At 30.3% G+C, this 127,524-nt stretch overlaps 2 protein-coding genes across 2 annotated transcripts; both read right to left on the reverse strand.

Annotated features, from left to right (window-relative positions):
- Positions 1 to 1,359: 1,359 nt before the first annotated feature.
- LOC142325391 (peroxisomal N(1)-acetyl-spermine/spermidine oxidase-like) lies at positions 1,360 to 29,189 on the reverse strand. Its single transcript, XM_075367112.1, has 9 exons — positions 28,939 to 29,189; positions 18,862 to 19,004; positions 17,433 to 17,685; positions 15,547 to 15,754; positions 13,112 to 13,336; positions 11,882 to 12,016; positions 9,865 to 10,061; positions 5,818 to 5,944; positions 1,360 to 2,249 (listed from the first exon to the last, which is right to left on the reverse strand). The coding sequence occupies exons 1-9, from the start codon at positions 29,025 to 29,027 to the stop codon at positions 2,139 to 2,141; spliced, it is 1,488 nt and encodes a 495-aa protein (XP_075223227.1). The 5' UTR covers positions 29,028 to 29,189; the 3' UTR covers positions 1,360 to 2,138.
- Positions 29,190 to 36,222: 7,033 nt separating this feature from the next.
- Klp3A (kinesin-like protein 3A) lies at positions 36,223 to 115,023 on the reverse strand. Its single transcript, XM_075365374.1, has 20 exons — positions 114,900 to 115,023; positions 111,087 to 111,315; positions 103,362 to 103,546; positions 98,224 to 98,376; positions 87,091 to 87,403; positions 78,646 to 78,821; positions 70,813 to 71,049; positions 70,053 to 70,199; positions 66,038 to 66,217; positions 63,123 to 63,319; positions 62,724 to 62,868; positions 56,924 to 57,467; positions 55,962 to 56,098; positions 54,659 to 54,772; positions 52,872 to 53,090; positions 50,894 to 51,046; positions 48,823 to 48,984; positions 47,107 to 47,180; positions 40,280 to 40,359; positions 36,223 to 36,306 (listed from the first exon to the last, which is right to left on the reverse strand). Exons 2-19 carry the CDS (start codon positions 111,313 to 111,315, stop codon positions 40,302 to 40,304), a joined length of 3,423 nt encoding a protein of 1,140 aa, XP_075221489.1. The 5' UTR covers positions 114,900 to 115,023; the 3' UTR covers positions 36,223 to 36,306; positions 40,280 to 40,301.
- Positions 115,024 to 127,524: the final 12,501 nt, after the last annotated feature.

A 127,524-nucleotide genomic window follows, 5' to 3' on the forward strand; every position in this document is an offset into this window, starting at 1 on the left:
TGATATGTTCTCTAGATCTTACTTACCGTAGATCTTACGGGTTACTTGGAAGCCATCATCAGTAGTTAAAATTAATGCATTAAAGTCAGAGTTTAAAAAATCATAGTTAAAATTTGAAAGCAGTCATTACTGTGCGGTCCTACTAGTATACTACAGACTACGGACAGTCATAGGGCTGTTCTTAATTTTCAACTATGAGTTTTTAATCTTTGACTTTAATGCATTAATTTTATTTCCTGATGATAGCTTTCAAGTAGACCGAAAGATCTAGCGAACATATCAACGTGCTGGTAAGGTGGATTATATTAATTGTTAATTTATTTAGGTATTTTATAACTTACATGGTCAGTTTGCCGATACGACTTTTGAGTCTGCGTCACTGGTAAGCGGGTTGGGGGAAGAGTTCATAGCACACATCGGCCAAAACTGGCGCTCTCGCTCATTTGCATTCAATGTAGCTCACGACTAGACGTGATAACGCGGTGATTTGTGTGTTTGTGTTTAGAGCTTGTCGAGATAGATCAATTTAAGTAATAATAAGTGTATTTTTGACAATATTTACGTGTAAAAGTAAACATATAAAAATGCAATATGTCAGCTTCAGTTCCCACAAAAGCCAGCCGGAAATATAAATTACGTATATCGTTGGAAAGGGGAGGGCCACGCACAGGTACCTCAATGTCCAATGCCGCGCAAGTGAAACTGTTTCGGAAGCGTCGCAAAGCTGGTATGGCGCGCTCAGTGAACGACGCCGACGGCGTGAGCACCTCTACCGCTGCTTATTATGCCTTATACTCCTTGTCTTATATTATACTACTTGTCTCTTCTCTATCACAGACCAATGTTGATAACTGTCGTCGAATATTATTCGAAATAAATATCATGTACCATTTCGTGTCTGTTTTATGTTAAAATTAAATTTAGTACGCAGTCAATGTCTCGTTTTTATTTCAATCCAATACTCTAAAAGTAACTCGCTGACATACAGACCGACCAATTTATCTATAGAGTTGACTAAATATAGGAACTAAAATTTTCCATTGGAGACTTTCAGTTTAGTTAAAAAAAAATACGATGGTGGCTCTCCCATTCAACTCCACAGATAAGTTGGTCGATCTGTAGCTTGGAGGAATTTCGTCTTAGGTCTGTAACATTTCACATTAGACCAACGGCTGTGCGCCGCGACACAGGCCCACTAGATTTTTCTATGAAATGAGACTTCAACAAAATTTGTTAGTTATCTCAATAGATTTTTCTATGCTTTTAAAGTTGTTAAGATGATAAACTGATATCTTAAAATCTTATAACTGGGGTAGAACCCTGGAAATGAAGTAAGGATAAAATAGCAGACTTTTAAACCTCTATGAAAAAATGTAATGATTATGTTATTTATTATTTAACTGAAAATAAATGGTTAGAAAAATACATGATCAACAAACATAAAATGCATTCATTCTTTGAGACTATTCTTAATTTAAATTTTATTCACAACAAAACACCAAAATTAATATTTAATAAATTTTATTTGAAAAAATAAACTGTAATAAAATGACAGATTCCTAAACAAAACACTGCTATCTAAAGAAAAATTGCAGAATATAACAAATTAAAATAAAAGATTTTTAAATCTAAAATGGCCAAAAAATTTTCAATGAAATATTAATAATCAATTTTAAGATTCTTCTTAATCAATTGAAAAAACCTTAAAATTTCACATTCATAAAGGGTTTAATGGCATTTGGCACTTTTTGTGAGTGGATTTTTCATGCAGGCAGCATTTTTCTACTGGCTTATTCATATTTAAAAATAAAATCAAAAAAAATTTATATGAAAAATAAAATTAAAATTGATTAAAAAAATTAACCACAATAAAATGCAATAATTAAACTTCTATAAAGTTATACTTTTTAAAGTAGTACCAAATTAAGGGGCTAATAACTTTATAATTTTGTCCCAACTTATAAAAATCTAAATTTAAAGAATTATAAAAGCAATAACTTTCAGTGTAGTTTTCAGAATTTTTGGTTAAATTATTCAAAAATTTAACAAATTAAAAGTATTTTTCAAAATCAACATACCACAAATATTACTTAAAATTTTTGTTAATTTTTTTGTTATAAGGGAGATATATTTTACATTCATAATTGAAAATTTAAAATTCTTGTTGCTTCTCTCCATCCAGTTTCTAGTGCTCCTTGTACTGTAGAAAAGGATCTTTCACTGCTAGCCTCTCCTGCAAATAATATAACCTAGAAAAACAGATACATCAAATAAATTTGTGTAACTATTTAAACGGTAAAAAGAGAAAATAAAATAAGTAATGAAGAACTATAAATTGCAAATTATCATTTGGGATTATTTAACTTAGATACATGTTATATTAATGTCACTATAAGTTTTTTTTTTAGAAATCTATTAAAGTACCTACTACTTTCAAATTATTCATGTACTGGGTGATATTTAAGCATGGAAACAACTTTATACTGGATATCTGAGAAGTATTTGGAGGCAGAAACAAATGGGGTTATAAGTTTTCTATGAGGATAATGATGTTTATTGCTCTGCTAATTACTGCAGTTGACAGACTAAAGATATAACTTTGGATTAGAATAAAAGAATTTGGCTTGTAGTGGGATGATGCCACAGATAATTATAATGATGTTCATTTGGTTTACTATGCATGGTTTATAAGTGGCTATAAGATTGTAGAAGACCTTTACTTTTGTAAAAGTACAATTGCTAGTACAAAGACTTGTTTAAGATCCTTGATACTTTTATATCTGAAAACATTTTGGAATGGACTAAGTGCATTGGTGTCTCTACTGATTGATGGTGCTCATTCTATTTCCAGCTGTTTTGAAGAATTGCAGGCTTTTATTCAAAGGAAATCTCCTGAGCATTATGGACCCACTGCATTATTTACATGGAAGCACTAAAGTCAATTCAGCCATTGAAAGCAAGCCTTTTCAAAAAATATGTGGAGGATATGGGATCCAAACCCATACCTTTGTTTGTATTATAGTACTTCTTGATGGCTTTCTCATGGTAACATATCTTTAAACTGTAACAAGAAATTTATATTTTTCTTAAAGAAGAGGAATACAAGTATATCAATGTGTGAATAAGGATTTTTTGATACAACTATTGTATTTATGTGACATCTCTGAAAAGCTGAATACTCTGACTCTCTTCCTACAGAGAAGCAACAAGCATCTTTTAAAGTCGATTGAGAAATATTAGATTTTATAAAAAAAAAGACTAAAGCTATAGAAAATAAAAATTAATGAAGAAAAAGGCAGGAAATGTTACCCTTTGTTGTAACACTTTTTGACTTCAAATGGGGTCATTACTCTTGAAGTGAGAAATCCATTTTGAAGGACACTTATCACAGTATATCACCTGCTTTGAGAAATTTCTTCAAAATGATTTGATAGAGTTGCATGGATTCAAGATCAATTTAATGTCATGGTTACATCTGAATTAATAGCTGCAAAAGTAGAGAATCTGAGTTGTCATGTGATAATACATTGAAAACAAAATTTAGCAGGAAGTAATTAACTGAATTTTAGATAACAGTAAAAGATAAATATTCATTCCTCAGTGGTAAAGCTCAGAGAATTTTAATTCCATTTGCAATTTCTTATTGTACAGTTACTGTGATAAAATCTAAATATCATGTGAAAATCAATATGAAGAATGAAATGGGGGTAGCTGTGTCCAGTTTAATTCCACATTTTCAGAAAATGTATAATGATCAACAGGCTCATCCATTCAACTAATTATTATAATTAGTTGAATTTCCTCAACAACTTTTTTTTGTGATCTAAAATATGTTTTACTTATTTTTATTCAACCCTTGGAAAAATTTATTAGCTATTTCACAAAGTGTACTTGCTGGAATTTGATGTAGAGTAAGAAAATTCAGCAAGGGCGGCGAGAATCAAAAGGGAATGTCCTGCTTTTGTTGATCCTGCTCATAAGATCTTTTGATGCTTAAAATAATAAGAAAATTTCCAGTCTAAAATTTACATTAAAAAAATATTATTAAACTTACAATATCTCAGAAACTCATGCTCCTTTTTTTATTCATAAGAATTGCTTTTTTTTTACTCAATCATTAATTTTTTTTTAAAATGAGTACATGTTTTTAACATTATTATTAAGAAAGTCTAATATCATTCTAGATTACAATTAATTATATAAAAATAGTATTCATTCATTCATTTTTCTCATTTTGTTGGTGTTAATTTCCCTATTTTTTATGTTGAAATTCTTCTCCAGGTAAATTGGTAAGCTATCTGTACTACTCAGGTATCAGTTATCGGTACTCAGGTACTACTCAATTTCTTCCTCACTATTAACCTGCTTTTCTTCTTCTGATTACTTCTTTCACATTACTTATACTGTGGAACCACATGTGATCCTAATATGTTCTCTCAAAGACCTTAAGATACAGAGCATTCTTGATGTCTGTAGGAGATAACTGTGGATCACATCAGGGACTCACTTTCCTGCGCAACGGTTGCATAATAAATATTATGGCCAAAGTGCTAGTTGAGTAATGCCTAACCCCTCAATAATCAATGTACTGTAAATATACGTTAATCAAACAGCTGAATCTTTACTTTCATTTCTCAGATTTAATATTATTAAATTTAGTAATATTTCTTTGTTAATTTTAACATTTTTTAACTCATATTATATATTTTCGAAGCTGAAGGTTTTGAGGTTCAAATCCTAGTAAAATATAGTTTTGCTTTTATGTGGATTTGAATACTAGGCACTGGACACCAGTGTTCTTTGGTTGTAGGGATTTAATTAACCACACATCTCAGGAATGTATCGGCTGAGTCTGTACAAGGCTATACCTCATATACATGTCATATGTATCTTCCTTATTTCATTGGTCTGTGAAGGGGGAGGTTGCTTATTGTTCACTAGTTGTTTGGACGAGGCCTACAGCAAAGGCAATAAGCTGAGTTATTAAATCACTGATACAAATATCTACTGAGGCATTTACATCGGTGGCATCCCAAAGAGGCCAGGCTTATGACTATGAGATGTAAAAAGACAGAGGGCGATGGACAACTCCTGTTAAAGTCCAACAGGACAATGAATAGGGGGGGGGGGTGCGACCGGAAGCGTCACAAGGCAAGTGTCTTCTCCTACAGGGTTGGGATGTTCACTAGTTGTACAGATTGCTATGTACACATTAGGAAAGAAATAAAAAAATATTATATATTTCAAGTGTGCAATAATTCATTATATAGTCTTATGAAAAGCAATAATATTAACATAAAAACATGATCAGCAAGGTAATATTATACCTACAACATATTTGGTTAAATGCATAATATTGTATCCTTTGTAAGACACCTCATCCTTTGTAAGAATGTTAATACCTCATGAAAAGATCCATTATATTATTCCAAACAGCAAATCTCTTGTTATGTCATTTTTAATTAATTACCAAACCATTTAAAAATACTTCTCACCAATTTATTTCAAATACATCAAAGATTTTTTTTGCAGAAATAATAATACTCTATAGATGAATTTTTAAATAATACTAATTAATAAAATTAAAAAACCATAAATTTTCTGCATGTTCAACATGTAGACAAATATGTGCTAAAATAATTTCTATTAGCATTTTTTGCAATGATTTATTATGCACTTTTTTAACATTTAGAATCTTAATAATTATTAAAATAAAATGAAAAAAATTTTTCCTGTGAATACATCTACATTACTATAAAATTGAATTATATGATCACTAAAACACACATTCACCTATTACTGATTTATTATTTTTACCGGATTTGTTTGGTTGAACAAAAGAGGTTCAGCAAGAACATTAGCCGCAGAATACCCCAAGCGATCACTCTTTATTGAGCGAAAACTATATGATCCATGAACAAAAGGATTACTTGCCCAGGCTGATCTAAATAAAAATAAAAATACTTATGTCTGTAAAGAATAACAACAAGTAAATCTAATAGTTATTTATAAAATAACAAAAAAAAACTTAATAACTTAGATATTAAAATAATTCCTTAATTCATTAACTCATTAACTAATACAGTGTGACAGGTCAGAGTTTTTTCATTCTTAATGAAGTTAAAAAGCGTGTTTTGATTGATACTGCAGTGCAGATGTAATAAAAATAGTTATGAATATGAATAAATAAATAATTATACTATTAGAATTTAAAATTCTAATTAGGACATACCAGTTTTGAAGTAAGAAAAATATTTATTGTAAAAATTGAATTAATAGTTATCTTGTAACATTTTTTTTGAAGAAGGAAGCTTGGATACATTGCTAAGATATTTCAGTTAAGAGAGTTGCTGGGCACTCCTGAAGAAACTAATAATCATACCAGCTTTGCATCTCTAATACCTGCCACAGCTTTCCTAAATAGGTTAAAAATTTACATATTATTTACTTTCACACTGCTTGAAAGGTAATACCCAAAAGATATGAAAGTGCTTCAATCCAAGGATGATGGACTCTATAGTCTGTAGTCTGGATGACAGACTGTATAGGATTTCAACCACATTCCTCATTGTACACATATCCCTACAGAATAGTCCAAAACCAGTAATGATGAAAGCTGTCAATAATTTTGCTTAACTTAGGTTAATGTATTCTTTTCTCTAATGATAAATGAGATACCTAGTCAGCCACCTTTCCATTTAATGAATAAAAATTTAATTTTCTTATTTTATATTTATTTACTATGTAAATTACAATTTTGTACTTTACTATTTAACATTTGTACTATTTATATTATAACACTGTAATTCAAATTTGTAATTTACTATTGTAATTATATTATAACATATGTATTTTACTATTATGTACTTAAATATTTGTAATTTTTATGTGGAATTGTGTAAATGAATTGAACTAAATTTAAAAATATTATTAACTAGAGCTTATTTTTTATATACTTGTTTACTAATGAGTAATAACAAAAATATATAAGCAGTCGTCATAATGTATTTTTTTTTTTTTTTTTTTTTTAAATTTAATCACCTATCACCTCAAACATCTATATATAAGAAAGAAGTTGATGTTATTTTGAGGGTATACAATACCCTCTCTTTCTATGTATCTGTAACCTAAAATGTTAAAAATTTAAAACTCAAAACATTTTAATTTTTTTTAGATTTAAAAAAGTGGAGAGGGTTGGTTTATTTGTGCAGAGAAGGGATGTGAGGGAAGTTTTCAATTTGTTTATACTACAACTTCATTAATAGTCTTTAAAAGTGATCCAGTAAATATTTAACTAAAATGTACCTGGCATAACAGCGTAATATTTTATGTTATGCATTGATCCTATAGGTATCCCTCCATTTTGTCTGATCCTTTGGATTTTTTTTGTGTAAGATTACAGAAAATACATTGTATTTTTTATTCTTTTGAAAATATTTTTAAAAAGTCCATTAAAGACCACCAAAATGCACCTATCTAGAAGTAGTCATCTTTGGCTAATAGGTAACCTCTCACCCAATGTATGATTTTTCATAAAAATTTTGTTAGCATTCCTGTGACCATATACATGAGAACATATACTACAAAATTTTTGTCTACTTCTTTTTTGAATTTCTGTACTCATGAATCTCAAAACATTGAAAATTGCAAAAAAAAGATCTAAAATTTTCACCCACTTTCCTTTATAACTGATTTAGTTTTACCTCCAATACTTTTATAATATGTACTACAATACTTTTACCTTTATATTATAATATCCAGAAATAGCATGAGGTCAATCTACTCCTTCCCAATCAAATCAAGCAGTACATTATAATGACTTCAAGAATGACAATAGAAACTTCTCAAATGCAAACACACACATGAATTAAAAATAGGTGTTTTGTAACTGATATCAAGCATAATAGAAATAAAAATAAAGTTAGAAAAATAGAAGTTCTGAAAAAAAAAAATTATTTTATATATGAAAATTTATAAATTTATTAAATAACAGATTGTGCCACTTCTGGTCATCACTATGTTTTAAATGTAAATAAGCTTTTATCTACTGATGATTCATTCCAGCATATAAAGAAAGTAAGTTAAAAGTCTATTTTAAAAAATTGTTACACTTTTAATCTAAAATAAATTATGAGTTGGATACTGAAATCAAAAAATTCAAATTTTATCAAAAAGATTTCCAAACGTGTATGAAAAGGAATTGTACTAACTTTCCCTGAATGATTACTTTACATTAATTGCTACATCTGGTTTAAATAAAAAAAAAAACAAAAAAAAACTAAAATTGCATACTTGTAATTTTCAAGGATAAGAGAAACATTTTTCTGAAAGTTTGTGTACTACTAACGCACTACATTTTTTTGCTTAGAAGGTTTTTTCTAGACCACCAAAATAAAAAATAAAAAATTTTCAGAAATTCTCACACTCTCTCAGAATGTTTGAACAATATTTTAACATGATAAATATCATGATACTCGTACCTATTGACTGAATTTGAATAAAATTGATTCATTCAGTCCGAAGATACTTAGCAAAAATTAGTGTCATAAATAAATTCATTTGTTCATAAATACATACATCCATCCAGAAAAATATTTGTTTTTTGTCTTATTGACTCCTTAGGGTTTGAAATGTTGAAATTTGTCAAAAATTTAGTATATACACTTTTATGTGTGATAATTTATTTCTTCAAACATCATATCACAATACTGTAAATTATGATAAAAGATGAATGAATGACTTGTTTGCATTAACTAAAACCTACCATGTCAAATAAAAAATATTAGAAATGTAAAATATTTCCCCTACTTTGACTGTTCCTTAATCATTGTTTTATTAAATACAGTTAATATTGATAAAACACAAATAATATTTTTGCATAATCCTTTAATTTCTGTAGGATGTAGCCATACCAGTAGTAGGTATCTGTTATAAAACTCAGACCAAACTATCTAGAATATGACCTTCAGAGTTGTAAAATAAAGTCACCATGAAAATTAATGAAATACTAAAATGTTTTTTTTCTTTTTTTTAACCAATAGCTGATCTATATGCTACTCGTAAACTTTGGAAATTTGATTTGAAATTTTATTTGATTTAAGAAGACTGGGTCCTACCTTTACTACTATTCAGCTTAAAAGGCTCTTTGTATCCTCCCATCTTTTTGACTCTTTTAACCCAGTTCCATGTCCTTAGATGATGCAAAATCTGCCAGTTAAAATAAATCTTTACCAATAAAGAATTTTTACTATAAATAAAAACAATTACTGTTCTTATAATGTGAGACATTTTGAATTCCAGGAATAGCCTACTAGATTCACTAAATAGAAATAATCTATTTGTCTAAGTAGTTTTTAAACTATTCCTAAGCATATCATGTCAAGTGAGCAAACTAAATTACCTCTCTTTGATTCAACTTTTGTAATCTAAAAAAAAAATTTATTCAGATTTTTACTATGTTCTTCAGGTGGGCTGGATTCTCCATTGTTTATCTACTCCACAGATATCCATGGTTGACCTGTAGTTTTAGTTATTATTTGTCAATTCTTCAGGCTAGTATAGGTTCAGAAAATAATGACATCTTATAAGTCAACGTTATTCTTCCTGTAAAAAGAAATCTTGTGGAAAACGTTTTTTAGATTCATGAAAACAACGACTGAATCATTAAAAAAAAATGTTGTGAATTCAATTAAATATATAAGGATATAAAATGAAAATTACAAACTTCCAAAAAGAACGATTGTACCTTACATTTGTCATACATAATATTTGCTAATTTATATTATCCTTACAATTTCTAATACTCTTTAAATAAATTTAGTGTTCTTACACAAATTATTATTTAACAGTAAACATAATACTTGCCTTGTAACATTTATAGGTTTTGATATAGAATACTGATCACCAAGAAACCAGTTGAAAAGTTCTATAATAGCACCAGTAAGTTCATCATCAGACAATGTTTCCATTAATTGAGCAGCGTCACCAGTTAACCAGCCTTCTAATAGTCTCGGTTGATTTTCAACAAAATGAATATAAGGTATCTCAGTAGTCCATCCACCCTGTAATCATTTTGTAATTTAACAGTTTTTAATAAATAAATTATAAAAAAGAATAATTCTTTATAGAAGATTAGTTATTATAACATTCAGTAGACTCTAACTTGTGCTGTAGTATAAATTATGTACTGATGGATGAGTAATTAAATTAAGTGGCAAATTTTTATAATGAGCAAGAAAAACCTCATCTACTGAATAATACATAGAATTTGAAGGGGGAAAATAGATAACTACTTAATGAGTATAACTAATTGTTGATGGCAGTCATAACAGTTTTCCTGTTGAAAGAATTTCCTAAGCAGAAAATATATTGCTGAAAAATCATTAACTAAATCTTAAAGTTTAAAGTGTGCTCTTTAAAATCACTTTATATTTTTATACTTTCTTATTGTTTTGCAAAAACAAAAATAATTCTGAAAAAATTAATTTTCACAGTTGGAGAAAACAATTTTACTGATGAACCATTTACCAATCAACCACTTTCCAATCAACATTTACCATCAACCATTTGCCAATCTGGTTCCTAATTAAAAAATACTTTCACACCTAGATGATGAAGTGATCAAAAAAATATGCCAACAATTTGGCATACTTTTGTGTGGTGTGGGTATTATTTGTGCATATGAAAAAAACCAAGCAATAGGTCAAACTACAAACTTTGGATCTTGATTTAGTATGTGTTTTACTGTTAATATTTTTTACATTATTAAACAACATTAATGCAATACATTATATTAAATATCATGTTACTATTACTAGAACTAAATTATTATCCAAATAAAAAATTATTAAATTAAAGTTACAGTTAAATTACAGTTAAATTATTATCCATCTATATAAAAAAGATAAAATTGCCCAGAATCATGAGTCAGCAGAACATATATTATTATTACCAGATGCAGAGAATGAATCAGTTATTTGGACCACCTGTGCTTATGGCCAAGGAGAATTTCTTTTCAGAAATAAATATTTGTGACATCACTATACCAGATCTGAATATGTCGTTATGAGCTCCATGGCTCACTATTAAAAATATCATTACACAACCATTTTTTGGAAAAAGCTGTTATAAATCTTTGATTTGAATGTTATTTTCTGTTCTTCCTTCCACTGTCAATTAGATAATCCTAGTGGAAAAATAAAATATTGTGAAAATTTCTATTATATCTTAATTTTCATTAAGAACAAACTACAATAATTTAAAAGATTTTGTTCCAAAATTATGTGTTTTAGAAATAAGGTTTAATTATCTGAGAATCTAGATTCTGGATATTTTGTGTTCTTATTATTCTAACATCCAACTGAATAGCTATCATTTATTTTATATATAAAGTAAATAGAGCATATGTGGTTTTATATATATGGTAAATAGAGCATAGTAATAGAGAATATGATAAATAGAACAGAATGGCCAACATAAAGCACCCATTCTTCAAATGATGCAGCAATGTTATGATAAGACTGAAAAGATAATGCGATGGTCTGGCCCTTACTGTACTTGCAATGATATGCATATTGAACTATTGGTCCAGTTTTCATATAGGTAGGTTTTTACACCAAACAGCAATGCAACATTCTCAGATTAATAGGCTAAAACAAATGCAGGCGTGTGAAGCACAATGGAATGTTGGATACTAATTAATGAAATCTGCTAGTGTCTAGAAAATATTTTTTTTAAATTCAAGTTACTGGGCTGTAGGTTGAGTTTGTTACAGTCTTGTAAAAAAGACTAATACTTCTAAGTATTAGCAATCTTAGCAAAAACAAAAAAAAAATAATAATTCTGATTACTAATTAAAATTATATTGAATTAAATAACTTACATATTTTGATTCATTTTTGAATTTTTGTATGTCCTCATTGGTCCAAAGGAAACACAACAAGTACTCATAATCCAATGGCCACCAACGCGTTTCAAACTGAATATACATTTTATTCAAAAGACCAAATCCAAGAGACTTGAAAAAAAAAGGTATCAGATTTAATTGAATGTAGAAAACTACAACAAAAATTATAAATTATTACTGAATCAACCCACCACATACAAAACTTTAATAAATACAAAAAAAAACATACACATCACCTCCTAACCAAGCCAAATCCAACAAAATGAATTCTGTATAAGCTGATGATTACACAACAATTGGAATCTCTCAAGCTTTAACCCTTTAAGAAATTAGAAAAAGCAGAAAAGAGAAAATCACCTTTACAAATTTCCACTACATGTAAAGCAGAACAGCAAACACGATGCCATGAATAATCTTGTCACAGCTCACTCATCCAATTACTCAAATTCCTTCCACTCTTAGTTTCTTAGAATCCATGAACAGTTTGCTGTATTGTAGCAGCATATTGTTTTTGCAAAAAAATATTTTCAATACTAAATTAAAATATATGTGTAAAAATATATCATCATCCACCATCAAATTAATTTATTTCTGTTATTTGGGAAGTTCCTTCTTACTTGAATTTCTAACACGTATGCATTAAGTTATACGGTTTATCATCAGTAATGTTTTCAAATTGCATACATCACACCAAGTTTAAAGTAATTTATAAAAATAGATTTAAAATGTTTAGTTTTTAAGCTAAGGTAACATTGCTTTTATTTTCAGTTTAGTGCCATCAGCCTAATTAAGTTAATTTCAATAGCATATATGTTTATAAGTTTTCATGGAAGCCAGTGCAAACTTGCTTCCACTGAGTTATAAAAGAGTACAGAACAAACAAGCAGTGAAATTGTGTTTTAAGGGAAGAAAAAGTTTTGGGAGTGCCTGATGTAATTAGTAATGCAAATGTTTTTTTTTTCTTTTTTTTAATAAGTTGTATTAATATAATGATCCATAAATATTAAATGTAGATCACAGATGCAACATAATACTGAAAGTACCTATCTTCAGAGCAGATGATTGAAGACATTTAGTGACTGATGACCCAGAGTTGATGCCAATTATAAAAGAAAAACCTAGTTAAAACATTTAAACTCTGCTAATCTACATTACAATCATAACCTCTCAGTCTCATAAACATCAGTTAAATAATATTATTCTTACCTCAATGGCAGTTAATTTATTATCAGGTAATGGAGGGTTAAACATTGTTTTAGATGAAAACTTTAGCACACCTAAAGAGACTGTAACAATAACATGATCAGCAAAATAACGAGAACCATCTTCACATGTGATTTCAACTTCATTTCCTGTCCAGTTTATTGTTTGAACAACTTTATTGAATTTTGTTTTTTGTTCAACTGGTAGCTGTTTACCTTCATATTTGCCCTGTAAATCATATAATATTACCATTCAAAATCTGTTTCTATACATGAAAAACAAGAATTTTATTAATATATAATTAATATAAAATAAAGTTACTTGGAAAAGAAAGAGGATTTCATGAAGTCAGACTTATTTTCAAATTGTTTTAAAGCAACTGCAGCTTACAAGTTTTATAAATATATATAGAGATAATTTAATTTTTTATAGACTATTTATTTAATTCTTTATTTGCAGTTGTTCTTAATATTTTCTGTTTCTATGAGTTGATAGTAGTACATGACCACCTCCTGAATGTAAAAACTCCTCCTAGTATCTGTATACAATTATTTTAACGGTTTTCATTGTTATAGTAAAATTATCAAAGATTTGTTAAATTATTAAACTTAATGTAATTTAGTAAAGTAAATGTAAGTAAAAAATAATGATTAGTTATTTAGTAAATTATTGAAAGTTAAACTTTTAACTTTAAATGATTTTAACCTGCTTCTTATAATCTAATTATTTAGTATACTCTTTATTATACTAGTAAAAGCAGCAAGAGTAAAATTAAGAAATATGTGAGAAAAAACAATTTAAAATATTATATAAAGACAGTGTTTGTTTGTTTGTTTGTTTGTTTGTCAGAATGTCACAGAACACGTCAATTGATCTCAAAAATTCCTTCACTGTTTAAACCAAACAGAACATGGTACTTCAAAGTGTCGTAGGACATTTGGGAATTACGTCAACCATATGCTCCTCCGCTAATTATGTTCCAATGATGCCTCTTTATGATAGTATTACTAATAATATATAAAAAAACATAAGGTATGATTAAAAAAAAAAAAAAACAATTTAATTTACATCCACAAAACACTGATCAGATTTTAAGGATTCAGGAACAGATAAATATTTGGTAACAAATGTAAATCATGTAATCCCCATCACACTTATATGAAGGCATTAGAATCTTCATATAAAAACTAGGTATTGTGCTATGTCAGGTACTATCAAGTTAGTACCTGAAAGTACTTAAGGAACCTAAATTACGTAGGTAAGGCTAGATACCTAATGTTCCTTAGTCCCATCAAAAAAAGAAGTAAATTTTGAGTTATTCAAAAATTTTTTTAAAAACACATTAACATTCAAATTTACAAAAATATTATCCATCAAGGATATTTAAAATTTGATACTCAGGTCGTTTTATTCCTTTCACAATAAAAAATCTTCTCTTCCAACAAAATTCTGTTAAAACAAGCCAACTTGCTCACTAGTTTGTATCAATTCTCTCATTTAACTTTTCCCCCATAAAATAACATTAAAAATACCAGTTCTGTAGAACAGTGATGAGAGACAGAAGTAGTAGGTATCTGACAAGTAAGACTTTGAAAGAAACATAGTTTGAAAAACTATCTAATGAAAATATTGTTAGCTTCATTAAATCAATCCCCCCCCCCAAAAAAAAAATTAACTGAGAAGGGAATCATGTATGAAATTGATGAAGAACAGCTGAGAGAGGAAAAGTAGAAGGAAACCAAAAAGAAGACGTCAAGGGATGTTTTGAAGAACATTTTAGGGTTTTCTCATTTTAGAAAATGACTGGTAACAGTGAGGAATCAAGATGAGCTAAAGAGCATTAATAAGGAAATCAATGTACACCCAGGATAATATCCAGGAGAATAAGAATATAAGGCATTTTCATTGTTATGTAAAATTTATTATTTTTTTACCTATAGGTTTCCAACTAATTTGCGAGGAAATGTTTGGAATATCAGAATGACATCATATTATTCACAATATTAGATAATACAACAATCCAACACTAAATAATGATAGCAACAAAAATTGAAAAATCTTTTAAATATGCTCTATGTAGATCATGTAATTTGGCATTAAGAATATCTTCTACTTAAGATAAATGAAAAAAAATGTGGCCACTCTACAAATGAAAATAAAAATTATCAAAATTTATCCTTAAATAAAAATAAAGACTAAATTCATTAAAAAAATAACAAGTAAATGAGTATAGATCCAAGTAAGAATTTCATCTTTTTTTGGAGGAAGTTAAATTTTTCAGTAAACTTTTTATATAACATAATGAGAAAAGTTAATATAGCTAAAATGTTTGTTAGTGTGTTTCAAAAGTACATTTATAACCTTAAATAATTGTCAAAATATATAGACTTATAGAGTCCAAATGTATACATTCAGATTTGCTGTTCATTCATACTAACTGTTAATATATTTATAAAGGAATGATAACCAGTTTTCCATGCCACAGTTAAACTTCCATTGCGCGTAAGATATTGCGCAGATCCCCAGGACCCTTCTTCATTTAAATTACGAATTGCATCATCAGCACTCTTACACTTTTTGGTAAAATCCGCTACTGCTTCTGCTGTGTACTCATCAACATTTTTATTCTTTATTAATTCATTAAACCTGCAATTTAAAATATTTTTAAAATAATAATATTAATTCTTACTAATTTAGTTTATAATTTACATAAATTTCCATGTTTTTAAAGATAATTTTATTATTTTTTACTCAACTATGCCAAAAGCAGAGTGGTGTTTAGGAGGTACGTTTGTTTATTTCTGCTCCTTTAAGTATTGAAGAGTCCACTAATTTATAGGCTTAAGAAAATTTGTTTCATTTGCATTAGTAACACTATACAGTGATTTTAAAAAGAAAATGGTGGGTAGTAAATATCTTTTTTCAAAAGAAAAGAACTAAAAATCATTTGAGGCTCATGAAGTAGAACGTGACTAAAAAGTGGATTTAGAAAATTACAATTAACTCACTCATCACCAATTCTATTAATGAATCTATAGTTAGAAAGCAGGCAGTTGATGTAGTTATTCACAAGCCGGTCTGTAGAAAAATTAAGAAAAAAATTTTGATAAAATGATTACATTAAATTTATTTAAGAGGTGGTGAAACCAAAAGAATTAAAAACTTGGCTTCTGTTTTTTCTAACAAAGGAAGCTATTGCTAAAAAATTGTATTAAGGAAATGAAAAGGTGTTCAAACTGATCTCTGGAAAAGTCCTCACAGAATTACTCATCACTTTTATAATTTAAACAGTGTAAAGCTGTAATGCTGAGACCAAAACTGTTGGAAGATAGTAAGGTACAACTTAAAACAGTAAGGTATCTTAGATAGTAAGGTACAACTTAAAACAGTAAGGTATCTTAGATAGTAAGGTACAACTAGGAATACCTTCTACAAGGATTTGACAGGTATGCAAGTTAGCAAATAGGTTGCTAATCTTGCTCCAGTTGAGAAAAACCACTGAAATTTGTCATCAATATTTACACTCCTACAATAGTCGCACTAATACATTTAGAATTTAAAGAGTGCTTTTAAAAGAGTTAAAAGGATTGTTGTTTTTTTTTTTTTTTACCTCAATATATTTCTTATACCTTTGTAAACGAAGTTTATACATTAAACATATGTATGAACATGTGGAAGCATTTTCCACTTAAGTTAAGTTTCTTCAGTATTAACTTAGCTTTTTCAGGTGTAATTTAACCTCTGTTAATGTTAATAGACAGGAGATAGATTTAATCATTTTTTTCCTTAAAATAAAGTGTACTGAGGTTAATTTTTAGAACTTTTCACGATTAAAGATTGTAATTTTAGTTTTGACATTTCCTCTGATATCTTAATCCTATCGTAACACTGGTGGAGGAACAACATACTAGATCTGAGAAGATCTTCTGAAGTACATATTTTGTGTAAATAAATAATCTTCTGAATCTATCTATATATATATATATATATATATATATGTAATATACCTTCTGAACAATGTAGATGAGACTGGTATGTTCACCTATAGTGCTATAATCTTCGGGATGCTGGATGTTCTCATATTAAAATAAAATTTAAAAAAATTTAATTGATTAATCAAGTTTTTGAAATTTAAAATGAAGACCCTCAGTTTTTAACTGATTTTAATCTCTTTAAATCAGCAAAATGACTTCAAAGGATTATTTATTTTATAAAAGTAATTATTCCTTTTTATTAAAATACCTACTTCTTACTTTTTACTAGCTTGGTGACTTACTTTTTATTAAAATAATATTCCTTGAAAAAATTTTTTTATTTTACTTACTTGTTGTTAAAATAATGTTCCGTTGAACAATTACACAACATCATGTCATTGTCATTGTTAAAAAGCCCATAGGATTCCTCAAATAGCCAACTGCTAACAACTGATATGTTTATTTTAGAATCTGAATGTTTAAGAAAGCTTGGCGTATCCCAGTTCTGAACATACAAAAAGTTGTATGGTTCAGCAATCTTGTACACAGGATTATCACCTTGTCCATGAACCCATTGGGCTCCATATTCTATTAGAAAATCACCTGAAATCAAGATATTATTTCTTACCTAAAAATTTTTGAACAAGAATAATTTTGCAATTTATTGTACATTATATTTAAATATTATTAGTAAAACAAAATTGTTTAATTCTTTAATAAATACAAAATTAAGTAAAACAAAAATAATTAATTCGTTTATGTCTGGTTCCATTAAGTTCTTACATAATAAGTATTTTTTCTTTAATAATTTGTCTTTACATCATAAAAATAAACAGCATAATTTGTGCTATTATACAGTCACCCAGTTGTATCCCTAAAATATTCATTAAGATGGGTACCACTAACAATACTACTGGTAGTGAAGTATCCTTAGGAAGAAAACATTCAGTATTTTAGAAGGGATCGATTCAGTATTTTTTTAATTTTAATGAATAAATGAACTGTAATAATTTATTATGATATCAGTTTACAAAATCTGATGCTTATTATAACTGCACTAAACATGAAAGAATCTATATGTTATAGAATGCATTGAACTTGCTCTTGCTACTACCACATCCCTAAAATAGATAATACATATTACCATTTACAATATGATAATGATTAACCTCCACTTTATATTAACAGATGTGCCAGAATGTCCTTCATAGTCGTGTGACTTATAATAAAATGATTTTTATTTTTCATCTTTTATGACCGCATAGGATCACTTTAGTCAGATCATTATCCAAGTCTCCTCAAAGAAGCTGTTCATGTTCCGATCTCTGTGCCCTTTCTGGTGTTGAAAATGTTTGCTTGTGAGTGCTACCTTGCAAGTATGAAGTGAGTGTTTTTTATCCTTGATTTCTTCATTTAATTTTATCTTGTCTGTGATTCTTCTGATGTAAGGCCAAAATGATTTATAATAACATTCTATAATTTTATTAAAAGAGTCATGATTTTCTAAAGAGTTTGTTTTTTGACCTCTTATAATCTCTTTGGCCCTTCATCACTTAAAATTATTTTAATAAATCCTATGTAACATAATCTTTTGTATAACTGAACTTTTTTCTGTACAATTGTGTATGAAAGTGGTGGATCATTGGAAGGTATTAGGGTACCATTCAAGCTCTCATCCACCTATGAGTATATTAGTTTCTTAACTAAAAATTAAATAATTTTATAATATATTAGCCAAATAATTTATGATATGATAATATTATATCTAATAAAAATTACCAAATGGTGCTGTGTACACTCGACCACCTAGACGATTTGAAGCTTCCAAAATTGCTATATCAGAAACATTGTTACTCAATAAGCGAGTTGCTGCCGCTACCCCTGATATACCACCACCAACAATAATTACTTTATATTTCTCTCTGCAAAAATAAACAAAATATAACATCAGTAAATACTGTAAAGTAACAGAGTGTTATTGCTCACTCTTTATAAATACTATAAAAGAAATACCACTGTGAAATAAATAATGAAAAAAGCACGAGGCTAAATTTTGAAATGATCTATTGTAGGTAATAATACAAAAACAAAATTATTCACTAGTGAAGTAAAAAAAAAGTTATCACCTTGTGTGAGGTTTGGATTACTATTTACTGCTAATTCTAATCAATTTAAATCTAATAGCCAATAAATTTGAAAAGATTTTTTTGAAACAGAAACACCAAAAGTGAATTTTATACGTTTTTATGCACTGAATCTGAAAATGAAGTCAGTTTTTCTTCATCATTCATTACATCTTTTATATAGCCTTTGGAAACTGCTAAGTAATATGAAATTCTGTAAGTATAACACATTACAAATAAATTTTGTAATGTGTTATATATTTCTAAACTCATATTCTAATTTGCTTATTAAGTAAAAAAATCTTGTAGAATATAACAGATAAAACACCTAAAATTTTTGATAATTTGAATCTGTGAACTATTAAATTTCTTCCTTTCTTGTACAGTATGGTCCTCTCTTAGTAGAAACCAACAGTAGTTACTCATGAAAATGCTGCCCCATTTGCAATATACGCTGATAGAAGCATTCTTTGTATTTTTTTTCCTGTTTAGCCTCCGGGAAACACTGTCAGCTATTACTTCAGAGGATGAATGAGGATGATATGTATGAGTGTAAGTGAAGGTGTCTTGTGTCTAAGTGTCTTGTACAGTCTCAGGTCAACCATTTCTGAAATGTGTGGTTAACTGAAACCTAACCACCAATGAACATTGGTATCCACGATCTAGTATTCAACTCCATGTAAAAGTAACTGCCTTTACTAGAATTTGAACATTGGAACTCTCGACTTTGAAATCAGCTGATTTGCAAAGACATGTTCACCACTAGACCAAACCAGTGGTTAGAAGCACTAGACCTGCTCATCAAAAACAGCACCCAAATTTGGTGGGAAAGTGTCAAGATGGGAATGCAAAAAAAACTATTTTTAATAACATCAAAAAGATTAAATTTTTTCAGTTCAATAAATGATTTTATATTAAAAGACCACTAATTACTTCATTGTTATTTCCAAGAACACCTTGAACTACATCCTTAAATGACTTTTAGCTAATTGTTTTGAGCTAGCTCAATGTTATTCAATTTTATATCAAAATTTGGATCATTAAGAATAAAATTTGAGATATAATGAATATTTTTTCATTCAGCTTTACTTAACTTATTTAACATTTGTCTTAAATATTTAAATCTTTTTCCTTCTTTATTCAGTGCTTTGACAAAATTCTTCATCAACCCCAGTTTTAATTTAAAGGTAGCAAAATAATATGACTAAAGGAAAGCACATAATGTTTTTTCTCAAGAGTAAAAGTGTCTCTTTTGGGCCACTCTTTAATCACACAATGTTCACCTATTTCTCAACTGTCCCATAAGCATAAAAAACACCTGCATTTTGTAAGGCCACATTGCAAACTGAGGAGAAAACCACATTGAGGTTGCCACAGATACATCATAAATGAGCATGTAATTGACTGCTTTCAAAATTAATGACTTACTTTCATATGTTTCTTTCATTCCAATATCATGCATGACTGCTACAAGATTCTTGTTTGAATTGTGCAATAGCACTGCTTTAAGTATGTTTTTGACAAATCAATGGATAACCACCAATCATTAGCATAATAAACAATAACCAGATAAGACATAAAAAACCTTTTATCACAACAGGAATACAGCAGATCTTTCATAGTGTCTTTAAAATATGAAATATTGGTATCTTTAGGCAATAATTTCCACTACTTCTTTAAGCATGAACATAAAAGTTCTGCTTACTGTTTTCATAAATTCAACATGCATACTAGATTGTTAAGTCTCACTTATGAAATGAGATGTGATTTTTCTGGTATTAAATCATCATACTTTCAAAATAATCCTCTTCAGAATCTGAAATCTCCTGCTAAAAAACTAGGATTGTCAAAATAGGAAAATTTTCTCAATGAGCAATTGGTTTCATAGCTGATAGAACATTTGGGTACACAATTTTACTTTTACTTTTTGAAGAAAAACAAGTGGCATTTGTTAAACAGAAGGGTATACCATAGGAATAACAAAAGGCAAATGCTACTTCTTTCCCTTGTAACCATTGTATGAGCTTAACATAACACCCAATAGAAGTTACATATTGACCATTGTACATCTTGACCTCCCAGTTAACAACCAAAATAAAGCTCAAACAGTTTTCATCATTTTGGAAACTGGCCTACACTGACTCTTTGTAATGAGCTCACCACAAACATAAAAAAAATTTTTGAGAATTTTTACATGATTGTATTTGCCAGCTCATTATGTAAATATTAGCCGATATATAAAATATAAAAAAAACAATTTTCACTTTTGATTAATCTATGAAATTAGACTGAAATTGATTAAGTTGAAAAACTAACTGACAATAAGTAATTATTTAACTTGCACAATTTAGCACATACTACCACATACAAGTTAAACCACTGCAGTTTATTTATATTTATATTTATAACCACTGCTGTAATTAGTTGCACTGAGAGATTGGGTGTTTTGAATAGAGAGATTATTCTCAGATGACTCAATTAAATTTTGGTAGGGATAATGTCATATATTTGATGTAGCTTTTATTTATTCTGCAAATAGTCACTCTCTAAGTTATATCAGGTATGTTTATAACTGATATGACTTAATATAGGTACGAGCTATGACATAGTCATGATAACAACTGTGACCTTCTTACATAACAGACATGATTATCTTTATATTATGACAACCAGTTGTAAAAATTTACATTTTAATGATCTGAAATTGAAGAATAGTTTTTCCTGCAGATAGTTGAATGAGGGAAAGTGCTGGAAAAGAGAAAGCAGACAAATTGTTGATAACATTGAATTTCATTTATTTATGTATAAAGAAAAGGTATCCTTATATCAGTGGTAATAACAATCTCGCAGTGAGCTCCTTTTGTAGGCCTTTAACACTCCTGCTAGTTATTGGAAAGGTTTTTGAGAAAGTTTTATATCTTTGAATTAGTGATAGGTTGAATTCTAGAATGTTCTTGATGGATAATTAGTATGGTTTTCGCCCAGGCAGCGACACAGAAGATGCTATTCTTAAGGTTATGAACATTGATTTTTCTAGTGAGTCTGGGTATGTCTTAGGTATCTTTTTGAACATATCAAGAGCTTGTAATAATTTGTGTTAGCCCCCCATTTCAGCTGCAGAAGCGCGATTGTACGTAGAATAAGCAAAATGTGTTAAATAGTTATTTCAGCAATCGTGACATCATTCTTCAAGACAGCATCGCAGAAGTAGGAAAGACACTATTATCTAAAGGGTTGTCTGCAGGGTAGTGTTTTAAAACCCCTACTCTGGGTGGTTAAATTCAATTCTTTGATGCAGTTGAGGTTACCCAGTGGATACCACATTGTTGATTTTATGGAAGATCGATCGTTTTTTGATTGTTAAAAGAAATTCCAAAAATGATACCGAGTTCAGGGCAGCCCAGGCTTGGAAGATATCTCCAGTTGTGGAGTTTGCAACATAAGATGATGTTTAGCCCAGAGAAAACAACGATGATGTTGCTGTTAAGGGCAAACTAGCTGTTACACGATGACTTCATCTATCAATGACAGGTCATCCAATTAGGTACAGGACAGGTCACCTGCTCAAAGTATCCTAGGTGTTATCCTTAAGAGACTCTTCAATTCAAGGAGCACTTTCAATATACTGCCAAAAGGCTTGTGGTACTTTATTTAGTGTTCGAAGAGCAGTTCACCCCCAATTAGAGGCTTAATTTTAGAACCATTCGTGTTCTAAACAACGATGTTTGTGAAGCCATAATGTTTGCTGCAGCTGTCTGGGCTTATCGTTGATGTACAAATGTTAAAGGAACATTTTGTTATGAGCCCAGCATCTTCTATTGCTATCTGTGATTAGTGCCTATATGACTATTTCTCGAGACAGTCCTTTTTATTTCTGGTAAGCCCATTGATATCCTTGCCACTAAGTACCAATTACATTATTATGCTAAAAAGGTAGACCAACTAACCTCTGTGCACATAAAAAATAGATGACCAAGGTTTCTTTTTTGGCAGGTCAGGTGTACTGAATTATTCGATGACCATTACACAGAAGATATTTTTCCTGATGTGAGAAGTGTTCAAGTTGCTAGTTGATTTCCCCCAATCGGCATATTACACAGATTTATCCGGACCTGGTGACTTTACAGATAGGTTGGCCAGATTTGGTTTGACTCATTCAGGGTTGTGTGGGAAATACAGAGCCATTGATGATGTGTGCCATGTCTTGCAAGTATCAATTCTGGTTTTGATCTGCATATTAATTGGAATGCCAAAAGGGGATGGAACATAGTTGCTGGCTTCCTGAGGTTCTTTGCCCTGGTTTGATGCTGTTATGGATGTATAGATAGAGTAGTAATCTGGATAGCTAGGGGTCTGGCTGGGTTCTTACTTTAAAAAGATAGGCATTTTGGCATCTAGACTTGGTTAGCTGAGATATTTGCTGTCAGGATGAGAATGGATGTGTTGAGAACTCTGTGGTGTAGGAGGATGTAGACATTGACCTCACTCCCAAAAGTATACTAGAACTGAGAGAGATAGGGTATGTTTTCATTAGAAGTTTATCAAATGTATGAATTTGTTCTTGTTTTTTGAGGAAATTGAGCAGAATTTGAGAAGATTGAATTGTAGAACAAAATTGTTGTTGTTGAGATCAAAACTTGTTTTGTTAGTATAAGAATAGTGTTTTTTTTGTGTTTAAAAGGCTCATCAAATAGTGATTTGAGTCCATAGTCTAACTGAAGTTAGACATAGGAATAGTTTTTGTGTGAAACCTTCGGTGTAAGAGGAAGGTGCGGGGATTGCAGTTCCACGAATCAGTTAATTTGATAGTTAAGCAAAGTTATAGTAGGTGTTCGAGGTTGAAAGAAGCCATACAAAGGTGATAAATAGTTGTGTAAATACACCGATGGAAATGTCTGCTGAGGCCAAACTGATGACTAAGATGTGTTATCAGGTTTAGAGGATCTAAAAGATGACCTCCAGTAAAGCCATCAGGGCTATGAAAGGAGTGGGTAGTGTAGCAATGGAAATTGTCACATGATAGGTGTCTTCCTCTGTGGGGTCAGAATGTGTCAAAATGACATAATAGGGATCTTTAAACTAAGACAATTCAGAAACAGTGATGTTATAGAACATTTTTGATTTCATTTTCTGTTTTCCCATAAAAAACATACTTTATAAACATTAACAGTAGCATTATTAAGTTACTGACTACTTGGCTCAAAAACCATCTATGTTATCCATCCAAATCCAATCTACTCCAGGCATTGTTTAACTTCAGTAATATATGGAGACCAGCATATTTTAACATGTATTTATTATTTATTCACATCCTTAGGAGACAGTTACTATATATATATATATATATATCAGTCAGGTTTACAAATTAAAGTATAAGATTAAAAGGTTAGGTTTCCTTACTCTTTTAGCATGAATGTTTATAATAAGATATATTGGTTTTCCTATGACTGATTACCTACACAAGGCCAATGGGTATCTTTTCATAATATAACATGAAGGATGGTATATGTCATAAAGTGATTGTAAAGCTACATCAGGTGCTTTCATACCTATCAGTAATAGGTTTATTAGAAGTTGATGTTATTTTCATATGCTGTGAAATTTTTTATTTGTGCAGTCAAGTTAAAACGGCTGACATAAGCATGTACTCAAATAAATATTATATGCTAGGGTTTGGGTGTACATGTAGAAATGCAAATGAAAATTATTAAGATATAACAGGCAGATTTGTTCAGATTTTTGTAAGGAAGCTCCATCAATAGTAACAGTCTGAAATGGAAAAAAATACACCGAATAATCTTCAATTTGAAACAATTTGGATGTCATTTCATTCAGTTGAATAGCTCTGATATTGCTGAGAAATTCTGTTCACAATCTATTTTTAAGACAACCAGGAAAAAGTCTTCAGAGCTAAATATTACCCATTCCACAGTTCACAAAATAATTAAAAAATATCTTGGGTTTAAACCCTTTTAGCCTAGTTGTTTTCTTATCAAGACTTGGTTTAAGGGAAACTTTGTTGCAAAACTCTTCTAAGGTATTATCCCAGTGTTCAATCATGGAAACCAGTTTTTTCTATAATGAGTATGACATTTAGCTGAGTAAGAGATCTTGTATGTTTGTGTAAAGAAAATCCCACTTTATGAGGAAATCACAGATCCCCATTACACATAACAACATGGACAGTAATATTTGACAAGAGACTCATTTTTGAAGGGCGGTAGATTGGTAGATATTCCAAAATTCAGTGGCTTCCTATTAGACTAGACTTGACATCTCCTTTTGGCATAATTATAGAAAAATATCTCCTATTTGTGACTAAGGAATGTTGATGAGCAGAAAACTGATGTCATAGGCTGTTTTTACAACCTTGATCCTTCAATATGGAAGAGAACATCAAAACTGATTGCAAACAATGGAGGAGTACATAAAGATGTAACTTACAGTAAATTTTATGTGCAAGAATATTAAATAACTAATGACAAACAATTCACGGGTTTTTTTTTCATTACATGGAAAGGAACTTTGTTGTTACAGTGTAATCATGAATAGACTGCAGTAACAAAATAAATCATAAAATTTCTACCACTTTCTTGACATGTTAATTATGCTGTCTGGTCTAATTAAATACATAGTTTTGAGGTCCCAAAATGTAGCAATATTTAAATCATGGTTAAAAATTGTACATATTATAAAGTTTAAAAATGCATCTCCAAAGAAATTGAAAGTATAAAATATTTATCTTAATTTTTTTTCCAATAAGTGCATAATCTAGTTAGTAATTGAACACTTACTAGTAATAAAACATTTCAAATCGTGTCCAAGAATGAAATCATACAAATCTTAAAAATATTAGTTATTTTATTAGTGTTACAAACATATGTTGAATTGAAAACTTATGTTTATTTTTGTATACAAAAAAATTTTAAATAATTTATATATGAGTGATAAAACATTTGCTTTTTAATTAAGTATTCTTTTTGCTTATATTGGATAATTTACAATTTCGAATGCACCTTCATGTTAAACTTTCTTTCCAATATAAATATGGTTTTCCAAACTTTTATTTGCAGGATTCAGGTATATTGTACAAATAATATCTAAGAATAGTTATTTCAATTTTTCCTAAATTTTTATTTTCCAGCTATGAGATATTAACTTCATCACAGTGCTAGGAGAAAACATTTTTACTTCCTCAAAAATCACTTTATATTATTCTTTTCCTCGATCTAAAAATACATAAATATAAAAAACCAGTGAGTTTTATAGGAAACTAGCAGACCCGGCAATGCTTCGCTACTGCTAGATTTGAGTATATATAAACATTAAGAAAATGGACATTATGAAACTTCACAAATTTAACCTTTCTTTTTTTCCCTTTTTCAAATTTTCCCTTATTCCATATTACCCTTTTTTTGATTTTTCCCTATTTCCCCACACGTAAATCGGTCCAGTAGTTTTTTAGTCTATAGCAGACACACATATAAACATTACCTTTTATTTTTATATATTGAAGCAGAAAGTCTGAATATTTAGTTGTTTTTTTTTGTAAATATCTTGACACTGATGCCACCTAACCATTTTCTTTTCACATAACTAATATATATTCTTAATATGAGCCAAATCAGACCATAAATGCAATTTTCCCAAATACCTTGACCCCAGCAGGTCCATTTTTTGCATAAGTGTTTCTTTACATGTAGCAACACATATTCTGAATATGAGCCAAATCAGAACATAAATACAATTTTTCAAAATATCTCAACTCCAGCATCACCTAATGGGTACAAACTAACTCGGAAACCTTCATGGGCACGTGCACAATAACTCACCAAGTTTCATCGCAATTAGATAAATAGTATAGGAACGCATATGGCACAAACAAACATTCATTTTTATATATATTGTAACAAGACCTGTACAGTGAGCCTGAGTGACAGATTCCTACCAATTATTATGAAAGTAGTAGAAATGTAATGGGAGGAATCCAGAAACTACTAGGTACAGGTCCGTTTAACAATTGTCTTTTGTTATACTGCCTGCTGGCACACAATGAACACCTATGAGATGAGATCAGGTTTGGAATTCATGGGAACAAAAGCCTTGGTCTTTGTTCTCACACTTCGAGTTGGGTCTGGTCTGGAAGGTAGAGGCTAAAAGTATAAATAGAATACCAAAGAAGTATAAATGAAAGACCAGCTACAAAGGAGTACAGGCGAATCAGCCTAGCGAGACGTTACATCAGTCTCGCAAAGGCAGTTCTGCAAGGAGTCCAGCAAGGTCATTCTGCGAGAGTATTCTGAGGACAGTAAGGAAGCAAATTTCCAGAGTGAATTAAGTTCAATACGATTAAGGTGATGCCACAGGAAATTCCAGTAAACAAGAAATATTATCGAAGAGTTACAGTAAAACTATAAGTGAAAGAAATAATGTAGTAAATCTCATTCATATACCTAGTTTTTACTGTGGTAGTAGTACTGGTATTTGCAAGTGAACTTTTGTTAATAGGTCTGAATTCTAGTTTTCTGTTTATCTACTTGGAATAAATTCAGAACGTTTTTTTTATTTTAAACTCTGCCATAATGACAATTTGATGTATAATATTATGATTGTATCTTTGTTGATAGGTTGTGTATTATGGTCTCTTCTTATCATGTTTACTGTTTTGAGTATATTATGTATAAATTGTTTGATTTGTGGCTATTGACATGTAATATTATTATAGTTTTCTATTATTATCCTGATAATTATTGTGGTTGTAATTACTAAAATTAATATTTGTGTTCATTAATTGTTTTATTGTCACTTATTATTATCAATACTTATGTATCTTGCAACTAACATTTTAAACCAATAAACTAAAATTATATAAACATTCTAAGTTATATTCAAAATTCAGCAATATTATCAGTTTTCAGTGTTTATACTTTTATTCCCTTGAACATCATAGTACAGTGTTTAAAATAAGATTACAATATAATAGTAGTGATGCTCAATTGAACAATTCTGTAATAATAATAATAATAATAATAGGAATGCTTAGCTTAAGTCAAACCCAATCCCTTGGTTCCATGTTCATTAGAAAATCAATACCAGCAGGACAATAATTCAAGATTGGAGTAGCTGATTGATCCAAATTGGCCAAGAGACCAAACTACTTACACGTAAAAACATCCACTTCAATCCTCTCTGAAGTCAAGAAATCCAGTAAGATGGATGTAAGTTTAGATCCTTTAGCAGATTACAACAGGCACAACCACCTGGAGAACCAAGTGGATAAACAAGAACAACCTGCAAACATACTAGCCCCAAAATGAAAAGAATGTTGGTCCCTTGGAAATCAAAATTAATAAAGACAGAACAAGCTAAATGTAACTTCACTTAAAAAACTGGAGGTCATCAGTGACTCATCATGTGTTTATAGAGGTGGAGATAATGCATGGTAGAATAGTGCCCCTTATATAATTTTCCTGGTGAGTGAAAACCACATTCTTTTGATTTGGTTCGGCTATTCACCTAGGAAATGGATCTTTTTAATTTTTTTTAACTTGACAATGGAGAAGTCCCCATTTATTAGTGTGATGTGTTGTGCAAATGAATTTATACACTATTTGAAGTTGATAATATCTAAACCTAAAGTGTATAGATACAAAAAATTACCAATAATCAGTATGCATTTAACATATGCAATATATGTAACAAATCTTGATTAAATATGTCTAACTACACATACCTGTTGGATTCATTTTCGACATTACCATACACAGTAATTGTAAAAAATAATATCACAAGTAGAAAATGCAAAGATAGTATTCTTTTCATGATGTTAAGAAATTTTGATTATTAATTTTATTGTGTATAATAAATTACAAAAATGTGAATGCTCTATGTTTCATACCTTTTGTTGCACTGATACAACTAAAAGTAATATTTAATTTGAAATTCAATAGGAGAGAACATTTTGAAGTAAAATTTACCCCCCCTCAACCACTTATTTTAGAGAAAAAAATATTTGTTACAGAACATAATAAAAATGCGATAAGCTGATACTGTCAAAAAACAACCTTGTTAAAAGAACAACAATTTTATCATTAGGTTATGAACTTTTTGATAATGGTATGTACTACGTTACATATAAACTACTATCGAGTTATTTTTCTGATATTTTGTTTGATGTGTTCAAGTAATTTGTTATGGTTCTGGTATCAATTTATTATGAATATAATGGACTTTAAATTATTTTTATACTCCTATCTAGATAAGCATGAAACTATGTACCAGAAAATAAATTCTCACAAATTCATTTGGATAAAGTGTAAATAATAATAAATAGCAAAAAAATTATATTAAACACAGAAAAGAAATCAGTTTCACTGTTCCTCCTGTTCATTTATGGTATCACATCCTTGAAAATGTAGAACATACAAAATTATTGTTAGTCTGAGAACATATACAGTTAAAATAATTCATTGATTTCTGGTAAGGAATTGATCATATTCCCATCACACTTTCAAATCTCATTACTTTCTCAATGAAGTCTATAACCTGAGAATGATTCATAAGTTACTATAAATTAAGAATTTGACCTAATTTCATACGCAGACACTATTTATAAACATAAAACTATTTTCTTAGAATTACTTCTTAACAAATTCTTTCAATTAAAAAATATAAAAATTTGAAATGTCAAAGTGTGTAACACTAAGTAAAAGAGTAAAATTTAAACTATAAAAAATGAGTACACATGATTAATATAATGCTCTGTGAATGAAGTACAGGTTGTATGTTTCATCCCTTTTCAACCAGTTTAACACCAAAATTTCATGTATAATTATTAAACATTTTTAATTTTCTCTATTAACAGAAAACATTGCTAAATCTACATAATTGTAAACTTACCTTAATGTACGATCATTGTGGAAGATTAATCCATATTTCTAAACCTGCAAGGGTATAAATTCATTTTTACTTCCATTTTTGTTATTTACTGTAAGGCGTGGGATACACAGTTTATTAGAAATGAAAGAAATAAACAAATTAAAATTAGTTTATAATAATTCTATGCTATGTTTTTTGTTTTAATTTAAATTTCCAAGGTAAGATTAAAATTACGTAACTTGTTTTGGCTTTGCATTTTGATAACCTGAGAAATGACTAACTTATCCTAAAAAGCAATTTTTATACCAAAAAAGTATTGTAAAACCAAATACAGTACAGTACATAGATGTTTTTCATAACATCTCAAAGTATTAAAATAGACAGCCATATACACACTTCAAACAATTGCAATATACATTTATTACATGAAGGTTATTTATTATAGTATTTTATTAAATTATACTATTTTTATACTAAATTATAATATTTTTTACCTGTGAAAGGTACTTTCTACCATTTAAAATTCCACATCTTAATTAAGGTGTTTTTAATTTCTTTATTTTCTGGCATTGAAGAGATTCTCACATACTAATCACACAATTTGATTAAATGACTAATTAAAATCACAGATCAACACTAGAGTAAGCAATGTCATCTGGCCAAAAGAAACTTGGTCGATTGGGAAATGTTTATTAAGGATAGCAGTAACAATAATAAATACCACCTGACGTATTTTTTTAGAGCTAACTGAAATACAGACAGCCATATACACACTTGAAACAATTGCAATATACATTATTACATGAAAATTATTTATTATAGTATTTCATTAAATTATAGTATTTTTTACGTCTGAAAGGTACTTTCTACAATGTAAAATTCTACTTCTTAATCAAGGTGTTTCTTAATTTCTGGCATTGAAGAGGATTCTCACATACTAATCACTCAATTTGATTAAATGACTAATTAAAATCATAGATCAGCACTGTAGAATAAGCAATGGTCATCTGGCCAAAATCAACTTGGTTGATTGGGAAATGTTTATTAAGGATAGCAGTAAACAATAATAAATACCACCTGACCTATCTTTTTTATCAGATAACTGAAATACATACTTCAAAAAATTGTTATTCCAACAAATACTGCCGAACAACATAAGACAGGGTTTAGTTTTCTAAATAAATGCATTTACCATCCCAAAAATTATGTGTGTATAAGAATTCAAACAAACTTCTGTAAACTGTTTACAGTAGTATTAAATATACTACACTATAAATTAAGTTATATTACAAAAACTACATAAACGTTTATTATAATAATTATGTTAACATTATCGAGGTCAAATTGGTGTATGACATACTTCTTAAATAATTAAGAAATACAAACATTTTTAAGATTATCAATTTATTGACTTAGTCAATTAATTAGTGAAGTGATAAAAAATAAACTTTTTTTACTATAATACTTTTACCAAGGCCATTTTTTTACTTATTAAATGTCAAATAAATCAAGAATTATTTAATAATTAAAGATATACACTCGTCCTTGTCTCACTCACTGAGAAAAATGATTTGATACCTTGATTAAATACTTTTACTTTTGTAAAATCAATACTGACTCTACTATTTTTATTTTATTTATTAAATTGGTGCTTTTCCCAGAGTAAATTTTCAAACCATTTTTATTTAAAGAATTTCAATTCAAACTAATTTTTTTGTTGAAAATGCACCCCTAACTAAAATTTATATCTTTAACTTTACGTATAAAAGACAGATGCTTCTATTGCACCAAGATTGTATGTAAATAATATTAAGATTTAGTTATTCTGATATAAGTGTTCAAAGTGGATAATGGTATTTTATAGAACCATACAATATTTTTGAACAAACTCTTTCTTTTCAAGCATTATTATTGGATACTACACTTTAAGATTAGCTTTGTTTCATAAAAATAGTGTCTATCATTTACAAATTAAATTTTTCAAACCTTCATAAATTTAGTGCCATTTGTAAATCTGAGATAATCAATTCATTAATTTAAAAATTTATAAGATTATGACTGAAATCTATAATTAAAACTACCACCATTTTATATGTTGATTTAAGAAATTAATTTAACCTAATTTGCAATTATTTTCTTTTTAATTCATAAAAATCAGCAAATAACTTAAGTCAAGATGGGAAACTGTGTTTCTTACAACTTATGCCTTGGTTGTGGAAAAGTTATCAGGATGAATGCCTGTGATATTTGTTATATTTTATAAACTAATCTTCTAGATCCTAATTGGCAACATACAATTAAGATTTATAATTTATGTTACCACCACTATTTTTCAGATATACACTGCCTTTTTAAGTAGAAATGCAGAATCTACAATATTGTTTTTTTTTTTTAAAAATGACTTGCATATAATAAGATTCTCATCTTGATGAGCTCTGTCTAATCCAGGTAAATAAAATTTATTCATTACTATTAATTTTTGTCTGTAGTTATTTGTAAGATACAATATTTGATTACTATGACTTAATAACTTTTTATTATATAAAGTGTTTATAAAATCAATTGTTGCCTTAACAATTCGGTTGTTATTTTTTCAAACGTTCAATATCATTGCATGTTTGAACATTATGCTCTCACAATGAATATTATGCAAGCAGACCAAATTACAAGCAGCACATACACATCAAGTTGGAACCTGTAAATTTCTCCTTTTTATATTATTCATACACCCATATTCATAACTTCTGGTATCATCAAGCTAAACAGTTTAACTAGATTTCATTGGGTTGTTGGGAGGAGGGCCGCAAAATATTTATATATTTTTTTTACTTTTTGGAGTCATGGAACTAAAATGGTTGAAAAAATCTCTGTTCTAGACAAAATTATCTTTAAAAATATTTTTAAAATTTTTTTGGCTGAAAAATTTAACATAAGGCAGCAAAAGTGCAACAAAACTTTATGGATGTAGGAAACTCTCTACCAACAGAAGGAGAGAGGTATATTGTCATTTACCACCAAAGCAATAATATATTACATTAGCATGTAAGACAATATTGAAAAAAATAAAAGTGTACTACATAAATATAAATTTATTAGACTTTAAATAAGTAAAATATAAAAAAAATATCCATTATATATACATTATGAAATACACATTTCATATAAATAACATAATAACTATATTAACCTAAATATAATACAGTATTTTTTTATCTGAATAAAACTAAAAGTCTGAACTTAGTATCTCAAATACTAGCTAACAATTTTTTAAAAAAATTTGGTTTATAACTTAGGAGGGGGGGATATATCACATTTTGTATAATATGTCAATAACAAATTTTATTTTAAGTAAATCATTAAATATTATTTGTTCTTTTATTTGAAGAAAATGTTTATATTTATTATACAAAAAAGTACACAAATACACTAGTAATTAAATTAAAGTTTATCACAGATAAATTCAGTCAAAGCAGAGTAAAGGAAATAACTGTCATGATAATGGTTGGGGGTAATACAACTAGCAAAAAACATATGCCTAGAATTATCTAAATAAATGAGGGACCAAATTAAACAAGATCTGAAGGACAGTAGAATGGCATCGTGCAAGAACCATGTTGGCAACAATGCCAGTACTCAAAATAATTTAGTCAACTAGGGTCCCAAGCAACTCTGTAAACTTAATTTCAAGCATCCTGAAACATTTCATGAAAACAAACCAGTTTCTACAGATCAATAGTAATCTTGGAATTTTTAATTTAGGACAAAAAATCTCCCAAATTTTAAAAATCTAAAATTCTTTAATTTGAATAAACGTTTAAAAATATATTATATACTGGAATTATCAAAATAAAAAAAAACTATTTAAAAAGATACAAGCCAATAATATAAAGCTTTTCCATTAAAGTGTGAAACCACACAAGTGAATATTAGAATATCTATTTCAGTAACAAGTTAACATGATATAACATTATGAGAGTCATTCAATAAAAACCAGAATTTGTTCACTTAGCCATTGATATTAGATAAAATCATAAATTATGGTAACAGAAATACATTTTCTCCACCAGATAGGTAGCTTTCTGATCTCCTCAAAGAAAAAACAACGGCTGCCCCAACAACCAATTGTGCATAATGCTAGACTGTGGTACCATCTTTGAATCTTTATCGTAAAACTTCTTTCAGCAAAAAATGGAAAATCACACAGTGACAAGTCTCTGGACTCTCAGCAGGTGAATGAATTTTAGTGAGTTTATCGCAAGTGAGCAGCTGCGCCATGTGTTGTAATGGAGAAGAACATTGCAATTTGGTGGTGGCTGTGTTATTTTTTAAGATAAGCAGGTATGATGTATTCCAATACGTGGCAGTAGTATGCTACATTTACACAATCCTTTGTTTGTGGAGGAACGTTTTGAGTCCTATAGGTGTGTGTTCAGCAGCACACCTTTTTTAAGTCCGAAAATACAGTTGCCAGAACTTCTAGCTGACAAGTGTTTCTTGGTCTTGATCAGTGCCCCCTCCCTACTTTTCCACTCCACCATACTTGTTTTCCTGAGTTTAGTGGTGGACAATGTTTCATTGCAGGTCAATACGGTCAAAGTGATGCAGAAGACACTGACTGATGTCTTTTGAAACATTTTTCTGTGAGATGTGGAATCCACCTCACAGACATTTTGCTGTATCCAAAAGTGTCTAATAACATTGTATGCGCACTCCCAACACTTAGACCACCACTGATGCAATTTCAGTGACAGTTATGTGGCAGTCACTTTCCACAGGTCACTAACACAGCCTGAATGTTATCATTGATGCTGATCTGCAGGTGACAACATTTATGATTTTTATTCAGCATCACGCCATTTCAAAATGTTTTGACCCAATTAAATATTTCGTTTTTGGTAGGTTGCACCTCCAAACTACGCCTGGAATAATAAAAATTTCAGAAAATTTGACACTTTAATTGGTGATAAATCTGATTATAATTTGCTGCCCAATGGACAATTGTACTTCTTGATGTGGTAATGTGATCTACAGACATTTGCTCCCCTCTACACATTCAACTACCTGCTGCACCCCACACCATATTCACTGCTCTTCCTTTGTTCACAAGGCAAAATTCTGGTTTATATTTGAATGACCCTTGTATCTTTAAATGTAATGTCACTAATTGATTTATGCTTGTTTGCAAATAGCAAAAAAGCAGATTATGACAAATGGCTGAATAAATTCTTAATTTTTCCTATCCTTTTATCATTCTAATTAACATTGCTTTTGGATTGAATTTTAACAAATTTGTACAATATGCTGTTTTGTGACTATTTATTTATTTTGGCTTTTAATGGATTACTGTAAGATACATAATAAAGACTACCCTCTTTATACATATGAAACTTCAATGATTTCTTTCAACACTATAAAGGTCTAGATCTCCAGTAAAGCAAAAGAAATGTGTAGAGTAATAAGGAACCTTATGCTTAGAATTGATATCAAAACTTGAGTTTTTCTTTGAGTAATGTCTTTAAAGATGGTTGGATCTACTAATAGTTATGGCATGTTAAATTGAAATGAATAACAAAACTGTCAGTTGGTACAGTCTCAACACAAATACATAAGTATTTAATTTTTGAAACAATAAAATTGCTAGTTAACTGGCAACTGAAATACATGAAAGCTTCTTTACAAAACAAAGTAATTGTGAAAATTCTATAAGCAACAAATTTTTAAGAAATGTTCTAAAATTGATTATCTAATTCCTGTAAAACCATTCAATTGTGGATTGATGAAATGGAAAAGCAACAACGACTGTGGAATGCTTGTCAGGATTAAAATATATCTGTCTGAGTTATTAACAGTAGATTATATAAATTGAGTTCACTGGATTACTGGGCAATTCTGGTTAAAAATGTGATTCTAAGCCTGTATATGGATTTACTATAATTTTTCTTAAGTAAATATTTATTCAAAAATTAGTTCATTTTCAAAAAATGAATGTAAAAAAAAATTGCAACCAATTATCCCTTATAAATCCAATAATTATTAATAATACTGAAAATATCTTTTAAATTATTAAATTAACTCGAAAAAAGTATGTTATTTTAAAACTTAAACATTTATTAATTAAAACACATTTTATATACATTCTGTTCCATTATTTCTCTTATGTGGATAAAATCACATCACATTTATATAAATATATACATTAATAATACGTAAATTAAAAGGCTACCTGAAACAAAAATAAATTATTAAAAGCATGAAAATAATAATGTTAAAACAAATCTATCATGAGAATTTCAAAAATAATTAAGAAAAATAGTTAATTTTCTGAACAGTTAACTAACTTAATTTTTTAATTCCAAATTCATACACTGCAAAATAACCAGCTTTGTTCACAAATATATATATATATATATATATACACACATACACATTACATTCACTTTTAAGTACAGTAATTTATTATATAAATTTTTATCTGGCATTATTTATAAATAGCATTTTGGTACAATGGATTTTTGTTTGGTTACCTATTCAACCCAAACAACATTTCACAGTAAGCAAAGTTCTATGACCTTTGATTTATCCATTCAATTAAGATTTATACATAAATGTTGTGTTAGTTTTTTCAAGCTACAACTGGGAAAAGGGCAATTACAATGAAATTTACATACATTATTCCTTAAAAATAGTTACATAACCTGATTTTTATTTTTGTCTTAGCTTTCAAAACAATTTTAAATACGATAAAAACAAAGTGCAAAATGATTAACCACCACAATTGTGTTACTGAAAACTTGTAGAAAAATTACTGCAGAATTATTTTATTAAAAATTACAATTACTACAGCAAAATTTCTGAAATTTATGGTTTTTATAATAAAACTTTACACAATCTATGAAAAAATTAGCATTAATATTACAAGAAGAAAAATAAACCGGTCTTTAAAAAAATTCCATACACTTGGCATTAATTTTAAAAAACTGGAATCGATATAAATATTGATTTTCTTTTCTCATTTGATTTTTATTCTACATAAATAACATTAGAAGGAACAGCAATGAAGAAGTTTCTTGATTAGCACAATAGAGTTTGCTTATTGTAAAAAACTAAACTCCTTTAAGTTAGAAAAAAATAATGTTCTGAATACTTCATGATATAAAACTGAACAGATAATAGATCTTTTTAAATTAATGTAAATGACAGATATAGTCTTACTCCCACTATTGTTGCATACAGTTATGCTCACTACAATCTTTTATTTCTTCCAAATCCTCTTAAAAGTATTCTTCCCTTGTCTATTCTGGTGTTCTAAAGAGATCTAAACCATTGGTGGTATTCTTTAGGAATGGTACCTTGTATTACAAAGCTTAATAAGATCAACCAAAGGTTTTGGTTTACAAGACGTAAACCAAAAGTTGGTTTACATCTACTTTCTTCACAGCAAACGCTTCTTCTTTTCTCTGTATATGTTCAGCATAACTTATTATGTTATTTGTCTATCCTACCATTTTCATAATTTTTACATATCAAACACCTATCTTTAGATGGATGAAAAAAAGTCTAGAGTAAAAAATGTGTGCCTAAAAACATTCTCTTTAGGTATATTGGGATCAGTAATTTTTTTTTAATACATTTTTTTTAATAGGCACTGTTGGGTCAAGGTATCTTATTAGACTTAATTTTACTGATCCAGTACTCATTAGTTTTATTTGCCGGAATTTTGTGACCTCTCTTGAAGTAAAGAAACGTCCACCGACTTCTGATCTACTAGCAAAAGTCATTCTTAGAGGTTAATCATTAAAAAAATAAATCTTTACTAACATGCATCTCTTTCTCACCTTTTAAAAAGAAATAACTGTAACTAAACAATTTTTCTTTTTACCATATTTTCACGTTTTCTTTTCCTCTGAGTATAACTTTTTGTAACTGTAGACAAAATGTATAATCTTTCTACCTTTTGTAAGATTTTACACAGATTTTACCTTACCTTGGTTCTCTTCATCAAAATTTAGATTGTATTTAAAAAAGAAAACATTAACAATTAGCAGGTTTCAGTATTTTAGCTGTCATATCTTTCCTTTTTTTTGATTTATATGGAAGGCCTAGTTTACATATAGATTTAGTTTGGTTGGATTTCCAATTTTCAGGACAGGGTTTTCGACCAAGATTGGCTTTTTACATTTCTTGTTTGTAGGAATCTGGACAGGTTTATCCTGATTTATTCATCATCAATATTTTCATTAAGGCAATTTTGATTTAAATCAGAATTATTAGAGCTGCAGGCAATAACAGTTTTATCTCTCTAGTAAAAAGAGGAAACTCCTTTTACTAGAAACTTCATCATTGGAACTGGGCTGTAACTCAAGATCTTTTTCAGAGTATACCCTGAGTTTAAGTTAACTTCTATTTTTCAGTCACAATATTCAATAAACTTTGAATGGATGCTGGCAAATCTTTGAATTTCCTGAGTGACATTTAACATACTTGATACTTCCAAGGAAAGTAGTCTTACTATTTTCTAACATATTGTTGCCGCATTAATAACCTCTGTTTCTGCAACAACAATCATTATTATGTCATCAGTATCACCATTATGAAGATTACTACATTGAAAATCAGTCTAAAGACCGTCACAGAAGATTTTTTATACATTCAAGATCTAACAATTCACTTGATACATGATTTCTAAAAACAACATTTTTTTCTCTAATAATGTTATTACTATCAAATAAATTACCTCAATAAGGTTATAAATAATTCAACTACATTTCTTTCGGCTAATTTTTTCAGTAATTCATTTTTACAGTTAAAAACTGCTGCTCACTCTGAACAAAAATACTACACAGCACGTTTAAACAAACATTTAGTAGTATCTTTGTTCAGCGTGAGCAGTAGTTTTTAACTGTAAAACTAGACAATTAACTGTAAAAATTGGGCTTAATCCTTTGACAGCCACATTGATGCAATTGTCACGTGTAATGGATTAGGTTCAGAGGTTCATTACTTATCACAAATCAGCTGATTATGAAATCGAGAGTTCTAAGATTCAAATCCTAATAAGGGCAGTTACTTTTATATTGATCTGAATATCGGTGTTCTTTGGTGGTTGGGTTTCAATTAATCTAACATCTCAGGAACCTAATAGGAGCACCTGAGGCTGTATACTATACTTCATTTACATTCATACATATCATTCTCTGAAGTAATACAAAGATTCAGGTTCACTGCCTTGTAACTTTTTTAATTGGAGTACATCTCTTGAAGGACATTTCTTTTAGCAATGAGGCTATATTTGCATATCAGTTTGTACAATTTCAAACATGCAATTTAATAAATTCTTCTTAACATGACTGATAAAAAGAAAAAACAAATGGAATAATTCTTTTTTTTTTAATCTCAACACAGAAAAATTAATATTAGTACACAACATTTTTCAATATATTTTTAAATCATTATTCCTCCACAAGCAGTTGTTCTTTTTTTATCTTATAAAACTAATACAACCAAGAATGATATAAATTCTAAATATGCACATATCTAACAGCTTTTTTTATGAAATTTAATTTGTCATAATTCTGCTAATAGTCACATCTACATTTTATTTCAATCACATCACATTATTCACAGAAATATTTTAGTTATAGTTTTTGGTGAAACTTAAATTATAATATACGAGAACTGGATTTACTAAATATGCAGTATATAGTAACTGATAAGTTAATGCATTTTAATATTCTGGTTAACCTGCTTTAGCAAAAATGTTAACAGTTCATTACAAATGTCTAGATAAAAACTGCATGCATTTAATCAAAACTTATCTAAATTGAATTATTAATGAAAACCAGCAGGATGTTGACAGTAAATCTATTTTCTATGGAATATTTTAAATTATTCATTTAATATGTTTAACAAGTTATTGAAGGAATATGTTTCTTAAGTCTTATACCTTGGGCATCATTATTTTGTTAGAAAAGTACATTTTAAATTTCACTTAATTTGGTACAACTGGTACACAGGCAACCCGCATACAGATTTATTGACAAGTTAATCTTACAACAAACAAACAACTTAATAGTCATAGAGTTCAGCTTTAATTCAAAAGTCAAAGAAGATTAAGCAAACAACAATAAATAACAAATTTTTCACTATCGCACATGTAAAAAAAAAAATTAATATAGATTAATTTGTAACTCATTTACCTTAAATGCATTTTAAAGAAATTCAATCATACATTATTGTTCTCATTGTATTTCCAAAATTAATCAGTGGTGACAAAGGCCTAGAAATTTCAACAGACATGAATGAAAATAAATTACGATCATGGTAAATAACATGTGTAAATTATTTATAATGTAACATGTAAAATTATATTAATCTTCACATTTGACAAAAAAAAAAAATGATAAAGATATAATTTTCTTAGAATGAATCATACCAATCTTGTATCACACCTGAAAAAAACAAATAACAAGCTTTAGATTTCTAAACAGTGCAAACAATTGTTCTTGTTGCACAGATTACACTGACATGAGAAGTAAGAGTGAGATAAAGATATATGAGTGAATTCTATAAACATTGAAAATTATAATAATTTCTCAGTTTCAACAATAATATCAGCAGTTTCACAAAGCTTAGATAGTATATAAATTCTCAAGTTGTCCCTTAAACCAAGAAGTTTGTGGTCTCTTCCAGTCTCAGAAACACCAGTTGCTTCTGGGGGACAAAACAAATATGAGTGTTAGCAGATTATACTGTTAAACACGACTCCTAATAATTTGCTTTGTATCATCAAGCAATCTCATTTTTCCCAGTCTCACAGTTGAGTATCACAAGTTATTGATCTAGAGAAAGCTGATAGGAAATGTTCCTTTCTATACTGGAATACGGTATGATTTCTTCATGTTAATGTTGAGATTCTAATTATTTTACAGAATATATGTGGATGAATATTACATTGCATTGATTGGTGCTTGGCCCAGGTATATGATGACATACTAATTTTCTTCTTTAAATGCTGTAGACGACTGTTTTTGATAAACAGTTGATTAAATGCCTATAGATAAATTATCTCACTGATTGTATCAGTTACCTTCTGTTCTTTTTTATTAAATATACATTTCTTCCGCTTTAAATTAAACAGCAGCAATGAATTTCAGAAAGAACCTGAAGTTGACTTATCAACCCAATCAGTTGATAAGTGGTCCCATGTGAACAATGCCAATCACAGCAGCATAAAAGTGAAAAAACAATTTCCCTTACATTTTTAACATCTTTGAATCTTTACTTTCAGAACATATTGTGAATAATATTCATTACATTTTATAACAGTTTATCATTAAAATATACATTCAGGAATTTTTTGCTATTTGAGCAGTTACAGGGCAGAGATCCTACTTTACGGTGGTAATTGCATTACCACCACTAAGTGACTGCCTTATATGAAGTCTTATATTCTGTCTAACTATTACACCGATACATTTGTAAGGGGGAACACATTACTTACTTATTCATTAACAACTCATAAAATATATTTAAAAAAAATCAAATGACAAACTTAATTCAAAACCATGCAAGAAAACCTGGAACTCTGACAACACAGTAAGTAACTGTGGCTTTAAGATTTGAGATTTCCATGAGAAGTATCCAAACATGCAAGAGTTTATAGACACGACAGCTTAATAGGTTGAATAACACATTTTTCTTTATCAAAGAAAAAAATTTAAGAAGCTTCTATTTATTACAATGGATGAGAAAGCAATGCTTTTGTATCACACTGTTTGATGATACACATCAAGGGCAAATTAGTTTTAACTCATATGCAACCAAAAAACAATCTGTTGCTAGCTTGAAAGCTTGCTATAAAGTATCACTAGTATTAAATCTAAGTAACTTGTGTTAAATTCTAAAGGCATTAACAAATACGTGGCCAGAAGCAGTGATACCTCTTGTGAGTCCATCTCCTTAAATAAATGTAAAATTAAAAAAGTAAGAAGTAGAAATTGGTTTTATAGTTAAACAAGAAAAATGAATGTCCAGTTAAAAATGTTATAGTCAAGAATAATACATGTATTGCTTTCCATATCATCATTGCTAAATTTATCAATGATATATTCAATCATAGTTATTTTTGAGACAAACTTAGTAAAAAGGTTACAAAATAAATTTTTAAAAATTGCCTTTCCAAAAAGCGATCAGGATAATAGTAGCATTTGACAAACTGATAATCTTAAAAAAAATGTTGTAAGACAGAGTGTAATAAATGCATGTTGCACGATATCATATAATTTAAATCTTAATATCATTGTATCTAAGTTATACTTTTTAATGATCTACATGTTACACTTTTTAATGAACTTTTTGTCCTGTACTGTTTGGTTAGTTACATTGCAGCTTTGCATCTTTGTTTTATAACTAATAATTTATTTTATTTAAAGAGTAATGACAGAGTAAGAACAAACAGCTGTTTCCTGTAGCATATTATTCAACTTGTGACATATTTTTTAGAAGATTTTTAACCAAGTTAATGACATACTGATTACTGCAATTATTTATCAATCTTAAACTTTCTTGAGCGATATATCCATTTATGCTAAGAACATTTTTGAGTTCCAGTTTAATACAATTTTAAATAATCTTATATAGTTCAAGCTTACATTTAATATCAGTCAGCACAAATCAATAAAATCATTCCATATTGATTTTCACTATCACTACTTTTTATGAAAAACCTGTTATGTGAAAGAAGCGTTATATCCTGCTATACAGTAGTCTACAATAAATTTTTTTACTAATGAATTTGGATTTAAAATGTGACGCAAACATTTGTGACAAAAACCTAATGCTCCTCCATTTACAAACAACAATGACAAAACTAAAAATTTATACTCAGGCAAACAACTGCATTATGAACTTATTTTAACAATCTCCCCATTTCATTTCTTCTTCTTTGTGAACCTTTTAATAAATGGTTTCTAATTTAGAAGAATATTAGTTGAAACACGAGGGTAAAACTAGCAGTAGTAAAAAATACTGCTACAGTTAGGCTAGTTGCCAAATGATTTAACTATCACTCCTGCAAAATCACTACCACTTCCTAAATTTGTAATGAAAACTGCTATGCTGTAATGAGTTAAAACAATAGAAATTTATGATCACTAGGCTAACTAATTTATTAAAAATAAAGCATTATAAATGTTACATATAAAATGAGTATTATGAAATTCTGTTAAAATACAAATTGATTAATGTAATGGTCTACACTACTTTAATAATTTAGAAAACTCATTTGAGCATATAAAACATACTATAAAAACAGATTACATTACTGGAAAAAATTACCTCTTAGTGAAAGAATTTGAAGAGTTCATACAGTAAAGAAGTATAAAAACATACTAGGTAACATTTTTAACCTGTAACTCCTTCGATCAGATTTCTTTTCCAAGCATTAAAATAAGAAAACAAAAGAAACCATAATGTTATGAATTATTACACATTAAACTTTGTAATTTAATCCATTAGCAAAGACCTTTTCCTTTACCAGCAGCAAGGATCATATTATATTCAACTTCACCACTTAAAATGATTCATAAAAAAAAAAAAAACAGTTCAAAAAGTTTTTAAAAAAGCAATTCTTCAATCAAAATAAGCATTTTCTAAAGTAACATGGTTTACAACAATGAAAGTCTGTTATAACAAAAGTTTATATCTTTATATTTAATTCTTGTACAAATAAGACCATATACAAACATTTTTTAGGAAGATTTTGTATGGAAAATGGGGGTACTTAATTGAGGGAGAAAAGCGTAATTTAAGTTTGGTGTTTAAGCAATCCTTTAAAGATTAAGATTTATTTTGAATAAATTTGGTTTTTCATTTTTTGAACCAGTGTATTATTTTAAAAATTTGACAATTTTCTAACATGTAGCAAATTCTTCTGAAATTACAGTAAAAATAGGGAGCTGTCAAATTGCATATCACTACAGTTGTAAGTCATGAGTTAATTTCAATTATCAGAAACAGCATATTCTCAAATTGCTGGTGCCTGATGATATTCAAGTCACCATACCAGTAAAAATCGTGACACCCAATCTCATTTCTAATAAATTGTAATTACTCATTTAAAACAAACAACAGCGATTGAGTACAGACAGATAAGACTGCTGTTATTAAGCTAAACTAGCTGTAACAGGCTTTCACTGCAAAAGTTTTTTGAATATACCTAAACTACATTACTAGTTTTCTTTAATAGATTACATTTCTTTAATAAAGTCAAAATAAAAAATATGACATCATTTTACATAAAGTTCCAAAGGTTTGGAATTTTTTCCCTATAACCAAATTGGTATATTCAGAAACAATAGAACACTTCCATTGCTTTTTCTATAATATTTAGTTGTGATGAAGCATTAGACATATCAGCAGCATGCACATGTGAATAAAGCACTCAATAAAAAAAGTGATACACATAAAATGAGTATCAAAATAGTTGCTCCAATACCACTTCAATATCCACAAGGATGATGCAGTGCCATACTATTACAACAGGATGCAGTATTTTGAAGACTGAACAAGAAGCTTCTTGATTTAAGAGATGAGCATACATCTGGAAACATGTATACTATAAAATCTGCAATGTTATGAGCCCCAAAAGCTACAGTTGTATATCTTCAAACACCAGGGTTTGAAGATTTTTTAAAAGAATTTATACATACATTAATATACAATTTAATTAAGTACAGCAGGTATTATTAAATAATACTGATAAAAGTTAATTATATGATTTCTGCTACTAACTTTTGAATCTTATAGAAATTAGTGAAGATGTTATTCAGAATAGGCTAATGAGATGGATCACACTTCATTAGCAAGAATAAGAAAAGAAACAAAATGTCTGGCACTGAGCAGCCAAAATCCCTAATTAAGTGCAGCAATAACCACTAACATGGTACAAAAGTTATTTTAAGGTGTGAAAGTGCATCCTCTGAAATAATCCATCTTAATTCTTGGACTATGAGACAAGCTGTTACCATCAAGTCAGAGAAATGTCTGAATGATTAAAGAAGTTTTGTGTTCTTAATGGCAAAGAAACCTGAAATCAATCCAGACATTTAGTTGCAACAGGATAGGGTGACAGTTAAATATCTAGGTGATCAAAAAATGCTCTTAAGCTAATACTTCTAGATTATACATCCCAATGCATATCATGATATCTTGTCAACTGTATCATTGTAACATTGATATCATGTCATGTCATGATTTGGTCTTGATTTCTGTGTTGTTAGTTCATATTTTCAATATAGAGAGCCAACTGAGGAACATTTAGAAAACTGAAACAGAATTCTTGGTCTTGTTGGTAACTGTCCTATAGCACTAGGTACTGATGTAAATTCTACATCGCTTCTTTGACATAATGGAGTCATAGATGATAATGGTATTAGTTGCAGGCTTTGTTGTGCAGTATGGATTAGAAGTCAGTATGGAAGGAAATTGTTTGCTGGACGAATGCTGATATTACTGTTAGTAGGAATATTCCTGGTAGGATTGATGCTTGGTCTGTTGATTGTTCTAGTGATCATCAATTAATTTATCTTTCCCTGATCATCAGGGGCACTTCCTCCACAGGAAGGCAAACGGGTCTAAGTTTATTAATATTTTCTCTGCTAGACTGTCTTAGATTGAAATCAGAATGATATTCAATCCCTCATCCATAGTTTAGGTCAAGAGAGAATTGCCCCTAGGTGGACTAGATAGTTGTCTTTCTTGACAGCCAGTGAAGCGTCACAGGAGAGTGATCCTGATCCTGAACAGTGAGTGGTTTTGGTCTATGACTATTGAAGACAGAGGTCTAAATATTTTCATTTGGTCAAAAAGGGATTCTTGGCTTTTGTTACAGAGCAAGAAAATAAGGATTCAATGGTAGAAAAAATTTTTTATCAGCTCTCTCGATCCAGCAGGGTGTTTTTAATAAACGTGATTTTTTAAATATTCTACTGAATGCTGGAAATGCTAATGAAACCTCACATCATCTGCAACACCAAAAGGAAGTTACTGCCTTTTCACTCTTTGTTTTATCTGTGCAAATTATAGACACAGAGGTATTTCAGGTAATTTGCAGTTGAGGTAGAAATTTAGCTCCATGTTTCGATGGAATCATGGTGGAGCTCTTTGTCTGTTGTTGGAATTTGTGTTAGAACTCGCCCTCGGGGGCACCCAAGATTTTAATCTTAAGGTTATGATTGTTTCTTCTAGAGAGTTTGAGTACGTATCAATGGTTTTTAATAATTTGTGGTGGCTCTCTGTCCTATTTCAGTTGCAGAAGAGTGATTGTAGAAAGAATGAGATGAATGTGTTATATAGTTATTTCAGCAACTGAGACGTCCCAGAAGTAAGAAAAATGCTATCTAAAGGTTGTTGGCAGCATCTCGGCCTTTCATCCAGAGTTCCCAGGTTCAAATCCGGTCAGACATGGCATTTTCACACACGCTACAAATCATTCATCTCATCCTCTGAAACATGCTGGGGTTAAGGTTATCCAGTGGATGCCAGGTAATCACATATGTGGATGATGGACTTTTGCTGCTGATTAAAGGAGATTCGAGAATTAAGATCAAATTCAGGGCAGCTAAGGCTTGCATGATACTTTGGTTGCGGAGTTTGCACATAATATGGTGTTTAGTCCAGAGAAAACAACAATAATATTGCTCAACAGCAAGCTAGTTGTTATATGACGACCTCTTGTTTCAATGGCAGGTCATCGAATTAGGTAAGTCTCGTTGTAGAAGTATCTAAGTGTTATCCTTGCTGAGAACTTTAGATTCAAGCAACATTTTCAATACACTGCCCTTTGCTATAAAATTCCTATTATCTCAAGACACTTGTTGACAGTGATAAAAGGATTAGCAGCTATCTGTTCAGGAAATATCCTCGACAGTAAATTAAATATCACATTTTTATATATAATTTTTAAAAATCCATTGTGAATATTAAAATTTATATTAACAAAATATCAACTTAGAACAATAATTACCTGGGTTTTTTAAATGATCCATTGTTACTTGAAGTTTCATTTTCATCAAAACTTCCATCATTGCTCAATTTATTCTGAAAGAAAAAAAGCAATAAAACAGAAACAATGTTACGGTGTATTTCTAACGAATCCTAAAAACTATGACAAAAACTAAAAACAAATTTCAAAAAAGTCTGCATTTTGATTGTGATATATACTTTCTTAATTGAACTTCAATTAGGAGAAAATAGTTTGCTAACTGAAACATCAGTCAGAGATTTTGATCTTAAGACATTTCATTATACTGGTTCCTTAAAAACAAAACACGAAATGGTAACCATAAAAATACAATGATAAAATTTTTACGTTATTTATAATGACTGGCTGTAAAATAACAATTTTTAATATTTGTTAATATTTTTAATATTTACAATTTCAAATCAATTACGATTTTTTATTAAAATTAAGAGACTAAAAGTGCTAGTTTGAAATAAGTAGAAAAGTAAATTTTGGCTTAAGTAAAAAAAAGTACCAGGAAAGAGTTAAACACTTTGAAGTACAAGCCTATCATTCGACATAGTCAAACTCCTGAAAACAACTAAGCCCATTAACTGAATAAAAATTCTCTGCAAAATCTTGTAATATTAAATCACATTATTTACATATAGCTTATGCAAGCATATTAATTCGCTACATCTGCACTGGGATTCATGTACATTCAGTATTTTATTTGTAACAAAAATACTTTAGTATTTGTTTGAACCTTTGCAAATGCTATAATGAGGAGACAAAATCTTACAATTTGATTTTGATGATCAATAGAATAATTTATCAGATGGAGATTTTAGCAGCACACCTCAACTATTTCTGCAGTTAATGAACTACAACACAGATGCACTATGATATTTAATTACTTATATATTTGCTATGTAATTTTAAGTAAATAATGAGACTACATCCAAAAATTCTCTTTTTAAATAAAATGATATCTTTATTAAAAGAAAAAAGCACACTATTATTATAGTGAAAAGAGTTTCACAATTAAGGTCATTCTGAAAAGAATGAAAATTTATAAAACAAAAGGGCAAGATAATTGTCATAACTTGAATAAAAAATATTCATAATAAAAATGGCATAACAGAAAAACTTATCCCACTGGCTGGTTGAGAACTTAATATTAAGTAGCATGCAAAATGTATTTTTATAAAATGCCAAACTGTTTTTTTTGGCAAATTGAATAAATTAAATGCAGCAATATCTTAAGGGTCCTTTATAATTAAGACAACAAAGGAAACTTATCTCTTTCTTTCAAGAACGCTTTGTAAATATTTCTGGCCTTTTCTTTGTAATTAAGGCTTTGAAGATATATTCATTGAAATACGCAAATATTTCAAACAGAAAAATTAATAACATGTAAGAAACTTTACTTGTTCAGTAGATTTTGACTTTTACTTACCACTTAAATCACATCAAAATAATACACTTTAGTAAAAAACAAGGAACTGGCGCAACCACACGCTAGCAACATAAAATCTTTACTGGTATTAACTAAAAATGTTCACAGACAAGTACTTCGTAAAAAAAGATTAAATACAATTTGCTTAAGATTATACAAAACTGCTGCATGGTGTTTAACTTATTGTCATTCCATCAATACAAATCATGAGAATGATGTGTTAATAGAACCTACACTTTAACTTATATTTACATAAAACAAGTAACATTATTGTTACTCACATCCTCTGTGTTTTTACACGATTCAATACTACACTTGCATCTTGTACCACAAGTTGCACCAGCCTTTCTGCAGCTGCAAGTTTTTTTTGCACAATCTGACTTGCAACAACATTTCGGTAAACCATCACTACCTCTTTTAACTGCAGTAGTATTTCTTTCCTGCTATAAAGAACACATCTGATATTAGTATTTTAAGTTTTTAAAAATATAATGGGTATTCAAATTAATAATTAATTTATATTAATGTCTTATGAATATGAAAATGTTTTAAGGATAAACATACAAACTGAATTTTCTGAAAATTATACCTTACCCATAAAAAGACCCCTTTAAACCTTCATGGAAAAAAACTACACCTTCAAAAACTTAAAACTTACTGTATACCTTTCCTATCCTTTTAATGCACGACTCATTTAGACGTTTACTCAACTGTAGGCAGAGTTACAGATGAACCACTTAAAATCTACTTTCCTTCAAAGTTTTAACTTTATAAAACCAAAAACATCCCACCCAGTGTAATCTTGACTTTTGGAAAAATAAATTAATGAAATGGTAGTAAATCAAGTGAGAATGAAATATGCATCAAACTTAGATATTTGACTAACAAAGAATGTTTAATCAATATAAGTCAATGTTCTTTTAATACTATTCACACACACTTATTTTAAGAAGGAACTTTTTTTAGGATCTATTTAGAAAAAACGTTTTTCCCTTATTATTTCTACTTTACTTCATTACTAATAAATAAGCAATCATTATGACACTTTCATATCTACTGATCCAAAAAATAGTTTGAAGTACATAATGTTTGACAATATTTAAAGTACATACTACTCCTGTCATTCGTAAATCATTAGATGTGTATGAAAAATGTTCTTAAGAATTAACTCTGCGATAGTTCTTTTCAATTTTACTAAAAACATGAGCTTTAAGATTTTAGGTCTATTATTCTAACACAATGAAGCACAGATGATCTTCTAACACTGTTAAAGCCTGCCTATACCTTTTATGACAATGAACTTATATGTAGAATTTAAATTGAACTTATATGATATGGAATTTTGACAAGATCCAAGTTAAACTATTTACACTGCTTGTTCTGTTTTCATCTTCAAATTCATGAAAATACAATTTTTTATTTTATTGGTTAAGACTTGTATATGTGGATATGTATACTTAAGTATTTGGATATGCTGTAAGCATATCCAAATACTTAATTATGAATAGAGTACTGTAATCTAATGCAATAAGAACATCACTTCTTATCACGTAAGATAAATTAACATAGAGGAATTTTAAATATTTACTTTGCAGTTAACCTCAAGAATTTCTGGATTAGTATTGGCCTGGAACATCATGAATGCTTAAATTAGAAAGAGGCACTGCATTCAACCATAATGTTCTTAAATCCAGAAAAGCTTGAATATATTCTGAAATTAAGTAGATATCAAACAACTTTAGAAAACATTTAAACTACTCTAAAAAAAAGGTATAGTGATATTACAGTAATTAAAAATGGTGTATAAAATTCACAAACAGTAAACAACATTTGCCTAACTATCCTTTTTTTATTTAATATACAATCAAGAGCACATTTACAAATTTATACTTTAAGTATGTCAATAAGAAATTATTTTTCAACATTATGGTGGACATTATGTTCAGGAACAAAGGGTTCCATAGTTAGAAAAGTATCAGATGAAAATACGTCACTGGCTCTTATCAAATAATCAGTTAAACATCACTAGAAAAAAATGTCTTGTGGTTGTTTCATTTGAAGGTCCTTCCTCATTACTTCCAGTAGATGGTATGTTGAAAAATGATTGATAAATCAAGATTCTGGAGGAAAGGGTTGGAACTCAACTTCAAAACAAAAAAATTCCCACAAGTTTTTTTGGCACCACACCATACTGCCAAAAGGTAGATAAGTTTAAAAATGAAAAAAGCCCGTGGCCAGGAAACTCCCCAAGACAAACCAAATTTCAAATTGGGCAATAGTCAAAAAATGACAAAAATTAATTTTACCATAAAAATTGACCTCATTAAAGCAATAATATCAATTTTAAAATACCTTTAAAGCTTGGAGTCTCTTAAACATAGGAGTATTACGCCAATCAGGATCTTTTTCATCATCATCATCTACATCATTTTCATTATCATCAAATTCATTGATCAAGTGAACAGGAGTACTTAGGCCATTATTTGTGTTTTCTGAATTTTTTTCCTGTGAAAAAAACAACAAATGAACAAGAGAAACAAAATTGGCAGAATTACAAACATATACAAATTTCATTGAAGTAGACATGTACACTCTTAATTTAAATAAATACATTAACAAGAAAGACTCCAGAGTTAAGGCATAAGTCCCTTTTTTAAAATCATAGTGATAAACACTAGGCTTGAAGAAAAATTAAAAATGTTCACTCATTATTTACATTAAAATAGTGATGAGTTTTATAAAGTTTTTATAAAAAATTAGAATATTAATAATGAAACTAGAACTAACTTTAATTCTGTACTTACTCTTTAATCAAAGTAAAAATGTTGTTTTTTCTTGCATTATATTTACTTCAATTTATCTCTAAAATTCTGAAAGTACATAAAGTATCAAACTTCATTTTTTACAAAATGAAGTTTGATACTCATTTGTAACTTCATTACATGCTCAAACTCATTACATAAAGTTGTAAGAAGATGCCATATATTATCCTACAAACATCAACAATAATCAGATCAGTGTAGTTTTTCTTCAAGACTAGTCAAATAGCCAACCTCTGTTAAATATTTCTTAAATATGTGACTTGTAGGATATTATGGCATCTTCTTACAATTTTATGTAATGAGTTTATGACCTACTTGCCTAATAATAATATTAAAATAGTAGTAATGTTTTATATATTAAAAGTGGTTAGTCAAATTGAAACAAAAATTAATTTTTTACAAAATGAAGTTTGGTACTTTATGTAGCCAATGCCAACCTCTGTTAAATATTTCTTATATATGTGACCAAATTATATTTAATTATATAACCCCACCTTCATTCCAAAGTCACTAGGCAGCAGCAACGTTATGAATGTGATCAAAACATCCTCTAGGAACTCTTTAAGGCAACTTCCTTAGATAATTTGATCCATCTATTTACAGCCAATTACATAATATTACATATCAATTACATAATATTACATATCTATTACATAATAAAAAACTTTGCCTTAACCTGTTTTAAACTAGTATTATTATCTAGTAGTTCTTCGCCAACAAAATATTGATTTATTAAATTTTAACAGCATGAGCTACAACACATTCTATCTTTGAACCCACTTTTCACTTCATCTTATGAATATTGATCTAATTACATTATTAAACAGTCTAATTTGCAATTATAGAGTGTGCCTTGGCTCTATATAGAGTTAATTCTTACTAACCATGACATTAAATAACCCTTTACTTACCATTTTACACAAGAGTACAGTACACTCCTGGATCGAAAAAATGATCATAAACATCAAGCCATTGTAATGATTTCCAACTGCCGGTTATTCATAAAATTACTGGATCTTAATCTAACATTACTTTTCTTGAAAGTACAATTTTTGATTTTTCAACATTTATTTCTAAACTGTTACCTCCACATTATTTTCTCCAAAACTAAGTTTTTCTGAGCATCTAAATACATATTTGAAAACAAGTTTGTTTCATAAAACAGTACCATATAACATAAAACAGAGAATAAATTCCACATCTCATGATTAATTTATCATATCACAGGAAAGAAGTCATCCAAATTATCAATAAACATCACATATTAACAAAAAAAAAAAAAAAATGTTGCAAGTATCATATTAGAAAAGGAAACAAATTTTGATTCTACTTATATCACTTAAAAAAAAAAACTGAAATTAAAAAGATAACATTACAAAGCAAAAAGCAAAGATAAACCTAATGCATTTAAAATTCTTTGATGAGAATAAATATAGAATATATGAAACACCATAAGTTAACTAGAAATTTTCTATATACATAAAATGTTTGTGTAATTTAATCTTTACCTTTTTCTTTTTCTCCTTTTGCTGCTGGTTTTGTTTTGCTTCTAATTCTTTATTTAATTTATCAACAGTCGATCTGAGGTATCCAACTTCTTGGCGTAACGAATCCATTTTCTCTAATTCTTCATTTTGTATTTTAATCCTTTCTAAAAGATTATTATTTGCATCATTTGAGTGAATATTATGATCTTTCGAATGTAATTGACTCAGTAACAAATATACCTACAACAGTAATAATTTAAAAAAAAATCAGTTAAAATAATTAACTTGGAAATTATAATACTACAAATTTTCTTTATTAAACTAAAATTGTCTTTAAGAGTACTCATTCAAGAAAATTATCCTTAAGTTCAGCTCCATCTTGGAAATGAATAACTACAAAGTTATTAGTTCCATTCGTTTAAATGATTTATGTAATTTATTAATTGGTAAACCTCAATTATTTCCTTTATGATAGTATGACAATTATAGATTAGACAAATTACTTCTTGTCTAATACAGCTGCCATCTTCCAATCAATTTGTAAGACTACTTTTAATCAGCAATCTGACACCACAAATGCCCCCAACTGAGAAAGACAATACAATGTTGTGCAGATAATGGGAAACTCATCACATTAATGCTATAAAACAAAAAGCTAATTTCAATTCTATAACTCAAGAAAAATGAATCCAAGATTGTGCAATTGATGAGGCAAGTATAATGGGATAAAAGTTTATCTTATACTACACATTCAGGCAGTTCAATGAAAAAAACCCTTGCAGATGAAGTCAGGACTTGACACGCAACCCAAATTCTGCTCACAAAGGACTCATTACTAACAACAACATTATCTATAGGATTATGTGGAAATTATTGCAAATAATTTCATATTAAAAATTTCCACCGATCTTTATAGAAGATTTGGGTAAAAAGGTCGTTTCTCAATGTCTGTCACATTGCTTGTCAGATAATCAAGACATGTCAGAATACAAGAGGCTCTTGTAGAAAGGATTTTTGAATTCATGTGTAGCACCAGAACTATGTTTTTTGGTACAATCCTACAATTAAATTTTTAATTTAATTGTATTTCAAATATTTCAATTTCAAATTTTACATCACCAGTATCACAAAGGCAAAAAAGTGATCATGACATGATTATGTTTCTACAACAGAAAAGAACTATTCATCATAAATTTGTTCATGAAGGACAATTGTCACTGGAATCTTTTACTTTTAAGTGTTCTCTGTTCTGCAAGTATATGCTTAATCATATCCAAAACTTCTGATAATGAATACAATGTCCACACATTAAATAGTTTTTGCTTTTATTTAATTTAATATGATAATACTGTTAAGCCATTCATATTTCACTTTAAGCTGTTAATGTTTTTTTTAACCTATATAAGTTATACATGTTTTACTTAAAACTATATGATATCAAATTTTGGTTAATTTGTCTGTAGAGGAAGTCCGAAGATAAAATTATGTACTACAATCTTCTGCAGTACTTACTCTACAAACAAATTAACCAAAATTGGATATCATATATAAGTTTAAAGTAAAAGATGTATAAACTTGTGATCTGTAAAATATGTTCCACATTCATCCATTAACTTTCTAAAACAAATTGGTTGGGATAATCTAATAAGAAAACCCATACCTTTTTACTCTTAAGAACATATGTACATAAACTAATGGGTTTAAATCATTAATAATTTAATTATATATTAAGCAATTAAATTATTCTGTTAGCAGATCTCATTAAAAAAATAACCAATTACTCAAAAATTAAGCAAATTATCACGTACCTTATCCTGATTATCTTTTTCAAGTCTCATCAATTCTCGCTCATGTGCATCTTTTATTTCTGAGATTTGTTTTTCAGAATTTCTTAATTTTTCCTCTGCTTCTGTGTATGAATCCTAGAAAAACACTTGCAAGAGTGAATTAATGAACATTTTTAACAAGATGTGCATGTAGAACATACAAGTAAAATTTGACAGGTAATAAAATTTTTAATTGCCTTAGTTAGGAGTAAAAATTCGAGCACCACTAAAGATAAATGGTTGGTTCACAATGGAAAAAAATACTCATATAAGAAAAAGTCATAATAGGAAAATATGTTTTACTTAGCATTCACATAAATTACTCCAAAGATTTCTAAATCAATTAATACAAATTAACAAACTTTTCTTTAGTTTCATTAAATATTTAAAAACTGAATTCTGGCAATGAAATTTAATCTGTAACCACATATTGTTTGGCGGTAATTGTTTTCATGGTAATGTTTCTCTATTTATATTTTATAATGGCTGGTGATTTATATTTTGGTCAAAAATAATGTTAATGATCAGGAATTGTTAGATGTGTCCAATGAGAGTGAATGTAATTTGGGTAATAAAATTGTGATAGAGAATTTAAATTGAACACAGACGCCAACAAATTTTAAAGCAGCCTTACAACTTATTAACAACAAGGCAATCAGCTTCTGCTTTTTATCTGAGAAACCACACATTAGAAGAAATGAAAGCATTCACAGCTTTAATTGTACCACTAGTCTTTAAAACAATACATGCATACTAAATTTTTCCAATCTACTCCTCAGTTTTTCTTCTAGAAATACATTGCTTATATTTCAAATTTCATTTTATTCTTTTACTGGATATTAACTGGTGCTTTCCAATTTGCCTTGGTTTTATGAATGTGCCAAATTGGAACTAATCATACATAAAAAATCCCTACAGTTTATACAACTTTATTACAACACTCCTCATCAACAAGTATCAATGAGGGTTTGGGAGTAAGAGCCATCATTATCACTTATAAACATAACCATGATATAAGATTTCAAAATTCTCTCTGGCATAAAGAACAGTTAAAAATCCATAAGCTTATTTGTTCAATAGTTATGAAACTATTAGATGTACAAATTATATAAATTTTAAATGTGATCAAATAAATATATGTACAGGGCAATTCCAAATTGCACAGCAATCTCTCTGGAGATGATTCTATAGCCATAAATATAAAAGAAATGTTAATGAATTTTCAAAAAAATAAATATGTTATATATATATACCATAAAAAAATTTTATAAATACATTTACTTACCTTAATATCTTGTAATATATATTGTTTATGGGATACTTCTTTTTTAGCATCTGTAGCCAAATTAAACAAATATTTTATTACATTTCTAGCATCCATTAGACTATTAAGCGTATCAACATGACTTCTAAGTTTACTTTCTAAAAAAAAAAAAAAATTTTAAACAAAAATATTCACAAATTTAAAAGAGAAATTTAAATTTATGTTGTTATGCAAATTGAATACTCTGTTCCTCTTTAGCAAAAAAGAAATTATACAAGAATACACAACACTGGAAAGGGAAAATCAATTCATTCCCCTTCAGAAGTAAAGATAGCAAATGAAATCATACATGTACTTAACTTATGACAAATTAACATATCTCTGCATAAATAAAAGTATAAACCTATTTGTAAAAATTCTGCTATTATCTGTTATCAAGCAATCTGAGGTTCTCACTCTAAACATTGCAAGACAGAATTCTAGTATCAAAAACTAGCAGACATAACATTTTTATGAGAACATGTGTGAAAATATAATGAACTGTTACTTTACCATTAAAACAGAAATAGATAAAATAAACTTATTTGAATTCAATGTCCACAATGTATATTCTATAAAAAAAATTTTACTCCATGGATATATTTTTTGTTCAGGAATACTTTTTAAAGAGGTTTTGATTCTGTTGAGCAGAGTTTACATATAGAAAATTAGTCAAATATACAATTTTATTGGATAATGAATAATAGTTCTAACAGATATTCCTTAAAATTACAAATTAGAAAATTAAAGTATTTTTTACAGAGTCTACGCAAATATAAATTTTTTTCATACTATTTTTTTTTTCATTTTTCAACCTATTTTTTTCATACTCGTAAATACTCCTTTTTTAGGTCCAATATATGGCAAGTTAAGTAGTACACTACTGGATTAAACACTTAACTCTTACATAAAAGTAATAACACTATTTTAATATAGAAACTTACCTTGATTGCTGTCCATAATTTTCTGTTGCATATCTGCTATTTGAGTACTACGTAATTCAATATCTTGAGACAATAATTCTATTTCATTTTTTATTTTGCTCTTATCTTCCACAGAGATATAACTTTCTGAAAGAGTATTTTTTAACTTAGTTAATTCCTGATTTAAACTAGAACGATCTTTTAAAAGCTGATCCAAGGTACGTTCGGCCTCAGCTGTACTAACTAGTATTTCTAATTCTTGATCCACCCATGAAGTTATACGTTCTGGTTTATTTAAGCTACCAAGCCTATCTTGTGCAGCATTTTTAACTGCAAGAGCATCTTTTAAGCGTTTGTTTACAGCAGCTGCTTCCTCTACTTTACGTTTAAGAACATTCTGTTGTTTATTATGTAACATTTCCATTTTTAACATTTGATTCTGACGCTTACGATCCTGTTCACGCAATCTGCATAACTCACGTTCTCTCGTTAATTTTAATGTCCTGTATCTCTCACTTTCAACTTTCATCTGCTGGATCAACCGTACTTTAGTTTGCTTCATTGACTGTAACAAATTTTATTTGCTATAAATTTCAATTACATATATATATAATTGAAATTTTTTGCATATATAATAGAATGCAAATTTGAATTAAGCTCATCAACAATATTATACTTATTTAGATGAGATTAAAAGGCCAATTTTAAAACTCAGAAATATTCTGTTCTGCTAAAAATGTTTTCTTTATATATATATATATATATATATATATATATAACTTTTACTCTCTTCTCTGTATTTCGAGCAAATTAACATGATAGCTAAGATGACTAATGCAAATACTTATTCAATTTGTCATTATTTTCATTAAAAAATATTTATACAGGATTTCTCTTTTCTAATTAAATTTAATACATGTATACAGTATGCTTATATTACATACAAGGTGCAACAATAAAGTAATGAGACTGATCTTTTTTGAGAAAAAAGTGGCAATCCTGAAGCCCAAGACACTCAAATCTTTGACCTTGATCTTCTTGCCATACAACCTCTCAGTCATTAGTGGTGCAATAAGTGAACACACCTTTTTGGTCTCTCATCACGAAAATGTAATCTTAGAATATTGTGCAACAATACTATATTTATGTTAAACTTTGAGAATGCAAAAACCTACGGGTAAGCTTTAGAAGGCTTTTGGAAATGGACGTTATGTCAAGTGTTCAAGTTTTTCGTTGGCAAAGAGTGTTTTGTTAAGGCAGAATGCATGTTGCAGACGAAGACCACAGCGGATGAACATCAACCTCATGGAAAGATGTGATCACAGATGGATGAAATAGTACGATCTGATCAAAGATTATCTGTGAAAATGATTGCAGAAGAAGAGAACATCAATCTGGGAACTGTTTCCAAATAATAACAGAATATCTGGGCGTGCAAAAAATTTGTATGAATTTGGTCCTGAAAAATATTTCAGAGCAACAGTAAGATGCACAGAAAAATGTGGGTGTTGATCTGTTGAAACAAGTACAAATCATCCCAGATTTACTGAGCCTTTGAGTGACATTTCTATTCCCAAGAGTCAAATTGGTGGTCAAAGGACACCATTTTCAATCAACAGATGTCCAAAATACTGTGAAAATGGTCTTAGACAAAATTCCAGAAATGGTTACCAGCAGTGGCAGAGCGTCGGCGTTAAGCGTGTATTAGCAATCCAGTAATGAGACTGATGTGATAAAAATTTTTACTTAAGTTTGTAATCAGTGTAATGTGTATACTCACAAACACATTTTAAATCATCACTCACTGTTTAATTCTAATAACAAATTCATACAATCACAAGATGGTTTTCTACCCACAACTTGGTGTTTCAGACTGACATTCCTACAATGATGTACTAACTGAAAATTAGTATTTATTTTTAAAGTTAAGTATTTATTTTTAAAGTTAAGTATTTATTTGTTTGGGACAGATTAAAAGACTTTATTTACTGTAAGCACTTCTTTCCTTATAAGCTACATAGAAATTATCCATCTCTCCCTCACCAGTCATCTTGCAATATTTAGAACATTTGGGGAAAAAAATTGTTCAGATCCAGAGATCAAAAAACTACTTTTTTTTATTCTGTAAACTTCAGTATCACAAAGTCAACGGAAATATGTTTACAGTTTTAAAGATGACCTAATCTAAAACTGAAATGAAGTTAACTTTTTTTTTCCATTTGATGAACTGTGGGAATTGAATATGTCACTTTTTCCTCCTCAAAAAGGTCGATTTACAACAAATCATGCTGCTAGATGGCAGTACTTGTTAGTACTATGTAGTGTACAAAAACTTGATATGTTCTTGAAATAATGAAATTTAAAAGATAATATACTACACAGCTTGTTTAAAACACGAACAGTACGTAAGTGTTGCAAATCTAGCAACAAATATAAAATTTTTATTTGACAATTATAACTATTTGAACTAATTGAAGAAATAAAAATGCATTTACTAATGATATAAAAAGCTATGTCCACAGATACGATACGAATCTTTCATTCGTGAAGGTAATTAATTATTACACCTAGTTTTATTAAAAAAAAAGGAAAAATATGGTATAAGTAAATGATATGACTACCAACAAAAAAAATTGGTTGAGAAATTAAATGTAATTTGTTTGTTCTAGAAAGGCAATAAATTTTAATAATAAACCCATACGATAGCAATCAGTAATTAATAAAAAAAATAAAGACTAATCTAATAAAATGCAGAGAGATCCAAAAAATTACAATGAAATTGTAATTGTACAGTAAAGAGTCTTGCATATATCATTTCTTCCATTCAAAAAACAAAAATTTTTCTAACGTAATAAAACTATTTTTAACAAAATTATACTTATATCAAAACTTTTATTTAAAGAAAAATGCATGTTAAATATATGTAATTGACAATAGATATGCATACAATAATAGATAATAAACAATGTTTAAGCATTCCATATAATAAGCAAAAAATAGAAAAAATTGTTATAGACTCTTACCAGCCCGATTTAATTTATTAAACAAGAAGTAATCATAAAAATTGTATTATTTCTGTAATATATATTATACATATAAATGAATCAGGCCAGTAAAAGTTTGTAACAAATTTTACTATTTTTTTGATTATTATATGGAATGCTTAAACCTTTTTTTTTTTGATATCAGTATCATTTTATTAAAAAGAGTTTTATATATAAATTAGTTTTAATTTCTGTTTTTTTTTGAGCGGAAGAAATGATATCTGCGAGACTCTTACTGTATGATTTACATTGTAATTTTTTTGAATAAGGGATATGTACTCCTTTTGAGTATGATTTTTTCCATAAGTATATTATATATGAGTATTTTTTCCATAAATTTTTTACACTCCTAGATTTATTTATTTTTTTAATTCTTCCATATCAAGCAAATCTGTGCATCTTTTGCTTCAGATAATTTCCCTACTACACCAAAACATATAATTCAACACATTTAAGTTTAATTTCCTATCTTCCATCCTTTCGGCTATTCTTTAAGTACTGATACAAGATAAAACAATTGACAAAAAATTAAGAATTGTAATACATTAATTAAAACTTAATAATGTATTAAACAGAAAAATGGTACACCAATTTTACGAAAGAGAAAAGGTAGACGGAATATATGAGTTATATGAAGGAAATGAATTAGAAACTGGTGTTATAGAGGAAGAAAAGGGAGATAGAATACTGAGATCCAAATTTAAGAGAAGATTAAAAGATTTGAATGGCAGAAAGGCTCCTGGGAGATGGGATACCTGCTGAATTTGCGCAGTGCAGCTGAGGAAGCGATAGAGATTATACAAAAAAAGGGAAAGTTTCCCCTGATTTCAAAAAGAGTGTTTTACTGTCATGATAACAAAAAAAGCAGGAATGTGAAGAAAACAGAACAATTAGCTTAACTAGAATTCAGTACAGAAGAATTGAGAGTGGAAGAATTGTTAGAAGACCAATCTGGTTTCAGGAAAAGTATAGGGATGAGGGAAGCAATTTTAACACTCAGGTTAAAGAAAAAACCAACATACTTGGCATTTATAGACTTAGAAATGGCATTTGATAATGCAGACTGGAATAAAATGTTCTGCATTTTAAAAAATTTAGGGTTCATGTACAGAGATAGAACAACAATTACATTCAACACAGGAACCAACCAGATTGCAACAGGAATAATCGAAGAACATAAGAAAGAAGCTGTAATAAAAAAGGGAGTCTGACAAGGATGTTCCTTAACACCGTTACTTTTTAATTTTTACATAGAACAAGCATTTAATGAAGTTGAACAATTTAAATCCTGTGTAACAGTGCAAGGTGATAAGATAAAGATGCTACAATTTGCTGATAATATAGTAAGTCTAGCCGAGAGTAAAAAAGATTTAGCAGAAACAAAGAATGGCATGGATGAAGTCCCACACAAGAACTACCCATGAAAATAAACAACAAAATGAAAGTAATGAAATGTAGTAGAAATAATATGGATCGACCACTGCACATAAAAATAGTTAGAGAAAAGATTACGGAGGTAGATTTTGTTATTTGGGAAGTAGATTACTAAAGATAGACAAAGCATCAGCGATATAAAATGGCAAATAGCACAGGAAAAATGAGCTTTCAGTCAGAAATATAATGAAAAGAAAAGATTAGAAGCTTTTGAAATGTGGTGCTATAGAATGTTAATCAGATGGGTGGATAAAGTGACAAATAAGGAGGTATTGCAACAAATTGATAAAGAAAAAAACCATTTGGAAAAATATAGTTAAAAGAATAGACAAACTTATAGGCCATATATTAAGGTATCTTGGAATAGTCGCTCTGATATTGGAGGGGCATGTAGATGGGAAAAATTGTGCAGGCAGGCAATGTTTGGAATATGTAAAACAAATTGTTAGGGATGTAGGGGATATTCCGAAATGAAACGACTGACACTAGATAGGGAATCTTGGAGAACTGCATCAAACCAGTCAAATGACTGAAGATAAAAAAAAAACGTAAAATATAATTGTCTTTACAGCAGAAATCAAATTACACAATTGGGAGATCCAATTAATGTAACTATAATTTCTTATATGCAATAAACGTATGAAATTACCTACTCTTGCAACAAAAAGCATTTGATTAGATTTTAATGTCTGACAATCCCTCAATGGTGAGTTCTACCACATTCAGCAAGCCAACTTAGGCAAGACCTGTTGATATATAAATTCTTCATTAATTTCATGACCAAACAGTGATATGTGTAACAATAGTAGCTTTATCTTTGCTAAGTTTTTACCTATAGATTTCTAAATGATTATATTGACAAACAGTTTTATTACAAATTTTTTTATTTTATTTTAAAATTAAATAATTTTTATCAATTTTCAATCTGATCATTAAAGTAATATTTTCTATTTATAAAACACTGAAAAGGTTTCAGCCTAATCCAAGCTTTATAAATTAGTTTCAGAATAAACTAACTGTTCTCTACTAAATACACAAATATATGGTTCATAAGAACCACTGCCAGAATAAATTTTACTGGTGATTTGGTACAGAAAGGAAACATGTAGAATATTTTGCAAATAACTGACTAATTATGTTATACACCATAATTACTCAAGAGTGGTAATGGGGAAAAAATCTAAACTATTTCAAGGTATATTTTTATATCTAATCAGAAAATGAAAATGAATATAAAATTAAACTAGGCCGTAAAGTAATAAAAAGATTAATAAAATCATACTCATTGTTTTAAAATAAAATTCATTTTCTGATAATATTTACACAAATATGCACATACATACCAAAATTTCTTTATTTAAGTTAACAATCTTTTCATCCGATTTCTCTTTCATTTTTATTACTCTTGCTTGTTCTGTGACCTTTTTATTTAACAAACCAATTCTCTGCTCCAATTCTTGAAGTCTTTTTCTTCGCTGTTCAGCTAACCTGAAATTATTAAATATATAAATATGAGGATAGCTGTATCAAATTATTAAAGCTATTCTTAAATTTACAAAGAATATAGTCTATGTTATGTCTTTTTTTCAGTAATTTTATATTTAATTTTCACTACAGTGAACAAACACATTTACTAACATTCCCAGCCCTAAAATAAAACCAAATAAAATATTTCATTAACAGAATTGTCTTCATATCAATGTTTTTCATAATTTTGTTTGAATTAGAAAAAAATAACATACTTATTTCCAACACTATTTTGCTGCATTGTCCTCAATTGTTCAGCAAGTTCATCTCTTTCATGCTGAAGTGAAGAAATTTGTTCTTGAAAATCTTTCATATGTCCCTCAGAATCAGTTCTAGTATCAGCCATAAATCCAGATGATGCAGCAAGTTTCTTAACAAGCTCTTCTTTGTATGCCAAATTTTTTGTCAGGACCTATTGTAAAAAAAACAATTAAAAAAATGCAACACCAATAAATAGGAACTTCTTAAATTGTGAACATAATACTCTAGGTGTAAACAGAATCCATAACTTTTACAGCTATAGAGATCTTCCAATATAGAAGGATCTACAAGATTATCCTAGTTTTTATCAGTGAAAATAGACAAAAAAAAAACCTCTTCAGGGAAAAAGAAAACTAAATAATGCATTTAGAAGAATAATATTCACCACCAGGGAATATAAAAAAGGCTGAAATCACAAATTAAAGAGGTAGCTCAGTTAATGTGATAAGGATTTATTCAATACCATTCTAAACAGCTCCTAACAGCTGAAAAGTGTAATACTTTAAAATACTTCCCCTTATTTAGTAAATATACTAACAGCTAGCATTTACAAACATACATCCTAATCTAGTTCTTTGGGAGCTGAAAAAGAACGTTGATAATTACAATGTGTTAGTTAACAAGAGAATATTCAATATTTAAATCTCTATAATAAATAATAAAAAATTGAAAATTTCATGGTCAAAGAAAAATAGAAGATTTCTATAGCTGAATTCACTCCTTAACATACTGATCTAGAGTTTAAAGAACCCTTTTTGGTTAGCCAAATTGTTAGAATCATCACTGTTTAAACATTTCAGATGATGTAGTTTCCTGGTTTACATTCTAATAAAGGAATTCTACACCCACATCAGTAAATTCGTGGCCAATAAATACATTATTTATTAGACGGCCATTAATATTTAGGACTATGCTAAGCAAATATTTTAAGTGAGGTGACACCAATTACTGAACAAGTTGATTGATCAAGTGATTTCAGAGAGAAAGCAATATTATTATTATTATGTTATTTTTAGTGTAATAAAGACTGAAAAGAAAAAAAATTGTATAAAAACATTTTTATTAAATTTAAATTATTTTAAGGAGATCAACTAACTGGTCATGGTTATTAGATTAATACTATTATTAATGATTATTAGATTTAAATTAAAAGTATCAAAATTATTTGAGTATAGAAATTTTCCATTATAATGACTGTACACCTTTCATGGTTGAACTTTGAAAAAGGATTTCTATTACTGACAAGAAAAAAGGCCAACAATCTCAATACACTGAGAATTTATAGCAAGAACACTAATTACAGATATGAAGAATAAATAACTCGTAATTGCCACCACTGATAGTTTATAATTTTGTAATGGTAAAGTACGGAAAGACCATCTTGCAAAATTTTAATTTGTACACTGTACTAAGAGAAGGGTTTTAATTAATGGGCAATTCAGTTGTATTGGGGATAATTTTTTAATTTTTTCTTCCAGCTGGCAAAAAACTTAAAAGATAAATTTAAGACCAAGGAACAATAGTTATTTTTACAAACAACTGAAGTGAACAACTTAGAAACTTTACCTAGACCTACAGATTATGATTAAAATCCATTGATATTATATCCTATTTGCATATAACTGATAATTAAAATTTTTTTACTTTATCAAGTATCATTGTTTTTCTGCTGTTGGATTTGCATTTCAGAATAGATATTTGAAATTTTCAGAACTCTTTTCAATCATCAAATGTTAAAATTAAATAAGCAAATACTTATTTAATATTAGTATTTAACAATCTCAATGAGTAAAATCTAATGACAATGGACAATGAGATTTGAAACGTGTGATTCAATAACAGCCAGAACAAGTCAGTCAGTCACATGATTGATAAGAAGGTAAAAATTCTAATTGAAAAATTTTCAATACCTTGAGAGAAATTTAATTATAGTTAATATTATCATTCAAGATTATCAAAGCAGGAAAATAAGGATACTTATCCAATCTTTTTTTTTTGTTTTAACACTAATGCATTTTTAAAAGAACCTTTATCGGTTTTGTTTATACTATATTTTTAAAATTACATTGTGAATGTGTGTGTCAAGAAAATAAAAATTAAATTAACAAAATTTATCCATGTAACTGAAATAAATCATTATGTACAGTGTAACCAGAATAAATTCATTACTTCTCTAATAATTTTATTTTCTGCTTCTAGGCAGGCAATTTGTTAAAATTATTAAGACAGGATAATAGAAATTATCATGTTGGTTGCACTGATTAACAAACACTGACAATATTAATCATGGAAGAATTTTTATAACACTGCTTCTATTTTTCATCTCACTTTAGTTTTCTTAAAAATGTAATTTAAAAAAAAATTATGTTATAAAAAGAGATTTACAATGTTTTGTATTCAATATTTTATGTAATTCAAGACATGTTTTCAGAAGTCCTCCAAAAACAAATTATTTGTCAAAAAATAAATTTTAATTAATTTAGATGAATTCATTAATTTGAGTATATTTATTTTTACATTTACTACATAATAAATACAAAAAAAATAATTTACTGTAAACTCATATTTCTGGCAAATATTCATTTCCATTTTCCACGTTAGGAATAAAGAAGTTAATTTCTAATATAGTTACTGTTAACTAGGATATTTAAGGATTTGAATGTCCATATTATATTTTATTATTTGGGAGTCTAATCAATTTATCATATTTATCCCATTTTATCATACTTCTAAAAACAAGCATATGTTATAAAAGTAATTAATTGTTTACATTTAAAGGTGCAAAAATTATTTTCCAATACTTTTTTCTTCAAATTCAAATTAGATCATGTGTTTTTATTTTGTTTTGCAAAATAACAATAAAATTTACCTGAAGTTCTTTACTTAGTTCAGCTTGCTCAAAAACGTGAGTTTCTCTTAGTTGAATAAAATCTTTAGGAGTACCAGGACATTTTGCTGTATCACCATCAGATTTACATTCAGCAACAGTGAGATTAGCAGCATGCATTTCATGATTTAAAATTTCTTCTTCACTTCTTTTTTGTTCTGCCTGTAATTAGAGAAACAGAACTCAACAAAAGAAAAGTATTATATAAAACAATTAAATCTATATAATAAATCAATTACAGAATTTATACATTAAACAATTATAAAATTTCTAAAATATTACTAATCTCTGTAATTTAAAGAAATCTATATTTTTACAAGATGTTGAAGAAATCAAACTGTTAAGTCATTGCAAATAAGCGCATCAGCCAATTTTCAGAAACTTCCTTGTTTTAAAATATTAAGTGCAAACAAAAATCCCATTTTTCTACATATAACATATTATATTTTATGTCCAATTTTTTTTTTTTACCAACTCTTAAGAAATAACTAAAAAAAACTAATTCAAAATTGATTAAATACTACAATTTGCATAATCAGGATCCTCTCAAGATCAGTTTACATCAATTAATGTGGGTTTTCTTTTTGTTATAGTCTTCCAAAGGGTTCTATTCTCATTCATTTGTTTGAATACCTCTTCATTAATCATATTATATTCTTTACATTCATCTTTAACCCCACATCTTAAATGCTTACAAATATCTACAAACACTTATAATTTCGGTTTACCTGTAATTTTAACAGTCTAACTCTTGCTTCCATACAGTAGTACACTAGTTTTAAGAAACTTTCTACATTTCTGAAGTGATGTTATTGGCACTTAGCTCATATCATATTTACTACTTCTAGTGTTATGAAACTTCAAATTCCTTGATCTCTACCTAGTTTCAATTTTTAACTATATTTGTATTTTTACACACACACACAAACTACTTCTTTTGTTTTGTTTAAGGTTGTAATTATAGGTAATAATCTCAATTTTTGAAATGACAATGTAATGTTTACTTCCTGTAATGACTTATTTGTAAATTCTGAATTTTGATTCCTACAAATTTCTTCTCTTACAGTCTATTGCTTCTTGGGCATAAGAATAAATGAAAATTGGTGATAAGTTAAACCCCTGCCTTACCTCTTATTGAAGCCTCCTCTTGATTCTTTCCCATCCTGATCACTGCCATCTTGATCATCTTTAATGTTCCAGATGATTCTTCTATTTTTCCATTTAAGTCCTTATTTCTTCAGTACAGAAAACATATTGTTTCAGTTAATCTTATTTATTTTTTGGTTGATGAAATTACACAGATGCTTTAAAGTTTGTATATGAAATTTTGTAGCGTATGAAAAATACCATGTCTGACCAGGATTTGAACCTAGGACATCTGGGTGAAAGGCAGAAATGTTACCATTCTGCCACAGAGATTGGCAAATGCTTTTCAAATCCAAAAATTCAATAAACATATTTTTACTTTCCCTTAGGTTGTTTTGATTAAGTACTCAAAGTTATGTAATGGCTTCCCTTGAGCCTCTTCCCATCTCGCATGCATACCTTCTCATTAATTATACAGTAACATTTTTATTTATCTTTTCTTATGCTTTAAGTTCTATAAGCATTTCATCAAATGCACAAGCTTTTTCACTACCTACGATTGAACTACTCTAATTCACTTTTTAAGATGGATTCTCCCTTATCTGCTTGTTCTTATTTCAGTCCCTCCCCTTCATATTATCAGCTATTCTACTCTTTCCATCTCAAGCCTTTTACCAGATCACGATAACTCTCCTTGTTTGTTTTTAATGAGACACACTACAGTTTATTAAACAAGGCTTTTTATGTTTCATCAGCTTTACCTGCTTTCAATAACCTTTCAACCTACTCAAACTTGTTTTGGAAATATCACTTTTGCAGCTTTGTGCATGCTCTATTAATTTCATTCCTGATCAATCTGTGCTGCCTTGACACTCTTCCAATGCTTTCTGGTTCTTATATATCCTTCTTTCCTCTATCAAGTCAACAATCCTCTCAGTTATCCAATCCTTCTTCCTTGAAGGGCATCCTCGTTTCTGGAATAGCTTGCCTCTGCTGCTTTCTTTCAGTTTTATTATATTTAATTTTATAATTAATTTTATTCTAGAACCTTCTTCACAAAACCAACCTTACATATACAGTAATAAGATGTTGAAATTTGATCAAGAACTTAGGTGCATCATAATAACCAAAACATCTAATGAACAAGAAAATAAAAACTGAAGTGGGAAAACAAGTTCTAAGTCATACCAATACTCATACAAGCTATGACTGCACTTATTCAGGACCTTGTAATCAGATTCACAATATATAAAAACTGTAAAAAAAGCCAGAAGTAAATTTGAAGGATGTAATGAAAAAGACTGAATCAAAAGTCAGGCAGATATATTGATGTCAATAAATATACTATATATTATTAATCTAAAAAAAATAATTGTAATATGTATGTTACAAAGCATTATCATTATCATTGTAACAACCAAGAGTGAACTCATGGCAAATGAGCAAGATTTTCACAATCAATTATTTAATCTTATTAACATTTCAAGATTTCATTGGAAATTAAAAGAAAGTTTTAATTACGGCCCTCCCAAATAATATAAAGTTTTCAAGTGACATGAGGAATAAATTACATATCTGGTTTTATTACTTAGTGTACGTGTGTGGTATGTTAAGTGCCATAACTGAAGATTGTAGGCAACCTGGTATGAAATAACAATCCCTGAAAATGACAACCAATTATTGCAGGAACAAGCATTCTATTCAGCCTTACAAAGAAAGGAGTGAATGGTTTCTGAGAGTACTGCAGCATACATGGTAGGTCTGAAGGATGTAAATTTAGTTCCCAAACTAAATTTCTTATCACAAAAAGTGCTCAAACAACCTCAACTAACCCTTCAGGCCATAGCATAAGACCTAAACATTTGTAAAGACGTCATATATGTACAATTCTAACCAAAAAAAATAAACCACCGAAAGGTGTGCTCTCGTTTTGTTCCACACTTCTTGACTTAAGAGCAAAAACAGGCGGATATTTCTTGAGCTCAAAACTTTGTTTTGCCGACAGCAACCCGAATTGTCTACAAATTATTGTAACTGAGGATGAAAGCTGGTGATTTATGTATGATCCACAAAGCATCAATATGCTGCTTCCTTGAGTCCTGGAGCACAAAGACTAGTGAAAGTCAGACAGCAAAACTCAAAAGTGAAAACTACATTGATTGCATTCTTTGATTCAAAGTGTCTGATTCATCATGAATTTGTCCCAACTGGTCAAACCATAAATCCTAAATTCCATTTGAAAGTAATGATGCATCCCATTTGTTGAATCTGGCCCGAGTTCTGGGATCTGGGCGGTTGGACTCTTTTGCACGACAATGCTCTGACAGACATGGCAACAGTTTTAATACGTTATGTTGCAAATCAATTACAGTCATATCCCACCTGCCCTATTCATCCGACTTGGCTCCAGCAGCTTTCTGTTCCTGAAACTTAAGTTAAAGATGAAAGATCGCTTTTTCAGCGACATCCTGGCCATCCAAAGGACTTGCACTGAGCAGTTGAAGACGATCCCACAAAGTGATTTGTCCAGAGCGTTTGACGGGCTCTACCGGGGCACTGCACAAGTGTAAAATTACAGAAAGATGCTATGTAGAGGGCTGATGTGAGTAATTTGTTTATCTTTAAATCTGTGTTTTTATTTAATCTAGTTCAGACACACTGTGAATTAGCATGCAAATATGGTATTCCGTACTATAAGCAAACAAGAAAGAAAGAATAAAAAAGTTTCACTCTGCACAAGGAGCGATTGCGTAATAAACATTACTTTCAGAGAAAGAAAATCTTGATAAAGTCATTTATACCTCAAATTTAATACACACACACATGTGTGTTAAAACACCATTATCATTATTGTATAAAAAAATCAATATAGAAATTAATACTATTCTTAATTTATTTAAAATAACCTCACCTGTAGTTCCCTAATTTTCATCTGTAGCTCATGTAGTGGTTCCAATGCAGAAATATCTCTAGACTGATTAAAACTTTCTAAAGTATGGCTGTATTCCACATCAAGCTCTGCCATTTTCTGGTTAATACGATCTCTTGCCTTTTCAGCCTTTAAAAGAAAAATATCTTCTCAATAAGAGTTCAAATAAGTAATACATATTAGAACACAATTTCAAAAAAAAATTATTTTAAGGAAGTATCTTAAAAGACTAAGTAAGAGAATATTTTTCAATTATCAAATAAAATAAAATGCTAAAAGCTAACTAAGAAAATAAATCATGAAACACAATGTGGCAAATTTTCCAGTTTTAAAATAGCGATCCTTTTCTTTCAGGCAATAATAACAGAGCAGCTGCTTGACAAAAAGAAAAAATCAATCAGAATACATTAAATTAAAAGCAGAAATCATTGCCATAAAAAAATCTTTAACATGTAACAAGACAGATGAACTGAATCTTTCTTAACAGTTATTTTTTCTACTTTATCACAATTATAGCATAAACTAATATTACAATCATAGTATAGAAATAGATTCGTAAGAGATTTTAATTTATTATTTCAAATATTGAATAAAACTGATAAATAGCATATTCTATTTATTTCTTTTTCTTTAGCAGGATTCTAAGAAAATTAAAAACTTATAAATATCCTAAGAGAGATTTAGTATTTTCCAATAAAATAAAATAAATTGTTTTCCAAAAATACCAAAATTAGTAACTTACTATGAGAGCTCTTTCTGAAAGATTATAATTCTGTTGTAGAGAATCGCTCAAAGCATCAACTAGTTTTTTAACCTTCTCCTTAAGTTGATTATTTTCACCAAGTAAGCTTTGATGTTCTGGAGGACAGACTGGTAATGCACAATCACCGCTCTCTGGAAGCATATTAACACTGCTACAGATCAATCTGTTATCAGTCTGAGATCGAAGAGCTAATAGTTCTAATTTCAGTTGTTCAATCTGTAAATAATAAGAATTAAATATAAAAATTCTGAAATTAGAAATACTGTTAAGAAATAAATCATTATTAACAGAATGTAATTAAAATAAAACCAATTGTCACAATTTATTAAAAATAAAAAAAATCTGATGCGAATATCACATGACACTGATAAAATAACGAATTTTTTTCTTTTTTAATTGTTTTTATTGAATTATTATTTATTGTAACAATTTTTTTTTACAATCAGAGGTTAATAATTATTAATAAATCAATGTAATATATTTAAATTAAAAAAAGTTGAAAAAAAGAAGATGAAGTCTGATTTGGGCTGGATTTGCTTTCCCTTCTGCTAGTAAGAGCCAAATATTTCATTAATTAAAATTTTATTTGGCTCAACTCTGGTACCAATGAAAATTATCATTTATGATATACTGCTGAAAAGCTTTCTTATTAGCTTTATAAAGCTTTCTATAGAGGGCTTACTACTGCAGTTAAGAGAGTCCATTTGGATTTTGGGCTTTTTTGGACACTTTTGGTTCAGTTGATTGTAATCAAAAGGGGAGATGCACCCCACTAGATATTACAACAGTCCTAAATTGTTTTTGAGTTATGCGAGATACATAGATATGTACATACGTATGCACGTACAGATGTCACTCCAAAACTAGTCAAAATGGATTCATGGATGGTCAAAATTGATATTTCCGCTGAAATCTGAAAACCGACATTTTTCGTAATTACAATACTTCCTTTAATTTTACAAGGAAGTAAAAATATATATTTAATTTGCAGCTTGAAATCAACCTGAGATGGCAATTTTTAAAATCAATCTAATAGATAAAGAATTAAGTATGTTCACAATAAACATTAATGTCACACACAAATAATGTTTTCTCTACATAAAATTTAAATTAGGCATAATAAAGAGTGTTGACCTTTTCAAATTTTACCATCTTCAGAAACAAACTGCCAATAATGTTGCTGAACATTCCCAGCATCTATTATATATTAAAAAGCTGGCCCTGAAAAATCTTTCATCACATTGTTCTGTTGCACATCAAGCCGTCTGGTGCTGCGATCTAGTGGGTGCTAGCGCTCAACGGAGAGTTAAGCTGGTACTAGCATTCTATGTCAGAATCAGATCCAGAGCGGTCGAATGCACTTTCACTACGGATGGACAAGTTCGGATCAACGTTTAGTTAGCATAAGTTATTTAATTTAATTATATATGTAAAGATATGTATCAAGTTCAATTATACATTTCATTAACTGTCAAGGCGACGATTCATTAAACCATTATTCAACAAACAACAAGGCGTTGTCTTCATTCACCACCTATGAACATATACAGTCCAACCTCGCTCTAACATCTACATCACGTTTCATGGTCCTCATGGCCAGGATCTAACAATATTTCATGGTTCTCCGGGCCAGATTGAGGGACAGCATCGTCAAGTTGTCGTATTAACAACACAGACTTAGCCACTACAGCATTCATACAGGGTTTAAGTAAGTTCAAACCAAGTCAACAACACAATATTTATAATTTATTTATAAAAAGTGTTTCAAAAATTAAGGGTGTATGTTAAAAGTGCAATTAAAAAATTAAAATTAGTAACACATTCAAGTTCATGAATATTTTAATAGTTAAATATTTCAATGTTTTATAATATAATTAAAAATTGTATCTATAAAGTTAGCCAGGTATAAGGAATCAACCCTCGATTCCAGTTTGGACAAGTTTTTCCTTTGTTGCGCTCTACAAAACACGCGCACATATCTCAGGCAATCTTTCTATTGTTCGCTGACCTGCACACAGCAGTTAGCAAATATCATATATTTACAACCAAGCCAGTTCATTTAACTTTATGCATAAGGTATACTTCAATAATATTGTTGTATGACATTTATCTTTAACTTTATTTTATTCTAATTTAATATTATTTTGTGTAAGATTCCAATAAAAATGGAATTCAAGGATTAAAAAACGAGGCATTATGAAGAATAGTATAGCCAATATAAAAACATTCATTGAAAACTTTGATCTTAATTCAGGAAATTATGATCTATTTACCATTAAGTTTGACAAACTATTAGAATACAAAAAACTATTTTTCGATGTTCAATCGGAAATCGAATTGCACCAAGATGCAACAGACAAAGACCTACAGGATAGGCACACAAACTTAAATTAAAACATAAAAAATTAGAAAATTGTTTCAAAATTTCAGAGGTAACTGTTGCAACTAATCTAATTTCTTTAAAACCTATACAAATTGAGCCCTTTCACGGTGATGTGAAGGCTTGGCATAATTCTTTGATCTTTTTAATAGTTAGTTCATAATCGAGAAGAATTTTCTATGTTGAAAAATTTTATTTCCTTACAAATTTCTTAAGAGGCAATGCTCTTGATGAAATTTATCAGTAACGTCTGAAAATTATGAAAACTGCAATAGAACTCTACTTAAAGTTCGTTATGATAACAAAAGGCTAATAGCAGCTAAAAATGCTTTAGAAATTAATTTAAAACCATTAAAAAAGGAAAATTCTGAAAACTATCTAAATTCATTGACCAAGTTATTTCAAATATTAATGCATTGAAGAATCTAAATATTGTCTAGAATTTATTACAATAAAGTTAATTACTCAAAACTTAAAATTTAAATACTTACTAACAGACTGGGAAAAAACTTGGGAAATAATGAATTTCCAAAGTTAGAACACCTCATTTCTTTCTTAGAATGTAAGCGTAATCTACTTGAATCCACAGACATGATTTAAAGTAATCAAAAACCACAGCCGCCTAATGTAGGATTTAGCGGCAAAAAATATGATTATTCAAAACCTAGTTCTAGCAAAAACGTAATAAATTTTATGTGTACAGTATATAAAACTTGCAACCATCCATTGTACTGATGTGGTAAGTTTTTAAGTTATAATATTAACAAAAGAAAAACTTATTATTTCAAGAAAAATTATGTCTTAATTGTTTAAGTAAACAACATATTGTCAAAGATTGCCCAAGCAATCATAAATGTAAAAAATGCTCACAGAAGCATCATACACTAATTCATTTAGAAAAAAATCTGCTAGACGCAGCAAATAAATATTCTAAGCAGAATCAAACTCCTTCAGCTAACAGTTCATATTGTACTTTAAAATCAGAACCTAACAAACTCTGTTTTACTTGCAACAACTGTAGTTAATGTAAATAGAAAAAAGGTAATTTCACCCAAGCCAGCGTGTCTTACTTGATTCCGCTTCAATGATTTCATTTTGTACTGAAAGGTTTGCCGCCAAACTTGGGTTTCAAACCAAACCTGTTCTCATGTCGATTACAGATATTAGCAAATCATTACCAAATCTAAGCTAAGTATTGATTTAAATATTAATTCTAGATATGAAGATTTTAATTTTAACTTGAAATGTCATGTAATGCCATCCCCATTATAGATTTGTAACCTAATCAATTTGTAAACGTAACTGACTGGGAAATTCCTTCCCACCTTTTCCAAGCCGATCCTCATTTTATTATTCCTGGGCAAATCAACATTCTCCTAGGAGCTCAATATTATCTTTCTCTACTTAAGCTTGTTCAATTCCAATCATACCATAGTTCAAGAAACCCCTCTTGGTTTCATAGTCTCAGGTCAAATCCCTACTAAATCTAGTAAACGGAAAAATAATTCAAATTCAATATCACTTCTTGTTAGTAATGAAAAGCTTTCCTCTCAATTAGAATCATTTTGGAGATCCAAAGAGATAGAAGATCGTTTTTACCAACCAAGGAGGAATCTTTCTGCAAAAAACATTTTGTTGAAAATACCTTTCGTGATGACAAAGGCAGATTTACTGTATCTCTTCCTCGTAAGGAAAATTGTACTTTAGGAGATTCGTTTGCAAATGCTGAACATCGTTTCAATTTATTACAGCGTAGATTTAAGAAAAATCCTAAACTCAAGGAAGACTACTTCCATTTCATGAAAGAATATAAAGAATTAGATCACATGCAACCTGGAGATTCATCTCAGTCCAAGGTTCCATCTGAAACCTTTTATTTGCCTCATCACACAGTATTTCGTGAATCTTCCAACACTACCAAAACAAGAGTAGTATTTAATAGTAGCGCGAAAACTTCAAATGGCCAATCACTTCAATTCTTGCTACAGGTCCAGTAGTAGAACAAGATTTATTTTCAATTATAATTTGTTTTAGAACTCACAGCTACGTGCGCTATCAGGAGACAAATTTGCATTAATTCGAGATTTTTCATTACAAAGAATTCTCTGGTATGATGATACCAACTCATAAATCATTCCATATAACTTACAAACAGTTACTTATGGTTTAGCACCTTCAAGTTTTCTAGCAACAAGATGTTTGATTGAAATTTCCAATCAAAATACAGCCTCTTTTCCTCAAACTTGCCAAGTAATTAAGCAAGATTTTTATGTCAATGATCTGCTCACTGGTTGTGACAACATCGATCAGTTGAAACAATTATACAATATTTCGTTATTGCTTAAATAACAAATACAGAATTTTGCAGCATGAATGACATTCAAATGTGCCTGGTATGTTCAATGATTCTGATTAGTTCATCAAATTAGACAAGATGAAAATATCAAAACACTTGGATTGTCTTAGGATCCTCAAGGTGATGATTTCATTTATCAAATCAAACCAAAAGTTAATACTTCTTACACTAAATGTTCTGTTTTGTCAATTATTTCTTCATTGTTTGATCCTTTGGGTCTACTTGCTCCTGCAATCGTTCCATTTAAAGTGCTCATACAAGAGTTATGATGCGCCAACCTTCATTGGGATGAAGTTCTTCCCGCTCTGTTAGCAGAAAACTGGAATTTTCTGTACTCTCAACTCAAATCTTTAAGTAATTTTAAAATTCCTAGATTAGTTAAAATTAGTTTAAGTAAAAGTTATTAATTATGTGGTTTTTGTAACGCAAGTAGCAGCAGCGCATATGGTGTATGTCTTTTCATCAGATCTGTTGATAGCAAAGATCACCATTGAAACCCACTTATTGTGTTCAAAATCTAGAGTTGCTCCAGTCAAGCAAATCTCTATTCCTAAATTATAGGTGAATGCGGCTCTTCTATTATCTCGTCTATTCAATAAAGTTAAGTGTATTTTAGGTATAAGGTTTCATTCAATCTACCTTTGGTCGGATTCACTAGTCATACTTTACTGGTTGTCATCGCTTCCTAATCGATGGAAGGTATATGTCGCAAATAGAGTTTGTAAAATTGAAGAGCTAACTAAGGAATGCTTATGGAAGCACATTCCTTCAAGGGATAACCCCGCAGACATCATGTCATGTAGTTGCATGACGGATGCATTAACCTCATCACAACTCTGGTGGAATGGGCCGTCTTTTCTGAAGGAAGAGGAGAACGCCTGACCATCCAATTCGCCTGTCATTTCTTTGCTCAAGGAAGAGAAGAGGTCTAGTAAAACTAATGTGTTTTCAATTGCTCTTCAAACAGAAACTTCAGAACTTTCAAAACCATTTTCTTCATTAATACGAACATATAAAAGACCTGAATAAATTTTTTTGTTTATATTTATGAGAGGTTATATAAACCAAAATTTTTATATGAGAAAAATTAGCAGAAAGTAAAATGTTTAAATTCTTAAATTATCTTAAATACTTATGTTATCAAAACATTTTATTTATTGTTTTTTAAAACATCAATGGTACATACGCACTGAAACATTTTGAATTCTACTAATAATAAAATAAAAAATCGTAAGCTTGTTATAATAAATTTCAAAAATAAGCAAACAACATTTTAAAATGTTTTCTTGTATAGTTTTCTTTTTACTTTATAATGGTTTGAAAATGACTAATTATATGACATAAAAACAAAATTGCATTTCGCAACTTAAATTTAAAAAAAATCTAAACAGCTACAAAAATGAAAACTAACTTTGAAATTGTGCAAATATGTTTCAAAAAGTTGAATAATAAACCAAGTAGGTCATTAAGTCACTATACCCATTGTAAACAAGATAATCTTGTTTGTGATGTTCCTATTGAATTTAAATTACCACCTTTGGTTTTCATCATTTGGTTACACATTTAATTGTATCATTTAGTTACTGACACCAACACCAGAGTACACTGCTATTCAATCAAACATCTGTTTTATACAGCTGCTATTTATGTGCATTGGACATTTTTGATTTTAATTTATTGTGCAGATATTTTCTAATGGAGAAAGAGTTCTTGCTTTAAAAACATAGTACAAAAGTGGTTATAATTTAATAATAAATGAGTGGGATAATCATTTCAACATAGAAAGCTGTCTACAAATTACAAAAATCTTTTGAGAAAAATGCATTTCCAGCAGACATGTAGTGATGAAACTAAGCTTAAAGTTTTACAAGCGGGTATCCAGAGCCCTAAAAAATCTACTTGTAGGCAGTCTCTCAAAGAGAATATTTCAAAAACATCTATCTGGAAAATTTTGCATAAGGCTAAATTCCAACATTACATACCTTGTCCCATACATGGCTTATTGGGAGACGATCCTGATCTCTAGGTTTCAATTTTGTGAGACATGTTAAATAAACAAGTTTCATTTCCTCCAAAGGTCCTGGGTTCAAATCCCGGTCAGGCACAGTACTCTTCACACACTAGAAAATTGTTATTCATCTCATCTTCTTCAGAGTGATTCTTGAACAGTGGTCCCAGAGGTTAAAAAAAACGAAAAGTTAAATGAAGTAAAGAAGGTAATAAGTTGTTTTCTAAGATAATTTGGAGTTATAAGGCAACTGTCAAATTAACAGGTCATGTCAACAGGCAACAACTGTACCTATTGATATTTAGCGAAGAATCGTTTTTGAGAGGAAGCTAAATCAACCTGGTGTAATGTTTGGGGTGGTATTTTATGTTGTCGAATAACTGGGCCTTGGTTTTTTGATGGAATAGTAACTGGAGATAGGTACTTGGAGATGCTGTAAACCTATGCCATTCCGGGCTACAAATAAACTACAGCAACTTCAACTTACTTTACTTTCAACATGATGAAGCCCCAACCCATTAAGCAACAGCTGTGCAAAACTACATTGAGTTATTTGATGGGAAAATTATTGGAGACCAACGGGTAATAGTAATGCCATCCAGATCTCCAGACCTTATACCCATAGAGTTTTTCTTCTGGGCAATTGTTAAAGATAAAGTCTGTGCAATAAAACCACAAACATTGAGGACTTGAAAGATACTATTCAAAACGCTTCTGCAGAAATAGATTCCAATATAATTGTAGAAACAAGTATGCATAAGCATCCCAGATCATCTGCAGAAACATATCTACAAAGATATATCATGTACCTACATTAAGTGTTAGTTATGAATTCAATTTGTTTTTTATTCAAATAATGAACTAACAATGAGTAGTGACTTTTGGTCCACCTGGTGTATAATTATTATTTTTTAATAATTTTCAGTTGAATGGTAGTCAAATGCAGATGTAGGAATGAAGTAATTTTTTGACAGCAAACAAGGCAATGGATGATATGGTGTAAGCCGATTAGCTAAACTAATGGTAAGTAAATTTATACTAATTAAAAAGATTTTAACAAAATAATACCTCTTTCCTCAATTTAGCATTTTCAGCAACTTTAGGATCTTGGTTGATAATGGGTCTATTTTTAATTCGTCTTGCTCTATCTGCATACCGTAACGTGCTCAACGTTTCATCCTGATTGAAATCAGAAGGGCTAACACATGCAATCATTAATGTCTGTGAATTTCCTCCAAGAGAATCTACAAAAGAAAAGTAAAACCTCAGAAATATTAAAATTTGTAGTTTGCAAGTATTATCTATATAAAAAAGCTATTTTTTTTTTTTTAATTATACTAATTAATTTTTCAACAGTACATTGAAGCATACATACATGTATGCTGGCAGTAGTGGATATCCCCATCTTAATATTTGAATGGCTTTTGTTTCCAGCTACTCTGTTACATTCTACATGAATATGTTCACAATAACTATATTTTTCAACTCATGAAAAAGTACAAGAAGTTCTATGGCTTGCCAAATTTAAGTTTGTAATTTTAGCACAGCATGCAACTGAAAAATAAGTCACCATATGAACTGTATACTCATATATAATCTGTTAGGACAAGATTCTGTTATCAAACAATCAATTTTCAGAAGTAACCATCGAATAAATTATATAGTCCTGTACAAGAAGTCCTAATCTATCAGCCCATTCTTGAAATCAACATTTCAAAAAGTTTCTCATAACAAATGAAAAATACAAATTCAACTGCTCCAATAAATCAAACCAATAAAAGGAGAGAAATATTTTCACACTTCTTTAAAATATCAGTTAAAAAACAATGAAAAGAATTATTAAATGATCAATTTTGCAGATGAATCTATGAGGACCTGTTTTTTTTTCAACCTCCAATGGGCTAACAAAAAAATCTGATTAAAATAATTAAAAATCAGACGCCAATTAAATACATATAAACATTTTTGCTACATTTCATTTAAAGTTATTTCATTTGAAAGCAAGGTACAATTCTCAAATTCTTTAATAAAGCAGACTGTTACACAACTGCATTGTGGCGTATCAGAATTTTATATTAGTTTATATATTAATTTTGTTTCATGTCGCTCAAGTATGTGGTGTTAAGTGAGAACAATGCATTCATAACCATGCACACATCAGTTCGAATCAGACTTCTATACATATATTGTTTTTTTTAACTTATTTTTTTAAAATTTAAATACATTGATTTATTAATAATTAATCTCAGTCGGATTCAAATTGATGTGCCTTTCCCTTTATTTGGCATAACTCATTTTATTTGGCTATAACTCTGAAACCAATGGAAATAAGTACAAATTATGATATACTGTTGAAAAACTCTGAATGAGGGCTTACTACTGCACAATTATTACTCCAAAATACATTTTTTTTGGGATTTTGGACACTTTTGTTCCAGTCAATTGCAATCAAAAGGGGAGATATGTTGCAATCAACTAGATGTTACAACAGTTCTAAATTCAAAATTTCAAGATCCTAAACTAATCATTTTTGAGTTATGCGAGATACATACCCTATATATATATGTACACATACGTACATACATATGTCACGCTGAAACTAGTCACAATGGATTCAGGGATGGTCAAAATGGATATTTCCATTGAAATCTGAAAACCAACATTTTTTGTTATCACAATATACTTCCTTTACTTTGTACAAGGAAGTAGTAGAAAGACACATTGACATAAAATGATTTTATTACTAAAAGTTGAAATTTCCTTTGTTTTTGTAATCCTCTGCTCCATAAAGTCCACCAACAAGAAACCTTTATGGTCCCAAAAAACTGTAGCCATTGTTTTTCTGTGCTCAGTGCCTGAACATTTTCAGCTTGTCATACTGGATCAAAGTCTCATCGTCAGTAACACTAGACTTTAAAAACTCTTCCCCCTCACTGAGAAACATTAAGGCTGATGCCATTCACTGCATTTTGTAATCGTCACTCAACATTTTTAGGCCTGACATGCACACAGTTTCCAGTTTCCTAGATCTTTAGTCACATTTGTATACAGAGAAGAGCTTGAAATAAAGTTCCATTATTGTAAACCTCCGTTTTTTACAGGCAAAATCATTAACATGCTCTACTAGGCGTACAGTAGTAACAGACTTGAATCCTTGCCAAACTTCGTCATGGATGTCTGTTCACCCTTCTTTAAATTTCCCATACACTAACATCATTCCAAGTTTTCACCATACACTAGGCTCATTCTGTAATGGATTTCAACAGTGGTACATCCTTCTGCTTGCAAAAATGTACCACACTTGATGGAAACATCGATCATAATGGCCATGTTCAACTGCTCATAGCTCGGCTTAAACAGATTCAATGGAGCAACAATAGCAGAAGTTGTAGTGAGGGTGGCCCAATCACATGATGTGCAGACCTGGCTCCTGCCTATCTCTTGTTTACTTAGTTGTACGATCGGAGGTTGAAAAAAAAACAGCCCTCGTACTGATATGATTTCATCAAGTTTGAGAACCAAAAATCCAGAAATTTTGTTAAAGAATAAAAGTACTTGTTTGATCTGGTTAAAACAAAGTTTATATTAGGTCATTCTTTTTATAGCAAAAAACTATAAAAGCAACATGCTTCTAAATTATATATTTATTGTTTAGAAGCTGAAATAACTCAGCTGAAATAACCTGAATATACATCCAACCACAGGATGGAGCAGAGCAAACACATTTTTTAAACAACTAGTATTCAATGACAAAAGGGGTTATTGACCATCAGTGACTTCTGGCAGAGAACTCAGACTACACAATTTCAGTCGCTATGAAATGTAGAACAACGTGTTTGCTGTCAAATAGTTATTTAGAAATAATAATTCTATGGTCACGGTTCAATGACTTTTAAGTCAAATTTTAATATCAAACATAGAGGTGCAGTACTCCAATGTATTGAGTCATTTAAGAATACTGGATCTGGGATGAAGAAAAAACCAACTGGCCTCCCCCGTTCAGTTCAAACCCTGGAAAACAAACAGAATGAGAAGGGCAGTTTTTGCTAGACTGAAACAACCTGCTAGGTGATAGGCTGTGGCACTGGGTATGTCATATCTTTTGCTTCATCGAATCTTAGTGATTTAAAATTTCACCCATACAAAATAATGATCAGCTAACTGAAAGGGATTTTGTGCAATTCAAAGAATTTTGTGACATAATGAACACCACTCTTCCGGAAAATGCAAACAATAATGATGAGTGACAAAGCCCATTTCAATCTGGATGGCTATGTTAATGTAGAGAGCGTCGGTACTGGGCGTCTGAGAACCCACGTAAATTACACAAAAAATCTATCTACAGTTCAAAAGTAACAGTCTTGTGCAATGCCTCCAAAATAGGGATTGCTGATCCTTAATTTTTTGAAGAGGAGGGGAACTGCAGTTACAGTGACATCAGTGCGTAACATCAACATGATAAACAACTTCCTGCATTCAGAACTGGAAAGGCATCGAATGAATATGAGAGAAAAGTGGTTCCAACACAATGGTACCACACCTCACACAGCAAGAGCAACAATTGAAGTGGTTCGACAAATGCTTCCTGGACATGTCATTTTTCACGATTCAGTGATGTTTCTTGGCCCCATGCTCTCTTGACCTGTCATTTGTGAGCTACCCAAAATCAATAGTGTACATGAACAAGCCAAACACAATCTGATCTGAAAATTTCCATTTGCCAAGAAATTGAAGCTGTGTCAAATGAAAAGTTGAAGAAAGCCGTGCAGAGCTTTGAGGAGAAGCTCTGAATTTGTGTCTGACCAAGAAGGATGTCATCTTAATGACATTATTTTCCTAACATAAGTAAAAATATGTTGATTACAAAAATAAAATAAAAATACTATTTAATGTACAAATTTGTTTTCTACAGTTAAAACAACTGAAATTACTCAGTAGTAAAAAACATTTCCTCTGTTCCACCCTTTATATCACAAAGTTTAATAAGGTGCAGCATGAATATAGGAATGCACAATTACATAGAAATACCTAGAACTAAAATTCATATACATGTACAAACAACAAAATTTGTATTTTTCTTGCAAAAAAAGATTTACAAACAGCAAATCGCTTTAAATGAAATGTAAAAAATCAGGAGTGTTTTGGCTTTCCTATGCATCTAGCAGAGAAAATGATTCTTGATCTTAACAAGATACTAACAAATACTAACAAATTAGTATTAAACAGTTTTTATGTGACATATTTATCAACTAATCATGAAAATAATTCAACTTACTCATTTGTAAATTGCTCATAATATATTCTAATTGATAAGGAAAATTACAACATTATTAGCTGTGACAAAAAAAATTAAGCTTATTAAAAATTCTGAAGGTACTAGTAGTTTTTATTTAACCAGAGAATGAGTTTACAAAGACAACATAATTCTATAGTTTGTGAATAATTAACATTACGTAATTATGTAATATCTTTGGTATTATGTTTGCAATTGCATTTCAGTTTAAGAATGACTATTTGAATTTAACTACTTCAATTGAAGAGGACACATGCAATGATGTACGATTTTTGTTTCTGTTTTTCAGGCCAAAGAACACTTATTCATACACCTATACCCTACAGAATATGTTTAAAAGTATGACATATTACAACAATTTTTTTCCACAGATACATGTTAACGATATGTTATTAATACTAAGCATTGTTATGCTGCAAAGTTATCAGCTAAAACCGATCATTGATCTTGGGATGTTTAATTGTTAAATAACTATAAACAAAAAAAAAATACTATTACTATACATGTTTACATAAATATACATTATGCACAGGTATACGTATACGAGGGACGATCAAAAAGTAAGTTACACCCCCTCTATCAAACAACACATATTTGTAAGACAATTTTTTTTTATTGAAAAAAATACTTATTTTTATCTATTTTTCAACAACCAAATTTTTCTAAATACTTTTCCATACCTTATGACAAGTTTTTCAATTTCTCTCATAAAAATTTCATCCAACTTCCTTCATTCATTTAAGGACCGCTTCCTTCAGTGAAACATGCTCTCCTTCCAGGTCTCGCTTGAGAGGACCAAACAGGTCGTGGTCACAGGGTACTAGATCAGGACTGTAAGGCGGATGAGACCACACTACCCACTTGAATTTTTGCAGCAACTCCTTTGTCACATGAGCTGAATGAGGAGTAGTGTTCTTGTGAAGAAAAACAATCCCATCGTTCAATTTTCTGGATCTTTGAACTTAATGGATTTACGTAAATTTTTTAAGTCCCACAGTAAGATTCGGCATTGATTATTGTTCCTCAGGGCATAAATTCACTGTAAACCATTCCCTCAGAATCGAAAAAGACTATTAGCATAACCTTTCGAACATGTGGGGATGTTTTCTTTTTTTTGGATGCAGCAAATTTTCGTGTCTTTATTCATGTGATGCTTGTTTAGTCTAAGGAGTGCAATGGAGCACCCAGCTCTCATCCCCTGTGATGATTTGTAACAAAAACTGTACTGTAGGACCAGTCCTACAATATCAGTGAAGAAAAGAAAGAGGATACGCAAAACAAAAATTGGCATTTGTGGTTGTCGGTCAGGTCAACAGATGTGAGACCCAACATGCACACATCTTATGGTAACCAAGCTGATCGTTAAGTTGATAGTTAAGTTCACTTGCAATCTCTCTAATTTTAATGCAACGGTTACTCAAGATCATTTCATTCACGCATTCCGTGTTACCAGTCTTGTTGGCTGTTGAAGGACACCGAGCCTGCAGTTCTAAGATTTGTTCTTCCATTTCTGAACATTTGACACCATTTTGATCATGGGGCGTGACATTGCATTCTCACCATGTACCTCAGCAATTGGCAATGAATTTCACAATGTAATTTTTCCCCCAAAAAATTGGACTACAGAATGCACTTCTATGCTGGATGAATCCTCTAGAGCACATGCCATATTGATGACACTATACATGTACTGAATGTGTATAGAATTGCTGCTGGGGGAGCATGAAGACAACACAGCCACCAGTGCTACCACCAAAAGACATTAATATATCTTTTTTAATTCAACTACACAGCAAGGGTATTAACTTATTTTTTGATCCACCTCTTTTACATCAATAACAAGAAATGAGCCAATCTAGTGTAACCTAGGTTTAATACCAAAAATTTGGGCTTATTATATAATACCCACCCCAGTTAACCCTACTTCCAAAAACAATTTAAAAAGTTAAAGCTCCATCTTCACCACCAACACAACACATTTTTAAATATATATAACTAAGAGAATTTTTGTTCTGCTGTAGGGAATTTTCAATCTTTGGCACACTGTTTGCTGTTTCAAGTTCTGTTGTTCATATATAAACAGAATTAGAGGTTTTATTCTTTTATAATTCATTGTCAATTAGTTTTTAGTGACCTTATGAGTTTCTGTTAAGTTTGTTACTCGTTTCTAATTAACACAATGGACAAAACCCCACGAAAGTGGTAAAAAATTGTTGCTCTGTCCCAACATACACAAATGACTCAAGACAGATTGCCAGCGAGTGTAGTGTGGAGTTAGGTAAATGAAATCGTGAAAAGGTTTAGGGAACCACATTCCATCTCTCCAAAAAGAAAAAGAAAATGTGAATGGAAAAAGAAAAAGCAAAATTAATTCAAAACTGTCAGCTGTTGACCATAATAGGAACCTGAGAGCCAGCGGGACTAATGTTTCTAATATATCAGTTCGTAGAAGATGGCAATGGGAAGGACTGCTCGGAAACACAAAAAGAAGCAATTACAGACAAAGATTACGAAAACAAAAAGACTTTAATGGGCAAAGGAACATACAGAATAGACTATGAGATGTGGAAAAGTTATTTTTTCAGATGAGATTCATTTCTTTGTCCAAAGGAAGAGAATAGCTTACATTCAAAAATCAGCAGATGAGAAGACTACTACGCCAGCATTCCTGCAACAAGCTCCCAAACATCCAGCCAAAAATATGTTTTGGGGATGTTTTCCACATTAAGAGCCAGGAGCACTTACGTCTGTGAATGGGATTTTGAAATCGAACCAATACATTAACATATGCCAAAGAAAAATAGTCGCACTTATGCAGAAGAACCCAGAACTCATTGGTTGGTTTTGAGATGAATAAAATTCTTGTTCTTCCAACGTAGTGGAATCAAACACCAAAGAGGATTAATAAGATAAAAACAAGGGAGGCTCACAAACTATTCCAAATTTGAGTTTGACTATTAAATATTTTTTCTTTAAAAAATAGAATTTTCTGGAACAAATACTGTGTTAGGATTAATTTGTTCACCACTGTTTGTCAATGTGACAGTGAGAATAAAACCAATAATAAAAACAAATTTCAAACTCAAAATAACTCCATAAGTTTATGATAACATGTTAAAAAATTTATTACAGTTAACACTGGTGGTTGTAAATCTAACTGAAATCAAATATTTTCATTAGTTCTAATCTTTATCCATCTTTTGACTATTTATACGTTACCATAAAATATGAATTATTAGGATTAAACAAAAGCTGGTTGTTCAGCAATTGTTCTTTTTGAATATTAAAGAATTTTAATATCTTTCTAATTCAACAATTGTAATCATATAATAGGAAACCTTTATCACTTAATGGTAGGTGATATTAAGTAAGATTTTTTAAAATTTAAAACAAAATTTGCATTCAGCTGAAATAAATCATTTATTTTTGGTGCTTTTTTTATTATTCTAATATATCCTTTGTTAACAAATTAATATATAAATTATTTCACTATTCTACCTTTTATTCACAGATATGCATTTGATTGTATGAGTTTATCTTTATGCTCTTGAGGGCCAGGGGTAATTAGTGATAATCAGTATTTTAACAGAATTTATAAAAAGCATTGAAAGAGGCAATTTCTCCTAGTGCGGATAGTATAAATAAAAGTATGCACATTTTTTTTATACTTTCTAAACAGTGGTAAGATATTTATTTTTTCGGCAACAACAAACTTCACAATATCTTATATTTGAATCTCATATTTGTATCAAAATACAAAAAATTTGTATAGAGATTTAAGGATAACTTACTAGAAAAATACATGACAATCAAATTATGTACATCTAAAAAAAAAAAATCATACTTACAATTTCCCTAAAAAATTGATATCTTTTTGTAAGTTAATAAATAATTAAAACAATTGAAAAACTTGAAATATATTAAGACACTGTCTGTCAATCCAAGTTCTGACAAACAAAAATATTTTCTCAGAAGTCCTAAACTGAAAATAGAAATTATCCAGCATGTATGCCAAATTTGAAATCTACACAATGAACAGCTTGTAATCTGTGTCAGACGTAAGGGTCAGTTAAAAGATACCAACCCATTTAAAAAAAGCTAATGATTTCACATCAAAGTAAAAAAAAGCATGAAAATAAATATTTTAATCAATTCACTTAATTTTAGTCTACACAAATTATATACTAAATTCATGCTGGAAATAAGAAGTGTTAACATACCCTGAAGTAGTCTAGTTAATTTACTATCTCTGTATGATATATAACTATGGTTTCCATCACCAAGAGCAGATATTACATTTCCTAATGCTAGTAAACCTTTGTTTATGTTTACACCTTCTTTGAATCTTTCTCCTGTTGTTTTTGTTTTCTTTGGTCTTTCAGAACCGGCTAAATCAACCAAATGAAATTTTGCTGTCATTGCATCATCAACGTTATCTTTTTTATTGAAGTTTAAAGAAATTGTAAAAATTGCATGGCTACGAGATGATTGCGGATTCATTGCTGTTGCACCAGTGGCTCGACATAAAGATCCCTACAAAAAAAATCAAAAATATACAATCAAAAACATTTTACTCCTAAAATTGCTTTAAAATACCATATTTACTAACATATTTTCAACAGAAAAGATGTCTTAAAGTAGGAGTGCATAAATTATGCGAGAAATAAAAAAAAAAGAACTTTACATATTTGAACTTTATTTATACCCTATATATTGCAATACTTTGGATTGGTCACTATAACTAATTAAGTTTAAATTATTACACTTAACTGAATGCAACTGCAGGGTTTCTAAGGTTCCAGTGATGATGTTTTTCATTTCAAGCTTGAAATGTAAAAAGATGTTTGATAGCTTGAAATGAAAAAAAAAACTAACATTATCATTGATGTATGGCAATTATGCATAATTATGTTAGTTGCAGATTAATGTGTATAGTAATTTGAAAATACAACTTTTTATTTGAAAGTACAACTTCTTACCTTACAGTCATTGTCACTATCAGCCCCATTCTTGGTTGTTATATCCTCACAGTCATCTGTGACTCAGTAGGCAAGCAGATGTCATCCTCTATATCCCTGTTTTCTCCACATATATCTCTGTATATATATATATATATATATATATATATCCCTGTTTTCTTGAAATTTTTTTCAATAACTGATGTAACTGACCTTCAGTGCCTGAAGGTCTAACACCATTTAATGTTAGCCATTTTTTTCCCATCTCATGTGTACTTTACTTATTGGATTGCAAACGTCCATCTTGAATGCAGCTGGCATCTGTGTCCCTTGAAAAGAACATATGCCACCTGTTGATTGATACATCCATGGGCTGCAACACTGACGTTAATCTAGCCATATCCGCTTTTGCTTTTTCAAAGTGGGACTTTTAACATTATGTGAGACGTGTGACTTAGCTCTGTTTTTTGCTTTTTCATCAGGTGTTTGGTGTATTTTTCAGTTTGGACATTAGGCAAAGTTTGGCATTATTTTGCTGGATGTTTTCTCAACTTTATTGCCATAGCAATAAGGTACATAATGTTTATCCACTTTTCCTGTCTTGACAGGAAAGTTTGCTGTAGTAAACAAGGACTTAGCAACGATCATCAGGTGAGTGGTGTTTAAATATTTTAAGTGCCATTGAGAAATCAGGGAGAACTTTCCTTGTGCAATATTTCTGTTACACTTCCTCATAAAACCGATCCCTCCTGGTTCTATCCCGATCCCAACCCCCTTACCCTTTTCCCCCTTCATACAAATTTTCAACCTCAGATTTGGGGTGATAAATTTTCACGACCCCCCTCAAAATAGTGTGTGGTGTGTCTACAGATGCGGGATTCACCCCACTAGACAGTTTTGAGGGTTATAGAACGATTCTGACAAATGAAGAGAACATCCCTCCCTTTGGTGAAGGCGCCATCAGGACCGTCTAAACAAGCACAAAAAACTACTGTTAAAAATGCTTAGTGCAAGCAGGGAAAGAAAAGACTGTGCCAAGCGTCCTCTGAAGAGGAAGAGGCACTTCTAGATAGTGTTGACGACCTGGTAAATCAGTTGGGTATTTGTTTATTCACCCTTAACAAAACTTAAGGGCTGGTTTGCCTGTATATATTGGACAACATAAGAAAGAACACACAAAGATCTTTAAGGCACTTAAAGACACGTCGCCGCCAATAGTTAGCATCACACAGGCAATGCAGACAGACCAGGTGAAGAGCAGAGATATGAAAAACATCATGGAGAAAGACATAGATGATATGCTATTAAAATTAGTGACTAGAAGATGGTCAGCAGAAACGTTGAAGAAACTGAAGCATATTGAGAAGATAGTTGAAACAGGAGACTTTGAACAATTGTTTGATTTGTCTGAAAAGCGACAAGAAGGGCGCTCAGTGTCACAAGCAGGAATGATCGTTGAACTACTCCGCAAGCACGAGATCAGACCGGAATGTCTCAAAGATGACACTACTATTATGGGTCGAGCAGCCCCACCAATTAGCAAATAGTGCTGCTATACAGTGCATTATGCAACAGTGGAGGGGGAGCAAAAAGCGGTGGAATCGATGCTGTTGAAAATTAGGACAGTGTTGAGTGAGTCACAGAAGCTGACAATGACCATACCTGAGGGGAAACTTGGAATGGCGATGGAGAATGATAGCTTATACAGGCATAGGAAGAGAGAATTCTATAGTAATATTTCCTTCCCAATCAACTGCTGAGGCACAAGTTGGTAAGAGGCCAGGGGTTGGAAGGTCCTCACCGGTGATAGAAGAGAGTAAAAACTATTGTGGTGAAAGCAGTCAGCAAAACATATGCAGATTTACTTAACAATGAAAGGGTATGTAAAGAAGGTAGAGGTGGAAGACATCCTATCACTTAGGCAAAGACCAAGAGAAGAACTCTTATCAGAGTTAAGGGCGTACAGAAGGCAGAGGAGTTGAGGATAACTTTGTGGAACAAGGCCGCTGACCTCCAACAAGTAGACTATAGATCGAGAGGAAGTCTGAGAACCATTGTCCATATTAAGGATATTGAAAAGAAAACATCAGAACAGGAGATTCAACACGCGATGGCACAAGTGATGGGTGAAGAGGAAGACTAAGATCTCTTCGGTTAACGACCTGCATATGGGGGATAAAAAAATGCCACAGTCATCGAGCAGCTGTAAATATTACTCTCAGAACCATATCAGAAGAGGGTGGGTCCAAGGCTGTGTTTATGTAAAGGAAGCACTGGATAAATGTTACAGATGCTGGGGAATAGGTCATGTGGCAGTGAATTGTCAGGTAGTAGACAGGACGCAATTGTGCTTAAATTGCTGGTATAGTACACTGGGCACAGGTGTGCCCAGTGTAATATGTAATAAGGAGGGCCACAGGTTTATAGATTGTGGACAACAATGAAATACATCCAATTAAACAATAACAGATGTAGGCAGTCTGTGGTCCTCAGTTGGGAAATGGTCCTACGCTACCAGGTTAATTTTCTGTTATTGACGGAACCAAACTTGGAGATGATAACTGGTCCGGTATGTTAGTGGATCAAACTATAGCAGCGGCTATCGGTTTCCCAACTGCTGGGATACAAATAATCGAGAGTGGCTCCGGAAAAGGATACGTGCAGAGGGGGTTTTGGAGATAGCATGGTGTTTTCTTGCTACTGCTCACACATAGCCAGTATACTGAAGTTTTTACTGGCTTTCTGGATTCGCTGAGTGAGGAGATCCGCAGGCACAGAGGATGGAGGATTGACAGGGGATTATAACGCTAAGTCCCCTGAGTTTGGTGGCAGCATAAAAAGTACTAGAGGGACACTATTGTGCAACTGCATTGGCTCTTTGGGGCTAGCTTGTATAAATGAGTAAGAGACCACCTTTTAAAAGAGGTCCTACTAAGTTAGTGTTTGACCTGACCTTTGTCATGGCATTTGATCACAGGTTCATTCTGTTTAACTCCTCTGAGCAAGTACAAAGCTGAAATGGGCTAAGAATTATAATATCAAGAACTGGTTGTACAAGGTTTGCAGCACGGATAGGACACAAACTGCTGGAAGACATCGTACCAGATGGTTAAATAGCTATGCGGATGACATTCTGTTGCCCTGACAACAGACACACTTACTGGTGGACAACTGAACTGGAGGAGCTTAGCAGGGGTGCTTGGCGTGCCCATCAAATATACCAGCGTGCTAGAGGTCAGAATGACCAGGGAAAAATACGTTTGGCATATGTCAACTACAAGACAGCTAGAAACTGCTATCGAGTGGAGATAAAGAAGACTAAAAAGAAAAAGTGGAAGGAACTGATGGACGATATTGATAGGGATCCTTGGGGTAAGGGCTATCAAATTGTAAAATCGTAAGTAGACACTTTGGTCCTAGATTACCGGCACTTCAGAGAACAAAACTCAAGAATGCATTGAAACCCTGTTTCCCTTGTCCCAGGATCCTGAGCATAAGGAAATGATGGATATAGAGACAATACCCTTCAGATTGATGAACAGCTAGAAATAGAATGAAACTGAAGGGCCCTGGACTAGATTGTATCCCAGTGGAGGTTGCGCCGGTCACAGTACTGAATGTTATGAATAGGATCCTCATTGAAGGAGGCATTCTTTCCACATGGAAGGAGTTAACATTGGTCCTCAGTGTAAAGCTTGATTGAACCTTGAGCCTATTGACAGTTATATATGATAAATAATGTGCAAAATTTTTGAGAGGATGCTGTCGATTAGGTTGACTGAGAAGACACAGGAAAAGGGAGAATTCCATCGACATCAGAACGTCTATTAAAAAGCACTCTATTGTTGATGCAGTGATGATTATTTCGAGAGTGACTTGTGGGGCATCAGAAACATGGTGTACCAGAAGTATCCCAGTACTGGTAATGCTGGACATTAGTAATGCATTCCACGTTCTGCGCTCTCAAGGATTCAGGGGGTACCTTCAAAGAGTAATCCAGTTACCTCCATGAAAGAACGCTGGTATATAAAATGAAAGATGGTGAACTGCATTTCAGAGTTATATGTGGGGTTCTCAAGGTCTGTCCTAGGCACCCTGTTATGGAACTTAGTTTATGACGAGGTGCTAAGAGTTGGATTTTCTGGGGGGGGGGGGAGATCTTTCCTGATGGCATCCGCAAATGATCTTGCATTATTAATAGCAGCAAGGACAGAGGAGCAGGTGATCACAGCAGCAAATGAAGCTACTGGATTGGTACAAAACTGGTTTTTCAATAAAGGGCTCTATATGTCACCTGACAAAACAAGGGTTGTGGCAATGATTGGGAAAAGGAGGATTACTCCAATTACCCTTAGAGTAGGGGAACATTTGGTGTCCACACAACCCATGGTAAAATACTTAGGAATCAGGATCAACCAAAGGAAAATGTTTACTTACATCACACGTTTGAGAGACTAGGCATAAGGTGGAAAAAATGATCGCTGCGATTAGTAAACAATAATGGGGCCTTGGACAGCCAACAGACTTTTATATGGGCATATAATTACTCAATACTGCTCTACTTGGTGCCTGTAGGGCGCCAGTAATAGACACCAGTTGGAGGGGCTACAATAAAGAATATGACTCTCTGAGTAGCGGCAACATACAAATCTGTCTCAACAAGACAGCCTTGGTTGTGGCAAGGGTCATAACTCTCCAGCAGCTGGCACAACATCGAGTACAAGTGTACGAGGGGAAAGATGCCAAGGAGTCATATGAGGAGAGGAGATGTTAGATGACTGGCAGCCTCATTGGGATACAGCTAATACAGGAAGGTGGACATACCAACTGATATCTGACATACGGTCCTGGTTCGGGACAGGGTTTGATGGGCTAAGTTATTGACTCACCCAATTCCTGACCGGACATGAGGTCTTTCTGATGTACGTTCTTGGAAGAAGCAGGGCCAATGATGATGTGTGCTCTTATAGTGATAGTAGAGACATGCCCAAATATATAGTTTTTAGATGTATCAGATGGGCGAGCGAACACAATCAATGTGAGCTTCAGGTTGGGCCACTCAGAGTGGACAACATAATTAGCAGTATGATCAGCAGTGAGGGTCACTACAATATTATATCAAAATTGATCACCTCGGTAATGCATCAGAAGGTCTAGGGAACAGTTGACCAAGAAGAGGATTGAGAGATTAACTGTTGGCATGCCACGATGTGTATGAAGGTGATCTCCACTCCGAATTAAAGATAGCTATAATAAAGCCCTCTGTTGAGGTGAAGAGAAGGGCCGCAGAGCTAGAGTGAAGGACAGTCTCCTGCGGACTTATCGTTCATCTGTGCTTGTACGGATCGGCAGCGGCATTGATGCACAGGGACTCTGGATCCCCCCAGGAGCTGAGTAACACTTAATTGTGGTTCTGGAGGGGGTGAGTTGGTGAGGTGGTTAGGTTTTTAATCAGTAGAACACAGGTATACACATATGCACATTAAGGAAGAACATGTCAGTGAAAAGATAAACTTCATGGCAGAAACTGCCTTGAAATTACTTGTACAAAGTGGTTGCCTTCTATCAGCATGTCCATCAGCATTATATGTTCATGCGGAACATATAGTGAACCTGTAGTTCACTATATCATGTGGAACCTGTAGTGATCCAACACGTTTGTAAGAGATGGACAGTTTTCAAAACAAAAAGGAACTTTAGACAGCCCAGTACACCTGGTAATCATTTCCCATTTTTTTTACCCAATACATCATCAGTTTGCTGGTCATATACAATTTTTCCTTGCCAGCATGAATACCAGCAGGAAACTTTAACCCTTTAGCTATGGTTTTCCTCTGGAAAATGACAATGGCAATTTGCTTTTATCAGCAGTAATTGTTAGCATCAAAATGCAATGTTGTTTTTCTGCACTGGATATAATTATCAGCACAGTCGACTTTCCCTTTTTCTTCTATTGTGGTTGCTCAGCACATCGAAGTACACTGGCATCTGATCTGCACTGCTGATATGTGACAGTGGATATCTGATCTGTTCTTTTGACACAATCTAATGACATGCTGATGGAAGGCAACCACTTTGTACAAGTAATTTCAAGGCAGTTTCTGCCATGAAGTTTATCTTTTCACTGACATGTTCTTCCTTCTCAATAACTGCCCAAAAACCCATCCCACACTGGCTTTGAGCTCATTGTGTGGAATCCCTCTCATAACAGACAAGTTCATCCTCTAGTTCTGGATAATTTCTATATTAGGCCCTGAAAAACGTGGCAACAAGATTTTGCTTCAGTTTCCAAAAATATCTCGTGAGATTCTGATACACCAAATTCCCTCTCAGTGCTTAATTCCTATTCTCAGCAAAATCAATTAAATGAAGGATTTAAAATTTTACTTTCAACAGTTAATGAAACACTTTCACAAACTCAAGGCTTACTGGTCGCACAAACTGCTAACTGAAAATCACCATCATGTTACAATAGTTAAGTTTTCTAGGAATATTGCTGTTCACCAATTTTTTACCATGTGAAAATTATGATAGGGTTAAAATCAATACAGTAAATGGCGTTAAAAATTGGAGTGAGGAAACTATGCATAAGCGAAGATAATCTGAGTAAATATGATAGTTAATCAAATTAATCTCAAAGACAAACATATACATAAAAAATTTTGCAAAATCTAATTATTTTTGTAAATATTTGTTATTAGTAAAGAGAAAAATCTTATAGCAAATTAAATTTCAACTATACACTCACTATACAATCATTGATTTTATTTATTTTAATTTATTAAATCTTATAATATTAACGATACTTAAGTATCAAAACATTAGGATTACCTACTAGCCTTGTGGATTCATTTAAAGGGATCCACAAGCTTCCCACACAATGGGAAAGAATATTTAGAACTTCAGGGATACTACATAAATATTTTTTATATTTACTGTATACTAATAAATGTTAAAATCGAAAGTCCCATCTATATTTAATGACCTCCTAGTATTTTAGAATATTTTATAAAGGCTTGTTACAAAATTAAAAATGTTAAATGCAGAGAAAATGACAGTAGAAATAAGCAGGTTTCACCTTCCACCCAGTCATAATCAACATCACATCACTTCTGGTTTAGCAATTTGTCGAATAAGATTACATTTTTCATTCACCATATTCACTGGATCTGGCACCATGTGAATTTGGCTCTTTCCCTAGTCAAAATGACTGCTATGAACATGTCATTTAGTGAACAGGAGAGGATCACACACTTTTAATGATGATGAGCTTTGGTGAGAGTTGAAGCTTGTGAAGTACTTAACACTTGTGAAATACTTCACAAAATGAAATTTGTAAAGTATTTAATGTAACCCTATTTCAAAAGGTATATTGTCAAAAACCATCAAGTAATTTAATAAAACAGGGAACAATAAGGAAAAACCAGGAAGGCCTAATCTGCAACAAATATAAATAATCGTTAGAGATTATAAAAGTATTTATTAAGAATCCTCATTTCTTAACTCTAACAGCAGTGCGAGAACATAACATTAGCCAAAGTTCAGAGATTTGAGTTTTAAAAAACTGAAAATTTCAAACTCTTCAAAATACGTTCGGTGCAAGAACTTAATGAAGATGACTAGTCCAAGACTTGAGTTTGCAAAATAATGATGAACAATATTTGTGGAGATCCTAATTTATTAAATAAAATAATTTTTAGTAAGGCTAAATTTTTTTTAAGTAGAATGTTAATCACCATACTTTTTAATATTCTACTGATATTAAATACACACACCATCCAGTCAAAATAAATATGTAGGTGAAATGTGAAGGTGTTGGTTGACAGTTTATAGGTCTATATTTATCAAAAAAAAATAAGAGGCTTTGCTTCTTGACCATATCATTCCAAACATTATTCTCCCCAACTTCTAAAACATTTGGTGGCTCCCCCTCACTTCGGTCTTCAGGACATGAAATTTATATTTTTTGCCAAAAGATGGATTGGCTAAAGGGGTCAAATAGAACAGAGATCATGTGATGCCACCATTGGATTACTTTCTATAGGGCCACTTAAAAGGTACTATTAATCATAAAAGCCCCAAGATGTCAATGATTTACAAAATAGAATTAAAGAATCGGCACAAAATATCACTAAGGAATCATTAAATAATGCAGTATCATCCTTTTACAACAGAATGGCACACTGTCAAACAACATAAGGAGGACAAATTGAACATTTAAGGAAATTAGCAAACATTATGTTTAAGTAATTTCTTTTAAAATATTTATTTGCTAATATACATTTAATCATATTTTTATAAATTTATTTATTTGCAATAATAGTTCCTTAAATTATCAATGTAATTGTTTTTTAAAATCCAAATTTTATCCATCGCCATTTTGGGTACAGACATCATACCCAACTTTTTATTTATACCATTTTTCTTGTCTTAAAAGCGATCTTTAAAATAATTTTCACACAAACTGTGTTGTCCTCAAATAACAGAATTTGAGTTACAACCCAGGCCACTCTGTAAGAAGGGGTTGGAATTCTTTTCTCATCAGATGTAATGTAGTGGACAGATACTTTATCCTGAAAGTTAAGAGTATTCTATCTAGAACACAGTTTTATAGTTATTTGGAGTTTCCATACTTTTGGCTCATTCTATATATTATACATAGTTTAACACAATGACTGTGGTACAGCACATACATGTAGCATAATAGGCAGTTGCTATTTGCTTGTCCGTTTGCGAATTCCAGTACAGTGCTGAACAGTGAGTTATAACTCTTGTGCTGTACAGGCCTAATTGTTGCTGTATTATACTTGATGACTGTGCGTTATGGCACATAATGTGCCGTATGTAATGAATATTTTATTTTAGTTATAATTAAAAATGTTTTTTTAAAATGATATTATTAGTCAATGATATCTCTCAGAAAACATATCAACTAACTCTAGTTGAAACAGTTCTTTTATTCACATTCTTATTTAGCATCTATTTGTAATTATAAGTGTAATTTTGTTGGATTGTTTCATGCCAGCATCACTTCTATAAATTTTTTTACAATTTTTCTATACAGAATTTTTTTATTGTAATTTATAATGGTATATAAATAATTTTATAGTATCATTTTAATAAAAATGAAAAATAAAATTAAGAACTTTATTATATAAATGGGAAAATAGCATCCAATATTTATGAACTTAAAAAAGCTTTTTCACAAAGACATCACAAAATAATATGTTAAAAAAAGCAATTAAGTCAAAAATAAATCCGTTTATTAATTATGGGATAATTTGGATGATGTTTACAAGCAAACATCATTTATGGGAAGTGATCATTTAAACATTTTATGGGAAGTGATTCAGACCCAATTATCTGAAAATAAATTTTATGTTTCGTCCAGTTTATATAAAATATACATTTGAATGGATGTCTTATTTAAAGAAAAATATTTCAACATATATTTAATTTAGGAATAATAAGATGACAAATCAAAACAGTGAGTAATGGATTAGGTGATTTAATATAATTAATCTTGCATTTATAAGATTAAGTAATATTATGAATGTTTTATTGAATAATTTATTGAACTTGTGATAAAAATATATGAAAAGGAAATAAAATTGTCAAAAAGAAATTAAAATCAATGTGATACGAAAATCCAAGGTCAAACCAGTTCAGCAGATAGAGTTAATCCATATAAAAACTACATGTACAGTACAAAACCAAAGATGGGCCAATATGCGCCGTAATACATAGTAGGTAATTACTATACAGCATCATAATTGCCCGTACAGCAAGATGGTTAAGTTCCCTATTTTATCCGCCGCAGCAAACATGTTAAACATTCACCATCTTAGCTCACAGTTCTAAAGTATAACCAGTAAATGGTCTTAATCTAACATCAATCACTACATTAAATTCAGCTTACAATTACCTAAAACAATATAGTTAATGTTGCCTCAAAATTTGTAGCGTTTGCAGTGGACCATGCAAGCTTTACACCAACTATAAAAATATGTATCACACATTGCTAAAAATAGCTTTTTTCTCATTACACTGAAAAAATAATTTTTAATAATTACCTTTTTCTTTATTTATTAATGACAAAGTTTAAAAAAAAATTTATGCCATATTGTTTAGCAGAAATTTTATCATGATATGGTTAATTTAACAAACTATTAAAATAATTATTTAAATTTGAAATAAAAATTTTCACCACACTAAAACCATGTGCTGAAAGAGAGATTCCTCTCCAGAGGGTTGCCTGTAAGGATAAGCTGTTTTTACCCGCAACAAATTTTTAAGAAATAAATTAACCAAGCAACTAAAAGTAGCAGCTGAAAATTTTAAACAAAAACAATGTTTTCAACTTTTATAAAAATCTACAGCATTTCAAGTACTCACTTGTTGAAGGTAATCAAATGTTTCTTTAGTGCATGTAATTATTCTTTCAGTTAGATTAGGTATACAAATTCCTCTTGTATCTTCTCTTATATCAACTACACTACAATCTCTTGGACGATCAGATAGAAGATCATATAACTGTTCTTGATATAACTGAAATAAAAACAATAATATAATTAAATAGACAAGTATTAAAAAATAGATCTGCATACCCTATTTAATAATTTAAACTCTTAAGCAATATAATATATAAACCCTTGAGTGGAGTAAAATAAAGACCTTTAAATAAGTTCCCTTCATTTTTTTGTCTGAAGAATTTAAAAACCTCTAGATGGAAAACAAATTTTTCCATCTATAAAGTATCTTAAATATATACGATGTATATTTATTTATAATTCTGAGTCTGTTGAACTTGTCAAAATAGTCCCCCCTACATGAAATCTGGAGTGGTTGTTATTAGTAAAGTTCAAGGGGGCTAGCTATCAAAGCTAATAAATTTCTCCAATCTTTTATTCCATTTGTTCAAACATTTTTAATTTCGTCTGTTGTGCTGCTCGACAGCATCTTCCTCGCACTTTTCGTCACCCCATCCACATCAGCAAAACACTTTTCTTTCAATCATCTCCTCATTCACAACAAAAAAAAATATCACAGGTATATCAGGTGAATAAGGGTGAGTGCAATGGAGTCATGCCATTTTATGTTAAAAATTGTTGGATTTAGAGCTGGGTGAGTAAGCACATTGCCATAGTGGAAAACCCATTCACTTGTCTGCTACAAATCAACCTTTTTTATCACAAACTCTTGCACAATCTTCTTTAAATCTGTTAACCTTGGTTAACAGATTTAAAGGCACCAACTTTTTCACATAAAAAAAACAAATGACCATTCTCTTGATATGTTTGACTCTACTTGGCAAGCTTTTTTTAAGTAAGGTGATGTTGCAGTCTTTCACTGGCTTGATTATTGTGATTTGTTACCAGTAATGATCTTGGCAAATGGGTTTGGGGCTGCTGTTCTTTCAAAACATGGCATGCTTACAAGCGACACTTTTGCTGAGCAATCAAGAGCCAAGATACAAACTCTGCAGCAACCCTTATCTCCCAATCTTCCCATAAACTTTGTTGATCCAAACTCCAAATTACTCTAAACAACTTCTCAATTTCTTCAATGGTAAGAACGTCTGTCTTAAAGCTCAACTGTGCAAATTTTTTGACATTTTAATCTGATCAAGAAGTTTTGACATTTCACCTTTTTTTAAACGCAAAAACCACTCATAACATTTGAGTTTTTCATATAGCAGTATCCTTGTAAGCTGTTTTCAACATCACAATAGTTTTTGCAATGTTTTTCCAAAGCAATAAGCAAAACTTCATGGCCGTGCACTGTTTATTAAAGTCTGCCACGACAAAAAAGAGGCAGGTAAACAACTTTCACAAAAAAGTTCACATACGTCAGACAATTTCCTCTATGATGCCAATTTGAAGAATGACAATGAAAATTAACTTCACCCAGTGCTACACAATTCCAGTTGGGTACCCCTTCATATAGTCTCATTTCTTCCATGTAAAACTTTTCAGCTAGTGGAAACCTGTCTTTGGATTTCCCTCTAGATAAAAGGACATACAATGCAACTTTCCATAAGGCCAAGTTTTCTGATCTGTAATGGATGAACATTCCTGATTTTTTTTTGTAATGGTATCACAAACACTACCTAAAACTTGACTTACTGCTAAATTCTTTCTGAATCTGTTTGACGGTTTCAATGATTTGATGAATCTGGTTTTTGTTTAAACCAGATTTTTTTGCTTTTTGTTTAAACAATATCATCAGTTTCTCACATACTTGTCATAACCATTGTAACAGTATGTTCCTGTATATCTTTTTCATTTCTATTTTCCTTTTTCTGACAATTACCGTAAGAGTAACAGTAGAGAGAATGTAAAGCTATTATTCTATTGTCTCTCCAAAACAAATGTTAAATGATTTCACCAAAACAAAACATTCAGGGTGCTTCAGTTTATTTCCAACGGATTTTTACTTGATTAGTTAGATCTTTTCTGTTTACCATAACAGTATCGGTAAAATAGATTTCCAATTTTTTAACCTCCAATGCTAGTTCATAACCATAACAGAATCTTTAGCAAAGATTATGATATACTGTTTCATTAGCTCAATGTACAATTAACTGGATGAATGAATGTTTGTGACATAAATGAAAGGTCAGGTGTTAACCTGACCTTAGTGCAAGTTATTGCACTAAGATACAGTTCAACTAGACAATTATATCCAATAAAAGTATCTAAAGTTACATCAAGCCTTTTGTTTGTTTCATCACAAAAAAAATTTAGATGGATAAAGCTGTTACTGGATGAAAACCCAAACAAAAAAAATAATATTATAAAATAAATGTAATACGTATGTATAAAATATATTTAGTCCATTCAGTGCGCTGCTTTACAGTCTGGATGAAAATCCATAAGAAAAATAAATAATATGTATAATGTATAATAATAATCTTTTTCTTTTATTTGGCTTTTTCTGGGCAAAAAATGCTTTGGCGTTATTGCTCAAACACAATGTAAAAATGTTAAATCTTTAAAAACAATAAAATACATCTTACAATGAAAAAACCTGTAGAGTATGCAGAGATTAAAATAAAACTTGACATATCACACTATATATCTAATTAAGATAATATTACTATCTAAATAATGACATAAATAGCTGTAACAGTAACTCAAATATTTGAATATAAACGTATGGGCCCCAAGCAATCGTTTCATTATCACTCCCAGAATAGTTTGCATGTTAGCCCCTAGTATAAATTTGTGACAATGCCACATAACAGATACAATCCACAAGGATGTAGAGCACTGTTAGTCGTCAGTCCAGTAGGCAACAGATGCACCTGGTGCATCTGTTGCAACTGTTTTAGTCATCAGATATCCATGAGTGAGCTAGTGTGCCCCATTCGCAAACGGCAGATAATGAACCTCTTCTCAACAGTTGTTTCAGCATGAGCAGCTCCACGGTAAAATACTGTCCTTAATTAAGTCAAGTTTATTGTTCATGGTAGCATCCCACTCTCTTTGCCACTCATCATGAACTACCCTCTTCAGGAAACAGACAAAATTGTTACTTAGAAGCAAAGCAACTGGTAAAAGGAGGCTGAAAACATGCCTCTTCTGCTGCACTAGTTGTGTGCTCATTGCCTGAAATTCTGGGATGGGTTGAGAATCCAGCATAGGCTCACTGTTGTATTACGTCTAGTCATTTGCGAAATAACACACAAACAGGGTGTCTGGAATATAGATCACTAATTAATTGCCTGTAAGGCACTCATGGAATCTGAGCAAACAAGAATATGTCAAAATTCTGAGCTAACCACATGTAATACCTAATTAATGGCATAAAATTCTGATTATGCTGAAAAGGTCTAAAATATATGTTCTGCTGCCAATCACAAAACCACAACCAACATAATTAACCTTTCTGGAGCCGTCCATATAAACATAACATCAGGATTATGCTATTTATAATAATATAAAATTCATTTTACAAGATAACCAGATTTGTATTTTTATTGTATTGACAAAGATCAAAGCAATAATTAATGAGAGAAGGCTGCCAAGGAGGGTAATAAACATGGAGCAAAGTAAGGACTGGAAGTATTTAAGTAATAACAGTAAGTAATTATAATATTTAGGGCGGAGAAAAGATGTTGAGCTCTGATGCCTAGCGTAGCAGTAGATCTCAGCTGTTCCTGGTATCAATTAGCATTCTGGTTGAGAATACCACATTCAAAGATTAGATGAGTTGGTTGCGATTTAATGCAAGCCATTTAGGAGCGTATAATTTGCTTCTGTTACAAAGAGACGGCTAAGAGAGTGAGTAGTAAGCCATCTTACTATTGTTCACCAGCAGGCTTACATGGGGGCAAGAGCAAAAAGTACTTGTGGCAAGACAGATGAATGAATGATGGACTATATTGAGCATTTTTAGTGCCTTGGCCTGTGCCGACAAATAAGCCATGCAGCCGTAGTATAATCGGGAACTGACTAGCTAGAGCTTGGTAGAAGTGCAACATGCATTTATGATCAGCTTCCCCAATGGATATTATATATTATATACCCTCAGAAGATCCAACATTTTGACATTTACCTTCAGCTCCTTTAAACGTGTTACCCACGTTAGCCACTGGTCTAACCAAATTCCTAAAAATTTAACCCATGTGCATGCCTCAACTGGTTCAGCATGTAAATACAGTTGAGGGTCAACATGTCCCTTTAACCAGAAAAAAATCCAATTGCACTTTTTCCAAAGAAAACGTGAATCCACTAGATTTACACCACGATTCTAAGTTATTGTGTTTTGAAGCAGCTTCTCACTAGTAGCTAACATTTTACATGCTACATAAATAAAAAAATCATCAACAAATAAAGAACACATAACTGGTTTTCGCATGCAGTTTGTTATATTATTTAAGGCTACAGCAAGCAAAGTAACTCTTCATTTTGCGAGTCTCCTATCACCAACAGGATAATTTCTACGTGCAACTTATATCTCACAAAATCAGGGCAGTACAACTCAGAATCAGTTCAAGTGAAGCAACACTTGAAAGGAGGGATGATTACTGAACAGGAATGATCAATACAATGTAAAACACCGACTGGTCTGTCCTTGCCATGCAGCACAAAAACCGTCGTCTGAACAGCACCACTATCGACCAATTCGGTTAGTTCACCAAATCTGTGAATATGGTTTCTGGTGGCAAAGCCGTATGTTAATTCCACCGTATATGTTGATTTTGCCATATACAGTTAACAGCCGAATCATGTGAATGTGCTCATGGTAAATGCATACACCACTGCTACAGACAGTGAAATAACCTACTGAAACCATATCGTGTGAACTGACCCTTAGGATATCATAACGGGTGACAATTTTTTTGTTCTTTGGGTTTTTAGTAGTTTGCTGAACAGTTGGTGCAGCAGGAAAAAATAAGCTTAATGGATCAATAATAAAAATCATACAATATTGTATCAATAAAATTCATAACCTATAAAATACAAACAGTACCAAGAGACTGTTAAGCAAAGCAAAACAACACACATGAATTCAAAACAAAAACTTACTTCAATAAATGAAGCTGTTGCTGTAAACTCCCATTCATCATCAGAATTAATTTTTTTAAATATATCTTCAACAGCAAGTGGAATAATACCTTTAGGGTATTTCCCATCAGGAGAGTAATTTGTTCCCATTGTAAATGTTTTCCCAGATCCAGTTTGTCCATATGCCAAAATTGTAACATTGTACCCTGTAAAATATTGTTTTTTATTATCTCACAATCATGGTGCATATTACACATTTTTTGAACAGAAAGGAATTGTAAAATCTTATGAACAACTCTCCTAGTTTATTTTTAAACATATAATCAGAATACTCTCTCTCTCTCTCTCTCACTCTCTTTCTCATTTAACCAAAAACTCAGAATATAAAATAATCAAAAGGTTTGTACTAAAACAGCATATTATATCAATTATCATAGTTGATAGTGCATGTTTTTATATGAAAAGAAATTCATTTTTTTTATAAAAACCCTCCAAATATTATAAACAAAGTAATAAAATAAATGAAAAATCATAAAAAAAGCAATTAATAGATTAAAAACAAAACAAAGAAGCAATAACAGCATGAAATTATAAACATTAATCTGCTCAAAAAATAATCTCTCTAGAGGGTATTCCATTTTAATTCAACAATTTCAAAAATTTTATTGCATCACTATTTTTGATTTTGATGATGTTTGGTGAATAACTATCACCTTGTGGTGGCCAAAAAATTTTTTCTTGAGTAATATACTAACTTGTCTATAGATAACAGCCATTTTCATCACCTTTTCTATAGCATTCTAATTTTACATCATACAAAAGGTCAAAAAGGCTTTTTGGAAAGAATAATGATGGAACCATTTTAGTGTACTGTAAATTCATTTTGTTACATAACCAAATCGTGTAATGTTTACTGAAGTTATGTTTACAAATTTGTTTCTTTTTTTTTTAATTTTGGGCCCAAAATAAATAATAAAGGGCTTATGGTAACAGCCCTCTTTTTAATCTTTTAACTCTCAGATACTAGTAGTACTGATAAAAAAAAAAATTAGTCTGTTTCAAAGTGTCCATTAAAAAAATGACTGCCAAATCATACGATTTTTAAAATGTCTCATTTTTGGGGCTTAAAAACTACATGTGGGACAGGTGGGCAAAGAGGTTAACGAGTAATGAAGCCAGCAGAACCGCAAAAAATACCATTCCATCTATCCAAAAAATTTACAGCATGTATTTTTTCAACTAATGTAGATCTACTAAACAAAATATTGTGATATGTCTACAATGAGAACACACAAACTCACGTTTAAACAACAAAAGTGAATAGACCATGTACGGTCATGAATGCATGCGTAATCCTTAATGTAAACATTGTAGAAGGCTCAGTTACTGTTTTGATTTCATGTGACATATCGTATTGTTGCTAGTGTTAATACTGTAATTAGGTAATGTACAATTGTTTATAAAGTAATTTAATTAGCAATGAACTTCTCTTTTATGCGATATCTTTTACTTTTAATTTTATTAGAGAAATTTTTATTTTAGCTGTAGAGAAACTGGGATAAGACAAAGTAACTGTATTGTTATTGTAAGAACCCTTACATTTTATAATAACAGATTATGGAGTGTTCAATCGGCACTCGCACTGAAACAGTAAGTCACAAATTGACATATAATAAATATTGTATTACACGATATTTTAGTTTACTTAACAGCAAATAACATTATGTCTTTAAGAAGTGGATATACCGAAACAAAAAAATCTGTACTTTTCATAAAACCAAATATTTTCATATTAATGGGAAAAGTTGCTTGGATCCACTTAGCTGTCATATTTAAATGGTTAAGAAATCTCTTAGAGAAATATCTTTGACACTTTCAACAAGCAATCCAAATTTAAAATTAATTCCAGGTAGAGCATTGTGTATAAAATGCTTAAATAAAATACAAAAACCACAAGATGATACAGAAAGTGAACCAGAAGTCAAGATACATTGAGTCTCAATGTGTTATAATACAGTTGGTGAATAAAGCTTGTTCAGCACTTGGCATTTACACCATTAAGGCTCAAAAATGATCAAGCAGTGCAAAGAAACCAATTTTAAAAAATAAAGTTACAAATATAGCCAAGTCAGTTACAAGCAAATTAAACGATTCCTTTGATTTAAATATTTCTACAGAAGAAACCAATTTAGTACCACAAAATTATGCTGATTTAGGTAGGGAATATGAAGAATTAATAAAATAAAGAATAAAATGAAAACAGTTACGATCAATCCAGGAAAAATATTTTATGTTTATTGCCAAGCAGCTGGAGCATTCAAAAAATTCAAAATGAGTTTAGTGTTAATCACTATTTCGCCCGTCAATCCAAACAATTAGTTAAAACTGGAATGTTGCCACAAATCAGCAAAAAGAAGGATTGTATATCTGTAAGACAAGTTTACGGAAAGAAAATTAATGTTCAAAAAAGGATTATCTTGTGCAACCTAAGAACTGCACACAGTCTTCTCAACTGTACACAGTCTTCTCATTCATTCATTCTCTCTCTCTCTCTCTCTCTGTGTATGTGTGTGTGTCACCCACCAAAATGTAAAACTCACATTATCTGCTGTAAAAATGAATTTTGATTATAAAATTCTCCTTTCAACCATAGTATGTGATGTAGAAAATGAAACATGCATGCTGTTACAGTATGAAAAAATCCAGGCACTAATGAAGTGTTCAGATTACTGCAAGAGAGCTGGAATTATTTTGATTCTGAAATTATCTTCACACAGTGAATTTCTGTTGACTGTTGTGAACTACTCAAATTCTTCCATTTTTAAAGTACTTAGATAAACTTAAAAAAAAAGAGAAAATCTAATCTTTTTAGATAAAATCTAAAAAAGATAACATTTTGTTGCAAAGAAACAAGCTAATTTCCTCAACATTAAATAGGAAAACTTGTCAGAAGTGAATATATTATAATGGGAGACTTCTCTCAAAATTTGCCTCTTGTGATACAGGATGAAGTCCAGTCACACCACTGGTCAAAAACTTATGCCACAGTACATCAATTTCTCATATATTTAAAAAAGAAGGAAAATTACAAAGCCAAAGCCACTGTGTGATTTGTGAGTACTTGAAGCACAATACTACAAAGTTCTTCTGCTTTCCAAAAGCAAGTGATAAAGTAAAAACACTGTTACCACAAGTTAAACAATTTCTTAATTTTTCTGATGGCTCTTCAGCCAGTATAAAAAAGAATTTCATAGATTTGTGCTACCATCAAGGAGATTTTGAAATCATAGCGGAATGGCATACTTTTGCCTCATACCATGAAAAAGAACCCTTCACAGATATGTTCCAAGTCAGAAATGTATTCTGAAAGTATGGGCGACCTCTGAATTAGAAACATTTACGTTAGTATCGGTACACAAGGACATTAGTGTTTCTGATTGTTTTATACGTTTACCACAACCAAAATGTAAAAATTATGTTTGCTGTGTATACAATGGCAAGTGGTGGTTAGGCGAAGTCATTCAAGTCAAAATACATGAAAATGAAGAGAAATATTGAATACACTTTTTCCATCCGCAGAGTCCTGGTAGTTCACTCAAGAAATCATTGAGGGATAATCAAACATGGGTTCAACTGGAAAATATTTTAAAGATGCTCACAACTTCAGAGCTTTCTCTACCAACTACTGGAAGAAGACAACATTACACTAAAGATGAATGAGGACTTACCAGTTCTACTCGAAAAAAAAAAATGCCAAGAGCACTAAGTTATGTTATTTAAGTTTGTTAAAAAGTGCTAGATTTATTCATACTTCCATTAGCAGGAATAAAATAAGGTAAAAGTGAATTGAACAACTTGTTAAATGTATTAATCATTTTGTAATTATTATTTATCATTCTGTAATTCACTCAATTATCAATTTATTCATTCTAATGAGTTTAATTGTAATTTTTATATATTGAAAATAATACATAATATCAGTGTTTTTGGATACGTTGTTTACAGTAAGAAGGAACAGTGTTTTCTGTGAACAGTTTTGTGAGCTTCATTACTTGTCAACCCCTTTGAGTAACAAAATAAATTTTATATGATTTTAAAATGCATAAAACGTACTTACTGCTGTAAACATTTCAGATTTTTGCCACCTGTCCCACATGTGGTTTTTGAGCCACAAAAATGAGATTTTCAAAATCATACGATTTGGCGGCCATTTTTTTTAATGAAGGACACTTCGTAACAATCAATTTTTTTTTTATAAGTACTACTAGTAATCTAAGAGTTAAAAGGTAAAAAACAGGCCTGTTACCCTAAGTCCATTATTTATTTTGAGCCCAAAATCTGAAAAAAAGCAATTTGTAAATGTAACTTAAGTAAACATTACAAGATTTGGTTATGTAACAAAATAAATTTTGAGTACACTAAGATGAAGAAGTTCCATCTTTACTCTTTCCAAAACGCATTTTTGACCTACTGTATGATGTAAAATTAGAATTCTACAGCTCATGGAAAGTGACAAAAATGGCTGTTTTTATGGCAAGTTAGAAAACAGTATATCAGTCAAAAAAAAATTTTTTTAAATATAAAAAAATATTTTTTGGCCACAAGGTGGATAGTTATCACATACCAAACATAATCAAAATCAAAAATAGTGATGCACTTATCATTTGTTGAACCCCTATATAAAAAATGTTGCTGAAATTAATGATGCATTAACAAATTCTCAAAAATTTTACCTAAAATTTCAAACATCCATTTTTCAGTTAATTTGTAATTCTAAAAATACACAAAATTAAAAAAAAATTGAAAAATACCTATACAATTATGAAACCAAGATTGCTAAGATACCCCTAATTACAAATCAATATAGAGAACTATTTCAAAAACTGAAATAATGTAAAAAGATTTTAATTACCTCGATTAAAAATTAACAAAATAGGTCCTAACTTCACATTTTAAACAAATTATTTAAACCAGATGTATCAGCCTAATTCTGTACTTTTTTTGTTCCACTTATAATGTTACAATAAAAAAATCAGATGTGGATACAAGATGACTTCCTTGTGACCCCTAAACTTTTTATGATTTTCTGACAACTAATTTAAAAAAAAAATTCAAATAGCTCTGAGAGGCTGGTGATATGTTTCAATTTGCACAACTTTCAGTGTTTTTGTAGATGTTTATGGCAAATAAAAAATTTCTTTTATATTGTACTAAGAAAAAAGTTATAACCTCTCAAAAATCATGAAAAACCTGTTAAAAGCAATACCATTTTGACTCTCTAAATAAGTGCTCTCCACGGGGATTTCTTGTCTTCTTGGCACTTTAAAATTTTTAGAATTATTACTATAGCTGAAATAGACTTGTTTGAACCATTCAATTGTAGTGTACATCTTATAACAGGCACTTGAAGTCATTTTCAGTCATCAGAAAAACTGGTGTTGCAACATGCTCATTTATGCTTGTTGCATCGTTTAGCTCTGCAGTTACAGAGCTGAATGAAGTCAGTGACCTGTTTACATCTTTACCGAGCGTCAAACTTCATCCTGTGTTTTACTTAATATTATATTTGCAAATTTTAAAATCAGTTAAATGTTTACATTTTTTCAAGTAATTTCACATAAAACAATGTTCTATAGAAATTAATGAGAATGAAGACAGTGTATTATAAAACAGTTTATGGTATAGTGCCAAAAGAATTAAAATTTGTCAATTTAGTGATGAAAACCAACAACTTATATTTTTACGTGTTAATTCAGATGTCACTAGTATTTGTAAATATCATGAAAAAATATTTTTATCAATATTTTTATCAAAATTTAGTCACCTGTATGGACAGTTCTGTTGTGAGCCTTTGAGAACAGTTAAGAAAAACTTAACATTAGAGCAAACTCTTAAAAGAACACATTTTTTCAAATTTAAATTTAGTTCTCAGAAAAGTCTTGTTTTGTTATCCGTTTCAAAAGTATTTTTTTCAAAAAGAAGAGATATCACAGCTGTTGGTTAACCACACTAAATTATAAATTCACTGCTACAATAACAGACTATTTCATTCAAGAATAATTAAAATTTTGCTACAATTTATTTTTTCTTTGATAGTATTCACAAAAATAAACCAATATAAAAATAAAAATGAATTCTTGAAAAAAAAATGTAGGAAACTCATTGAAATCTCAGTGTGGGTGGGGGTTTAACAAGCATTTTTGAAACAAAATTGTATTACGTTACTGGTATTGGTTAAGTTACAATTAAATTACGACCTATCATTAATAATTTTAAAAAAAACTATTTTAAAAATATTGATATCAACTTCAACAACATAGGGGCTAAATACAAAAAAATGTATGTGCAAACGACCAGAAACCCCCTAGGAGCACTTATTTAGCGAGTCAAAATTGTTATCGCTTTAACAGATTTTTCATGATTTTTGAGAGGTTATAACTTTTTTTATAAGTACAATACACAAGAAATTTTGGTTATTTGCCATAAGCATGTACAAAAACACTACAAACTGCAAATATCCAATTTTTATCACCAGTCCTACCAGAGTTACTTGAAGCTGAGTTACTTTTCAGAAACTCAAAAATTTAGAGGTAAGTATATTACCATTAATATTATTTATGGTAAAACAACATATACCTACACATAAAAAAATAATTCAAACTGTGTCTGCCATCCCTGCCTCTTGAAAAAATAACCAAAAGTGAAATTTTACTGTTTTTCATGTTCAACTTTATTGGCAATTTAGAAAGATAGGTAAATAAGCCACTGGACCAATCTCTTACCTTGAAAAAATATGATTAAATTGCTTTCTGTTTCATCCTTCCAGGTGCAACAGTTTCTTAGTTATGATCTTTTCTGTAAACCCTTACAATCACAAAAATAGGTGTGCACACCGTAACAAAAATGGCTGTCACAGATAAACTCTTTTAAAAAAAATTAAAAAAAAATAGTTTTAAGGTTTAAACATGTAGGAAACAAGTGGGTAAATTTCAAGATGAAGGATACTTCAAATGGATTGATGGTGACATACTCAAGTCACCTCTACATCCAATTATCATTGCATTAGTTTTAGTTCACTAAAAGCATTTTGTCTATTCTTACCAACCAGTTAAGTCATTCTTTAACTTACTAAACAATTGCAACCAGTTTTAATTTTGGAATGTGTTTTTGGCAGATAATGGAAAATCTAAATATCACATTTGTAAAACTTTACTCCCATTTTTCTAATTATATACACAACAATTTTACCAACATACTCTTTCTTTCCATCAATCACACCATTTAATTCAAGACATTTTCTATTCCTTTCCCAATGCTCCAAGTGATTAACTTTTTATTTTTTCAATCACAATTTCTTTGTTTCAGGGGAAAGATTCAATTAGATTTTGTTCAAGCATTGGCAAAAGTTTTAATTGTGAAAATAAATCATAACTAGATTATATAAGTTATTTTAACTTCTTAGTCTTTCTCTAACTGAAGAATAAGCTCCTTAAAAGCAGTTAGATAATTTTTCATTATTCTTTTGAATTTTTAGATTATAATCTGAAGTATTGCAAACATTTAACATTATCGGTTTCAAAATTCAACTATAGCAAAATTATTCAGCATAATTTCTTTAAAAAAATCATTTTTTAATAGCAAAACATTCACAAAGGAAAGTCTTTGAACAATTTCAATATAATCTAATAAGATAACAGATAATAAAATTAAACTTTAATTAGTGCAACTAAATAATTGTTAACATACCTTTGAAAAGCTGTTTCAACAATTCTTTGACAGCAGCATCATAGATTTCTTCCTGCTGCGCTTCATGGGAAAAAACATAATTAAATGTAAACCCTTGATTGTGTCCTTTAAATACAATTTGCGATTCTTTCTTATAAACATCTAAACAAAGTCTGCTACCCTTTTCAATTTCTGATTCATTTAGGGGTCGTACTCTTACAGCAACTTGGACAGTATCATGGGCTGCCATCTAAAATAAAAATTATAAACAAATTGGATTTTTATTTTAGCTGCATTTCAACAAGATAACGTAAAAAATAACTAATTAAGAAATGAATACACTCATACAAACCAACAACGCAAAATGTTCATATTGAGAAAGACAACAGTACTGTTGTTTTGTTTGTCTGTAGACAGAGATGGAGCTATAACAGCACAGTCTGGGCTTAATCCTACTGATCAAAGTGACATGGTTGTCAATCCATTCTAAACAAGAGATGGTGTCTGTTTAAAATAGGTTACTGTATTTTTTGGGAACCTGTCATTTCTTTCTGATTACAGTAATAAAGCAATTACAAATATTAATTTTTACATTACTGTATTCATAAATAAGATAAATAATTTAACCTGCAATTCATTACAATTTAATTAAACACTTTCACTAAAACTGTACCATATTTCACAGTATTATATTCAATGCTGATAGTAATAATTCAAGCACATAGGCCTACCGAATCCCAGCCTCTGTGGCGCAAATGGTAGCGTCTCGGCCTTTCACCTGGAGGTCCAGTGTTTGAATCCCAGTCAGGCATGGCATTTTCACATGCTACAGAATCGCAAGGCCTACAGAATAGTAACAAGTTAGATAAAACTGCAGAATAAAAATTAAATATTTTTATATTAATTTACTAAATAAACAATCATTACTATCTTATAAAGTACTTAACCAGTTTCATCTGCAGTTTCCGTAGACTATCTTCTAATACGATAGTATGACATCTTACATTACCACATCTGTTTTACAGTAAGAATTCATTATCTCCTGAACTTTTGACGCTGATCTTTTCCAGTCTTCTACAGTAATTGATGAAATAAATTGCATCTAATGTAATGGCACTCAGTTCTGTTAATGACAAGTGTGACATATTGCAATCTAAAATTATTTTTTTTTTTCAACCAGATTCCAAATAAAGATTTTCAACTGGATTAAAATCTGGGTGGTAAGGTGACAATCTAAGCACTGTAATTCCTTTTTTATTTAGTATTTCGTCTAATTCATATTGTGGTTAACTTCTTTTTAGTTAGATCTGGGTTGTAGTTAACATTTTTTTTTTGAAGCCATTCTTAAACATCTTTATGGTAAAAGCATTATCTAACAAATACCATTTGTTAGCAGTCCTAGAATAACTTGCTTTAAAACCTCTTTATGATAATTTGTTTAACTCGGAATTGTACATTAAAAAAGCACCATTTATGAATCCCATATCCCCACCCACGTGAGTCTCAATTCAGTCAGTGGCACTACTATTAACAAAAACATCTGCACTTTTATACTCTATAATTTGTGTGTACCTGAGAGTGTTTCAACTAAGTATATGACTGGTCTCATGCTCAAAAAAATGCACATTTTGAGATTTTGTAAAATCTTATTCACACAAAATCAGTCTACTGTTTTTACATTTCCTGAATAGAAAATCCATAGATCTTACAATTATTTCCCTAATAGCAGTAAAATTCAGTTCCTCACAACAAAAATCATGTAATTCATATAGTAGATATATTGCCTAATAGAATTTTAAATATTTAGAAATTTTCTTCTAATAACACCTGTGGAAATCATCTTCATATTTATTCTGGAGTAATTTATATTTTTTTCTTTGGCGTTTGAATTTGACAACCAGTAGCCTCTGTTTCATATCCAATTTTTCTAATGTTAATTACTATAGATCAGCTTAGGTTTAGCATTCTACCACATTCCACTGCTTTCATAAGAGATACCAATAATCCAATTTTTTCTTTGTTTATGAACGTAAAATGCGAGACGATGCACTTGGCATATTTTCTGCATTTCCAATGCAAAGAACCGAGAATGTTTGTTTTTAATAGTAATAAAACGTCTAAAAATTATGTAATATGCATTATGTCTCTGTAATTATATCATCACTTAAACCAAAACAATTAATGTAGAACATTTATACTTTATTTACTTATAAATACTTTTCTTTTAGTACAATATATTTTCATCATGCTCATGTTTTAAAATACACTGACTAAGAAAGCAATCGCACTTATTACAAAACAACAGGGCAAAAGATAAAATTCATTTATACAAAAATAGCCGTAATTAAGCAGAAACTAATGTCTTATTAAACATTGAAATTAAAATGACATCAATTACTTCATTAAAATGAAATTAATAAAAATAAAACCTAAGAAATAATATAATGTTATGTAAAACTATGATATATGTTTACATCCATACATACAGATAAAAATGTTTAAAACAGCATCTAATCTCATGGCAGAAGTAACAATTGTTTCATTAGAACCTGAAATGAGACTATACACAGGAATGTTTGTAAACTCTCCAAGTATGCACCTCACCTTGTCAACCAGGACTTCATTTTTTTACTAATATTTTTACGTAAACACTGACTCATATGAAGTTCAACGTGTGCATCTTTTTTTTTTTAGTTGCACATTAAAATGTTTTGAAAGACAAAATGCCAGAAATGACAAAATTTGCTTGCTACCAGGAGACAGCAAAGTGCAAAATAAGAGTGAAAAAGTGACCAGTTTCAAAAAATTTGTTGAAAGTACTGAGATTACTGCAAATTCAGTCAGGTAACATCTGTAACTACAGCTCAGTTAGTAAATGAATTCTATTATAGTGAAAATGTATACAGCAATGGCTGGAAAGAAGCTTTATTACAACTAGTGATGACAAAGCAAAAAGTTAGTTAGAAGAGGGGCAAGTTTTGGGTAACCTAAAGGAAGTTGGTTGGACGTTCATAAAGAAAGTTTGGATTTTAAAGAGACAACACATCAGATGAATGTTTCTAAATCGTTTAAGTTATTTATAAGCTACATGTACAAATTGTATCTTAGTGAGAAAAATTTTAGTTATATTATTCAGTCCAAATAAAGTTTTGTTTTGAATGTAGACTACACCAAAAAACTACACCAAAAAACTATCAAACCTGTGTTAACTTTTATACCTTTCACTCTCTCTCTCTCTCTTTCTGATTAGTCTCCAAAACCACTGTAAGGTATTATTTCAGAAGATGAATGAGGATGATATGTATGAGTATAAATGAAGTCTAGGTCTTCTAGAACAGTCTCAGATCAACCATCCCTAAGATATGTGGTTAATTGAAATCCAACCGCCAAAGAACATCGATCGTTATGCACGATCTAGTATTCAAAACCGTATAAAGTATATGCCTTTACTAGGATCTGAACTGTTATATCTAGAACCATTCATCCACACACATTTGATCGACCCTACTAGAAATTAAACACAAATACAAGTTAACCATGATGCAATGCAACTGTAAGTTATAATAGGGAAACGGTACGAGACAGTAATTTCAAGATATACACAAACAAATATTTAATAAAATCGAGGTATTCAATGGTATATTTCATCCACATATAAAGCTAAAAGTTAGCAGAGTAGTCGTAATTATTAATAAAAAAAGAAAATAAATCACTCATCTATTATAAATAATATTCAACCTGAAAATATGTGTAAGATAAAATTGTGCCCTAAAGCAAATTAAATCTACATACTGTAGTACATATACATTCACACAAAAATAAAAAATTACTTACAATATCAGTATCAATTAATCCTAACTGTTTTTATTAATTTTACCACGTTTAAAATATTAATATAATAAGTGTAAAAATTAAAAAGGTTTAAAAAACAACGCACCAAATGTTAACTATAACTAGAAACAATGGAACGGAAACGATGCTACAACCACAAAATCCGTTATGTTACTTTTGAAAAACATGCGTGCCAATCGAAATTAATGAAGTGGTTATTTTACTATTAAACAATTCTCAATTTCGTTCACCAGAAATATTTTGTTCATTATTACAATATTAATTTTAACTTCCTTGGCCAATCAAGTACAACTGAACGATAAAAATAATGACTTATGCAGTATTAAGCTTTCTATGACAATTAATTCACTCTATAATAAAATAAGTTATAAAGCTCGATTTTTAATTAGAATTGAATAAGATATTTTAATTATAAAATATAATAATTAAAATTAAGTTTTTCCTATAAATGTTTACGAAATAACAATTAAGTGCTGTTATAGTATCTTTGCTGTATTATATCATACGTAAACTTGAAAAAAAACCGAAGACCAAATGAGTGTTATTTTAAATTTAGTTCGAATTACATGAACATCTATGAATCTGATATTCAAAACAATTACAGATGTTGATTTATACTTTTAACCCACTCTTTATTATTATTAACTTTTGTATTTATGGATACTCTTAAAATCAAAATTAATTATCAAGGATTATTATGAGGATAACAGTAATCGAACGAATCAAGGTTTTGAGAATGTATCAAATGTATACCAATTGCATTCTTATCAATGGAGCCCACTCTCCATTTCTGATATGATCCATTTTATGTGTAAAAATAATGAACTGATTTGAATGAAGCATCTACTTGTTTTTTCAAATGCTTTAAACTTCATTGATCTTATGTAAAGTTTTTTACTTGTCAAAAATCACAAGAATTCATTTTTGTATTTATTAGTACAGTTAAAGGAGATTGTTTTATAGTGATCACGATGAATTGAAATTAAGGATACTTTTGAAAAATATAGAAAGTATATTTAATTTTTTTTATTAATGAAAAACACTTACTCTTGTGGCTTAAATTTTTATTTATAAATAAAAATATCACTTTGATGTGTAGAATTTTCAATGAAGTATTACATTAATGGATTCTGGTTCAGTTAAGTGTTTGGATGGGAGTGACATGTAGAGTATACAATGTTACATTATCATATTCAATGTTTCATTATCATATTCAGTGGAAAATACAAAGTAATAAGTAATTTTATATACAATACAAAGTAATTTTATATCTAAATAAAAGCATCCATTTCTGATAATAGTTTAGATTACATTCTAACAAATCAGACTTTTTTAAACAATCGTAAAAATAGAGAGCAATTTATGTTAGAAAAAACTAACATAATGGCATTATAAAGCTATCACACAACACAAATTTGAATCAATTTCAATTTCTAACTACACCATCTCTGAGAGTAAGAATAACTTCAAAGACAAAATAGACCAATAAAATTAATCCATATTCCATAATCTAATTAATTAAACCATAATTTATTTGAATTTATCTATATTCATACGATCTTCTCCATAAAATTGAACACTACTACAAAATCACACATTTTCTCATCCTTTAGATAGCTACAAAAATTCCCAAACTACATTTAAAACCTGCAAATTCAATAAACATCTACCCAAAACAACTTAATACAAACAGAAGCTCACAGAAGTTAATAAGGTCACCTGTAGTATCAGCTCCTAATGTATGACAAGCGACTGAAAAGCATTTTCAAATCTGCAAAATACATCTTTTAATGTTTAAAGTTGAATTAATTTAATAATACTAAAAGCATGAAATTTTACCCACTATCAAAAGTATTCAATTTTTTTCAACATTCACTGTAAAAAAAATTCTGATGTAGACACTACATAACTTCCTTGAGCGCCTATTAAATTACATATACACATTTATGGCTGCACTTCATTTAAACTTATTTCATTTGAAAGTTAGATGCGATCCTCCAATTCTTTAATAAAGTGGACAGTTAGTTACACAATTACATTATGGTAGACACCACATTGCACCACACTTCTTTGTGGTTTCTGTATCAGCATTTTATATTAGTTTATATATCAATTTTGTTTCGTGTCACTCAAATAGATAAATGGTGTAAGGGAGAACGCATCAGAGCCCTAAACATGCACATATTGGTTCGAATCCAACTTCATTCTTCATTCTTTTTTTTTGTAATTTAAATATATTGATTTATTAATAATTAAACCTCTGATTGTAAAAATTTTTGAATTAAAATGAAAAGTACAAAAAATTTTATTTCACTAATAACTTATGATTTTTTTTTCACTTTTTTATATTGTTATTATTGAATTATTATTTATTTTTAATTCGTTTTTCAATCAAAGGTTAATAATCATTAATAAATCAATATATTTAAATTAAAAAAAAAAATAAAAAAAATATATGTGTATGAAGTCTGATTCGAACCGATGTGATTTCCCTTTCTAAGGTGTAAATATTTCATTAATTAAAATTTTATTTTGCTATAACTCAAGAACCAAGGAAAATAAGTAAAACTTATGGTATATCGTTGAAAAGCTCTAAACGAGAGCTTATTACTGCAGTTAAGAAAAAGTCCAAAATCCAGTTTATTTAGACATCTGATTGTAAAACATTTTTGGCCCAGTCAATTGCAATCAAAACTGTAGGTGCATAACTATATGTATTACCATGCATATGTAATTACGTACAGACATCATGTCGAAACTAGTCAAAATGGATTCAGGGATGGTCAGAATGAATATTTCCATTGAAATCTGAAATTTTTTGGATTACAATATTTTCTTTACTATACAAGATACATATGTACATATGTATCTCGCATAACTCAAAAACGATTAGCTATAGGATGTTGAAATTTTGGATTTAGGACTGTTGTAACATCTAGTTGTGCAAATCCTCTTTTGATTGCAATTGAATAAACCAAAAGTGTCCAAAAAAGACCAAATCCAAAAACTGGATTTTTTTTTAACTGCAGTAATAAGCCCTCATTGAGTGCTTTTCAATGATATAACATACATAAGTGATACTTATTTTGATTGGTTCCAGAGTTATAGCCAAATAAAATTTTAATTAATGAAATATTTGGATCTTACAAGAGGAAGGAAAGGCACAACAAAAAATGTTTACAATAAATAATAATTAAATAATAACAATAAAAAAAAAAATATGAAAAAATATCAGAAGTTATTAATAAAATAAAATTGTTATTAATAAATGTTCTTTTCATTTTAAAAAAATGGGTATATGTAACTTAATAGGCATACAAGGAAGTCATGTGGTGTCCACATCAGATTTTTTTAGCTATATTTTTCAACATCACAGGGATTTCTTAACAAGTATTTAATGCCATAACTTTTTGGGGAAGGAACCTTTTCTTTTTGTCAGTCATCTTTCTGACTATTTTCAATGGATTAAGTTCTACAATTCAGTGCCAAAAGTACATTATTAAAAATGTTGTATTTTACTGGTGGGCACATATTTTTATAACAAAGGATTGTCTTACAATAAATTATAAACAAATTATTTAAAAGCGTTTACTATTATTCAAATAAATAACATTGAAATTCATCAGTATTGTCTCAGGTAGTGATGATAAAGACATTTGGGACATACAAATCTTATACACATAGAATGACAAAGATGCAGTTTGAAAATGTATGCTCATTAATTATTAAAATAAAGCTATCAAGTACAGCAGTTGCATTAATATTAAAAAAATCCCTTTCAGCATGTCAGAAGGAGGTAGATTTCACCGGTGCTAAGTAGGGGATAAAAAAGATTTCCACTATAAAGTTAAAAAAACTTCAAATTTACTCAATACGACAATGGTAGCATGTGAAAAAAAGTTTCACATGCTTAGCATATGACAAGCCCCCATCTTCTTACAATTCCAGTAATATTTTGGTTATCCCTTGCTATAGGTTTTTTTTCTTCGTTAACCTCCAGGACCACCATTAGGTATTGCATCAGTTGATGAGATAAAATGATTTGTAGTGTGTGAAAATGCCATGCTGACCGGGATTTGAACCCAGACCCTCCGGATGAAAGACTGAGACGTGACCACTCATGCCACGGAGGCCATAATGGTTGGTCATATCAAAAATTGTTTTCAGACAAAAGATTTAGGTAATATTTAAAGGACTAATGACCTCATTAAACTGATTCAATACTGTGCCTATTAACCCTAAAATGACTCACTGGGATCCAACAACACCACGGTTAATATACATTGTTTTTCTAGAATCAAGGATGGCGAGAATTAAATCTAACCTCTTTGTAAATAAATTCCAGACATTCAGAAAGGTATCGGCACCACCTGTGAGTTCACTCTGTCTCATTGGTTCAGATAAACATATCTGTTCCCACCTTGGGGTGCCTCAGACCCTGGCATGTCAGTAGTGAATGATCTTTTTCGAGCGTGGGGTAACTTAGAACCCAGCATGCCAATATTGATCAACCTTTTTCTAAAAGGTAGGTAAGTATTTTTATTTTATACTGCAGCTCATTATAGATTGATTCTTTTATTTCCATTGACAGTTTGAATTTGTCATCACTTTTGCAAGCTAAAAATATCAGCCAAAATATTTCCATTTATTTTTTAAGGTTTATAATGGCAACTCCTTGTTATTCAACAGCTGAAGAACTTGTCCATGTTCTTTGAGAACTTGATGAAGAGAAGTGTGCAGGTTTACCATTTGGAGATGAATCGTCAGGATCTGATGAAGATAACAATGAGCGTCAAAGTTTTTCTGATTCTGTGAAAAGTGCTGATGAGGACAATGCTGAAACACCTGCATGTAGTTCAATATTGAAAAGGAAGAACTCATACAAATGGAGTTCTGTTATCCCTTCTCAAAAAGGAAGATTGATAAGTAAAAATATTGTTACTCACATTCCCGGACCCAAAGGAAGTGCTGAAACTGTTAATTCACCTTTGGAAGCTTGAAATTTGCTTTTTACAAGGAATATTATTTCCAAAATTGTTTTACACAGTAATAAAAAGATAGAAAGGAGATGCTCAGCCAGTAGATTTGATCAATTGTATCATGAATATACAGTTACTATTAAAACCAAACAATGGCCATACAAATTTATTTTTTTGGCATGTTAGATCGGAGTATAATAAATGCCATCTTTTTATATAAGTTAGTGAACATCAAAAAACTGTAAAAAGACGAGATTTCTTATTTGAACTCAGATTTTCCCTCTGTGAACCACACACGAGGAATCGCCTACAAACCTTGACGTTGCAAAGGTCACTTCACCCTCAAATCCACAATCTTTTAGGAGTAGAAGCAACACCTCCTGTCCCAGAAAAGCCTTTAAGTAAACAAAAATGAAAATATTGCCCTCAGAATAAAGACAGGAAGATCAGCTTAGTCTGCCAGAAGAGTAACGCTACCATGTGCCAGGATCATTGATCCCTGGAGTGTCAGAAATGCACGAGATACATGGTGTTGACACACTCACATCATGAATTACTTTGTGTTGAATTTTTTTATTTTCTATATACCTCACGTTTCAAAGAGACAAACGTAATGGAAGAATACACTGATGACTATTAATTCTTTAAAAAATATGTTTTTATGTAAATAACATTTTTATAAATTAGTATACTTTGAATGATTTCAGGTAAGAAACACCAATTTTTTATATTACAAAAACTTTAACATATGTTTGATTGTTTGATTAGCATTAAAAAACAGTGGTTTTAATAATTTGAAATTTCAAAATTAATAGTCAATTAAATATTTTGGGGTCTGAGACACCCAGTGTGTCGGATTTAGTTGAAAAATTAAGTGTGTCATTGTAGGGTTAAGGGAGGTATGATTTTTTTTGTCTTTGAAACCCCATTTTTTCTACCCCCTGGGCCAATGGTTGGTGATATAAAAAACTTTACTTAAATAAGTTTTAGGCCCTTACCCAAAGAATAAGAACTTTAAATGAATTCGATATTTTACTTAATAAGAAAGTTATAACAATATTTTGTTTTTTCGAAAAAGCTCCCCTATTTCCACCCCCCTGGTTTGATTTTGCCCATTAACAAACGACCTAGATTTTGGGTTGTTATATTTTATGTATCAATTGAAAGTGATTGACACAAAACTACAGCAGTTATCATGTTCACAAGAAAGTGAAATATATATATATATATATATAAATGTACGAGGTGTGTGATAAAAGTAATGAGACTGACTTTTTATTTTTTTCAAACAACAATATTATCCCCTTCAAAGTAGTTCCCTTGGGCAGCTATACACCGGCAGAATCGTTAATCCCATTCCTGGTAGCAGCGCTGGAAGGCTTCAACTGGTAGGGCTTATAACTGGTCGGTCACAGTCTTTTGAATGTTTTCCAAAGTTCCAAAATGACGTCCTTTTAAGATGTATCTGCTTTAATTCGGGAAAAGGAAAAAGTCACAAGGACTCAAATCAGGTGAATAGGGGGGGGTTGAGGAACCGTAGGAAGCGTTTTGAGGTCAACAATTACCTGATGGAAATGGCTGTGTGACATGGGGCATTGTCATGATGAAGCATCCACATGTCTACAATGTCTAGTCTCACGCGAATCACTCTTTTCCTGAACCTTTCAAGGACACCTTTGTAAAACACTTGGTTGACAGTTTGTCCTGGAGGAACAAATTCTTTACGCACGATACCCCTACCATCAAAAAAGCAAATCAGCATGGTTTTGATCTTTGATTTGCTCATTCAACATTTTTTTGGTCGAGGAGATGACAGAGTATGCCACTCTTCGCTTTGTTTCAGGATCGTACTCACATTTTATTCTTTTTATTCTTTATTCTTACTCACTTCATGTACATGATTTGGCAACGATTCAACAAGTGTATTACACATTTTTTTTTTTTTGATTTCATCATTAATAAATATTGAATGAATAAAAAGTTTTGTTAATTGAAAGCTTGTTATTAAACCCTCGCTTTAAAAAACAAGGCTTTAAAGGTGAAGCATCTCACCAAAATGCTTACACAAAGCATTTTACAAAAATCTCCGACGAGATTGGTCTCCGACAAGACCATCTATTATTTTTACCAGTTGGAGGGTTGTCAAGTGACCCTCCCTGAACCCAAATTGCTCAGGCCGCACTTCTCCCCCCCCCCCCCAAATGTATCGCCTAAGTCTCTCCAGGAAAATCCTTTCGAACAACTTAGACAACACTGGTAACAAGGAAATTGGCCTGTAATTCTGGGGAAAGAGCAGACTTTTTCCAGATTTGGATAGACATACCACCTTTGCCATTTTCCAACAATTTGAGAAATATCCAACGTACAAAATCGATGTGAATATTATGGAAATAGTCATTATGGCAGGTGGTTTGTTGTAGAATGTGCGGGCACTGATCCTGTCGACACCCGTTGCCTTGTCCGGGCTTGTGGCCTTAATTGTTGCGGAAACCACTGCTTCAGTGACTTGGTCTATTTCCAGTGGGGCGTCCTCCACCTGAGCGAAATAATCGACGAGGAAGGACTCCACCTCGGTTGTGTGTTCGTTGTTCGTGGCGGGAGGGGGGTTCAGAATTAATTCTTCAAGGTATCGGCAAAAACATCAGCCTTGTCCGCCTCTGAGTATGCTAGAAAGCCTCGTTGCCCCACAACCGGGTGGTGGGGCTTCTTCCCTTTTCGTAGTCTCTTGTTCAGCCTGAACACTGAGGAGATGTCATCAGAGACCGAGGCGAGGTATTCCTTCCACAAATTCTCTCGGTGTCTTGTCAGCAGCTGTTTCACTAGATGTTTATTAAAATATGAATTAAATAATTGTATGTGGTGTGTAATGTCGACCACTTATTTTGTATCATGGGATTTATCCCATGATACAAAATATATAATTTGTTTTAATAAATAAATAAACATGACTAAGCATAAAGGCATTTTCAAAAAAAGGAGAAACAAAGGTAATCAACACAGCAGAACTTTTGCTTCAGTACCAGTTGAACTTGTAAATATTTTAAGACATGAAAGCACTAATTTTGTAAATACTCCAGGCATTCCACCGAGTTCATAAAAAAAACTCTGGACTAGTGAACATGAATACTCTAATATCAACAATTCAAATAATGTTATGGTTATATGGATATTTTAAAAACAAAAATAAGTGACAATTTTTTTTTTGCACATGTCATGGACAGATCAATGTATTAGAAGACAGAGCTCAACAAAAAGATATGGTGTGCAAATTAATTCTTGAATATGACAATTGTCTTAATAACATAGTTTTGGTCATCTGAAAAATGTAAAAACAACAATCTTTTTGAAACAAATGTTAGGTTATTTTATGCTTTGCGAAACATTGGACAAGGTTATATATCAGTAAAAAACTTTAGGCTCTACTTAACCTTTTAAGCTCCTCAACTAATTACAATAAGGATACTTTTATTGTAGGAGAAAGCATAAAACATAAAACATGTTCTGTTGTAAGTGCAGGTAGGGAAAATTTTAGACGTTGAAGTTTTAACAAAATATTGATAAAGGTGCACTGAAATTAAAAGTCCAAAAACTAAAATATCATTAGCTAGCCATAAGCCCAATTATACTAAAAATTATGAGGGGCATAGGAGTGCGATGGCGGTTGCAGCAGTGCTTTCAATTTGAAAAAGTTCAGAAAGTAAACAAGGAGTTTGCTGTGTCAGTATTCTCAGTGACAGTGACTCAAATACATTTCAAGCTATTAGTATCAAAGTTTATGGTGAAATGGAAATTACAAAATTAGAATGTGTGAACCATGTTCAAAAAGGAATGTATGCACACCTTCAAATATTGAAAGGGAACATCAAGCACACAGATGGTAAACTAATAAAAACAGGTTGTCTGACAGCAATAGTAATGAACCAACCAAGATCTACTGCGGTAAGGTTATCTGAGAGAATACTAATGACCTTCAGGCTATGAAAATGGCTGTTTGGGCAACCTATTATCAAAAATCCTTGATGGACAGTAAACCCATCCACAAACATTGTTCAGTGGAGTGATGTAAATATTTTAAAGCCAAAGAAGCAGCTACAGTAGCAGGTAAAGCATGTTAATTTACACATAAAGATTCAGTACTAGAAAGTCATGCAGGCTATTAAGCGTATTTATCAAGACTTTGCTAATCCTGACCTGCTAGCGAAGTGTCTACATAGAATGTTGCAAAATGTAAATGAATCAATCCTTTAACTTCCTTGTTTGGTTATACATACTGAAAAATGTATTTGTAGGTATGAAAACTTTACAATTAGGAGTGTATGAAGCTGTAATAACTTATAACTATGGTAATGTGGGTAGGGCAAATTGTTAGAACATCTTGGTGTTCAAGTTGGCCGAAACACTATTGAAATGTTACAATGTGTTAATAAGGAGGAGTCAAGAAAGCAGAATTAGCAGCTCATAAAATGACTAAATTAGCAAGAACAGAAAGAAGAAAGAACCAGTTAGCTTTAGATGTAGCAGCAGAAGTTAACCAATACAGATCAGGAGGCCTATAATTATATTCAGGTAAACTGATTTCTTTATACTGCTATTATATTTTTAATCATAGTTTCTGAAAAATTGTATTTTTTCACAAAAGCCTCATTTTCTCAAAAACGACAAAACATACAGAGCTAAATGTTTTACTGTGTCTTCAGTAGATTATAGTGGTACCTTTGATTCTCTTTCAGCATTTTACATGTGATATTTTATGAGGTAAAATTATTATCTTGTTTAAAACCAAGAAAAAATAAGAGTGCAAAAACAATTCATAACTTTTTTAAAAATTGTTGTATTTTAATAACTGATGATCAGCAGCCTCCTCTTGTATGTATAAATAACCACTCAAAATTGCAACTTTCTACCTTTAATATTTAGATCCTGAGATAATGGGTCTCAAAGTTTGCTAATTTAACGTTGGCTGAATAAAATGGTAAAATGGTAAAATCCCTCCTTAAATGTTCATTTTACGTAAACATATTTTTAATTTTATTATTTAATAGTAATAATTAAGTTTGGCTTTGAAAAAAAGGCTGCCTGTATGAATAAACATTTGCAGGAAATACAACAAGCAATTAATTTGTACGTTTGCAAACGTAACAAAAGGAATACTAAAAAGCAGCTTTAAGTAACTTCCTATCAATTGTAAAGTAAGTTACCTAGAATCTAGATATATGTTCATATTTACCAAAAATCTTCAGGCTATTTTCATGAAGTTTTGGACAAACATACTACAAAAGTCTGAATGTTTTTAGGCTACATATCACAATTCAAAAATAAATAAATAAAAATGTTTAAAAATTTTCTTCATTATAAAGTAACTTTTTATTAAAAAAAATTCCATTGATTTTATTGGGGAAAAAACTAAGGATACAGTCACCAAATCAATTTCCTCTACAAATTACGAGCGAATCATGGAAAATAGTGCATTTAATTATGAATAAGGCTTGAATGTGCATAAAAAATTCATAGAGATTGATCTGAAAACCTCCTCCCATCTGTGAAGCCATTTATGAAGTTATAGAATTTTTTATTGACAAATATTGACAGATGAGATGAAATGGTAAGGTCATGTAAAGAGAATGAAGGAAGGAAGGAGAGATGGTAGGAATATGTAAATAGAAGTTCAATGAATTAGCTTAAGGAGGAAACAGAAGTATGGGTTTAAAAAACTAGAAGAGTATATACAAAAGAGTGAAGAATTAATTGAAAGAGGTTGTGAATGGAGGGTGGCAGGATAGAAAATGATGGAGAGATTTAAATCTCTCCATCGTTTTGTCTTAAGTAGACTAGCCCAATATACACTGGCAATACTATCATCATGTACAGTTACATGATGATAGTATTGTGAATTGATATATTAAATTTAAAAAATGGGGCTTGTTATTTATTATCCAAGTGTAGAAGGAATATGATCTACACTAAATATATCTGATTATTTTATAACATATATTTTATGATATATGTAATGTATAATGTAAAATTGTAAAATCAAGAGCCCTAATTTTCAAGAACTGGATCCAAAAGGATTCATCTCTATTAAACAAATGACACTGAGTTTATGAAAATTTTAAATATTTAAAATAGCAAACAGTAGGCCCAATTCTTTAAGAGCCAAAACTGTTAAAAATTCTTTTACTGGGTTATTGGAAGTACGACAAATTATAGAGCTGTATAATCTATAACAACATTATGCGTCATATTATTTATAAAACTTAAATTTGATTACTAACACATCATCTGCTGGGAAGTAGTAGAATCTCCGACTTTATCCAGAAAGTTTTGAGTTTAAATTTTGTTCAAACATGGCTAATATTGAAAATTTCCATATCAAATTTTTTCTTTGATAGATTGGCCACAAAAGGAGCAACTGAAAGTAAAATCTCTCCAATGTCCTGACAACATTAAAAAAATTCTTCTGAAAGAGAGCATAAAGATATATACAAATAAACTAAATTTTTGGTATAATATATAATGATTTGGGAAAACGCATTAAATTTTTTTTCCTAAAATCACTAAGGTTATATCTGATCTAAAGAAATGACACTTAAAATCAAATACTCTTCTTTTCCAATTTCCATCTTTCATAATAAATGCTTTATTTATTATCAAGTATGTTGTTAAAAGTTGTATTGGTTATAATCGAGTCACATAATAATTAGAAAAATACTTATTCTTTCAATATTTGTATTTGTGTTAAAATATAAAATATTGTTTATAAAAGAAAGAAAATGTGTTTATTAACAAAACATTTTCAACAAGAAAAGAAATATACAGTGACTGGTCTAGGTCAAATATATGCTGTTACTATTAAAAAATATAACTAAATATTTTAAGATGATTATAACTTTTTGGATTAAGACCAAAATCTTTTTAAAATATCTGTGTTCCTCTAAAATTATCACTCCCATTTTTTCTTATAATTAATAATAGAAATAAAGAGGTCTATCAGTTAGATAAACAATTCATGACCTCAATCTTATATTAACATAATGAGTATAACAAAAATATACATAGTTTATATATTAATAGAACTGGATTTTTTTATGAGGCTGAACAGTTTATATAGTTTATAACAGTTTACATAGTAACAAACTACAAAAAAAATTATTATTTATTATTATAATTTATGGAGTGTGGAAATTTGAGCAGGATAGATGCTTACTGCCTTTAGGAGACTTTGATTCTTTGCATTTGGTGTTTTTTTTAAAACTAAATTTTTAAAATCTTGTTTGGTTTCTGTTGCCTTTAATTACATCAATTGTCAGAATTAAATTTTCTACAAATCTTATCTTTTGATTATTTAACAAAATAAATTTACAACAAACCTAGAATAGTGAGCTTTTTTGGCTCCAATTTCTTGAGTTTCGTAAGTTTTATAGAAAACTATCAGGGATTCAGTTTTTGTTCAATTTTTCACATAAGATTGCATATAAAACTGCTAATTTTATTCAGTAATTTATATCTGTCGAGTTTTAATATATTATCATTTTGATCTTTGGAGCAGATATGTGAATGAAAATTTTCACTAACTATAAGTCAAAACAAAACTTTTCCAGCTCTATGTTTATACAAATTTTTTTTCATTA

Source organism: Lycorma delicatula, chromosome 5 (genome assembly GCF_047948215.1).
Source record: "Lycorma delicatula isolate Av1 chromosome 5, ASM4794821v1, whole genome shotgun sequence".
NCBI classification, from domain to species: domain Eukaryota; kingdom Metazoa; phylum Arthropoda; class Insecta; order Hemiptera; family Fulgoridae; genus Lycorma; species Lycorma delicatula.

Coding starts and splice junctions, on each gene's coding strand:
- LOC142325391 (XM_075367112.1), bottom strand. CDS start 29,027: ATGAAAAGAATACTATCTTTGCATTTTCTACTTGTGATATTATTTTTT. Junction 19,005..28,938: donor GTCGAAAATGAATCCAACAG/GTATGTGTAGTT, acceptor TTATTTTTGCAG/AGAGAAATATAAAGTAATTA. Junction 12,017..13,111: donor ATAAATTAACTGCCATTGAG/GTAAGAATAATA, acceptor TTTTTTTTCAAG/TCTCTTGGATTTGGTCTTTT.
- Klp3A (XM_075365374.1), bottom strand. CDS start 111,315: ATGGCAGCCCATGATACTGTCCAAGTTGCTGTAAGAGTACGACCCCTA. Junction 78,822..87,090: donor ATTAACTAGACTACTTCAGG/GTATGTTAACAC, acceptor TTTCTTTTGTAG/ATTCTCTTGGAGGAAATTCA. Junction 70,200..70,812: donor TTTCAGAAAGAGCTCTCATA/GTAAGTTACTAA, acceptor TTTCTTTTAAAG/GCTGAAAAGGCAAGAGATCG.